Raw genomic sequence first — 135,667 nt, forward strand, 5'->3', positions numbered from 1 at the left:
GGTCCAGTACAAGTCAATATTTTCATTAATGACTTGGATGATGGAGTGGAGAGTATGCTTATAAAATTTACAGATGGTACCAACCTGGGAGCAGTTGCAAGCACTTTAGAGGATACGATTAGAATTCAAAATAACCTTGACAAATTGGAGAACTGGTTTGAAATCAACAAGATGAAATTCAAACAAGACAAGTGCAAAGTATTACACTTAGGAAGGAAAAATCAAATGCACAATTACAAAATGGGGAATAACTGGCTAGGCAGTAGTACTGCTGAAAAGGATCTGGGCATAATAGTGGATCACAAACTGAGTCTGAATCAAGAGTGTGATGCAGTTGCAAAAAAGGCTATTATCATTCTGGCGTGTGTTAACAATAGTTTTGTATGTAAGCCATGGGAGGTAGTTGTCCTGCTCGACTCGGCACTGGTGAGGCCTCAGCTGGAGCACTGTGTTCAGCTCTGGGTACCACAGTTTAGGAGAGATGTGGACAAATTGGAGAGAGTCCAGAGGACAGCAACAAGAATGACAAAAGGGTTAGAAAACCCGACCTAAAGGTTAAAAAAAACTGGGCATGTTTAGCCTTGAGAAAATAAGACTGAAGGGGGGTAACAGTCTTCAAATATGTTAAGGGCTGTTACAAAAAGGACTAATCAAATGTCCTCCATGTTTGCTGGAAGTAGGACAAGATGTAATGGGCTTAATCTACAGGAAGGGAGATTTAGGTAAGATATTAGAAAAATCTTTCTAGCCGTAAGGATAGCTAAACTGTGGAATAGGTTTTCAAGAGAGATTGTGGAATGCCCGTCCTTACAGGAGGGAGCAGATTGGACAAACAGTTGTCAGGGATGGTCTAGGTTTACTTGATCCTGCCCTCAGCACAGGAGGCTGGACTTGATGAACCCTTGTAGTCCCTTCCAGCCCTACATTTCTTTGATTCTATTATTAAGTACTGGGGTAAAAATTTCAGAAATGTCTAATTGACTTAAGAACCTGTCGCATTTTTAGAACTTATTTAGGCATTTAGGAGCCTAATATCGCATTGAAATTCAGTGGATTTTAGGCTCTTAAATAGAGCATAGCAAAAAAAAATGGTGAATAGTAAATTCGCTGAAAAATGCATTTTTGAGGGCACCAAAATGATGAATTCGGGTTGAATTTGGTGAATAGTTTTGGTGGGAAAAGGAGGGGTTGAAAAAATTGAAATGGTTTGTTAACATATCTATGTGTTTTGTTTAAATAATTTTGAAACATTTTGTTTTGCCTTTTCATTTTGAAATGGCATTTCATTTTAAAATTTAGCTAATTTAAACAAAAGGGGTGAAAAACACCCCAGAATGATCCTAAACCAAATCAACCAAACAAAATTTGTTTCATGTCAAATGAAACATTTTGTTCAGTCAAAAACTATTTTTTTCAGGTTTTTTTGTTTTGGTGACTGTGACTGACACAGGTTACAATCCAGACTAATAAGTAGCTGTGTCACCCCTGCCCTCCAACCTGGGGTGGTCTTTACAATGCCTTGCTGTTGTAGCCTCCAACCTGGACTGCTCACAAACAGCCTCCAGCATGCAAATCACTCCCAGCTAGGTCTGTGTGTTCTGCAGCCAGCCAGCCACTCCTTGGCTCTCACCAGCCTTGGTTATACTGCAGGGTGACCCTAGCACATTCCTAGTCTTAGATTCTCCCCCAGGAAAGGTGTATCTTGTATTGCCTAGCCCTCTCCCTGCAATACAAATGTCTATAAAGTCTGTATTTCTTTAATAGAAATAATAGGCACCCATCTTGTTACCCCAATGGAGTTTCCGAGGCACTTCAATTTAAAAACACTGGATTAGATAAAACAATAAAACAAAATTTTTAACTACAAAAAGAGAGATTTTAAGTGAGTACAAGTAATGAGGCATAAAAAATCAGAAATGGTTACAAGAAAAATAAAGATAAAAATGCTACTAGTACCTAACATAAACTATGTTAAATTAAAAGCAAAGTTTTCTCATCGCATCTTTTCAACAGTCTTACTGACCAAACTTCTTAGGTCAGAACCTTTTTCCTAGTTCAGTGGCTGCTTCCTCTGTCCCTTCTGCTGCACTGAATCTATGCGTGCGGGGGTCTGTGTCTTGGTGTGCCTGTCCCCCCTTTTTATAATGTCATTTCCTCTCTTGAGAAACATTTCCAGCTGAGATTCAGGAAAAAGTCTAGGGAGAAAGATGTTCCCTGCTTCTTTTCCTTACCTGTTTGAGGTTTCTTTGTCTATCCTTCCTGCTTGATGCCTCTGTTTACTCCTGAAATGCAAATTAAGCAGAACACACATTCCTACTTTGAGACTGGCCTGTTTACCAACATCTGCTGTGACTTGAAACATGTTAATAACATTATACGGTGAAATCTTGTAACTTCACATACAGTGTTGCCACACATATTTTATCAGGACAATACTGACCAGCAAATTGAGTTTTCAGATGATACCTCACAAGACATCCTTTGTACAAAGATTATTACAACAGTGTTTAGATTGTGGACACGGGTACATTCTGTCACAGTGAGAAAAACAAACCAAAAAATTCAATTTTGGTTTGAACTGAACTTTATTTGGATTTGGATTTTTCAGTTTGCTGCCCCTCCCTCCTCTCTTAACCAAAAAAACCCCAAAACAATTATTTGTTCAGCCCTAGTCCTAAGTGCTTAAGATCTCTTTTGAAAATGGCATTTGGGCGTTTGATCCCTTGAAAATGATACCCTTGCTCTCCACACAATTTTTGTTCTGTATAATTATTTCGGTCATGGGTGTGATTTTTTTTTTTTAACCAAAATAGTTAACTCAATGTAGCCCCTAGCATGGACACAGTTATACTGGTGCCCTACACCAGTATAGCTTATTCCTTTTCCAATATAGGAATAAATATTCTGATATAAGCACAATTACATCGATATAACTGTATCCTCACTAGGCGAGTGGTAGGTTTAATGTGGTATGATCCTTGTTTTTAAATGATAAATGCTGAAAAGAGAGAACTCTGTCAGTCAGTGACACTGAGGTGAAGGAAAAGAGGAGTGTAATAGTTATATATAATGTTACCTCAGTATTCCTCTAGCCCCTTACACAAAATGCCCATCTATCATTTGTGCTTTTCAGAACCTCAGTTTGCCTCCTCCTCCTTTGCCATCTTTGCCAATGGAAGTGATTCTAGTTCTTTCTCTCAGGCAGGCTGTGAGGGGAGCGAACACTAAGTGATTGGGGTACTGTTGGTATCTCAGCAAGTGATGCTATAGGGTTCCGGTTTGTTGCTTTATTCCTTCTTCTGGAACTAATACATTCATTTATTTAATAGAAAGATTCCTGTCACAACAGAGAGTGGCTGCAAATGGTCCATGATTGTCACGGGTCTGTGGAACGCTCCTCAGTGGCTCAGGCCAGGGCCATCAATGCCAAAGGGATTTTTATCATCTCCACACCTCAGAAATTCAAGGTAAAAGTTCAGCAGCATTTAATACAAGGGCCCACATTTTCAAAGTGACTTTGGCTGCCCAACATGAGCCAAGAGAGAGGCCTAGTTTTCAAGGGTGGGGACTGTGGGGCATAGGGTGACCAGATGTCCCAATTTTATAGGGACAGTCTCGATATTTGAGGCTTTTTCTTATATAAGCACCTATTATCTGCCTCCACCCCCGTCCTGATTCTTCACACTTGCTATCTGGTCACCCTAGTGGTATACCGAGAGCTTTGTTAAAATAGGAGGCTGTCACCTCAAATTTCAAAAGTATTTCCTGATCCTGCTTGCAGGCTCTAGGGAAGCATGTGATCAGAGTCAATCTGGAGAGAGCCAGCCTGAAGCAATGTGGATTGAGTTGTGCCTCTCTGCCTTAGGGAGCAGACTGTTCTCTCTCTCTCTCTCAGGATCCTTGCGTGTTATTGTTATGAATTCTAAGAAATAAAGTAGTGTCATGATGCAAACTTCCAGCAAGAGTATTTTATATATTTTTTATAACTTCTGTGTGTGCCATGAACATACAGGAGCTCAGCACTGTCTGAAAATCTCCTCTTTTAAAAAGGGCCAGATCGGGCCCCCACAAATCACTAGTCACTGAGTCTATGGACTTAGAATCATCCCTTTTTCCCATTTCAGCTTGGCTTATACTAGAAGCTCGAGACCCAAGAATTGGAATCTGGCCATGATTTTCAGAAGCGACTAATGATTTTAAATATCCAGTTTGAAACACTTTAACAATGGGTGCTCAGATATGTCTGAAAGGCTCCTTTATGATGATTTATTTGGTCCCAACAAATCATAGCACCATTACTTCTGCATATCTTTGTCCTCTGTATATAATAACTTTAAAGATCTAGAATGATTCTTCCCCCTTCACTGGTAAGATGAAATGAGTAAATTTCTAAGATTCAAACCCTTGCAGAATGACTGATTCTGAGATACTTTATATTGGCCTTGATAGGTGCACATGTTTGTCCCACAGAATAAAGACACAGCAGCATTTATCTTTCTTAACTCTGTTTTCCAGCCTTCTCTCAATAACTGTATTTCACTGCAACTGCCAGGGGATATCGCTGAAAAGGATGCTCAAGGAGACCAGAAATACAAGATGGACTGTAAAATGTACAGCCTGGCTCAGCTCACTGAGCTGCAGAACAAGCTCATGCTGATAGCCACAAAGGCTGAGCAGGGCAGAGAAGAGGTGAACAGGTTTCTGGAGGTAAATCCCGATCTTTGCATTAACCAGGAAACATGAGACTTTTTGCACTCCTTAATATTTGGGCTTCCCTTTGATGGGAAACTCCATTTCTCCAGCAACATGCCTTTCTGATGCAGAACTCATATTTTGGAGGAGACTGTCTCCTGCCTTTAGGAGGCTGGGGGCCTGCAGGGGGGGAGGGTGGGGGGTGGCTCTGGGGGGGTATCTGGGCAATGGGGGGGGGGGGGGGGGTCTGGGGCCCTGTGGGCCCCTGCTGGGCTCTGGCTGGGGGGCAGGGGCAGGGAAATGGGAAGGTTTCTTTAACTTTTCTTTAACTTTCTGTCAGAGGGGTATCTGTGTTGTTACTGTATTGTATTGTTACATATGACACAGACAACAAATAAAATGAATTAAAAAAATAATTTAAATTGGCATGATTAATTAGTGTGTGTAAATTTTGACAATTTGACAGATATTTTTTAAAGAATTTTATTTTATTTTTTTTTTTTTTTTTTTTTTTTGAAATTCATTGCCCATATACCCACCCCATTATTTTTCTTTTCTGATTTCTTCATGTATGGTCATGATGTTTCTCTGACATTTCTCTAGTTCCGGAGTGGGCAAACTTTTTTCATCTGGGTCTGGAAATTGGGTGGCAGGGGGGGCATGGCTGGGGATAGGGGGGGCAGGGGGGGGGGGGGTGGAGGCAGTGCAGGAGAGGGCAGAGAGGTGCAGAGGGGGGCTCAGGGGGGGGGGGGGGGGGAGCAGGGCAGCGGGCGCTGCTTACCCCCTGGCGTACCGGGTGGCAGCATTGTGCAGCAGGGCTACGGCAGGCTCCCTGCCTGCCCTGGCCCTGTGCCCTCCTGGAAGCAGCTGCCACCACGTCCCTGCAGCCCCTGGGGGAGATGGGGCAGAGGGCTCCGTGCGCTGCCCTCTCCTGCGGGTACCTCCCCCGAAGCTCCCATTAGCCGTGGTTCTCCGTTCCTGGCCAGTGGGAGCCGCGGAGGACAGCACCTGCAAGTGAGGGTAGCACATGGAGCCCTCTGCCTCCCCCAGGGGCCACAGGGACGTGGTGCCGGCTGCTTCTGGGAACAGCACGGGGCTGGCAGTCCCACAGGCTGGATTCGGCCCACGGGCCATAGTTTTTCCACCCCTGCTCTAGTTGCTCCTCTACATTTTGGAGGGCTCTTGGCCTATATAAGCTTAAACTGTTCCATGTTCCTAGTATCCAGTCCTTCTATCATTGAGGTCATTTATCCATATCACCGTTCGTGTTTTTTCCAGGTTTATTGGAAAGTTTCTTAACAGGTGTACTTTTTATGGGATAAGGTTGTTAGCTTTATGTACAATTTGCAATCTGGAGAACCAATGGATTGCTCCTTGGTCTGGAACCTATCCTATCCAGTGCGGGAGACCCTGTCAGTAACAAAGCTACCACTAGCTCAGCTCTCAGGGTCATAAGCATTCAAGCCCCTCTACTACGTCCATCCATAAGCATTTAAGCCCCCTGTTCTTAAATACAGTGCCAGCCTGAGAAATTCTTCCCTCAGCCATGTATTCGTATTCCCAAGCTCCATCCTTCAGCCATGCAGGGCTCACCTGTTCAGACTGGGATATACACTTGTTCACTGAGGATGGACCAGGATGGCAGTCTCCCTGATAGTTCCCCAAACCCCCCCCTAAGCAAGGCAGATGTCTTGGCATTGCCTCATCCACTGGTTATACATTGAGACAAAGTTCTGTCCTTGACTCCGTGGGTCCTGCGTTTCCTGGCGGATTTTGCTAGCCTCAGAGGCTCACTGTGACCCTCCACGTAGCCCTTCTCTTTCTAGAGCAGGGGTCCCCAACATGGTACCCATGGGCACCATGGCGCCCGCGGGGGCATCTAAATGCACCTGCGTCCTGGCCGGCGGTGGAGCATCCGCCGAAATGCTGCCGAATTTCTGTGGCATTTCGGCGGCGCTGCCTCTCAATGATGCCGCTTGCCGCTCACAAGAGGCGTCATCGAGAAGCGTCGCCACCGAATTTCTGAGGCATTTTGGCGGCGACGCCTCTCGATGATGCCGCTTGCTGCTGACAAGTGACGTCATTGAGAGGCATCACCGCTGAAATGCTGCAGAAATTCGGCCGGATTTCGGCGGATGCTCCACCACTGCCACGGTCCTTCATCTGGCGCCCGCCGGATGAAAAGGTTGGGGACCACTGCTCTAGAGGCAAGGGTCACAGCTTACTGAGCCATTTTCATCATAAGCCAGCAAGGGAGGTGAGGAGAAGCAACCCTCCCTTGCACAGTCTCTGTTGTCTCCCAGTCTCAGTGATTAATCAGGGAGGTGAGGGGGGGGAGCCCAGGCCCACCCTCTACTCTGGGCTCCAGCCCAGGGACCCTAAAATTAGCAGCTATGGTAGCTGACTTTTTGGAAATAGGACATGTACAATTCCCTGGGCCACTTCCCCACAGCAGCCCCCACTCAATATCTCCTTCACCATTACCTCAGGGCCTCCTTCCTTGCATCTGATATGGATTTGTACTGCTTCATTCCTCCAACAGAGCGGCTCCCTCCTATAGCTCCTGACACCCACGCTTTCACTGACTCACTGGGAGGCTTTTAACTAGTTTCAGCCAGCCCCTGATTGGCTTCAGGTGTCCCAATCAACCTAGCTATCTCCACTGCCGTCTAGAAGGATCTTAATTGGCCCCAGGTATCTTGATTAACCTGAAGCAACTGCCATTTGGTTACCATGGTACCAGGGATTTGTTTAGCCTGGGGCTAACATACCTGTTCCTCACTACTTTACTGTAGCCATTTGGCCTTGCCCCATCACAACATGTACAAGATTAAACTGACTTTCAACAGAGGGCACAAAATGGATGGCATAGTTTGATACAGGCAAGCAAAAAAGCATGGCATAACATGGTATGGGCCTGCCTCCTTCTGTCACACCAGCCATCCCAATTTTTCTTCTTTTAATCCAGTGCACTCTTATACTCAGTTATACATCGTGGCAATGAATGAAAAATGGTGGCATTTAAGCACCTTAAGAAAGGGAGAGAAGTTTTGATTCAGTTCCGTTGACATCAATGGGCGCTATGTTGGGTTTGATCAACAAAGCACTAAGGCTCTGCTTGTCAGAAGGGCTCAAGCGCTACGTGAATGACTGATTTTTGTTGTCCACTGGCTGTTTTGAAAAATAAAATTAAGAAGAAAACTCTTTCAAGTCAACCCAAAATGATTTTTTTTTAAAATTTTCAGCCAACCAAAAAGTTGAAGAAGAATTCATTTTGGGTCGAACAAAACATTTTGATTGACCCAAAATAAAACATTTTATTTTAGAGCTTTTAAATATGTTTTCTAAGGTTTTTTTAAATAAAATTGAAGTACATTTCAAAACAAAAAGTTGTTTGAATTGAAAAATAGAAAAGTTTTCTTTAGAAAATGTCTAAATAAAATGTTTCAATTTTTCTGGAATTCTCTTTTAGGGTTTTTCAGTGGGAGGACTGACCAAAACAATTTGATGTATTTGACATGAATTCCTGAAGGTTTTAGTTGACCTGAAGCTACTTTGGGGGGGGGGGGGGAAGGGGAGGGAAGCTTCAGCCAACATGTTTCTTCTCCCACCTCTAGTTGTCACTAACCCAGTTGTGTAGTCTGTCCTCAGCACCTACCAAAATCAGGCCCTAAAAGGTTGGGTCTTATAGAAGCATAGTAGCGCTGTGTTGAGATCAGCAAAGATTCTTGAGTGGAGCTGGTGGGAAAATATTTTTTCCCTATGGAAAATGTCAACAAAATGGGAGGGGGGATTGTTGTTATTGAAAATTGCAGAGAAGTTTGACTTTTTGGTGAAAAATAAAAAACCAAAAATTTTTAGCTGAAAAACCCCAATATTTTGATTCTCAAATAAAAGCAGGGCCACCCAGGGGGGGGGCAAGAGGGGCAATTTGCCCTAGGCCCTGGGCCCCACAGGGGCCCCCACGAGAGTTTTTCGGGGCCCCTGGAGCGGGGTCCTTCACTCGCTCCGGGGGGCCCGGAAAACTCTTGCGGGGCCGGGCCCAGGAGCTTCTTCCGCTCCCGGTCTTCGCTGGCGGGGGGGTCCTTCCGCTCCGGGGCGGAAGGACCCCCCACTGGCGAATTACCGCCGAAGCAGGACCCGCCGCCGAAGTTCAGCTCGGTCTTCGGCTGTAATTCAGTGGCGGGGGGCCTTCTGTTCCAGGACCTGCCACCGAAGTGCCCCGAAGACCCGCGGTGGGGGCCCCCCGCTGCCGAATTACCGCCGAAGACTGAACTGAACTTCGGCGGCGGGTCCTGCTTCGGTGGTAATTTGGCGGCAGGGGGGCACTTCGGCGGCGGGTCCCGGAACGGAAGGACCCCCCCTGCTGTCGAAGGCCCCAGGCCCCCGGAACCCTCTGGGCGGCCCTGAATAAAAGTGCTATATATTAATCAGTAGCCTTAAAGAATTCACAGTTTTTAATGTATTTATCCTCACAACTCTCATGTGAGGCAGGGCAGTTATCCCCATTGTAAAGAGGGCAAACTGAGAGGCTGAATGACTTGTCCAAGGTCACACAGGAAATCTGAGGTAGACCAGGGAATTGAACCTGGGTCTTCTAAGTTCTAGGCTAGTGCCCAAACTACTGGACCATCCTTCCTCTCAAAATGCCACTGTACTGCCTCATGGGAGTTGTCGTTTGGGTGCCTCATGTTTCCATTCTACTCTATAGGCGGGGCTCCCTAATTGTACTACATCTCCCATGATGCACCATTGTCTCCACCCACGGCAAGGGAAAATGGTTGCATCATGGAAGATGGAGACCAGCTGAGTTGCCCAGCCCATAGAGGAGAATGGGGACATGAGACAACAACTGAACAACAACTCCCATGAGGCACTATAGAAGGATATCAAAATAGAAATATCAAAATATTCCACAAAAAGTGGATCCTTTTCATGTCAGCATTCTGGTTACCTGATGTAAAAAGAGAGAGTCTGGATGTCCCAACATGAATCCCCACGTAATCAAATTATTCAAATTACCCAGGTTAAGATCCTTAAAGGAAAGTATAATATTCATATGGACCTAATGATCTTGAAAACAAGCTGTATTGTATAAATTCTATGTTCCCATTGTGTATTTGACACAATACAGATCCTGGAAAAAATTGAAATGATTGGGAAGATCTACTTGCAACTTCTCAGCACTGGCAACATCCTTTTCATAGACTGGAAAGCTGAAATTTATTGTGACCCCAAACGCAAAGTAACAATATATGCTGAATTTGGAATAGCCGGAATCCTTGTTCAGAGCAACAAACCCGTCCTGGAAGAATTAGACGGCATTTGCAAAGTCATGGAGCATTGTCTTGTAGAGTGGAAGAAATATCTGGAGACTCAAAGGAACAATTATTGTCATCTAAACATGTTCACTGCACGCCAACTCTTCTACTTGTGTAGCAAGTTAGCCCAACTGCATGAAGGACAAACAGAAGCACAGGTTCTCAATATGCTTTCTGTTTTCAAGCATGATGTTAAAGAAGAGGATATCAGAGAAGCATTAAAGAGAGCACTTGAAACTCCTGCAGAATCTGTTGATATATCTGAGAAAGATGATCAGTTGGTGTCCTGGAATGACTACATCATTAAATTTCCTCAGCTCATCCAAGATCTCGTTGAGTCTGGGTATGACGAATCAGTGGGTAAGGCAGCTCTGCAGAGTTACCTGCCAAACTCAGCCATTACAGTGCATATGCTTATGGAATTTGCCTTAGACTACGCTGATGAAGAGGAAAAGATTGAAGAGCTGAGCAAATTATACGATGAGCAGAGAGAAGCCTTTCTGCAGAAGTCCATGAACTTTAAAAACAGGATCAGAGATGTGGATCCATCTGCCTTCCAAAGCCTTGCGAAAGATGAACTGGCCACTTCCTTTGAGAATTTGCCATCTATCTACACCAAGGTGCATTTGCTCTGGAACGCTTACTGCAGCAAGCTCACTGGCCTGGTGTCAGACAAGTACATCAGCCTGGATGTTTTTGGTGAAATGTTGAAATACCTGACATCTCCTGAAACCGCTGTCATTGAGAGAAATTTACCAGTGGGTTTGGAAGCGGGGAAGCCTTGCCTTGTCACATGTAAAGAAGAGCAGATGTTACCCTCCTTGCTGTCAGTCTATAGGCACTCCGAGGTGGCATCTCTTCCAACATACGATGAGGTGCTGGTCTGTACCCCTGAGACAGAGGAAGAAGACATTGAGCTGATTGTGAGGAGAGCTCTTTCTCCAGACCCCAGACACAAAAAGATCTATTGCTTGCTTGGTGCAGAAAAATTAGTTTACAAAGTCTCCAAACAACTGGAGTCCTCCTTCTTCCACTTCACACAGTCTTCCAGCATTGCCGATTACAGGTTTCTTATCTTCTGTGACTCCAAAGCTCACAATTCTTATGTTATGACGGCCTTCGACACATACAAAGTCGCCTTTTCCTGTAATTCTGAAGTAGAAATTCAGAAATACCTGAAGGCACATCTGAGAGTGCCCAGTGGGGTGGCATCTGTTGCTCAGGTCTTTGAAGAACCATTTCAACAGAACATGAAGTTTGTATTTTCAGAGCGAGCTGGCATGGGTAGGTTTTAGTAGAGATTTAATCTGGATTATACTTGTTCTGATGAGTATGAATTGAATACAAATTAAGGGCTAGATTCTGATTTGCCCTTATGCACTGGGAGATGGAGCAAAATCAATCTTCTCTGTCCAAGCTCTTCTCACGGTGCCCCAGAGTACATAAGGAACAGGTAGACCCGTGACCTACACATGGGGATCAAGGTCTAGCTAGAGCTGTAGCTGTGGGCACACTTTCCCTGTGAGGCTCCCAAGTATCTTCAGACGCTTTTAGTCAAATAGGCTGTTGGTCCAGACTTGGCTCTGGGGCTGCAGGAGGTGGCATAGGCGCCGGCTGAAGAGACTTTACATCAGAATGGAGCAGAAAATCTGCCCTCGGTTTCAGCTCTGCTTTATGCTCTTTATTGAGGGGGTGGGGATTCAGAACCTGAACGGGGCCTTTACCATTAAGGAAGCTCATGTTACAGCAAGTGACTATAACAGGGTTCAAAAGTTCATGGAGGATAGGTCCACCAATGGCTATTAGCCAGGATGGGCAGGGATGGTATCCCTAGCCCACTGTTTCTCAAATGCCGCCACCAGGGGGTTTCCCTGCAGCCACAGCAGTTTCCTGGGCAGTGGGGGGAAGCATGAGCTCCTCCCCTTCATCCTTGTTGCTCCTGCATGCGCTGCTTCTCTGGAGACACAGGTGGGGCACACAGGTGGGGCGCACAATGTTTAAGGAAGAAGGTGAGCAGCAAGGTGAGCAGTGGGTGGGGGGGGTGAGTGGTGAGGCAGGCGGGGGGGCCTGGCACAGGCGGACCCAGGTGAGTGACGAGCCAGCTGCAGGGTGAGGAGGCAGATGTGGGGGGAGCTGTGAGCGGGGGAGTGAGGAGGTTAGCAGGGGAGAGGAAGAAAGTGGCAGGGGGGTAGTGAGAAGGCAAGCAGTGAGGTAAGTGGCGAGGGGGCCCATGTGGAGGAGTAAGGAGGTGAGCGGTGAGCCGGTAGCAGGGTGAGGAGGCGGTGGGGGGGGGGGGGAACTGGCTGTGAGTGGGGGAGTGCAGAGGTGGCGATGAGCCAAGTTCTCGTGGCGGGCAGGAGGTTGTCTGTGGCAGGGGAGTGAAGAGGCAGATGGCAGGTTGTGCGGTGAAAGGAGATGAGCAGTGGGTGGGGGACTGAGGAAGGATGCAGGAGGCGAGTGGTGGGTCCCCCCCCCCCCGGCTGCCCAAGACCCCCTGTGCCTGTAGCCACAAGCCCCCAGCCCAGAGAAGCCCTGAGTGCCTCCACCCCCACCCAGCCAGAGGAGCCCCAGGCTCGCTGAGGCCCCAAGACTCCGCACACATACACACCTGCCCGGAGGAGCCCCGGGCTGACTGACGCCTGGAGCACACCACCCCTCATCCAGAGGATCTCCAGGCTGAGCCCCTGCTCCTGCCCAGAGGATCCCCGGGCCAGCCGCAGCTGTGCCTACCCTGCCCTCCCCAGACCCAAGCCACCCAGAGATGTTTTTCATTATAATTTGGACTTCTATTATGTCAAAGCATTTTTAAATTTACTTCAGAATTGTTATAGAGACAACCACTTTTACTAAAAAAAAGCAAAAGAAACAATAATAAAAAAGGCAAGAATGTGCAAAGCACCTTATTTGTGTTTCTATTCTGTTAGGTCCAGTAAAGAATAGAGATAACTGTGCATGATTTATATTATTGAGTCTGCAAAACACCCTAAAACCTTATATAAATAAATTACAATGATTTGGATGTGTATATATATGTGCATATTACTTTATTAACTTTAGGAAAAATAAATAATTTTAGGAAATAGTGTCAGTGCCGCCAGCAGCAAGAGCTAGTGGCCACACTCTGAGGCCACCAAAAAAATTGTTGCAAGAACCGCTGCCCTAGCCTCTGTTTGCCAGAAGCTGGGAATGGGCGACAGGGGATGGCTCACTTGATCATTACCTGTTCAGGTGCCCCAGAGGGAATGAACAGGAATTGGCCATTGTCGGAAGACAGGGTACTGAGTGAGATGGACCTTTGGTCAGACCCAGTATGGCCGTTCTTATATTCTAATTTATGGCATGCCTGACCTGTGGCGCGAAGGAAAGATTTCTCCAATGTAGAATCTTCTTTTAGCTCCCAACTTGAAGAAAAAATATTTTAAAAGGCCAGATATTCAGCCTGTGTACATGAGCGTAGCTCCACTTACTCCAATGGCTCACTCCAATGGATAGTCCACAGATGTGAATGGAGCTATGGCTGATTTTCAGCAGCTGGGGATCTGTCCTTCTCTGTTTCAGGTGAAGAAATTGAAACATAAAGGCAGAATATGAGGAGGCAGAGCTCTGTAGAAATGGAATTTCAACCTTCTCTCTCGTTTTAGGGAAGTCTTTGTTTGTAGCAAATACCACCAGAAAAGCCAAAACCCGACCAGAGAATGCTGGGCTGAGCCACAAAACCATTAGGCTGTCGGATTCGGAAATAGATTTTGGATTTCTCCTGGAGGAGCTTCGCTCACTGGAACAGAAACCAAATGAGGCTGGGCCCAGGATCTTCCATATTGACATATCCCCTGTGGTAAGTGTCTTTACTGAGCACAATCTCCATAAATAGTATATTAGTTCTTCTATAAGTTTTAGTTATGGGGGGGTTCCCCCTGTTTCGCCTCCTTTGGTTACTGGAACATCCCGCGAACCCCAATCTTTAAGACTTGCCAGATCTGTATGAAGCGCATGCCCAAAAGTGACCCCGACTGTGGTGTTCCCCTCTAGTGTTGTCTGGACCAGTGATCTGCTAGGCCTCTCCAATCCTTGACTCTGGGAGCCAGCCTTACCCTGCTGTGCTGTGAGAACCCCCACTCCTGGGCTGTTCACGCACAGCCTCTGGCATGTAAGCTGCTCCCAGCTATTTGCAAGCGAATGACACTAGCCAATATCTCTGGGCCCAGAAACAACCCTAGGAACCTCCGTCTTGCAGTGTCCAGTTATACCCACTGGAGGCACCCATCTCTTTCACCTGGCCAGAAGCGGCACCGCAGGGCAGAGATGGCAGAGCCACCTCAGCAGTTGTCAACACCCACAAGACACCCATTAGACCACCCTCGGAGTCGTGTCCAGGCACGGAGCAACCAAGGGGGAAGCACCGATGCCGACACGGTCGACTCCAGCAGCAAGGGAGGAGCTGTTGTGTCTGGTGCGCACAGGCTCCCTGGCATGTACCGTGGTTGAGCCTGGCTTCTGTCAACACTGGAGACCTTTGCAGTGGCGTGAGACATCATCACCCTGATGGACTCTGCATCACCACAGACCGTGGTACCACCTCCGTGGTACAGTCTAGGGGCAAGACAGCCCTGATTCGCCCGGCAACTCCTCCGGTGGAAACATGGCACTGGTCCCGGTCCCGGATCCAAACCCGCTCCAGACAATGCTCGCAGTCCCGACGATGCTCGCAGTCCCGGCACCGCTTTCTCTCACTGCACCAGTCGTACTCGCATTGTCGGTCGTACTCACGGCACTGCTCTGGCTCATGGCAAGAAACGGTACTGGCTGGATTCCTGACGTCACTCTCGGCACTGCTCAGCGCGCCAATCTCCCTCCTGGAGCCAGTCATGGCACCGATCCTGCAAACGGTCATCATCGTGGTCAAGGTCTGGATCTCGGTACCAGACCAGGCCCCGGCACCTCAGCAGCACCGCTCAATGGCGACCCGGTACCGATTTCCATCACGTCCTGGAGAATCGACACAGTCACATTCAGCACCGCCCTGACCCTCATGCTCTGCCTCTCGCTCGTCGCAGTCCGAGGGGGGCTTGTGTCCAGGATACCATGCCCCTGGCCAGGGCGAGGGGGATGCCGGGCACTGGCATGAGGAAGGCCACGATCCCAGTCAAGGACCGCCTCAATGGTCCTTTTGGACCCCGTGGGCATACCACCAAGCACAGGGGGTACCGTCTGGGGCCTCCCGCTCGGCTCACTCAGAGCGTTGGGTGCCAGAGGGGTATGGAAGCTGCAGCCCCCACCTCTGGGCATGCTCCAGACCCTCTAGCCCCTGTAGCATCCTCCTCATCTTCCCCAGATGAGGCAGTGGCAGGGACAACAATCTCAGGTCCTCCTCCAATAGACCTTTGTGCCCACCAGGACCTCCTATGTAGGGTGGCACGTAATATGAACCTCCAGGCAGAGGAGGTGGTGGAGCTGGGGACCCAGTGGTTGACATCCTGTCAGCAGAGGCCCCGTCCCGAGTGGTTTTGCCCCTCATCCGTACCATCCACACCACTGCCAAAATGATCTGGCAGATGCCTGCTTCTATCCCTACAACGGCTAGAGGAGTGGCGAGGAAATACTTTGTTCCCTCCAAAGAGCATGAGTACTTATACACTCACCCACAGCTGTGTTCACTAGTGGTGGCCTCGGTAAACGAGAAGGAGAGGCATGGGCAACAGGCTCTGATACCCAAGTCGAAGGATGCCAGGCGCCTCGATTTGTTTGGGCGCAAGATCTATTCCTCCTGGGGGCTACAGCTTAGGGTCGTGAACCAACAGGCATTCCTAAGCCACTATGACTATAATTCATGGAACTCCATATTGAAATTCAAAGAACTAGGGCCCCCAGAATCCAGGGACGAGTTTGGGGCTCTAATGGAGGAGGGTAAAACGGTAGCCAGGACCTCCTTACAGGCCTCTTTAGAGGTGGCCGGGACCCTTGCTTCGGGCATAGCCATGCGCCGCATATTGTGGCTTCAGGTGTCGGGTTTGCCTCCAGAGCTACAGCAAACCCTACAGGACCTTCCATTTGAAGGGCATGGCCTGTTTTCTGAAAGGATGGACTCTAGACTAGAGAGCCTCAAAGATTCTAGGGCTATAATGCATTCCCTAGGAATGCACACACCGGTCACCCACCATAGACCTTTTAAGCCGCAGCCTCAACAGTCCTACCCCCCCTCCTCGGCTGAGGCAGGATTTTTATTCCCACCCCCAGCCTGACTCTCTGGTGGTGGATGCTGATAATCAGCAGGAGAGAGAAGGCTTCCAAGCCCCTTCCCCCAAGAATAGGGACGCAAAAAAGTCAGACCTGTTCGGACAATGAGGGGATTACAATTCCGAATATCCAACCAGCAGGCCATCATCAGCAGGTATTCGTACAACACCTGCTTGGCGATGGCTAAATTCATGGAGTTGCTTCCCTTGGACTCCCATGCCAAGTTTTCAGCGTTGGTTGAGGGAGGGCAACTGATCTCAAGGGCGTCCCTTCAGGCGGCCCTGGACGGGGCAGATGTGGCCACCAGGGTGACAGCCACAGGAGTGGCTATGAGAAGGGGCTCATGGCTACAGGATTCTGGCCTCCCCTACAAGGTCCAGCAAACCATTCAGGACCTGCCTTTCCAGGGTGAGACACTCTTCTCAGAGAAAAATGACAGAAGACTAAATAGCCTTAAAGACTCCAGAGCCACCCTCAGGTCCTTGGGCCTCTATGTGCCTTCAATGCAGTGGAGACACTCCCCCCGCAGCCTCCTCAACAGTTCAATCATCAGAACTGCCAAGATGGCTCCAGAAGGAGGAATCAAAGCAGCAAGAGAAGACTGTGTCAACCCTCTGTCCAGGGCTTGGGACAACCGGCCTTCTGAAGGTGCGGTCGAGGACAGCGCACCAGAGCAAGGTCTTCCCGTGTCGTCACAATGCATTTCGTCATGGATCATATCCTGCATTCATGAGTGCTACAACCTGGCGGGGGTTCCCGCACCCCCAATCACTGCGCATTCTACCAGGGCGCAGGCTTCATCAACAGCGTTTCTGGCACAGGTCCCCACTCAGGAAATCTGCAGAGCGGTGACTTGGTCTTCCATCCATACTTTCACCACACACTATGCGATTACCCAGCAGGCCAGAGACGATGCAGCCTTCAGAAGAGCAGTGCTCCAATCAGTGGACAACTCCAACCCCACCTCCTGAACGTGGGCTTGTGAGTCACCTGATTGGAATTGACATGAAGAAGCACTTGAAGAAAAAAACGGCTACTCACCTTCTTGTAACTGTTGTTCTTCGAGATGTGTTGTTCATGTCCATTCCAATGCCCATCCACCTACCCCTCTGTTGGAGTTGCCAGCAAGAAGGAACTGAGGGAGTGGTGGGTCGGCAGGGCTCTATATTGAGCGCCATGAAGGTGCAACTCCTGGGGGCACCCAGGCCGACCCACAGATGCTGATAAAGGAAAAATTCTTTGGCTACTGTGCACGTGCACGTGAACATACCTGATTGGAATGGACATGAACAACACATCTCAAAGAACAACGGTTATGAGAAGGTGAGTAACCATTTTTTCTCTTTTGTTGATTTATTGGGTCTTCACTAACTCAAAGTTTAGTAACAATGGGAAGCAATGAACAGCTGACATTTTGATGGAGCAAAACTGACCAGTCCTGCATCTTTCTTGACAGGTCTCGAAGGGTCTTTACAAATTACTGATTGAGTTGTGCATTCTGAGACACATCCAAAGCCCTGATGGCATGGTCTGGAAGTGCAGAGAGTCGCATCTTTATTTGATTGAATACCTGGTGAGAGGAAAAGGCATAAGCAGCACAAGAAAAAAAGAGGTACTCTCCAAATGTTATGCACAGTGAATAGCAGGTATTCTCAGGAACCTAGCAACATGCATGTGATAGTAGCATGTTAAAATTCAATGTAAGAGGACCTTGATGGACTACAAATCTTTGGCCCGTATTGTACAGTCCAAAAATAGAGAAAAATGAGTAAGCTGTATAAAATCATTTCTGTTGGAGGAAATACATATTGTCAGTACTAGAGCTGTTTGGAAAATGGAACTTCCATTCTCTAGGGAAATCTGCTATTTCAATTTTTCGTCCAAAGTTTGGAAAGTTCTGAAAAGTTTTGATTCAGAAATATCAAAACGAAAAATGCAACATTTTTGACTGAAAGAAAATGTTTAGTCATGTCAAAAGGATTTTTTTTTTCATTTTAACATTACCAAATCAAAACAATTTTTGACATGATTCAAAACAAAAAAAAATTGTTTCCAATTTTTATGGAAAACTGAAAAATGTAATCAAGATGTAATCAAAATCGACCCTTTCCTGCTGAAAATTTCAATGAAACCACATTTTCTGACAGGAAATGTTTTCAGTCAAAAAATTTCGGCCAACTCTAGTCAGTATCCAGAGGAGCATTAGGTTGGCCACATTGTATATGTATATGTTAAAGTTAAGGGGCCTGCCTTGAACCTTGTGATTCAAGTGGCTGTTACCACTCAAGAAAGAGATCTTGGGAGTCATTGTGGATAGTTCTCTGAAAACATCTACTCAATGTGCAATGGCAGGCAAAAAAGCTAATAGAAAGTTGGGAATCATTAAGAAAGGGATAGATAATAAGACAGAAAATATCATATTGCCTCTATATAAATCCATGGTACGCCCACATTTTGAATACTGTGTACAGATGTGGTTGCCCCATCTCAAAATAGATATACTGCAATTGGAAAAGGTTCAGAAAAGAACAAAAATGATTAGGGGTATGGAACGGCTGCCATATCAGGAGAGATTAATAAGACTGGGACTTTTCAGCTTGGAAAAGAGACAGCTAAGGAGGGATATGATAGAGGTCTATAAAATCATGACTGGTGTGGAGAAAGTAAATAAGGAAGCGTTATTTACTCCTTCTCATAACACAAGAACTAGGGGTCACCAAATGAAATTAATAGGCAGAAGGTTTAAAACAAAAAAAAAGGAAGTATTTCTTCACACAATGCATGGTGAACCTGTGGAACTCCTTGCCAGAGGATGTTGTGAAGGCCAAGACTATAACAGGGTTCAAAAAAGAACTAGATAAGTTAATGGAGGACAGGTCCTTCAATGGCTATTAGCCAGTGTCCCTAGCCTCTGTTTGCCAGAAGCTGGGAATGGGCAACAGGGGATGGATCACTTGGTGATTACCTGTTCTGTTCATTCCTTCTGGGGCACCTGGCACTGGCCACTGTCGAGAGACAGGATAGTGGGCTAGACGGACTTTTGGTCTGACCCAGTATGGCCGTTCTTATGAAGCTATTTATACCTATGTGATGCTACCATTCTGATCTGATAATGTTGTATAAATAACAGCACAAGGTGCCAAACAGTGGAAATTAGGACCCAAGGTTGGTACGATCATCAGCTATACACAGAAGTGTGCAAGAGGCAAGACCATGGGACTATATTAGAGTAAAGCTTTTTTTCATAGCAGGGCTTATAGCCTACCTAAAACTGGCTACTGCTCATCTTTAAAAGTTTTGTGAATTAAACACTATCATCTAGGAAGATGAGATGGTTCTATTTGAGGATTTGCACTGTCTAACATGGTCCTACCTTACTCAAATTCTTTGTGCTATAATAATTAAGTCATCCTCGTGGATAATATGAATGTTAATTTGTAGATGATTGCTTCAGTTTGTTTGGGTAACTTCAGTGTTTATAAAGCTTTAACTCCTTATCATATGTCTTTTAGATGACGAGTGAAATGGAGAAAAGATTTCTAAATCTCCTTCCAGCTGTGAAATGCATATCACCAATAGAAGTACTAGAGATGCTTAAAAATAACCGTTCTGGAGCGCCTGCTGAAGTGGAACAACAGCTACTGGATAGTGACATGTTCAGGGGTGATGCCTTCCAAAGGTCATACCAGTACATCAGCAGATACCAGCAAAAGGCCAATCTAGACAGCTTCTGTTTCACCCCTGGGAAGATTGAAGGGACCCAGGAAGAGTGTCTGAGTCTTTTGTTGAAGTCTTGTGGGAGAAAGAACCCTTCCTGGACTGAGCTCAGCAACTTCACGCGCTTCCTAAACCTCCAGCTGATGAAGTGTGAAAACTCAGTGTTCTGCAGTAGCAAATTAGCCAGAGAGGGATTTAAGGGCTTCAAGGCGTTTGTGATAAAATTTATGATCACCATGTCCAAGGACTTTGCTTTGCCATCCCTAGCCATGGCAGATGAAAGCTCACCCAGTGAAGAGGAGAAAATGGACGAGGACAGTGTATTGGGAGGGTACCAGTTAAGACGCAAGTGGGAGCAAGAGTCTCATCCCTACATAATTTTCCATGCTGACAACCACTCCATGGAGTTCTTGGGTTTCCATATCAATCGGAGTTTTGATGCTATTGATGCACATTCACAGGCTGTTTTAGAGGAGAAGGTTATTGATCCACGTTTATATCGCACCCTTGAGGCTCAGAAAGTCCCTTTTAATAAAAAGTTTGAAGATCTGTCCAGGCAAGAACAGCTAGAAACTCTCTGCAGCGTATTCGGTGTGAGAAGCTCCCAAGACCCAGATGAATCCTACCAACTGACCCTGGACAATACCATGAAAATGCTGGCCATTCACCTGAGGTTCCAGTGTGGGATCCCCGTGATCATCATGGGCGAAACAGGCTGTGGGAAGACCAAGTTGGTGCAGTTTATGTGCAGCTTGCAAAGAGCAGGAAGGGATGTTCAGAATATGATGCTAGTGCGCGTTCATGGAGGCACCAGCTCCAAAATCATCCACCAGAAAGTCAAGGAAGCCATCGAGCTGGCGCACTACAATGAAGAGAGACACAACATGGACACGGTGCTGTTCTTTGATGAAGCCAACACCACCGAAGCCGTGTTTGCAATTAAAGAGGTCCTATGTGACCAGAGTGTGAATGGAGAGCCAATCTCCACCACGCGCTTAAAAGTGGTGGCTGCTTGCAACCCTTACAAAAGGCACACCAAGGAAACCATTGAGAAGCTAGAGAAAGCCGGCTTGGGGTACAGAGTTCGGAGTGAAGACACCCTAGAAAAGCTGGGCTTCATCCCTTTGAGGCAGCTGGTGTATCGGGTGCAGCCTCTTCCACCGAGCATGTTGCCTCTCGTCTGGGACTTTGGGGAACTAAATGAAAAGACTCAGAGTCTGTACATCAGACAGATTGTTAAATCCATCGTGAAAGACAAGCTTCCCAAAGAGAACATGGATGTTTTTACCTCCGTCATTTCCACCTCCCAGAAGTTTTTAAGAGAGAAGAAAGAGGAATGCAGAATCGTCAGTCTCCGGGACATAGAGCGCTGCATGGGGGTGCTGCTGTGGTTTTATAACTTAAGAGATCTGCTTTTTCCTCTTATCGACGAAAAAAAGAGTGAGGCTCAACAGTCAAAGGGCTATGACCCATCCATTCATGCCCTTGCAAAGGGGTGTGAGAAAGATCAAATATTTGCATTAAATGAAGCACAAAGATCTCTGCTTCTTGCAGTTGGAGTTTGCTATTATGTATCTCTCGAGAGTCGCCAAGATTATCTGAAAGAGATAGCGAAATGCTTCTCTGTGCCTGAATCCCTGCTTCAGCTAGAGATTGTACTTTGCCAAGAGGTGTTCCTGGATAACCTCTCTGTTCCCAAGACAACAGCACGGAACGATGCCCTAAGGGAAAACATCTTCATGATGGTCATATGCATGGACCTGAGAGTGCCGCTGTTCCTTGTCGGGAAGCCAGGTAGCTCCAAATCCCTGTCTAAGACCATAGCTGCTGACGCAATGCAGGGCAGATTATCTAAAACAAGATTGTTCAAACGGTGCAAGCAGATCCAGCTGGTGTCATTCCAGTGCAGCCCTCATTCCAAGCCCGAAGGAATCATCTCCACTTTCAAACAATGTGCACAGTTCCAAAGGGGCCAGAAACTGGAGGAGTTTGCCTCTGTGGTTATCCTGGATGAGATAGGCCTTGCAGAAGACTCACCTGAGATGCCCCTGAAGACACTGCATCCTCTTCTTGAAGACGGTTGCGTTGATGATGAGGCCCCAGAACCGTACAAAAAAGTTGGCTTTGTTGGCATTTCGAACTGGGCTCTGGATCCTGCTAAAATGAACCGGGGCCTCCTTGTGTTCCGGACCGATCTCAACAAAGACGAGCTGGTGAAGACAGCCAAGGGAATCTGTGCTGATGATCTGCATGTTACCAAGATTGAGCATTTGTTCCCCTCTCTGGCTGACTTCTATTGTGAGGTGTTAAAAGAACAGTCCATGGAATTTTTTGGGCTCCGTGACTTCTACAGCCTCATCAAAATGATACTGTCCTATGCCAAGGACATAAAAAGCATCTCCGAAGAAGAAAAGCTCATTGCAAAAGCAATTCTGAGAAACTTTGGAGGTTCAAAAGATCTGAATCCTTTAGCTCTGTTCAGAAACTACTCACCCATATCTCTGCCTTCCAACTTAGAAACCAGCCATACAGTTCATTTGTTACAGGAAAATTTAGACAAGAAACAGACTGGGTTTGTGTCTAGATACTTGTTGCTGTTAACAACAAACCACGCGGCTTTCCAGATCATACAGATGACCAACCTCATGGACATAGAGAACTGTGATATTATATTTGGCTCGGGTTTCCCGCGGGACCAAGAATATTCACAGGTGTGTCGGTCTGTTAACAGAGTGAAAATCTGCATGGAGACAGGCAGGCCCGTCATTCTCTTAAACATTCACAACCTGTACGAAAGCCTTTACGATGCACTGAACCAGTGCTTTGTCAGGTTAGGAGGGAACTATTATGTCGATCTTGGCCTTGGCACTCACAGGGTTAAATGCCGCGTGAAGGAGGAATTTAGGTTGATTGTGATTGAGGAGAAGAACGTGGTTTACACGCAGTTCCCCACCCCGCTGTTGAACAGGCTGGAGAAATACTGCTTGGAGATGAACACCATTCTGCACTGGCAGCAGAAGAGGCTGACGACACAGCTGAATGAATGGGCCAAGTTGTTCGTCACTATCGAGAACATGGATTTCTGCTGCACGAGGCCGGCAGACCTGGCTCCAAAGGAATGTGATGTTTTCATTGGTTTCAGCGATGACACTGCAGCCACTGTTGTTCTGCAGTGCTGTCCGAGTGGCCTTCAGGGGATCTCTCTGTCCAGTGAAGAGTCAGTCCTCGCAGCTTCGAAAAGCAAACTCATAGAGTGTGCAACCCCTGATTCCATCCTGCGCCTCAAATATTCTCCTCTGGAGGACACAGAGCAGATTCAGGACCTGTACTTTGGAAAGCAGAAGCACAATGGCCTGATTGACATTCTGAAGGTGGCAGTGAATCAACAGTCAAATACAGATGGCACCAATGGACTGTGCCTGGAGGTGAGATGTTTTATTTCAGTGTTATTATAATGGGCCTGATTCTCAGAGGTGTGAGGCAACCAGAACTCCAGCTGATTTGTATGATAGCTGCAGGTGCACAGCACCCCAGAAAATACAGCTTTAGTCAACTACTACTAATAATTATTATTTATCCTTTGTATTGAGGTAGCATCGATAGACCCCAGTTATGATCGGAGCCCAGTTATGCTAGCCACTGTACAAACATATGGAAAGATGTTGATAAATTGGGTATGGTCCAGAGAAGAGTCACAAGAATGATTAAACAATTAGAAAACCTGCCTTAATAGCGAGAGACTCAGGGAATTCAATCTATTTAGCTTAACAAAGAGAAGGTTATGGGGTGATTTGATTACAGTCTATAAGTTTCTATGTGGGGAACAAATATTTGATAATGGGCTCTTCAATCTGCTAGGTATAACATGATCACATGAATGGAAGTTGAAAATAGACAAATTCAGGCTGGACATGAAGCATAATTTTTTTTTTAACAATGAGGGTATTTAATCATTGTAGCAACTTACCAAGTGTTACAATGGGACTGGCAGTTTTTAAATCAAGACTGGATTTTTTTTTAAAGTTCTACTCTGGTTCAAACAGGAATTGTTTTGGGAAAGTCCTATGGCCTGTGTTATATAGGAGATCAGACTGGATGATCACATTCGTCAATTCTGGCCTTGGAATCTATTAATTGAAGTTCTTGGCTTCAACAAATTCTTGCGGCAGTGAGTTCTACGGGCTAATTGCATATGTGAAAAATTATTTCTTTTTATCAGTTTTGAATTCCCCACCTTTTATTTTCATTCACTGTCCCCTTGTTCCTGTGTTATGAGACAGGGAGAACAGATGCTCTTGATCTCCGTTCTCTAGACCAATCAGTAGACTTGGATCCAGCCCCCTCATATTCATCTTCTGTCTATGGTAACAATCCCATTCTTTAAATCTTTCTACGGAGCTGCATTTTTCTAGATCCTTTGACTGTCATGACAGGTGAAATATTTGTGGTTCTGAGAGACTAAGAGGTTAGTTTTAAAATACAGAAAAAAAATCTATATATAAGAGCATAGGATTGGAAGGAATCTTCTGGAACATCTAGTCCAGCCCTTGCTTTCATAGGCAACCCTGTCAGATAATTCCCTTCATAAATTTATCAAATTGCCTCTTAAAACCAGTTTGGATTCCTGTCCCGATTGCTCCTATTAGGAGACTGTTCCACAACTTCCCTCGCCTGACGGTTAGAAACCTTCTTCTAAACTTATTCATGGCCAGTTTATCGCTATTTGTTCTTGTGCCAACATTGTCCTTTAGCTTCAATAACCCTTCTCCCTCCCTCATGTTTGCTCCCCTCCTGTATTTAGAGACAGCAATCAACTCCCCTCACAGCAGGCATTTTATTAGGCTAAACAAGCCAAGCTCTTCTAGTCTCCTTTTGTAAGATCAGCTCTCCGTTCCCCTGAGCATCCTAGTAGCTCTTCTCTGCTTCATCAAATTCATATGTAGGTGGGTTTCTGCTAAGTGCCTATTTGCCAGGGCCGGCTCCAGACCCCAGCGCGCCAAGCGCGTGCTTGGGGCGGCATTTTGCCGGGAGGGCGGCAGGCAGCTCCGGCGGACCTTCCACAGTCATGCCTGCGGGAGGTCCACCGGAGCCGCGGGACCAGCGGACCTCCCGCAGGCATGACTGCGGAGGGTTCGCTGGTCCCGCGGCTCGGGTGGACCTCCCGCAGGCATGCCAGCGGATGCTCCACCGGAGGCACGGGACCAGCGCACCCTCCGCAGGCACGTCTGCAAGAGGACCCCCGGAGCCGCGGGACCGGCGACCGGCAGCGCGCCCCCTGCGGCATGCCGCCCTGCTTGGGGCGGCCAAATTCCTAGAGCCACCCCTGCTATTTGCCCAACTCTGTCTGCATCATACCCAGCAGTCCTAACCTGGTCAAAGATCCTCCAGCCTTCTTCACTGACCCAAAGCCCATTAAGTCAAAGAGAGGCATTATTATTGTGTCCATTGCAGGAAACTCTTATGATCCACTAATGTTTGGTTTTGCCACCTCAGGCTGTGGTCTTGTCAAAACCCATACGGCAAGCAAGGCTGGGCTGGATCAGTCCCTGAAGGGGACATGTTTCAAAACAGGGCTCTCTCCCCTCCCAGTCAGTGCTGACTCCAGTGCCCCAGTGCGGTGCTAGGGAGTGCTGTGCTGCAGGAAATAGGATGGTTTGTCTCTTTGGTTTTTCAACAAAAAGTCAAAATTTTCCATGTGAGGGGAAAAAAGCATTTTCATATCAGCTCTATTGGGCAGTCGTTCAAAAGTCCTTTAAAGAAATTATTTTATTGCAGTTTTCCTACATATTTGCAACAGTAAAATCGGGCGCAAAAATCTTGCCTAAATTGACTTCTTTTTTCATAGGTTTCTACACATGCAAGACTTCTAAACCAGAGAGATTTGGAAATTATAAGAAAGAGACTGAACCTCAAAAATAAAATCCACTGTCTTTTTCTAAGTCAGTTTGATACAGAACATGCATTCCGCCAGGAACTTAGGTAACAGGTGTTTTTGGCCCTACCTTTTTGTTGTTTTTTAACCTTGTGTGTGATTTTTTTTATGTCTTCAATCTTGTTTTTTTTAAAAGAAGCTAAAGAGATTTTTTTCATCATATGCAGTAAGTTTTTCAGAGAATCGACAGAAGAGAAACTGCTCTTTGTCCAGTTCAGCTTTGACGAGCCACAGAGCAGCAAACGACTCCTTGCCTGTGCAAAGTAAGCAGCTTTTCTTACCATTTTAGGTCTCAATACTGTGGAGGAGTTAAACATGTGCTTAAGCGATTTGCTGAATCGGGACCTTATAAAATAGCCATGGTAGTTCTGTGCTAGTTTATCCTCCTGCTGACAGCATTTCCAGCCCTCCACTCTATTGTAGTGTCTTTTAGGGAGAGGTGAGTGGGGAAAAATAAGGCTGCCAAATGAATCTTGGAGAGCAGTTCTGCACAAAAGTAGATTTTCCCATAATCCGGTCATTTTGGGAGCTGGGACGAGAAGAAAAATCACCAGAGTTGGCAACAGAGTTGGCAAGTTTTCTTTTAACGTCTTAGTGTTATGATGGATATTAATGGCACAAATGTCATTAACCACTGTAAACAGAGGGGGTGTCTGATTATGCTGATATCACCTTATCTAATGGTAAAAAGGCAAAAGCAGACTGAGGGCTGGTCTAAAACTTAGGTCAACCTACCTATGTTGCTCAGAGATGTGAAAAATTCACACCCCTGAGAGATGTACAGTACTAGGTTGATGGAGTAATGCTTCCATCAACCTAGCTACCACCTCTCGGTGAGGTGGATTACCTATAGCGATTGGAGAACCCCTCCCATTGCTGGAGTGAGTGTCTACACTGAAGTGCTATAGCAGTGTGGGTGCAGTGCTGCAGCTGTGCTGCTGCAGCAGTTTATGTGTAGACATAGCCTTAGTCTCAGATGTTACAGTGGAGAATGGAAACAGGGTAAAATCCTGGCTTCACTGAAGTCAATAGGAGCTTTGCCATTGACTTCAAGATATCAGGATTTCACTCAGAGGGAAGAGATGGATGGAAAGACAGATAACACATCTTCTGTCTTGATCGTGGCCTAAAGAACCTACATGGGAAGGAGATTTCTGAGAACAAAGAAGGCAGAATGAGATCCAGTTGCTGGGAGCTTTGAAATGAAACAAATTCAGACTAGAACTAAGGTGCAAATTGTTGACAGGAGGGGAATTCACCATTGGAAAACAGCCCCCCTAGGGATGGAATGAAGTCTCCATCACTGGGAGTCTGTAAATCATTGCTGGGCATCTCTTTATAAAAGCTCTACTCTAGCTCACACAGAAGTTATTGGGCCAGATACAGGAATCACTACGTGAGATTATTTTGCCTGCGCCATGCAGGAGGTCAGACTGGATGGTCAGAATGGTCTTCTGGCCTGAAGATCTATGAAGCTATGAATCTTACTTCTGTTGTATCTTCAGGTACTGTATAGTGGATGAGAGATTAAAACCAGAAACAACCGGTACATCACACATTGTTATCATAACCAAAGTCCCAAGGATACTCAGGGGGTGCAGCTACCTGGCATTCAGTGGTGGTAAGAATGTGTTTTTTGTTGGGAAAGGCTTGAATGAAGAAGAAAGCAAGAGGGATCGCTAAAATTATTGCAACATTTGAGTCATCTTAACTGTCTTGATCACTGGTTACGGTGGAATTTTAAGTAGCACACAAGGCCCAGAATTTTAGGTGGTCAACACTGCACCACCTAATGTCCATTTTCTAAAGGGATTTAGGTACCTAGGAGCCAAAATCCCATTCACAGTCAATGGGATTTAGACTCCTAAGTGCCTAAATCCCTTTTGAAATTGAGATTTAGGCTCCTAAATAAATTAGGTGTTGCAAAGCAGAGCCCAGCTACACCTACATAATTTTAAAGATCTGGGCCTCAGTGATTTAGAAACACAAATCCCATTTCAATTGAACTTGTGCTCCTAAGTCACATGGGGGAGAGCTAGTCAAAATTCAACCAAAAACTGGAGTCTCAACAAAAAAAACAATTATTTTTTTCCCAGGAAACGGTTTTGGGTTTTTTGGGTTGGGAACCCCACCCCGTTTTTGATCGCAATTTGAAATGTTGATGAAAAATGTCACAAATGTCAAAAAAATCAAAAAAATGCTGTTAGTGCTAGTTGGGAACTCTTAGAGAGAAAGGCTGGTGGTGCTGGCTGTTCAAGAAAGCGAGCCTTTCCCCCAAATGATAAAAATCACATGCCTACAGAATGGGGGACTGAATAATACTTGAAAGCAGTGACCCTGCAAGGATCTAGGGGTCACTAGCTCAGGGGTCTAAATGCACCCACGTCCTGACCGGTGCTCGAGCATATGTGCACCACTCCAGGGGGTGCCAGAGCCGGTCCCCTATGGTTATTGCTGAAGGGAAAACTTCTGGCACTGGTGCACGTGGCGAGCACACACACCTAAGTTTAATGGACATGAGCAACACATCTTGAAGAACGCCAGTTACGGAAAAAGGTAACTGTCTTTTCTTGTGCTCAATACAGGGGTAATTAGGTGCAATTTCATGGCCTGTGCTATACAGGAGATCAAACTAATCATCTAATAGTCCCCCTGACCTTAAACTCAGTGACTCAATGACGTTTTGTGGTGTATTCTGTTTCCGCCTCCCCAGGTGAATGGTGCACTGTTCACTTGGATGATCTGCTGCCTCCCGAGACCTTTGCAGCCAATCTGGGACAACTCTCCAAAATGACAGTCGCTGAGATTTTCACGAACAGCACCCGGCAGGGAACCGACACAGGTAACCGACTTCTTGCTTTAAACCCATCTCTGACGTGGTGTTTTACCTTCTGCCATTTCCCTGCCCCATAAGGGGATGGTAACATCCGTGGATTGAAGTTTAATCGAATAAGGAGACATTACTCTATTCTAAGAAGCGACTGTGCAAATGGAGCTGTGGGGTTCCATACATGTTCCCTCTTAGGACTCAATTGTGATTTGGCTACACACCCACACAGAGGAGTAAGAATGGGAAGGGAGTCCCATAACACTCCTGCCTGGGCCATCTACCCCAGGGGGTCCAGTTGCGCAGGAGTCAGAGGAGCTACTTGGTCACTTACTCTCAGTCTGGAGTGGGTGGACAGGGAGTGGCAGGGAGGGATGGAGTGCTGCACTCGACAATACACCTAGGGTGTCATATTGTCTTCACATGCTGTGCTTAGTGACACTTGTGTAGCCCCTGTTAAATTATATGCCACAAATTGGACAATTCCATGGACAATGCACGGTCCAGAGTAGAATCTGACTCCTTCTCACGGGGCAATATTAGCTCTGGTGGGCTAGAAAAGGAAAACGCAGTGAAAGGGAAGCAAAAGTAAAGCTTTAGACACTGGATCTGACTCCAATACACAAGAGAGGGGGGTTTTTTTTGTTTTTTTTTGTTTTGTTTTTTACAGATTCCTTTTCAGCTTAAAATCAAAAAGCTGGGTCACACTTTCCATGAATGTTCCATTTATAAATAATCTTGAAAGGTTTAATAAATGATATTTTAGTAAATAGTTAATCTATCATTATTGATTATTATAGTCTAATATACACTTAAGCTTATAACCATAGCCTGTACCCACCTCTATGCACCTTCTGATGTGTTCAAAATTTGAAGTGGAACTCTCCTCCCATTTTCCAACCAGCTCTACTGGTTTGTCATGTGAGCTATTTGTTTCGCTGCAACAGATAAGTAACATGCAGTTACTCATCATTCAAGGTTGTCCAGAGGATTTTGCTGCCCCTGAAGACGGTAAAAAAGCCAATGACTCCCCAGAGGAAAATGTAAGTTTCTTATTTAACTTACCTGCCATAAGTGAGAACTATCAAATCCAGTGCCAGCTTTTCATATATAACAAGACCAAACTGGGGAGGTCTCTGCTTGTGCGATTCCACTGCCCAAGGGAGGAAAGGTGGCAGGGCATCACGCCTGCTGTTTTAGAGGAGATCATCAGCCATTCTCCCTTGTTAAGTAGTGTGGGAAAGTTGGCCCTGTGGTAAGGCTCTAGGCGTAAGCTTCAGGAGTTCTGGGTTCCAGTCCTGGCTCTGTCACTGACTTCCTGGGTGACCTTGGGAAAGTCACTGAATGTCTCTGGGTGTCAGTTCCCCCCTGTGACTGAGAGGGGGAATAGCACTGCCAACGACATGGGGATAAACTCATCGGTGTTTGTGAGGTGCTGCAGAGATGGGGCAACATGAGATAGGTACAGGAATTGCAGCCTTGAGATGCGGCATGTGCCTCCCGAAACTGCTACAGAGATTGCCAGGGAGCAGCGCAGGTGCTATACTGCTGATGTCCATAAAAGTGAAGAGGAGGGATGGTCTAGTATTCTGGGCAGTAGCCTGGGACTCAGGAGACCTGCATTCAGTTCCTTGTTTTGCTGCTAACTGCGACCCTAAGTCAGTCACTTAGTCTCTTTGTGTCTCAGTTCCCATCTGCCCAATGGGAACCAATAGCATTGCCCTGCCAAATATTTTTCCAGCTGCAACTGATCGGCACTGAATTCATGATCAAACAAAGTGTCCAGAAAGCTGTGATCCAGCTGGAGGATAAGCAAGACAACAGCCAGCGAGCTACAGAAAGGATACAGATTCTCTATGATGCACTTTTTCAGTCTCAGAGCAAAAATATATGTGAGTATAAACAAAGGCCTTGTATTTGTGTGTGACTGGATATTACAAGAAGTTTCAAGAACAAACTGGATGGATTAGTGGTACAATGAGCTAGGGCAGTGGTCCCCAACCTTTTTGTGTGGCAGGTGCCAGACGAAGGACCGTGGCGGCGGTTGAGCATCCGCCAAAATGCCGCCAAATTTCGGCGGCGACGCTTCTCGATGACGTCGCTTGTCGGCAGCAAGCAGCGTCATCCAGAGGTGTTTCCACCGAAATGCTGCCGAAATTCGGCGGCATTTCAGCGGATTCTTGAACGCTGGCCAGGATGCGAGCGCATTTAGATGCCCCCACGGGCGCCAGCACTGTGTTGGGGACCCCTGAGCTAGGGCACTAGCTTTACAGGTGTGGATTCCTGGGTAAATCCCATTTGGACATCAAATGCAAATAAAAAATGAGTGTGGAGATCTTTCATGCTGTTGTGCTGTGAACATTTGTTAAATTCTACACAGTAATTCAAGGCAACTGTGCAATCATCCTTAGTGATTAAATGTGATCCAGCTTTAAACAAACTAATGTGTAAATATTTCAAACTAAGTAGATGGAAGGTGCTTTCTTTATGGAGGGAAATTATAGCCTAATGGCATGTCTAGTCTTGATTTCATAGCCAAAACTGATGGAAGGAGCCACATAACTCGTCAAAAATTTACTGTGAAAACTTTCAATGGAAAATTGTGTTTTTGACAAAACAAATTTTTTCTGTGAAATGTGTCAGTTTTCTTTGAAAATGTTGCCTTTTCATCTAAAAGCTGAGCAACCAAAGAGCCAAAACCTTTGAATTTGGAAATGCCACCAAAATGTCTCTTGGGAGCTGTAGTTTGGTTACATCATGCCCCCATTCTCTTCTGTGGGCTGGACTCCCAGCTGGACTACATTTCCCATGATGTACTGTGACTGTGTGAGTCCCATGATATATCATGGTGCCTCAGGAAGTGGTGACATCATGGTGCATCATGAGAGATGTCATCTGGCTGGGTTGCTTGGCCCATAGGGACCAGGGCTATGGGGCACTTGTCACACGGCGCTTCTTTAGCTACCCAGTGTGCCTCATTGCATAGTCTGTTTCCATATTCCCTAAAACACAAACAGGCCCAGCCTGTTTCCTTTTCACCACGTGTTCCTTTATTTCTCAGTTATCCAGCAAACAGAACATGACACGGGTACTGCAGGAGGAGACGTCTACACGGCTTCTCTCCTCCGCACAGTTCCCCCTGAGGTCTTCCTCCCTGCTTCCTCTTCATTATATCTTTCCAATGACTGCTAATCATCATCATCCATCATCTTAAGCAGTCATGAGATAAGATGGAAGGTCCTCTCATGGATTGGTAACTGGTTAGAGATAGGAAACAAAGGATAGGAATAAATGGTCAGTTTTCAGAATGGAGAGAGGTAAATAGTGGTGTCCCCCAAGAGTGTGTACTGGGACCAGTCCTATTCAATATATTCATAAATGATCTGGAAAAGGGGGTAAACAGTGAGGTGCCAAAATTTGCAGATGATTCAAAATTACTAAAGATAGTTAAGACCCAGGCAGACTGCGAAGAGCTACAAAAGGCTCTCTCAAAACTGGATGACTGGGCAACAAAATGGCAGATGAAATTCAGTGTTGATAAGTGCAAGGTAATGCACATTGGAAAACATAATCCCAGCTGTACTTATAAAAAGATGGGATGTAAATTAGCAGTTACTACCCAAGAAAGTGATCTTGGAGTCATTGTGGATAGTTCTCTGAAAACATCCACTCAATGTGCAGCGACAGTCAAAAAAGCAAACAGAATGTTCGGAATCATTAAGAAAGAGCTAGATAATAAGACAGAAAATATATTGCCTCTATATAAATCCATGGTACGTGCACACCTTGAATACTGTGTGCAGATGTGGTCGCCCCATCTCAAAAAAGATATATTGGAATTGGAAAAGGTTCAGAAAAGGGCAAAAAAAAATGATTAGGGGTATGGAATGGCTTCCGTATGAGGAGAGATTAATAAGACTGGGACTTTTCAGCTTGGAAAAGAGACGACCAGAGGGAAATATGATAGGGGTCTATAAAATCATGACTGGTGTGGAGAAAGTCAATAAGGAAGTGTTATTTACTCCTTTTCATAACACATGAACTAAGGGTCACCAAATGAAATTAATAGGCAACAGATTTAAAACAAACAAAAGGAAATATTTCTTCATACAATGCACAGTCAGCCTCTGGAACTCTTTGCCAGAGGATGTTGTGAAGGCCAAGACTATAAAAGTTCAAAAAAGAACTAGATACATTCATGGAGGATAGGTCCATCAATGGCTATTAGCCAGGATAGACAGGGATGGTATCCCTAGCCTCTGTTTGCCAGAAGCTGGGAATGAGCGACAGGGAATGGATCACTTGATTACCTGTTCTGATAATTCCCTCTAGGGTACCAGGGCTAGATGGACCTTTGGTTTTACCCAGTATGGCCATTCTTATGTTCTTATCAGCCCAGCAATTACCACCCAGGTGTTCATAATCACCCAATAGAAAGTCTTTAATTGCTCCCAGCTGAGCTTGCAGCCTTTTTTGTGCTGCAGTAATGTCAGTGATCAGGGTGCTACAGCCAGCTCTCTGTCACATGCACCCTTTCAGACTTTCCATGGGCCACCAGTGAGGGTCTCCTGCCTTTCACCCAGAACAGGTACACTCAGAAGGTGAAGGTTTCCCCCACAGTTCCATTTCGATCCATAGGTTGTCACACCAATCACACCCCAGTGACCTTAGCTCTGGGTTCAGGCTCATATACACTAAAGTAAGTTGTTCCTCCAGATCCTCAATAACAGGATCTCTCTCTCTTCCCCAGACTTATCTTGCCCCTTGCTTGGGACTATCAGGGTAAGTTCACCCATCATGGCCTCCTTCTCATGACCCTTCTCCCCTTCTTCAGCCTTCCCCTTCTCTCAGGCCTTGCATGTGGCTTGTTCCTCCTGGGAGTCAGCCATGCCTCTGTCTTCCTTCTCCCCTAGGAGTCCCTGATCTTGTACTTGCTGATCCCCTGCCCTCTTCTCAAATTCTTCTCACCCCCCCCACCCCCACCCAAGTTCTCCAGCATTTTTATTCTTTCTGAGCTCACTCCTTTAGCCTAGGGTCATCTCACACCACCCCTGGAGGGTTACTTGGAGAGTGTACACTTGTGATCGCTTCACACAGACCCACCTACTGGGGTCTCTCCCTCTATCATCTGCCTTTTTTGTATAAGGGAAATGAGATCCAGTTAGTTCATATCATCAGTCCACAGGGCAATGATTGTCTGCAATCACTCTCTGCCACCTAAACTACTGTCCTCTAATCCCCTTTTTGGTGCCGGTTTAGTACCTGTATAATGTGCAGACAGGAGAGAGATAGTCACAGTCATTGAACAGTTCCAAAGTTTCTGTTGCCTGGGCACATTGCACAGTGTTCCTGGCATGTGGTCAGACTCCTCCTCTAGGTATGTTAAAGAATAAAGTTACTTGGTGGTGCTTCCAGTGAGACAAGGGGTTAACCACATTAGGGCCGTGGCTATCACACTTGAACTCACAACTAATTTAACTCTCACAAGCACACAAATTAAAAACAATAACTGCATACTTTGTGTAAGGATTTTATTAAGGACAAATATACAATCAGTAAAAATTTTAAATGATTAATATGATTAGAGATATTATTAATGCTTTTTACCTACTAAAGGCTGTGCCAGCAAGCATACTAGATCATGTGGAAACCCCCCCCCCCACCATGTTCCTATTAAAAGTGTCTCCTCCTCAGTTCCATCTGACCCCCAATCTCAGGTACCCAGAGGGTGCACGTGGAGACATGCTGCAGGCCTGTGGGGGATACTGTTAGAAACAGAAACATTATATGGGGAATTGGCAGTGCAGCTCTTGATGATCGAGTCCTGTCGTAGATGTAATGTGCCTTAATGATGCAAGATTAGACCCTCACTATCTACCTATGTAACTATAATACAGTATACTCACTCAGGTCCCTTTTCTGGCTGAGCAGTCAGGAGATTGGTGCAGGAAACCAGTCCGTCCTGGGGATCACTAGAGAGGGACTTACCACCTGCTCCCTTCTGGAACAGTACTGCTGTCTTTAAAGCTTGGAGCTTGGGTTGAGTTGCAAGCAGGTTGGGTCTCTTGATACAACATCTGAGATCCGGTGTGGGCTGCCTGCAGGAGACCCTGGCTATCTCCTCGTGTTGCTGGCAGGCTGGTGGCAGGAGGAGCGGGTTGTCCCCTGCTGAGGCTTTTCTGCAGGCTAAGCTTACAGACAAGCCCACTTGTGGGACCTGGAAGGGCTGCGCTGGTCGGCTGAAGGGCCCCTCGCTGGCTGGTCTCTGCCATATGGAGCGAAAGCAGCCAGGGCTAGTCACAGCCTCCCAGCTTTCCTGGGCATCCCAGGCTCTGCACAGGTCAGAGGCTGCTTGCAGCGCTGCCTGGCTGTCCTCTGCCCTCCAATTGGGCTGCTGCTGACTGCTGTTGTCTCCCCTCCTCCCACTGGTTGAGTGAGGACCGTTGCCAGGGTAACTGGGGGACAGGGCCGGCGCTTCCATAAGGCGACCCTAAGCGGTCGTGTAGGGCGCCAGGATTCGGGGGGTGGCATTTTGTGCACTCCCGGTTCTGCTCCTGTCGCGCCGCTGAAGAAGGACCTTCTGCCGATGTGCCGCGGAAAACAGCGGCAGGCAATTGAGCAGCTCAATGACTGCCACTGTCACCTGCGGCATTTCGGCGGAGGGTCCTTCTTCAGCGGCGTGATGGGAGTGGAACCGGAAGCGCCCGCGTGCCCCGGGGGGAGCGCACAAAATGCCGCCCCCGAATTCTGCCTAGGGCGCCAGAAACCCCGGCACCGCTCCTGCTGAGGGATCATATTCCCCTCCCCTTCCCCCTGTTGCCAGGAAAGTCAACAGTACAGGACTCAGTTGCGGACCCTGTGGGGGCCCAAAAGGGGTGTCCCTTCTCTTGGGGCATAGCCCTGTGCTTTGGGGGATGGGGGGCTGCACTCCCATTGCCAGTGGGAAAATGGCCACGGGGTAAATATCTCACAGTGGATTGTTATCGTCACCCCTTTCTATCGCCACTGCACCCTAGCCAAGGTGGCCCCATACAAGGGAGCATGCAGCTGCCAAATCTACCAAGCCCCCTGTGGTTCTCCAGCTTATTCTTACAGCATCCATCTTTATCCCAGGGCCACCTTTTACACCTGCCATGCACAGATCTCCAGAAACCTGCAGTTCATGTATGGGCAGTTCTGTGTGTGTCCTTTGCCCCCACATGGGTAATAAATTTCTTTCCCTCTTCCCTTTTGTAGGGGGTTGGTGTTCGCTACGTGGGCAGCCCGCTTCCACATAATCCTCCGTTATTTTTAACGTGACCTCTAAGGATTCTGATGCCTCCAGACCCAGACTCTAGTGACTTCAGAGAGGCTCTGTGTAAACAGGTCATGGATAATTGAGTCCATCAGGGTCTCTATATCCTGCCTATCTGGCCTCCAGCACTGTGTGGCCCAGTGTGACAGTTTCCATGCAAATGCCGTGGGACGTATCCCGCCGTGCCCTCTGGCTGGTCCAAATTTTTGCCAGTATCACAGACTATGGCTTGATGCTCGCTCAGGGCCATACAAGCCACCTGAGCCGCGCCGGTCAGATAAGGGGCTAGCCATAGCGCCCAGGCTCCCTTGTCCCATTCAGTGCTGGTAGCCAACAGCTCAAACATCAACAAAACCATATCAGGGTCATCTCTCGGGCTCTCTTATATAGGCCCACTGCACGATTTCCAGTTCTCTCACTGGAACTTATCAGTCTTCAGAGGAGCTGTTGCTGTACCCGAGACCACTTTTTAATAAACTGCTGTAACATCTGCTACTGCTCCGTCTGCCAACCATGAAGTGCATGCCAGCTGGGTCTTCTGCATCCTTGTTGCTTGACTAGCCAGCACAGTATTTCCTCCATTGCATCCGGATCCTCCTGCCCAAGCACTGGTCACTCCTCGAGACTCCTTTTCTCAAGCCAAGAGGAATACAATCCTGGACAAGCCCCCACGTATCACAGTGCGCTTCTTCAGCTACCTGGTGTACTCCCTGCCTTGCCTGTTTCCATGGTCCCTCAGTCATTAGCACACTCAGGCTGTTTCCCTTTCACCACGTGTACCTTTATTCCTCTGTTCTCCAGCAAACAGAACATGACACAGGGACACTGCAGGAGGAGACTGCTACACAGCTTCTCTCCTACCCACAGCTCACCCTCTGAGCTCTTCCCGCCATTTCCTGTTCCTCCCTATTACTGCTACTCATATTAGCCCCTCAGTTACCACTCAGGTGTTCGGAATTCCCCAACACAAAGTGTTTAATTACTCCCAGCTGAGCCTGCAGCCTTTTCTGTGCTGCAGTGATCAGAGTGCTACAGCCAGCTCTCTGTCACAGGCACACAAACAATAACTCTAATGAGGCACTGTGGTGGTGTTTCAGAATCAACATTTTTCATCTTATTTTTTTATTTTTTTATTTTTTTTGCTGAAAAGTCAAAATCTTCCCTGGGGGGCAAAGAAATTCTAACCAGCTGTACTTTTAAATACTAGTGGACTGCTTCAGTTTCTAGTATAGGCAGGGGTAGATTCTGCTGTCAGTTACACTAGTACAACATGGAAGTAATTGCACTGAATTTAATGATGTAACTACAGATCTACACCAGAGTAGCTGAAAAAAGTGAAGGTAGGTCTACACTTAAAACACTACAATTGTGCAGCTGCACCACTGTAGTGCTTTAATGTAGACACTACCTGCGCCAGTGGGTTTCTACCATCAGTATAGTTAATCCATCTCACCAAGTGGCAGTAGCTAGGTCAGGGATCAGCAACCTTTCAGAAGTGGTGTGCCGAATCTTCATTTATTCACTCTAATTTAAGGTTTCGCGTGCCAGTAATACAATTTAATGTTTTTAGAAGGTCTCTTTCTAGAAGTCTATAATATATAACTAAACTATTGTTGTATGTAAAGTAAATAAGGCTTTTAAAATGTTCAAGAAGCTTCATTTAAAATTAAATTAAAATGCAGAGCCCCCCCGGACTGGTGGCCAGGACCCAGGCAGTGTAAGTGCCACTGAAAATCAGCTTGCGTGCCGCCTTCGGCACCCGTGCCATAGGTTGCCTTTCCCTGAGCTAGGTCAACGCAAGATTTTTTCTGTTGACCTAATGCTCTCTAAGCCGGGGGTTAGGTCGGTATATCTACATCTCTCATGGGTGTGGATTTTTCACGTGTTTGAGAGATGTAGCTATGCCAGTGTAAATCCCTAATGTAGACCAGGCCTGACAGCCAAATGGAACCCTCAGCTGTTACATCTCACTTTTTTCTTTGAACCTTTACGTAAGAGTGTCTTGATTCCAATTGCAAGGTCAGATTGCTTAGGCCAAAGGAACTGTTTCAAAAAAGACAAATAGGAAATGTGTTTTCTCCCCTCCCCCATGAAAAATTTGAACTTTTTGTCCAGAAACAAAACATCTGAAAACGGGGGGGAAAAAATTGGCCCAAAACTGCTGAAATCTAAAACATTTTTGATTTTCAGCTGAAAATTCTCAGGTTTGGGGGTTTCTGACAAAAAAAATGTGAGGAAAGCAGAGACTTTCTGCCCTACTTTTCATTTAATTGAAAACACAATTTTCCATTTAAAAAAATGTGGACCAGCCCTATTGTGGGATAAAATGATTTCTTTTTCTTTTATGGCTAGTTGCCTGTCATTTTATGGAAGTGTTGAAAAGGAGAATTTGTAACCTTTTACAAGAACGAGAGGAGATGAGTCATAAGCCTAGAGAATGGCTTTTCCGCAGAGCTTTGTCTAGTGAGTTCATCCTTGAAGGCACTTCATTCAGGTAACGTATGTTCTTGTATAGTGGCATCATGTTGGCCATTTGAATTTCAAATAGCTCAACTTTTTGGAATACCAAAGAGATGTGGTATGCTTCTATCACGTCACTTAGAGCATTACTGGAAGGGGCTAAGATACAACAGTGATGAGGTTAGTTTAAGAACATATATAGAAGAACAGAATATGTTTTAAATAGCACAGTTAATCAGGGTGTTGGCAATGAAATCCTAGGTCATTGTAGCGAATCTAGACAGTTAAAGGGTCTTATTGTAACAGAAGAAAATTGATCAGCTGTATGAAATGTGTTGAACCTTACAGATAAATACTTGAAAGTTTTGGAAATTCATATTTATGGTATTCAGCCACTGCAGACAGCTGACTCCCAACCTGCTTGAGAGACATCATCCAGCCAATGCTAAATTTGCTCCCTGTTTTGTCCTGTGTGGATGACTGTGCTTATTATGATTGTTGGATATTTACATAATTGTATCTTAAGGCCCAGCCCTGCAAAGCAATCCTCATGTTACCGACACACAGAATGGGCTGGTTGAAGGGGGGGAGTTGAATTAATTATTTTATAAGACATGATTTTCCTTGTTTTTAAGGCATCTGATCTGGATTCATTTGGAAGACATTGTGGCAAACATGTTTGCCCAAATTCTAGCAGTAATTGATGCAAACAACAACTTGGATCATATCACTCAAGAAATTCCTATCTCTGACCTCTGGCTCCAGATGTTCAAAGATGAATCATTTCTGAAGATTAAGTATACCAGCAAGTAAGAGACCACTGGGAAAGTTCAGACTCTCAGGAATAGATCTAAGTGGAAAACAGTGTTTCCATTGTGCAAGACCTTTTGAGATTTCAACATTTTTTTTCCCCATCCTGAGTTGGAATGAAAAGTTGAAATCTTGAAAATTTTCACAAACTGATAATCTAAAAGCATTTAATCTCAGCTCCATTGTAAAGTTTAATTTAGATTTTGACCTTTTTAAAAAAAGTTTTTACCTTTTTTTAGTATATATTAACTAAAATAGCTAAATGAAAAGTCATTTCAAACTATAAACCAATTTTTTTTCAAAAATGTCAAAACAGGATGTTTCAATGGTTTTGAAACTTTTTTCCAAAAATTGTTCAGATCAGGAGGCTTGTTGAAACTGACCCTTTCCCTACAAACTGTTTTGGTTTAATTTAGGGCTGTCTGTCAAGCGATTAAAATAATTAATCGCAATTAATCACACTGTTAATAATAGAATACCATTTATTTAAATATTTTTGGATGTTTTCTACATTTTCAAATATATTGATTTCAGTTATAACATAGACTAAAAAGTGTACAGTGCTCATTGTATGCTTATTTTTATTACAAATATTTGCACTGTAAAAAAACAAAAGAAATAGTATTTTTCAATTCACCTAATATAAGTACTGTAGAGCAATCTCTTTATTATGAAAGTTGAACTTACAAATGTAGAATTATGTACAAAAAAAAAACTGCATTCAAAAATAAAATATAAAATGTTGGCCTACAAGTCCACTCAGTCCTATTTCTTGTCAGCCTATGACTTAGACAAACAAGTTTGTTTACATTTGCAAGAGGTAATGCTGCCCACTTCTTGTTCATAATGTCACCAGAAAGTGAGAACAGGAGTTTGCATGGCACTGTTGTAGTTGGGTGGCAAGATATTTACATGCCAGATGCACTAAAGATTCATATGTCCACCATTCCAGAGGACATGCGTCTATGCTGATCACGGGTTCTGCTCAATAACAATTCAAAAGCAGAGCAGACCGTTAAAAGTTGATTTTCTTTTTTGGAGGTTCAGGTTCTGTAGTTTTCGCATCCGTGTGTTGCTTTTTAAAGACTTCTGACAGCATGCTCCACACCTCATCCCTCTCAGATTTTGGAAGGCACTTCAGATTCTTAAATCTTGGGTTGAGTGTTGTAGCTATCTTTAGAAATCTCACATTGGTACCTTCTTTGCGTTTTGTCAAATCTGCAGTGAAAGTGTTCTTAAAATGAACATGTGCTGAGTCATCATCTGAGACTACTATAACATGAAATATACGGCAGAATGCAGGTAAAATAGAGCTGGAGACATACCATTCTCCCCCAAGGGGTTCAGTCACAAATTTAATTAATACATTATTTTTTAAAGAGCGTCATCAGCATGGAAGCATGTCCTCTGGAATGGTGGCTGAAGCATGAAGGGGCGTATGAATGTTTACATAATTGTAAACATTGTTAGCATATCTGGCACATAAATACCTTGCAATGCCGGCTACAAAAGTCCCATGCAAACTCCTGTTTTCACTTTCTGGTGACTTTGTAAATAAGAAGAGGGAAGCATTATCTCCTGTAAATGTAAACAAAGTTGTTTGTCTTAGTGACTGGCTGAACGAGAAGTAGGACTGAGTAGACTTATAGGTTCTAAAGTTTTGCATTGTTTTGTTTTTGACTGAAGTTATGTAACCAAAAAAAAAATCTACATTTGTAAGTTGCACGTTCACAATAAGCACTATGGTACTTGTATGAGGTGAATTGAAAAATACTGTATCTATTGTTTATCATTTTTACTGTGCAAATATTTGTAATAAAAAATAATAATATAGAGTGAGCAGTGTATACTTTGTATTCTGTGTTGTAATTGAAATCAATATATTTGAAAATGTAGAAAAAACATCCAAAGATATTTAATACATTTCAATTGGTATTCTATTGTTTAACAGTGTGATTAAAACTGTGATTAATCACAATTTTTTTAATTGTGATTAATTTTTTTGAGTTAATCGCATGAGTTAACTGCGATTAATCAAGAGCCCTAGTTTCAATGAATTGTGATTTTTACAATGAAAAAATGTTTAATCAAAAATTCCTGACTGTCTTTTCTCAGGATTGAGAAAAACCAACCTCTCCAGATCTGCAAATGTACAGTGCTATAGCAATGAGAGAAGTTAGAGAGTCTGAGCATGGTGGAGAGTGTGTTCATTAGACAAGTAAAGGCACAATGAAATTGGAAGGCAACAAATGTATATAAGAATTAAGCCATGGAACTCACTGTATCGGAAGCCAAAAATTAAGTAGTTCTGTTTACACACAAGTAATCCCAGACAATTATGGGCACAGAATTACAGGCAGTCATTTGTGCCAGCTTTTAGATGCATTGTTATTATAATTGTTGTTGTTTTGTTGTTGTTATAATCTTAGAAGATTAGGGTTGGAAGAGATCTCAGGATATCATCTAGTCCAGCCCCCTGCTCAAAGCAGGATCTACTTATAGATCCATACATTATAAAACCAGAATGGAGTGTTGGAATCATAGAACCCTAGAGTTAGAAGGGACCACAAGGGTAATCTACTCTAACCCCCTGCCAAGATGGGGGGGAGGGATAGCTCAGTGGTTTGAGCTTTGGCCTGCTAAACCCAGCATTGTGAGTTCAGCCCTTGAGGGGGGGCCATTTGGGGCAAAAATCTGTCTGGAAATTGGTCCTGCTTTGATCTTGGAGTTGGACTAGATACCTCCTGAGGTCCCTTCCAACCCTGATATTCTACAATTTGTTGTGTCTAAACCATCCAAGACAGATGGGTCAAGCTTTGGCAGCTTGTTCCATTGTCCTGCTGTTCTTACTGTTAGGAAGTTTCTTCCTGAGTTTTAATCCCAAACTGCCATGCTGTAGTTTGAACCCACTGCCTCTCATCCTGCCCTCTGTGGCAAGAGAGAACAATTTTTCCTCCATCTTTTTATAGCAGCCTTTCAAGTATTTGAAGACCGCTATCATGTCCCCTCTTAATCACCTCTTTTCCAAACTAAACATACCCAGTTCCTTCAGCCTTTGCTCATGACTTGCATTCCACCCCCTTGGATCATCTTTGTTGCTTGCCTCTGGATCCTTTCCAGTTTCTCTACATCCTGTCTATACTGCAGTGATAAAACTGGACACACAACTCCAGCTGAGGCCTAACCACTGCAAAGTCGAGCGGTACTATCACTACCTGTGACTTGCATACTATGCCTCTGTTAATGAAACCGAAAATTTCATTTGCTTTTTTTATAACAGCATCACATTGTTGAGTCTCATGTTGAGTTGTGATCCACCACAACTCCCAGATCCTTCTCAGCAGTGCTGCTGCCAGGACAGTTTCCCCCATTCTGTATTTGTGTATTTGATTAATTCTTTCCCAAATGTAGCACCTCACATTTGTCTTTGTTGAATTTCATTTTGTTGTCTATAGCCCAGTTCATCTTCGAGTGCTTGTTCACGTCCATTCCAATTAGGTGTGAGCGCGCCACGTGCATGGACGTCGGAAACTTTTTCCCTTAGCAGCTCCCGTCGGGACGGCAGAGGAATCCCCTAGAGTGGCGCCCTTATGGCACTGTATATAGTACCCTGCCGACCCGACCCCGCCCTTCAGTTCCTTCTTACCATCAGTGGCAGCATTGGAACGTGCTCTCTTGCTTGCAAGTGAACCCTTAGCATTCTAGTTACCAGTTGGACAGTTTGTTGTTAAATAGTTAGTAAGTTAGTTAAGTATAGTTTAGTTAGAGGTGACTGGAATTAAGTTACAGCCACCAGCCTTGGGCTGCGGGACATGCCGCAAGCCCAGGGGTTTAAAGTTTGCACTACCTGCCTCAAATCAATGCCCAACAGTGATCCACACGACTCCTGCTTTAGGTGTCTGGGGGAGGCACACCAGGCTGAGCACTGCAAAATCTGTAAGGCATTTAAGCCCCATACTAAGAAAGAGAGGGACTTTCACCTTAAGCAACTGCTCATGGAGGCTGCTTTACAGCCAGTGGCGCCAGACCACCCTGTACAGGGCCCAGGCTCCTCAGTAAGAAGTGTCCCGGCATCAGTTCGCAATTTGGCACCGGGCTCAAAAGATCCCCAGTACCATAAATCTCCAGCACCGAGACGAGCTGACCAGCCCTGGCACCGCTCAAGCTCCCTGGCACCGCCAAGTGGCATAAGAAAGGGGAAAGAGGATGATCCTCTCAAAGAGCGACCAAGGCACCCAGAGAGGCTCCTACAACTCAGAGGCAGGACTCTGTTTTGCATCAGGAGACGGCACTGTTGACTCCGGCACTGCAGGCACTGCTGAGTCCGTCACTCAGCGACTTTGGTGCTGACCAGTGCTTAGAGGAGGTCTTGGAGCCCCCCTCCAGGCCTGATATATTTGAGACTGCAAAGGACCTCATTGAACTGTCAGTGCCCAAACCTCTCCCATACAGAGAGAATCCTCCAGCACCGCCCAGAGGGCTGCCATCCAGAGGGAAACTGGCAATGGTGCGCTGCTCGAGGTTACAGATCTGGCACCGCTCACGGCACCGTTCTCATTCGAGCTCACCACAGCGTCACTCCCCAGCACCGACGACCCCACAAGAGGTGATGGCACTGGGTGAAGAGGCTCCCTCAGAGCCCCCACCATGGACCCGGCACCACTCCACGTCATCCTCAGATACTCGTCACCAAAGCACGGTACCGGCCAGTTCCCCGGCACCGTATTCACTAGGACAATCCAGATCTAGGGATAGCCGGTACAGCTCACCATCACAATCCTCTTGACATCAGTCCATAAAGCTGGAAGCATCCTACCTCCCTGGGGTGAAGAACGAGTTGGCAGATTACCTCAGCAGGTCCTACCAAGCTCACGAGTGGTCAGTCCAATCAGATATCCTGCAGTCAATTTTCTAAAAGGGGGGTTACCGCAAGTCGATCTATTTGCCACCAAGGACAACAAGCAGTGCCCTCGGTTCTGTTCATTTCAAAATCACAGCCCGGGCTCCATCTCCGACGTGTTCTTAATACAGTGAGGAGATGGCCTGAAGTATGCCTTCCCTCCAGTCCCGCTGATCCACTGGGTCTTGCTCAAGATACGCATGGACAGAGCAGCAGTGATCCTGCTTGCCCCATCCTGGCCACATCAGGGTTGGTATACAACACTGCTCAAACTATCAGTAGATGCTCCAATAGCCCTACCCCTGCATCCAGACTTGATCACTCAGGACCACGGGCGCCTTCTCCATCCAAACCTACAGTCCCTGCACTTCATGGCTTGGAAGCTCCGTGGCTAAACTCGATGGCAAGCCAGGGCTTTCAACCAGTGAGACAGATACTTCTTGGCAGCAGGAAGCCTTCCGCAAGGTCAACTTACTTGGCCAAGTGGAAAAGGTTCTCTTCCTAGTGTGAACCCAGGCATTTGTTATCGGTCCAGGTATCTATCCCAGTTATACTGGACTACCTGCTCGACCTCAAGCAAAAAGGCCTATCATTTTCATCCATCATAGTACACCTGGCGGCTATCTCAGCCTTCCATCCAGGGGATACTGGACATTCAGTGTTCACAAATCCTATGGTGGTGCGTTTCCTCAAGGGAGTGGAGAGGATATACCTTTACTCTCGACCACCAGTACCAACCTGGAATCTGAAACTGGTCCTCTCCAAGCTCATGGGCCCACCATTCGAGCCTCTGGCCACTTGTTCCTTCCTTTAACTTTCATAGAAGGTAGCATTCTTGGTGGCCATTACATCAACAAGAAAAGTGTCTGAATTAAAGGCTCTCACCTCTGAACCCCCTTACACAGTGTTTCATAAGGACAATGTGCAGCTTAGACTGCACCCTAGATTCCTCCCCAAGGTGGTCTCCCCATTCCACATGGGACAGGACATTTGCCTGTCTGTGTTTTTTCCAAAACCTCACACGAACCTGCAGCAGCAGAGCTTGCACATGCTAGATGTTCGAAGAGCCCTAGTGTTCTACATAGGGTGCACAAGGCCATTTCAGAAATCAACCAGCTGTTCGTGGCCACAGCCGAGAGGATGAAGGGCCTTCCAGTATCTTCTCAGCACATCTCATCCTGGATCATGGACTGCATTTGCACATGCTACGAGTTGGCTAAGGTCCCAGCTCCGGCAATCACAGCCCATTCAACGAGAGCTCAAGCGTCTTGGACCGCCTTTGTGGCACACGTACCGATCCACGAAATCTGCAAAGCAGCTACCTGGTCCTCAGTGCATACGTTTACAGCCCACTATGCCATCAACCAACAGGCCAGAGATGATACAGCAGTTGGCAGAGCGGTCCTCCAATCAGTCATTCTTTGACTCCTACCCACTGCCAATGGACAGCTAGGAAGTCACCTAATTGGAATGGACGTGACCAAGCACTCGAGGAAGAAAAGACGGTTACTTACCTCTCGTGACTGTTGTTCTTCGAGATGTGTTGTTCACATCCATTACAATACCCGCCCCCCTTCCCCTCTGTCGGAGTCAATGGCAAAAAGAAACTGAAGAGGGGACAGGCTGGCAGAGTACTATATACAGCGCCATAAGGCGCCACTCTAGGGGGATCCTCTGCCATCCTGACAGGAGCTGCTAATGGGAAAAGTTTCCAACGTCCTGCATGCAGCGCGCGCACACCTAATTGTAATGGACGTGAACAACACGTCTCGAAGAACAAGAGTTACGAGTGGTAAGTAACTGTCTTTTCTCCAATTTATCAAGATCCCTTTGCATTTTAGTTCTGTCCTCCGAAGTGTTTGCAACCCCCACCACCCAGGTTTGAGTCATCTGCAAATTTGATCAGTATGCTCTCTATTCCTACATCCAGGTAAATAATAAAGATATTTAATAACACCAGACCTCAAACAGATCCCTGTGGAACCCCACCTAAGACCTTCTTCCAATCTGACATCATTCCATTAATAGTTACTGTTTGTTTGCTGTTGTTTAACCAGTTATATATTCACTTAATTCTTGGTCTACTGAGCCTGCATTTCTGCAGCTTACTTATGAGAATGTCATGTGGGACTGTGTCAAAGCCTTGCTGAAGTTCAGGTATATTATGTTCACCGCATTTCCCATATCCGCCAAACCAGTTACCTTGTCAAAGAAGGAAATCAGGCTGGTCTGGCATGATTTGTTCTTAGTAAATCCATGCTGGCTGCTAATGATCCTCCAGGTATTTGCAAATTGAATATTTTATACATTGCTCTAGTAGCTTCCCAGGTATCAAAGTCAGGCTGACTGGTTTATGGTTCCCCAGCTCCTCCTTTTTAAAGATGGGCATCATGTTAGTCCTTCACCAGTCTTCTGGGATCTCTCCTGCCATCAATGAATTTGCATTTATTTTTGCCAGTGGCTGTGATATTTCTTCAGCTAATTCCTTCAGCACCCTGTGATGAACAGCATCAGGGCCTGATGCTGCTCTGGCATGTTCTTTACTTACCCTAATCTGCAACCCTTCCCCTTTATTGTTTGATAACTTTGCTAGTCATCCGGTTACATGTTGTTTTTTGTGTGAAGACTGAAGCAAAGTAGGTGTGAGCATCTCTGCCTTCTTATCATCCATTATCAGCTCATCTTTTCCTTTGAGCAGCAGACCCACACCATCCCTAATCTTTCTTTTTACGTCTGACGTATTTGCAGAACCCCTTCTTGTTGTCGCTAACATTTCTTGACAGTTGTAGTTCATCCTTTGCCTTGGCTTTCCTGATTGTGTCCCTACACGCTCATGCTATTCCCACATAAAAACTTCCTTGGTGACATGCCCCTCCTTCCATTTCCGGTGTGTGTCCCTTTTGATTTTTAGTTAGCTAGAAAATTATGTGCTAGGATTATTTAGTCTGACCTCCTGTCAGGCCAGAGAACCTCATAACTTCTCTCTAAGCTATAGCAGATCTATTAGAAAGATTTGTTTTGACTTAAAGGCTTCAAGTGATGGAGAATCCCCTTGGTAAATTGTTCCAGTCCTTCACTGTTAAACATTTGTGCCTTATTTCTGAATTTGCCTGGCTTAAGCCGATCTCTAACGATCAGAGACCAGGATGACACTTGAAGTCGGGGCAGTTTATCCTTATCTGCTACTGCAGGTTTCTGACACTTTCCTCTGCATCATCTGGTGCTGGGTGCTGTCACAGACAGCAGACTGGGCTAGACAGACCTCGGTGCTGATCCAGTCTGACAATGCCTGGGTTCCAATGTTCCTAGCTACAGCCTCCAATCACTGGGTCTTGCTCTGCTCGAGGGGCCCCAATCTGCTAGTCACTCAAGATACCTAATTACCTGATTTTTTTTCAGGTGCATTCAGACTGCATGATGTTGAAGTGGGTGCAACTGGTGATGCAAATTATTGTCCCTGTAATGTTTTTACACGTTTAATGACACCTGTTTATATGAAAGGCTATTTTTTTTTAAATTTAGGCTTAAATGTAAATGATCAGTCCCAGTGTACATGGGCAGGGACTCCTGTGTTAGACTGTTATGAAGAACTAGGGCTGTCTCCTGGGTCTGACACTTGGGCCAAGTAATCCGCCATCTGTGCAGTCTCCCTCATACAACCAATGAAATTGTTGCATACAAATTAACTGCAAAATAAGGGTGGTGATTCGTTGAGTTACCTCTGATATCACAGTGGTCTAGGACTCTTGGCAATGGCATGGCATAAACACATGCTTTACTGCAGCTGTAACCTGCATGGGTGTCATTTGTAAAGTCAGAATGGCTGAGAACTTAAAAATTGGATGGTAACAGATGGTACATCTCCTTAATGATTGAATCTGGTAATATTCTGAACAAAAAAAGAGCCCTCAGCCATGCTTGTAGCTGTTTCACAGTGACGCAACAGGCATTCTGTACCCCAGGGTGTGACACACAGAGTGACAGTCCTGGAATCTTATTGAAAAGATAATGCTACTTTATCTGTCATAGTACTTATATGCATAGTATGTACATTAATGAGTGTATTGTAAGATTTTCAAAAGTACCTGAGTAGTGACTGTTCTGGTCCTGGCATACACAGAGAGGAGTTAGATAAACAACGTAAAATGTTCTTGCTGGAAGGTTGCTTGTGACACTACTTTATTTCTTAGAAATCAGAATGATAACACACATTACCCCAAAGACAGAGAGACAAAGCAGGCTGCTCCCTAAAACAGACACACACAATTCAACCCACCTTCCTCTAGGCTGCCTGTCTGTAGACAGACTGCTGGTAAGCCCAGATCACACACTTCCCTACAGAGCTCCCTAACCTGCAAGAAGGATCAGGAAAAAAAAATTAGTGACAGCCCCATTTGATCAGAGTTTTCAGTACACCACAATGAATGCAAATCCTATTGACTTCCATCAGATTTCCTCTCAGCCCCCTGAGAGGAAAGAAGGGCTTATCATCCCACTTTACAGATGGAGAAACTGAGGCATGATAGGTAACTTGTCTAAGGTCACATGCTGGTAGAGCTGGGAACAAAAGCTCAGATCTTCTCAGTCCCACTCCAAGCCCTCAACCACTAGACCCACCTTCCTCCTATAAATTATCACTGTAAGGAATTGTTTTGTGGGGCTGTTCAGGGAAGGGCAGAGGAAGTAATCCAGGGCCTGGAGAAACATACATATGAAAAACTTAGACTGGGGTTGTCACCTGAGAGAGGAGACATGACAAAAGTGTACAATAGTGACTGATGTAGAGAAGGGAGCATCTTGTTCTCTCTGTCTCATAATGCAGGAACAAGGGTGTAGGCTGCTAGTTTGTTCCCTCCCCCAGGAAGGTCTTACTCTATGCCTTTACCTCTGGGCATGGTTTATGAATTCAAACAAAAACTCACAAACTAACACAAAACAAAGTTATTCCCCTGCCCATCACAGGCTGTAGGGGCCCGGGACCTTTCACTCTGCACCTGTCTGCTGCAGAACCAGTCACAGGAGCCAACTTTCCCCCTGTAGCTCTTCCCCAACTGAGCACTCTCAGCCTTTTAAAGAGAACACCTGACCCCTTCCTAGCCAGGTCTGATAGATGAAAATAGGCTGGCTGGCCCCAGGCCTATGGCCCCTAAAGGGGCAGACCACCCTTTTACAAAAGGGACAATCAATGAAATTGAAAGGCAGAAAATTCAAACCAGTCAAAGAAAATATTTTTTTCCCCACATAACGTGTAATTATCCTCTGGAACTTATTGCCACAGGAAGTCACTGAGGCTGAGAATTTAGCAAGAGTCAAGAAGGGACTAGTCATTTCTACGGATCACAAGAATATGCAGAGTTAATATAATGAATGAGGACAAAAAGTTTGGAAAGGATATTAAACCTTGGTTTCTGTGCTTAAACCAATTTCTAACTGTTAAACACCTAATGTGACAGGCAGATTACCCCCCGCCCCTGCCCATCTCCTCCTGTGGGTTTTTACACCTTCCTCTGCAGCATCTGGTGCTGTTGGAGAGAGGAGATCAGGTTAGACTGACCTTGGCTCTGATCCCATCTGGCAGTTTCTCTATTTTTTTATTAAATTCCTCTCTAGGAGTGTTTATCTGTAAGATGAAGCACACGTCTAAAGATGACTGATGGGAGTAAGACATGTCTCTAAATTGCTTAACAGTGTGTGTGTATATGTTTGTTTTTTAAACACTCAAGGGCCCCTGATGCTAAGATTTCTGTGTTATCAATGACCGAAGACCCCAGCATGTCTGTGTTGTGCCGCTTTCCATTCAGCTGGGTTCTGAAAGCTCGCCTGGATGAGATATGGGAGACAGTCCATCGGGTGAAAGGTAACGTCACACTTCCTGCGTCTGTTAAAATTAACTGCAGTGGAAACAAATATGGGACCCAATTCTCTGCTTGCTTTTGCCAGGGTTAATCCAGATCAGGTTTATAGAAGAGCTACATGGGGAGGAGATGTCTCGTAATAGAGAGTGCTTGATCTAGCAGAGAGAAGCAGAATGAGATCCACTGGGTGGGAGCTGAAAGGAGACAAATTCAGCCTGGAAATAAGTAGTACATTTTTAACAGGGAGGGAAATTAACCATTGGCACAACTCACCTAGGGACGGAATGGATTCTCCATCACTTGTAGTCTTGGTTGTGCTTACCTAAAGTTGGTTGAAAAATTTTAGTCAAACAGTTTGGTGTCAGAAAATGCCATTCTGAGAACTGAATTTTTTCATGAAATTTTGTTGATTTAGATTAAATTTTGTTAGAAAAATTGAAAAAAAACTGTTTAGAAAATGTCAAAATATCTTGTTTCAACATTTTCAGGAGAAAAGTTTAATTTTTTTGTTCTAAATGTCATTGTTTTGAAGTTTATTTTATATATATACACAAAATTTAAATTAAAAAATGGTCAAATCAAAATAAACCATTTCAAATTTATCAAAATTAATAATTTTGATCCAAACAAAAAATCTTAACTTAATTTCGTAAAAACTTTCAGGATTTGGCTTTTTGTCATGATTTGTGGCAAAAAAATGCAAAAAGTCAAAATTCTTCATGGGACAGAAATCTGTTTTCCAACCAGCTCTACTTTTAACTCAGCCAAATGCCAGGATCAAAGAATGTAGGTCACTCTTACCAGATGGCGGACTGTATCCTGGAAATCAGTGACTTGGGAAAGGAATCTGTAGATAGATCTTGGGATCTAGGTACTCTCAGACTGGGTCTCAGACTTGCAGATAAATAGGGTCTGTGCTTAATCTACTGCTTCTTAGAGGAGTCTTGCTGGTGGGGGGAAGAGTTCCTCATTGAAAATTGCCCTGTCAGACTGTCTGAGCCTTCTTGTCCTTTGCAAACTCCAGTCCTTCATTCCTTTAAGGAGGAGTCACAATTGCTGCACTCTCCACCCAGCTACAATGACATAGAACCACCCCACCCAACTAGAATGACCTAGAACACTGCATCATAATTCTAATAAGTAGCCATTTGTAATGGAGAAAAACAGGATCCTTTTTTCTCACCATGCTTATACTCTTGCCCCCCCCCATTCACTTCCATATTAATAATAACTAAACAATATTTATAGTGCTTTGCTATAACTGAATAAGTCCCTCTCCTTTGTTCATTCTGTGTCATTCTAGATTATCCAAAGGACCCTACTATGGACTCTGCTGAGATGTTTCAAAGCTCTATCCTGAATATGCCGGTGCCAGATGGCAATAGTCCAGAAATGGTTCAGTGTTATGCCAGTGATTTTGTGAGGATGGCTTTTCCAGGGCAAGATGTTCAGGTTTATGAGGTAAATGAGTTTTTGCAAAAAAGCTCTTTTAAACATCACCAGACTGAATGATTGGGGTAGAATTACCAGAGGTATAGTAGACAGATTAGACTTAATGCAGAAAAAATTAAAAATTTAGGGCCAGATCCCCAATTAGTATAAATTGGCTCACTCCATTGGAGCCAATGGGCCAGATCCCCAGCTAATGCAGGAAGTATCTGATTGCCTCAAAAAAATTCAATTTTTTTTAGACTTTTTTTAAAATCAAAAAGCCTGAGTTTTTTGGAAAAAGTTTTGGTTTTGATTTTTGACTGGCAGAAAATTTTCTGCCAAAAATAAAACCCACTTCTCCAGCTGTACTGTTTTTGATAATCACACTTTACTGAAACACTGTATTTGCTCTTAAATTACTGCTAAGTGCTCTCAACTTTAACTGCATTTTAACAACATTTTTTGACTGGGATTAGAATTAGTGATGATGAAAATGTCATACATCTTTCATTAAACATGGCAGCAACGGAGAACTTAATTCTATGGGTCAATCGCTGTTCCTGTGGTTGAGGATGAGTAGAAATAATACCTTGTACTTTATCACCAGATTTTGTCAAATGTTCTCATAACTGGTGCGAAGCGGCTCTGCGCCTCTTTGGCACCTGACAACGTGGGGTTTTCCCTGGTTTGGCTGCACATTGAATATTTCTACCTACAAGAGAATTATCAGCTGTTCATCAATTTAGTAAAGAATGAAGAGACTCTAGCCAATGAGCTGCAGAAAGTTTATAAAGAAGACACAACTAAAATGGTGAGCGAGGTTACCTGAACAGTGTTTCATTGCTGCTCTTTTCAACCTGTAATTGTAAATGGGAATCATCATCGAGAGGGTGTGTTTCTACTGGATCCCACAGGGATTCGTTCTTGGCACTACACTATTTAACATTTTTATTGATGGAAGAATAATCACAGGTTTGGGTTGAGTCTGCCCCATTTCTCAGCAGTTTGTCCTGAATTTGGTATTCTCAGTTGTGACCCACCGAGGCATGGCGACATCAACTTGAATAGCCCATTCACAATGTGCTGGCTAGACTGGATGTAAACTACCTGGTGGGTGTCACCCCAGGAGCAAACACATTTGAAATACTGGTATATAGTCAATATTCATAATGTCAGATACAACAATGACACATGCATACAAATAGGATAATCGTATTCAGCAAATCGTAACTTTTCCATTCACACCTTACATGATATATAATTGCTACAAATATTACCCAAAGTGTAACAGTGGTAGCAACATGATATACATGGTTATATTTTAATCCTATAACATCACATCCACCACAACTCCCAGATCCTTCTCAGCAGTGCTGCTGCCAAGCCACATGTGCTTTGTATAATACAATGTTCTTTGCATCAGGGCCTCATCTTACTACAGTCACTACAATTTTAAGCCAGCTGGTTTTGTTTGATGCAAGTGCCATCTAAACTGAACCAGGAGCTGTTATCCAAACCAGTTTTAACCACTCTTTAGAAATGGCTTATACCTGCCATGGCCCTGTCCACATTAACAAGCCAGACCAGGTTAAATCCAAGGCAGCCTGAACCAATTTAATACCATGGTTGAGGGCTGGCTCCCACTCCCGTGGATGTCAGTGGGAAGATAGATTGATTTCATGGGGAGTTAGGTCAGGCTTAAAACGTGGTTAGGTAACAAGGTCCTTGACTCAGCACACTTAAATCCTGAAGAGGGGGGGGAATGATGTTCTGTAGCACTCCATTACCATCTGCACTTCTCTCCCTTCCACTAAGGTACTGCTTGTTCCTTTGCCTCAGCAGCTGGATGTGTAACACACTGGCGTAGTAGTTGTAATTGTATCTCGGCTCCTGCCTGCCTTGACATTAGTGGGGTTATCTCTTTAGCTCAGATGATGAGGATCTTTGCTGCTGATGCTGAATCACCAGAGCTCAGTCCCTGCTGATGAGCAGATCTTGCCTGAGAGTGCATGTGTGTGCGCGTATGTATGTGTGTGCAGTCACAAGTCATTGCTTCATAACCTACTCCCGTCCCATTGCTTCATCTTTTCAGCAAGTGATACTCCTGCCCTTTTATTTTCTCTCCTCTTTGCCCCTCACCCCAAAACACAATGGCTAGCTCAGAAATTCACGGGATTTGTTTTTAAATGTCATTATAGTTTATAGCTCTTGATGCTGTGAACATCGTCCTGAAGCAGCTGCAGCCCACAGAGAAGGAACTTCTGCCATTCAGCGCCTGCCTCACCTGGCTGAAAAGGATCAAGTCCATTAAGCACACTGTGGAGCTGATCACATCGGACGACTACCAGATGAGACTGTATGATAACAAAGAAGAATTATTGAACAGCGTATTGTAAGTGTTACTACCCCTGCCAAATCATGTCTATATATTTTAAAGAATATAAAACTTTTTGAAAATGTGTAACAGTCAAAACTTTTCTGTGCAAACTTTTTTTCCACCAGACAGAAAGATAGGTTTTCCTTTAAACAAAATTTTTGCAGACAATTTCAGATTTCTTCAGAATTTTCCAAATGTATATAGAAAAAACTTGAAAACTAAAAATTTTCCAGCAGTTTTCAGCCAAAAATCAATACATGTTTTGATTTTTTGCATTTTTTTACCAAAAACTTTAGTTACTAAAAAAAATGGGTTTTGTTTTCTCAATGAAAAGTCATAATTTTCCATGGGAGAAAAAAAAAACTCTCCATGTTCTAACTCTGTGCTGCATGGTGGCTCAGTGTTTGCTGTGACCCCATTAGTGGCTGGTTGTAACGGTGTTGGGACTCATCACCACAGCGCCTCCCGCTGGTGACTCCAGGAACTTGCTCAGTCCAATGGAGTGCCCCCTTCTGGTGGTGTCCCATCCGTCATCTCGCCATCGTTTGGCGTGTGGACCCGCGTTGTTCCCAACCTGCGGCATCCTCTTCGAGTCACTGCCATCCGGCCGTGCCCCTTAGTCCATCCTCACCCCCTTCTGGGGGGGGAGGGTGTCAATCAGCTGTCTCTCTGTGCCTCAGCCAATGTCGGCAACTGCACCCCCAAAGTCACACCCCTCTTGGCAGCCCTAGACAGCCACTCCTGTCAGCTGGGTGTAAGGCAAGGGGGAAGGAAGGGACCCAGGCCTGCCCACTACTCTGAGTCCTAACTCAGGGACCCTCTAGTGGCAGCCGTCCTGCCCTCCTTCTCTCCCTCTGTCTGTCCACATCCCTGGGCTGCTTCCCCTTCGGCTCCTCGCACCAGCTAGGCCCTTCCCCTCATGGCCTGCAGCCTGGCAGACACTGGGCTGGAGTTCCCTTCTGCTTCCCCGGCCTGCCCAGCACTGCGCTGTCCCTGGTGCTAGTTTCCCAGCTCTGGAGACAGACCTTCCCTCTCAAAGGCCCAGGACAGACTGCCTCTCTGCTCCCTGAGCAGCCTTTTTATAGGACGGAGCCTGGCCCTGATTGGCTACCTCCAATCTGGGCTCTGATTGGCTTCCAATAAGTCCTTCTCCGATTGGCTGCCCACCTGTGCAGGCACACTGGCCTGCTGCAGCCCATACTCTCAGGGAGTGGGGCAGCTGCCCCACTACACTGGTCTACATAGCAGATAAAAGCCCATTACTTTGCCACTGTGTTACTCTGTGTGACAGACAAGAAAGGCGGAGTCAGCTCTCTCTTCACAGCAGCTCCAATCAAGCAAGGCAGAATGGAGCTGATTAAGCAGGGCTGTGCCTAATTTGTGAGTGGGGCAGGGCAGAAAGGCTAATTAAGCCATTAGTCAGAGCCCACAAACAGGCACAGGAAGGAAGCGGAAAATGGGGAAGCAGGCAGTAAGGTGAGAGAGAGAGAGAGATTGCTCTCCCCTGCTTGTTACAGGAGCTGTATATACTATGAAGATGTTGAGAATTCATTTGTAAATAAACTGCACAACCTGTTGGACCAGCACATGGGTCTCTGAGTAGTTTGTAGACCAGACCAGGACAGAAGGAGGAGCCAGGAGGCCCTGTTACACTCTGTTAGTTCAAATTATAAAGTAAACATCCTTGATCCCTTCACTAGTCCCTGACATCCCTCTTCCTCACCCTTTGTGATGCTATTTACACCTGTGCAGATTGGATGTAAATCTCTGCTAGGTCAGACTTCTCTCACACTGGTGGGAATGCTTTACACATGTGTAAATGATGATGCAGAGCACCAGTCTATAGAGGATCAGAGCAATCTTATGACTAAAGGTTCAGTACATTGGCTCACAGCTGGCTGCTTGTGTTACTCACACAAATCCTGCCTTTGGAAAGGTGCATTTTAATAATGTAGAATTGGGTGCATGCGCTGGAGAGTGGCTTCCCCAGCTGGGGAAGGAGAATGAAACTGGAACAGGAACAGAGAAGGAGATGCTCAGGGGAATGGAGAGCCTGAGGACAGGAGACTAAAGGAGTTTGGCTTGTTGAGCCTAACACAACGAAGGCTGGAAGGGGATCGGGATTGATCACTATAGATACATTGGGAGGGGGAGGAGTGGCTGTAAACACCAGGGAGGGTGAAGAGCTATTCAAGCTAAAGAACAGTGTTGGCACAAGAACAAATGGGGACAAACTGGCCATGGCTGACTTTAGGCTGGAAATGAGAAGGTTTCCAGTCATCAGAAGGAGGGAGGTTCCGGAACAGCCTCCAGTAGGATTGGCGGGGGTGTGGGCAAACACTCTAACTGGTTTGAAGATGAAGCTTGATAAGTTTATGAACAGGATTATCTGACAGGGTTGCCAGTGATAGCAGGGACTGGACTCCACAGCCCAAGTTGTCCCTTCCAGTCGTACATTCCTTTTAAAACCTCAGCTATTACTTGTGTCATGGCCCTTTCTTCAGAGCTTGTTCTATCAACAAAGCAAGAGCAAATCCACTTAGAAACCTTTGGCCATATTCCCACTGAAGCTTTCCTAGCTTTATGCAGATAACAGAGGAAAGGACAAAGGTTTTTTTCCCTTTGATTCCCCCTTGTATCCACTTCCCCTTCCTTTTGTAAAGTGCCCTGAGCAGTGGGTAAGGAGCATCCCTGACTGCAAGCCATCACACCCAGCCTGGAGGGATTGTGAGCCAAAGGCCCTGTTTACATGTTCAGTTCCTATATCCAGGTTGCTGGTTTTGTCCAAAGATGTGGGGAAGAATTATTTTTCCCACCAGACAAGGCTCAGCTACTCGCAGTGAGGCAGTTCTGTCTCTTTTTCAGACACCAGTGGAATTGCACCAACATCGTCTACCTGCTCATCGATCACCTGCTACACGATGAAACCAACGTGGACGAGAAGCTGCTAAAGGTCGTTGTGAAGCAGTTTGTCTTCCTCTGGAACGTAGGTGTATAAAATAGTGCCCCACTGCCCCTTTGAAACCTCATTGAACGAGAGACTACAGCCCCTAGGCCCCAGCAGAGTTGGGAAGGAGGACTGCTGAAAAACATTTTTCATCCAAAACTTTTTCTGGAGAAAAATACAGATTTGGAAATACCAAAATACTTCCTGAATTCATGTTGGTTTTTCCAAATTGTTTCAGTCAGAAAAAAACTACAAAGAAAAAAAATCGGGGAAAAGAATCAAAACATTTCCATTTTTTGGTTCAAAATAACTGTTACATTGCCAAATTTCCTTTAATTTTATTTTTAATACAATTTTTTAAATTAAAAATGATTGAAATGAAACAATGTTTCAGCTTTCTCCAAAATGTTTTGTTCCATACTAAACAAATTTGACACGAAGCTCATTTTCTCCCCGATTTTTTCACAATTGCCAGTGAACCAAAAAATCCATTATTCACCCAGCTCTAGAGATGATTCCTGTCCTCAGGATTCACCCAACCCTATCCTTCACCCACATGGGACGTGGTGTCCCCACCAGGGATCAGGAGGTAGCCTGTAGGTGGCCCAAGCTGCACTGACCCAGCACAGTTTCCCCACTTACCGTCCCCAGCCCCTGTGCAGTGATATTACATCCAGGCACCAGGGCCGGATTAACATTATGAGGGGCCTAAGGCTAACGGGAGAGAAGGGCCTAACTATGAGTTACACATTGCAAAAAAATTGATGAAGTCATCAAACATGTATCCACATACATATTTACATATTTATTTATGTAAAATTTTATTCTACTCTCACTTCAAACAAACCATTTTTTTCCCTAGCTTTTGCTGTGGCAGAGTCATGAATGATGTAATCGTAATTCAAAGACCTGATGATTTCATTCTCAGTGCTCAAGAGGGACAAAGTACTAAGATGCTCTTGAGTCATGGTGGTTCCGGGGACATTTTTGACCCATGTTAGAAGAGAGCAGGAACATTCTCCACTAAAGTTTGTGATCATTAGTGACAAATACAGCCATAGTGCAGTTTCAACATTTGGGAAACCTTCTGTCACATTGGATTCAGTGATAATAGATTTGCTTTTGTCATCTTTTCTCTCTATATCTGAGAGTGATGTGAATTCAACAGATTGAAGAAATTCTTTAGTAAAATATACTGGGAGATCATCTGGGTACTTCTTGATACCTTCACGGATTTCAGAACTTGAAATGTTAGGTGAAAAATTTGTCAGTACACAAAAGATTTTGTCAATATTTTCATAAGCCTTGATCTGATGTTCTAATGCAGGGGTTCTCAACCAAACATGCTATAAAAACTCCATGGCCCACCTGTGCCACAATAACTGGTTTTCTGCATATAAAAGCCAGGTCTGGCGTTAGCGGGTAGCAAGCAGGGTAATTGCCTGGGGCCTCACGCCACAGGAGGCACCGTGACGCTAAGGGCAGGTCTTCACTACCCGCCGGATCGGGGGGTAGTGTTCGATCTATCAGGGATCGATTTATCGTGTCTCGTGTAGTTGCGGATAAATCTATCCCCGAACACGCTCCTCGTCGACTCCAAAACTCCAGTTCGTGAGAGGCAGAAGCGCAGTTGATGGGGGAGCAGTAGCGGTCGACTCGCCACCATCCTTGTGGCCAGGTAAGTCGACCTAAGATACGCTGACTTCAGCTACGCTATTCAGTGTAGACCAGTGTACGCTATTCAGTGTAGAGCAGGGCTAAGTTTTTCAGGCTTCTGCTTCAGCCCCGGGTGGCGGGGCTCAGGTCCCAACACTTCAGTCCCATGCATTGGGACTTTGGCTTTCTGCCCCGGGCCCCAGCAAGTCTAACACTGGTCCTGCTTGGCAAACCCCCTGAAACCTGTTCGGGGCCCCCCAGAGGGCCCCAGACCTCTGGTTGAGAACCACTGTTCTAATGAACTCTTCAGTTTGTCGATGACTGTGATGAAGGTATTAACTCTGAAGGCCTCCTTGTCACTGGATGAGTGGCCAGTTGCATTGTCGCATGTCTTGTGACTTTTGCGGCGTTTGGCTGACATAATCATGGTTAGCAGTCCTTGCAGCCCCCTGAATTTCATACTCATCAAAAATATCCTGTATTTGTTAAAGAACAGTTCCAAGACTTCTCATTAGGTTTACAGCAGCGGAAAGGTCAATCTGAGCACTTTGTAAGCTTAGACTGCACCTGCTGAATGGCTGAAGTATATCATTTCAGACCTCACACAAAATATCAGTTTCCAAAGTGTGCATTGCATCACTCAGGATCTTGGCATCTTTTCGTGTTGCTGATTTTTAAGATTCATCATCCTTGATGCTCTCTAGCGCATCAAGGATAGTGGAGTATCCCAGAAGAACTGCATCCACAGCTTCAGCGTTGGCACTCCACTGTCTGCCTCAGACTGATTTGGCAATTGGGCATCCCTTTCGTAGTGAATCTCTAAGAATCATCCAATGATTTTTCTTCCTCTACTTCCTCACCACCAGATTTAGTAGGAGGAAAAAACATTAGGAGAGGAGTTCCTTTCACCGCTGCATCTTGTCTTTGCCATCTTTCTTTGGCCTCCTTCAATTTCTGCCATCCTCCTTTCTTCGACATGGTTTCTATTGTCCAGTGTAGGCCAAAGTTCAATATTACTTGGGCCCACAAACAGTTACATAGCCCACAAAGACAAAACCACAGCCATCATAAATTGAATTCACAATCTCGATGGATGAATTTGTACAAAGCAATATCTAATGAGACAAAAGAATTCTGATGTCCCCGCTACCATCGCTCATCTGTTACTTCAATATGGAATGGAGGGCCTACAGTAGGGCCTAAAAATAGGAGGGCCTAAGGCTATAGCCTTATCAGCCTATGGGCTAATCTGGCCCTGCCCAGCCCTCTGCAGTCCTCCCCCCAGAATTAGAGCCTTGTACAGGACAGAAAATCTGTTCGGCAAAAGATTTTTAGATTTGGAAATTTGGCTTCATTCCAAATTGGAACAAAAGATGAAAAATTCAAAATTTCCACAGAGAAAAATTGGGGGGGAAATAATTAGTTTGGTGTTGATTCAAATGTTTTAATTTTTCATATTTTTAGTATTAGATTATATAAAATATATGGGTATTGTTGTGTAGAATATAATTTCTGTGTTTCAGGGTTTTGATTTTGCAGGAATGCAGACAACGTCCATTAAAGTTTTTTGTTTAGCCAGTAATCCAGTTTTCAATCAACAACATGGTTTGGCCAGCCATCCTCAGCTGGTATGCCCGGCAATGGAGTTGACTGCATAACATTAGGCACCCAAGTTTGCAATGTTTGGCCACAGGTCTCTCTGAAAACCTTTGTAATCTTAATTCGGCCCCCCAATGCTTCTGCTTTATGGTACAGTCTTTAATTACATGATCATGTACCCATAGGCACCGACTCCATGGGTGTTCCGGGGCTGGAGCACCCATGGAAAAAAATTGGTGGGTGCTCAGCACCCATCGACAGCTCCCCGTGGCCCCACCCCACCACCCTGCTCCAGCTCACCTCTGCCTCCTCCATGATTGTGCCCCCACGTCCTGCTTCTCCCTGCTCCCTCCCAGCGCTTGCGCCGCGACACAGCTGATTCACAGGATGGGGAGGAGGGGGAAACATGGCATGCTGGAGGAAGAGGCGGGGCCAGGGCAGGGATTTGGGGAAGGGATCCAATAGGGGCAGGGAGGGGCGGAGTTAGGGCGGGGACTTTGGGGTTGGGGTTGGGATGGGGGCGGGGCTAGGGGTAGGGATTGGGTGGAGTTGGGGCGGGGCCAGGGGCAGGGGGCGCGGGCACCCACTGGCGCCGGAGAAAGTTGGTGCCTATGCATGTGCCATGTGTTCTGTCAGGCTCCTGCCTGGAATGAGGGAGAATATTTAAGGCTCTGGCTGGGACTCAGGAGATTTGGGATCTAATCTGGGCTCACACACCGACTTCCTATGTGACTATCAGAATGCATGCACTAAAGGAGCAGAGTTGAGGTTGAATGGGCAACCTTGATTCTGGCATTTCCTAACTTTTGAGTGCTTGCTTTTGCAAATGTAACTTTTTTAACACTTCTTTTGTCACATAGAATGTAATGACATTCACTATGCTTTATTGTAGCTATTGTACAAAATTGAAGACCATAAACCAGCAAAGATTTTTGAAGTTGTAACAAAATTGCTGAAGAGATGCAGCAACAATGCTGCTACCGTCTATCTTGTGTAAGTTGAGCAAACAAGCAAAAAAGACCATTGTGGGTAAATTTCCAGCAAAGGCATTTTTAGCAGGCAACGTGTCTATTAATTACGCTTGCAAGTTAGTTTAGCTCCTGACAATATTTTTGTTATTTCCATGTACCATGGCATGCCTAACTCAGCATTCATTGTTGTGCCCAAACATATGCAAAACGTTTTGCATTATGGGCCATGGCCATGAACGATTCCCCCTCCTCTGAGCACCCCCTTGTGGTTGGGCACCTTCACACCAGGACTAATGCCCCACTTCTCCTCTCAGGCCCTTTAGGCCTCCCCAACAGACTCTCTTGCCTCAAAAATACTCCTCCTTGGGGCCAACTTATTACAAAAATCTAGTGCAAAGAATCTAGAACAAGTGTCCCAAAACATTGTCCATTTATAACCCACAGCACATATAGTCCTTAAACTCCCATGACAGCAGCAGCGTAGCACATACCAGTCTCTGGCATCTTCCACCACACCGGGGCTCTTTGTCGGTCCTCTCCTGTCCTCCCAGGAAAGCCACCCCAGCCCTTCCAGCTGGAAAGTAACCCCACTCTTCCCAGTGGTAACTCCCCTGGAGATCACCCTCACCAGGGGAGCATCCATCACTTCTCCTGTTACACTAACTTTTTCCAGTTCTTCTGGGTGGTAATGTCAGTGGGTAAGCTCCTCTAGTGCTCCCCTTCCCTTCAGCCTTCTCCAGCCCTCTGTTCCTGGCTCTTTGGCTTGGGGAGGTCAGCCAGCAAACCCTTCTGCTGCTCCCCTGCCTTCAGCCTTTCCCCAGGAACCTCCTGCAGCCTCCTTCAGGGACTTCCTCCCTCTCTGATTCTCCCTGATCCTATATAGCCCCAGGTGCTGCTCTGCCTTTTCATTGGCCAAACTGAAAGCACCTGTTCTGGCAGAGGGGAGCAGGCCGTTTCATTTAAAGGAGCCAGACATCCTGTGACCATTGCACTTATGTATATTGCCATGGAGCTTGGGCCCAGCTATGCAAGGCTTTATTATTTATTTATTTATGGACTCTGTAAGGCACAAGGCAGTGGACAATCAGACCCCGTGAATTGCATCTTGCTTTCATGGTGTCTTTCAGGAAGGGCGTGAACGAGTGCAAAAGCTGCCAGAAGGAGATCACTGACCCGGCTGAGCTGCCCTGCGGTCACATTTTCTGCACCCAGTGCATCTGGGAGTGGAACATCAGGCAGTGCAAGATCTGCAAGGAGAGCGTCCCTGAGGATTACATGCCCACCGCCTCCCAGATCACCAGGTATTGCACAGTCACCTGACTCTGTGATTTGGGAGACTTGTTTAGCAATAATATTCCTGCTAATCTCCAATACTGACAGCGTGGCCAGAATGATTGCTTTTCTTCCACACCCCTCCACTACATTGCTGTGAGCTCTTAGAAAAATGGGCCACTCCCTCTCCCAGATTGTTAATGCACATAGCGCCTTGTTCTGCTGAAGGATTTGCCAAGATTGGTCTGTCCATGAACAATGACTTTAATGGGACTCTGCACATATAGGGTCTGCGCACACTGATCCCTTTGCAGGACTGGGGGCCCGGGATTGTAAATATCTGAAGTTTTCAGATTATAAAGGTGGGCATTCAGTGCTGCTTCCTACTCTGGCCCCTTTGTAAAGTACCAGTGGCACAAAGGGACTGAAAGCGGATGCATCTCCCCACATAGAGCTGATGTAGAGTAGCATTTTCCAATGTGGCTGTAGGATTTAGGAACCTAAGTCCCATTAAAAATCATGCTTTTGAAAATGGCATCTGTGCATAGGCACTGACTCCATGCAGGGGCGGCTCTAGACATTTCGCCGCCCCAAGCGCCGGTCCCGCGGCTCCGGTGGACCTCCCGCAGGCATGCCTGCGGAGGGTCCACTGGTCCCGCGGCTCCGGTGGACCTCCCGCAGGCGTGCCTGCGGAGGGTCCGCTGGTCCCGCGGCTTCGGATCAGCTGTTCGGCAGCAACCCACGGGGCTGGCCGCAGATCAGCTGTTCGGCAGCAACCCACGGGGCTGGCCGCAGATCAGCTGTTCGGCAGCAACCCACGGGGCTGGCCGCAGATCAGCTGTTCGGCAGCAACCCACGGGGCTGGCCACAGATCAGCTGTTCGGCAGCAACCCACGGGGCTGGCTGCAGATCAGCTGTTTGGCAGCACACATGGGGCTGGCCATGGATTAGCTGTTCGGCAGCAACCCACGGGGCTGGCCGCAGATCAGCTGTTCGGCAGCAACCCACGGGGCTGGCCGCAGATCAGCTGTTCGGCAGCAAGCCACGGTGCTGGCCGCAGATCAGCTGTTCGGCAGCAAGCCACGGTGCTGGCTGTGGCTTCAGCGGTCCCCACCACTCGCTCCTCTCCACCTCCACTCCTCGTCACTCGCCCTTAAGGCAGGAGGTGAAAGAAAGGAGCGAGCAGCAGGCGGGAGGTGCTCAGAGGTGGGGGTAGAGAGGAGTGAGTGGTGGGTAGGTGGGGGGTGTCTTTGGGGAGAGGGCAGAGAGGAGCAAGCGATGGCGGGGTGGGGGGAGCCTTGGGGGCGGAGAGGAGCAGGTGGGAGGCACTCAGGGGAGATGGCCTTGGAGAAGGGGCAGAGTGGGGGCAGGAAGAGGCAGAGTGGGGGTGGGACCTTGGGGAGGGGGCAGAGTGGTGGTGGGGCACCCTCTAGCAGAAACAAAAGTCAGCACTTTGCCAAGCCTGGCCTTGCAACTGATGCAGAGCCTATGTATGGGGCACAGGCGACTGGCTGCAGAACATCCATCTCTTAGCGCAGGGGCAGGGCTGGCCCCGTCAGGGCCTTGGATCCAGCCTGCAGGATTGCCAGCCCTGCACCGCTCCCGGAAGCAGCCGGCACTGCGGCTCCTGGAGGGGAGGCAGGTGGCTCCACGCGCTGCCCTTCCCTGCAGGCACCGCCCGCTGCAGCTCCCATTGGCCTGGAACAGGGAACTGCGGCCAATGGGCACTTCGGGGGAGGTACCAGTAGGCAAGGGCAGCACGCGGAGCCCTCTGCCCCTCCTCCAGGTGCCACAGGGACATGGTGCCAGCTACTTCCGGGAGCGGCGCAGGGCCAGGGCAGGCAGGGAGCCTGCCTTAGTCCCACTGCACGCCATTGCCACTTCAGAGCTGCTCCAGGTAAGTGGTTCTGGGCCAGAGCCCACACCCCTCCTGCATCCCGCACCCCAACCCCCTGCCCTGAGTCCCCTGCTGCACCCCAACCCCCTGCCAAACGCCTCCTGTACCCCAACCGCATGCCCTGAGCCCCCTCCCGCACTCCCTCCCGCACCCCAACCCCTTGCCCTGAACCCCTTCCTGCACACTGCACACCCTCCCGCACTCCACACTCCCTCCCGCACCCCAACCCCCTGCCCGAACCCTACATTCATGGTCCTGAATGCAATTTCCACACGCAGATGTGGCCCTCAGGCCAAAATGTTTGCCCACCCCGTCTTAGCATCATAGCCAGCTGGTCCATTCACAGGCAGCCCTAAGCTATGCTGGAGGCCCAAAGGCCACTAGCTGGTCCCAGGTTCAGAAAGCTGCAAGTGACTCCTCTGTGCTCCCCATCTTACCTTCACCCGGTGATTACAGCACCCGTTGGAGGACTGAGCCCAGGGCTCCAGTGTTAGCAGCCAGCTTTTTCTGATTTTATGTAATTATTTTTAGATAAATTTTTAGGAGCCATAAATGGTTTTTTAAACATTTTCTTGGAATTATGGAAGCTGTCACCAGGTAGTGCTGTTACACACACTGCTTTTTCACAGCATGCGAGCAAGTTTCAATTCTAGGGAAGACAATGTGTGGTGTTGTTTTGCGGTAATGCAGAGTTTTGGGTAGGGGGAGCTGTGTGAGCAGCAGAAGAATTTGCTGTCTGCCTTGGGCTTATGTTTAGAGCGGACTGTCTCCCTAAGAACCTGGTGATTGGCTTTGGGCTGACATTCCTGGGAGAAGGGCTGAAATGAGGGATAGAATCTGGCAACGTTAACTCCAAGTGAATAAAGTTGTTTTGCCCAGATTGTGGAATAATTCATATCGGGCAGAAATTATTGACTTTCCAGGATCAAGTCTACCCACAATCATGTCCTCTTATCTTTAGCAAGAGTAATGGAGCTATGTGCATGTTTCAGCACAGAGAGATTTGTAGATTGATAGATTTTTAAGGCCAGAAGGGACTGTTGGGCCATGAGGCCAGAGAATCTCACCTGTGATGTCTACATCATGCACATAACTTTAGCTTGAACTATAGCAGATCTTTTAGAAACGTATTCAGTCTTGATTTAAAGATTTCAAATGATGGCAAAACCACCACTTCCCTTGGTAACTTGTTCCAATGACTAATCTCTCTCACTGTTTAAATTTTTTGCCTTTTTTCCGGTTTCAATTTATTTAGCTTCAGCTTCCAGCCATTCTGATTTTGTCTGGTACCTTATATACTAAAATAGTGACATTTAAAAAAAAATCTTTTTCTCACCCTAGGGAGGCAGTTGCAAGTCACAACAAATTCAGGAGGAAGTGCAACTCCTTCTTTGTGGAGTTTGTCGGTAGTTACTGTTTTGGGGACAAAATCCCTCCATCTGCAGAGATCATCAAACAACTTATTAAATTTGTGGCCTGCAAACCTTCTAACCCAGAACATCAAGAGATTAGAAAGGGTGAGTGATGTGTGTAATACAGGAACGGCTCGATCCCGCCAATCCCAGTTGTTCAGATATCCTGAGTCAGGCCCCAAAACTCATGAGAGTGACTTTAAAATCATGAGATAAAAACCCAAACAATAAATATGAGGTTCTTTTTATTTGCCTTCTGGTGTTGGAGCTTTTAGGGCAATTCACACCAGCTGGGGATCTGACCCATTGACTCCAGTGAGGCTATGGCTGGTTCACACCAGCTGGGGATCTGACCCATTGACTCCAGTGTGGCTATGGCTGGTTCACACCAGTTGGGGATCGGGGATCTGGTCTCGTGCTCAGAAAAAAAAGAAGTAATCCTTTCTACTCTTTGGTTTAAGTGTACAAACCAACGAGTGACTTGTCGCCCTTTGAAGAGTGCATGGACCCGAGTCCTACTGTCAAGTCTTCCCTTTTGAAAATGCTGCTCCGATGCAGGTTAGTTCCAGTGCTTCCTCGCAGCCATATTAACTCTATTTCACTCTCAGATCCATGTTGGGTATATTCAGTTTTTATAACTTATGTCCATTTCCTCCTAGACTAGACGATGTGAAGGAACACCTGGAAGGCTATCTCTCCAGGATGGAGGAAGTATTATCATTAAATCAAAGCAGTCGTGATGATTTCTATTTCATGGTAGTGTGCTGCTTTGAGGTGAGTCCCGTGAAGAGTCTGTAATAAGAGGATGTAATAAAATGTGGACATTTTATTACATCCATAATAACTGTGTTAAAAGAACAGTTAAGGTTGCAAAGTCAAGTTACTCCAGTGTTAGGAAATGCTAAAATTAAGGTTACCTGTGCAGTCTTCACTTCTTCTCTGGTATATGCATAACGATACAGTCTGCAATTACATAATCACATACTATTTTCTCCACAGAATCTCTGCCTCGTTCAGTGTATGAATATTTTTCTTATTATTATTAATGTATTTGTATTATTGTAGTGCCTAGGAGTACTAGTCATGGACCATGATCCCACTCTATTAGGTGCTGTGCAAACTTATGTGGCCCCAGCTTATTCTCTGCACACCATCCAGACCCTGCTCTGAATACAGAATTACTACCACTGTGATGCTCTCGCTATAGTATCAGAGCTTCACAAACGTTAATGAATTGATCTTCACAAGATTGGTGTTCACTACACCCCTGTGAGATTAGGTGATATTATGCCCATTTTACAGCTGTCAAACTGAGACACAGAAAGATTAAGGCCAAATTGCCAGAAGTCTCCACTAATTTTGGGTGCCCAATTTGAGATCCCCAGGGCCTGACAAGCAGAGTACTTAGCATTTTTATAGCATTTTATGTGTTCATAGCACAGCTCCTGTTGACCTCAGTTGCAGCTGTGAGTGCTCAGTACTTCTACAAGTCAGACCCAGGTATCTCACATTGGGCACCCAGAAAAGGAGAAACAAACAAGTAATGGCCAGTTTTCCCTTTTTCAGAAATAACTTTGGTACTTAGGGGCCTAAATCTCACTGACTTTCAATGAGACTTAGGGGGAAATTTTCAGCAGTGCCCAAGTCACTTAGGAGTCTAAGTCCCATAGATGTTCAGTGACATTCAGCACCTGAATCACTTTGGCACTTTTGAAAAATGTATCTGTAGGCTCATAGATGCTGGGAAGCAGGAAGAAAGGAAGGAGCAGAGAGGGCAGAAGGTGTGTGTGTGTGTGTGTGTGTGAGTGGGGGGGGGAGGGTTTAGAAACCAAGGTGGGGAGAAGTGGATGAGGGAGAGAGACAGGAGCTCTTACCCCCAGGCTGTTATTTTTTATTTTTAATCAGTGGCTCTGTTTCAAAATGACCAGAACAATTTTTCGTATTTGTAGCCTTTTAAGTTAACGTCTGCTGTGTGGTGTGGGGAGAAGGGAAAAGTTGAGTCACTAAATAAAAACCTGCCCAACCAACTGCATCCCCTTCACACAGAGGTACTGTCTGTTCACCACTGTACATTTTTTAAAATTCTCTCTTGAACAGGATTTTATGTATTCCTCCTTTCAAGAAGACGCCAGCCAGAATTCGGAGCACTTGCTCTCCACTGCAGATCTGTCTGCTCCCAGCTCTGCCACCGTCACCAGCATTGAAAACCTGCAGTTCATTGCTAAGCTCCGACTCGCCATCAGTAACGTTGCAGCTGTGCTTGGCAGAGAGCTGCCAAGTGGTGAGTGGAGTTTCTAACTGTTTTCCAGTCGTGCTGGACATCAGGAGAGATTGGTTAGAGAACAATACAGCTCCATGGATGTTGTTTGCTTTAAGGATTATGTTTGTATGGCAAATGAAATTTAATATGGATAAATGTAAAGTAATGCACATTGGAAAATATAACCCCAACTATACATACAATATGATGGGAGCTAATTTAGCTACAACGAGTCAGGAAAAAGATCTTGGAGTCATTGTGGATAGTTCTCTGAAGATGTCCACGCAGTGTGCAGCAGCAGTCAAAAAAGCAAACAGGATGTTAGGAATCATTAAAAAGGGGATAGAGAATAAGACTGAGAATATATTATTGCCCTTATATAAATCCATGTGTACAGATGTGGTCTCCTCACCTCAAAAAAGATATACTGGCACTAGAAAAGGTTCAGAAAAGGGCAACTAAAATGATTAGGGGTTTGGAACGGGTCCCATATGAGGAGAGATTAAGGCAGCTAGGACTCTTCAGCTTGGAAAAGAGATTAAGGGGGGATATGATAGAGGTATATAAAATCATGAGTAATGTGGAGAAAGTGGATAAGGAAAAGTTATTTACTTATTCCCATAATACAAGAACTAGGGGTCACCAAATGAAATTAATAGGCAGCAGGTTTAAAACAAATAAAAGGAAGTTCTTCACGCAGCGCACAGTCAACTTGTGGAACTCCTTACCTGAAGAGGTTGTGGAGGCTAGGACTATAACAGGGTTTAAAAGAGAACTGGATAAATTCACAGAGGCAGCTCCAGGCCCCAGCACACCAAGCGCGTGCTTGGGGCGGCATGCCACGGGGGGCGCTCTGCCGGTTGCCGGGAGGGCCGCTGGTCCCACGGCTTTGGTGGACCTCCTGCGGCATGACGCCGTGCTTGGGGCAGCGAAATGTCTAGAGCCGGCCCTGTAAATTCATGGTGGTTAAGTCCATAAATGGCTATTAGCCAGGATGGGTAAGGATTAAAAAACAGATGGCCTTGAACAAAACACCCACACCAGAGTACACGGGGGAGTGTCCTTTTCCTCAGTCTCTCACCTTGTGGTGTGAAAGTCTGACAAACAAATGTCCCTTTAACACACCAGTCCCCTGTCCCTCCACCGCACCCCACTCACAGTTGTTATCCTTGGTCAGTGAAGACCCAGAGTTCAGAGGTGCATCGGTGTGAGTTCACCTCCCATCCAGAGGGTGCAGACATCCAGCAATGCCTCAGCTGTCGCTCCACCATTGGCCACTGACTCCACCACTGCTCGCTGTGCCGTCAGCCACTTTATTGGCCACTTGCTCCACCAGCTCACTCCGCTGTCGGTCGCTCTGGCAGCCGCTCACTCCTGTGTCAGCTGCTCTGACATCACTCACCCCACCACTGACCTCCACTGCAGCCTCTGGAATGTATTGAGGTCCCACCACTTAACGCAGCTCTCAGTGATTTCAGCTGTTACTGGGGGAGCCTCGTTGCTAGTGCAGGCTGGGCAGCCACTTTTACCAGAGACGCTGTCCCATAGCAGCTCTGATGCTTGGACCTGGTTATCGGTGATTCCAGCTCTAATGATCCAAAACAAAACTCTCAGCTGAATCTTAATCAGTTCTGTCATTAAACAGTGGAGGGGGGAAGGACAAACGGTGTCTAGAACTCTTCGGCAGAGCCCACACCACCATGCACAGACACCTGTCCTCACCCTCTCACCTCTCCACTGGGCTTCAGCGCTCCCACCCCCTGCTTCACAAGTGGAGTTCAGTTGAGGTTGAGCCTCTCAGGCAGGGTATGCCAAGCTCAGATCTGCTGCCCTCTGTTCACACAACAAGGATAATAAAACGTTATCACTCCTGCACCCAATACCAAAGGGATTTGCAGTCCAACACCAGCTAAAAGTGATCATTTGGGCAAAGCGGCTCCGTCATGCTGCACATCTAGGCAGAGTGGGCGTGTCTATGCAAACTAGGTCGGCTCGTGACGTCTTCTCCCCCAGCTCACCACTAGATATCAGTGGAGAGCTCATTCAGACTCTGCTTACAGATCTTTCTGAATCGGAATATTTTATTACATGAAATATTTCAAGATTTTGACTTTTCCTCATGATTTGGGACAAAACAAATTTAGAAATGTCACAATTTTCCACAGAACAGAAATTCTATTTCCAACCAGTTCTTATCGTTACTGAAAAATGCAACTTTAAAGGGCAAGAAGAAAAAAGTGTGGTCCCTACAGAAACAAATGTCCCAGCACATTTAGCCAGCTGATTTTAGTGAAATGATCTTTCCCCTCAATTTCACTTGGTATGAGGTCACCAAATTAAAAGAGACAGGGTAAAAGCTTCTTTAAATGAGTTTTTAGAGTATTTAAGTCAGAGTAGATGTCTCTTTCTCAAAGCTCCGCTCTAGCTCAGCCAGCAGTTATTGGGCCAGATGCAGGAATCACCAGGGCAGATTCTCTGGCCTGGGTTATTCAGAGATTACCAGATCAGAAGGGGATTATTGTGATCATCTAGCCTGACCTCTGTATAGCACAGGCCAGAGAACTTCCCCCAAATAATTCCTGGAGCAGAACTTTTAGAAAAACATTCAATCTTGATTTACAAGATTATGTAGGAGACTGGACTGGGTGGACACAATGGGGCCTTTTGACCTTAAAATCGGTGACTCTATAAAAGTGGCTGACCTCTTTGAATGCTGTAGGCTCTACCAGACCAAACTCACTGTTGCCACAAAATTAATGGTGGCATCATTTACTCCTACAGGATGAATTTTATCCATGAAGCAATTTTCCACTGGCAGTAGTATTGCATTTTATAGCTGTAAATCTTCACTTCAGACGAGTTAATGGAAGGACTGTTCCTTCTGGTTCAGATGCAGTGTATCTATTTACATGGGATCTTTCTTGACTTTCTCCTTTTTTCACCTTTTATCTAAAATACTATGGTAACATTACCACAGGGATTTCATTGCGTATGAGGTTTGAACAGTTGTGAAGCTAGGCAGCAATATTGCATTGGTTTGGGGCTAATACTGAACTCTGCTTGACAGCTGCAGACCAGAAAACATGGACCAGTGCTGAAACTGCAGAGAAACAGTCCCAACTTGTGAATTCCATGAAAAATCTGGTTGAAAAGGCCCAAACACCTTGGCCTCAAATATTCCTTATTAGAAATCTTCGTAATTTCTATGGGATGAACATAATGCAGAAGATTCTTCGGCGAGAGCCATGGATTTTACTCAGAGGGATTGAGACTTCACAGGTAAGCGGCTTCCAAAGTCAACAGAATTTTATGTTTACAGAAACTGTATGAATAATTTGCATCTCCTTTCTGTGGGATAGTTAATTCAGGAGACCCATATTGACCTAAAAGCAATTTTGTTCTTTTTGATAAGCAAAAAACTGCTCTAAACCACAGAATTGGTAAAACACGACCTTTGTGCTTTTGTGTTTTACTTTCAAAATGATTTTGGTATTTAGACTGAGAGCTCTTTGTGGCAGGGACTGTCTCTCAGTACATGTCTGTGCAGCGCCTTGCACAATGGGGCTCTGATCTTAGTTACTGTGGGCAGGTTTACACTTAAAACACTGCACTGGCGCAGCTGCCCTGCTGTAGTGCTTTAATGAAGATGCTCTACGCCAGGGGTCTCAAACACTTGGCCACATGCGACCCACGGAGTTACTTCCTATGGCCCACCATGGGCACCGACTCCACCGGCAGCCAAGCTCCCCTCATCCCTCTCCTCCCCCTCCCCAAGCGCGCTGTGTCCCTGCTCCTCCAACTACCTCCCAGCGCTTCCCACAGCCAAACAGCTGTTTGGCGGCGCTTAGGACTTTCCAGGAGGGAGGGGAGAGGAGCGGGGATGCGGTGCACTCAGGGGAGGAGGTGGAGAAGAGGTGGGGCCGGGGCGGCGATTTGGGGAAGGGGTTGGAATAGAGGCGGGGAAGAGGTGGGAAGAGGCAGGGCAGGGGCGGGGCCTCATAGAAGGGGTGGAGTGGGGAGGGGCCAGGGGCAGAGGGGGGGCTTTAACCAAAGTAATTCTAAAAGTAAATGCGTGTTTTGTCATTTGAGTGAGGTGCATTACTGAGTATTTATATTTTATTAAAACCCTTCTTCGCATTATAGTTTTTAAAAAGTTAATACATTGACTTTAATAGCATATTATATTACTCTTCATTTTTTCATTTTTGACTATACTTTTGTATCGTTGTATGAAAAGGTGTCAGTGATGGGGCCCTCAGCCCAATGTAGTAGTCCTCTTGTGGCTCTCATGGTGTTTTGAGTTTGAGATCCCTGCTCTACGCTGACAGGAGAGAGCTCTCCCATCCGTGTAGTTAATCCACCTCCCCTACAGGCGGAAGCTACATCTGCAGGAAAGGCTCTCCTGCTCGTTGATATAGCAGTATCTAAATGGTGGATTTGGTTGGTACAACTACATTGCTATGGGGCACTGATGTCAGTCACTGTGTGTCTGTGCAGTGCCTGGCACTGTGGGCCCCAATCAAAATCATGGCTTCTAGACACTGCCATAATACAAATAATAAAACCAATAAATAAAATAAAAATAATAATAAAATACATGACAAACATTTTGATTAACCTTCAAATGTAACTGGTCTGGTAGGGTTCTTTAGCAGCCTCTTGCTATAAAATGATGTGCCTTAAATAATATTTAAACAGCTTCTTCATAACAAACGTATTTATTTCCATAGGACATAAAAATCAGCTCCAATACACCATTGATGCTTGTGACTCTAGACAGAGCAAGAGTCCACATTAAAAACACAGACTCTGAAGAAGCCAAGCAAATAACAGTGAGTGTCTGTTTTCTGTTTTAATGGAACACGGTTTGGTTTGTGATTCTGAACGAGTGAAATTCACCCCTGTGCAGAGAGCCGGCACAATTTACACCAGCTGAGGATCTGCCACATAGGACCTGAATCATAGGACTGGAAGGGACCTTGACAGGTCATCTAGTCCAGTCCCCTGCACTCCTGGCAGGACTAAGTATTATCTAGACCATCCCTAACAGGTGTTTGTCTAACCTGCTCTTAAAAATCTCCAATGACGGAGATTCCACAACCTCCCTAGGCAAATTATTCCAGTGCTGAACCACCCTGACAGTTAGGAAGTTTTCCCTAATGTCCAACCTAAACCTCCCTTGCTGCAGTTGAAGCCCCATTGCTTCTTGTCCTGTCCTCAGAGATTAAGAAAAAAAAAATTTCTTCCTCCTCCTTGTAACAGCCCTTTACATACAGTAACTCCTCACTTAAAGTCGTCCCAGTTCACGTTGTTACATTGCTGATCGGTTAGGGAACATGCTCGTTTAAAGTTGCGCAGTGCTCCTTTATAACATTGTTTGGCAGCCACCTGCTTTGTCCACTGCTTGCAGAAAGAGCAGCCCGTTGGAGCGAGCTGGTGGGGGCTTGGAACCAGGATGGACCGGTAGCCCCACTATCAGCTCCCTATGCGGCAGCCGCCCACTAGGCTATTAATTGCTGGCAGTTCAGCTGTCCCTCCCCCCACTGCCATGTGCTGCTCCTGACCTCTGCCTTGGAGCTGCTTCCTGGAGCCTCCTGTTTGCTGTGCAGTGGGGGGGGGGGCTGTCAGGGTGTCTCCCTGCTCCTGCACCCCGCTTACCCCATTTCCATAGAGCGAGGGGTGGGGGAGCGGGGAATGACACGACAGGGCTCAGGACAGAGGGAGCTTCCTGGCAGTAGCTTCTGTCTCAACTTGCTGATCTACTTAAAAAGGCAGTGTACTTAGAGTGGAGTCAGCACATTTAAAGGGGCAATGCGCATTTCTCTCTCACACAGGGTGTGTGTCTCTGGCCTGGTCTACACTACGCGGTTAAACCGATTTTAGCAGCGTTAAACCGATTTAACGCTGCACCCGTCCACACAACGAGGCCCTTTATATCGATATAAAGGGCTCTTTAAACCGGTTTCAGTACTCCTCCCCGACGAGAGGAGTAGCGCTGAAATTGGTATTACCATATCGGATTAGGGTTAGTGTGGCTGCAAATCAACGGTATTGGCCTCCGGGCGGTATCCCACAGTGCACCATTGTGACGGCTCTGGACAGCAATCTGAACTCGGATGCACTGGCCAGGTAGACAGGAAAAGCCCCGCGAACTTTTGAATTTCATTTCCTGTTTGCCCAGCGTGGAGCTGTGATCAGCACGGGTGGCGATGCAGTCCCAAATCCAAAAAGAGCTCCAGCGTGGACCGTACGGGAGATACTGGATCTGATCGCTGTATGGGGAGGCAAATCTGTTGTATCACAGCTCCGTTACAGAAGACGAAATGCCAAAGCATTTGAAAAAATCTCCAGACAGAGGCCACAGCAGGGACTCAGCACAGTGCTGTGTGAGAAGCATAACGGAAAGCCAAAGAATCAAATGGACGCTCATGGAGGGAGGGACGGGGTACTGAGGACTCCAGCTATCCCACAGTCCCCGCAGTCTCCGAAAAGCATTTGCATTCTTGGCTGGGCTCCAAGTGCCTGAAGGGTCAAAAACATTTTCCCGGGTGTTTCAGGGTGTATGTCGTCAATTTACACCCTTCCCCCCACCCCCGAAAGAAAAGGGAAAAAAATTGTTTCTCTCCTTTTTTCAATGTCACCCTATGTCTACTGCATGCTGCTGGTAGACGGGGTGCTGGAGCGTTAAACAGCAGCGTCCTCTCCTCTCCTCTCCCTGGTGGCAGATGGTACAGTGCAGTAGGACTGGTATCCGTCCTCGTCATCAGCCCGTGAGTGCTCCTGGCTGGCCTCGGTGAGGTCGACCAGGGGCACCTGGGTAAAAATAGGAATGACTCCTGGTCATTCCCAGCGGATGGTGCAGAACGGCTTGTAACCGTCCTCATCATAGCAACTGAGGGCTGAGCTCTATCAGCCCCGCCCCCCCCTATCCCCCCGTCATGTCTAAAGAAAAGATTCTGTACTGGCTGGACTATCATAGCAGCTGGAGGCTTCCTCCCCCTCATTTTATCTCACTAAAAAGTCAGTGTTTCTTATTCCTGCATTCTTTATTACTTCATCAGACAAATGGGGGGACATTGCCACGGTAGCCCAGGAGGGTTGGGGGAGGAGGGAAGCAACAGGTGGGGTTGTTGCAGGGGCACCCCCTAGAATGGCATGCAGCTCATCATTTCTGTGGGATCTCTGGGGCTCTGACACGGAGCGGCTGTGCTCTCTGGTTCTCTAGTACACTTGCCCCATATTCTAGGCAGGACTGACTCTATTTTTAGACAAAACATAGGAAGGGAATGACCCAGGGGGTCATTCCCATTTTTGCCTATGCGCCCCCGGCTGACCTCAGCGAGGCCAGCCAGGAGCACCTATGATAGCAGCAGACGGTACAGAACGACTGATAACCGTCATCTCATCGCCAATTTACAATGGCATGGTAGACGGTACAATATGACTGGTAACCATCTCTGCTATCTTGCAAAGGCAAATGAATGCTGCTGCGTAGCAGTGCAGTACCGCGTCTGTCAGCAGCATCCAGTATACATACGGTGACAGTGACAAAAGGCTAAACGGGCTCCATGGTTGCCATGCTATGGCGTCTGCCACGGCAATCCAGGGGAAAAGGGCGCGAAATGATTGTCTGCCATTGCTTTCCCGGAAGAAGGATTGAGTGATGACATCTACCCAGAATCACCTGCGACACTGTTTTTGCATTGGGATCTCAACCCAGAATTCCAATGGGCAGAGGAGACTGCGGGAACTATGGGATAGCTACAGGATAGCTACCCACAGTGCAACACTCCGGAAATCGACATTAGCCTCGGTACATGGATGCACACCGCCGAATTAATGTGCTTAGTGTGGCCGCGTGCACTTGATTTTATACAATTTGTTTTACAAAACCGGTTTATGTAAAATCGGAATAATCTCGTATTGTAGACATACCCTTTGTCTGCCATGCTGTCTCCCCTCCCTCCATTCATGCTGCCTTATAGAGTGTGAGGCTACATTAACAACAATGGGTTAAACCTTGAGGGCTCAGCTGATTGCTAGTTCATCCTTTAGTAGTAAGGCATTCCCTGGGAAATATCCCACCCACTTCCACCCTCTGACTTCACCATCTCAACCAAGCTTCACAATCATCATTGCCGTGTACCAGTATTAAATTGTTTGTTTAAAACTATATATATAGTTTTTTGTCTGGTGAAAAAAAATTCCCTGGAACCTAACCCCCCATTTACATTAATTCTCAGGGGAAAATTGGATTCACTTAACATCGTTTCACTTAGTCACATTTTTCAGGAACATAACTACAATGTTAAGCAAGGAATTACTGTACTTGAAAATTGTTATCATGTCCCCTCTCGGTCTTCTCTTCTCCAGACTAAACAAACCCAATTTTTTCAATCTTCTCTCATAGGTCATGTTTTCCAGACCTTTAATCATTTTTGTTGCTCTCCTCTGGACTCTCTCTAATTTGTCCACATCCTTCCTGAAATGTGCTGCCCGGAACTGGACACAATACTCCAGTTGAGACCTAATCAGCGTGGAGTAGAGTGGAAGAATTACTTCTCGTGTTGCTTACAACACTCCTGCTAATACATCCCAAAATGATGTCTGCTCTTTTGTGTGACACTGTTGACTCATATTTAGCTTGTGATCCACTATGACCCCCAGATCCCTTCCTGCAGTACTCCTTCCTGGCTAGACATGTCCCATTCTGTATATGTGCAACTGATTGTTCCTTCCTAAGTGGAGTACTCTGCATTTGTCCTTATTGAATTTCATCCTATTTACTTCAGACCATTTCTCCAGTTTGTCCAGATCATTTTGAATTTTAATCCTGTCCTCCAAAGCACTTGCAAACCCTCCCAGTTTGGTATCATCCACAAACTTTATAAGTGTACTGTTAGGGGTCTTATTTCCAGACAGAGATTATACAGACAAACAACAGGGAAATAGGGACTACAGTGATAGAACAACAAAGAAATGAGGATTTCACACCCCAGCTATTGATAAGTGAGTTCTTGCCAGACAGGATGCTATCAGATTAAGTTTTCTTTTACATCTTCTAGGCTCTTCCCTTTCTCTGGAGGTGATAGGCATTATCAGGACAGGACTGTATTCCCAATAGCATCTTATTTCAGTGTGACTCGTTTGGAATGTAAGGATGTGACTATACACTTCCCAGCTTATGGCTCCCTCTGCTGCTTAGCCAAAGGCCTTAGCCTAAGAACAGGGCCTCAGACTGTCACAGTAAGAGAAGGCCCTTACACTGGCAGCCAGTAATTTTAATTCTTTCTTTTATACCTCTAGCTAAGTAATAAGAATACACCTAAATTCATAAAGTATAGGCCTTTGCAGGCAGGCCTGAATATCTGTATCCTAACATGTATTCTCTATACCATTATCTAAATAATTGATGAAGATATTGAACAGAACTGGACCCAGAACTGATCCCTGCAGGACCCCACTCGTTATGCCCTTCCAGCATGACAGTGAACCACTGATGATTACTGTCTGGGAACGGTTTTCCAACTCGTTTTGTACCCATCCACCTAGGTTGCATTTCCCTAGTTTGTTTATGAGAAGGTCATGCAAGACAGTATCAAAAGCTTTACGAAAGTCAAGATATACCACATCTACCGCTTCCCCCCATCCACAAGGCTTGTTACCCTGTCAAAGAAAGCTATCAGGTTGGTTTGACACAATTTGTTTTTGACAAATCCATGCTGACTGTTACTAATCACCTTATTATTTTCTAGATGTTTGCAAATTGATTGCTTAATTGTTTGCTCCATTATCTTTCCGGGTACAGAAGTTAAGCTGACTGGTCTGTAATTCCCCGGGTTGTCCTTATTTCCCTTTTTATAGATGGGCACTATAATTGCCCTTTTCCAGTCTTCTGGAATCTCTCCCATCTCCCATGACTTTTCGAAGATAGTCGCTAATGGCTCAGATATATCTCCTCAGTCAGCTCCTGGAGTATTCTAGGACACATTTCATCAGGCCCTGGTGACTTGAAGACATCTAATTTGTCCAAGTAATTTTTAACTTGTTCTTTCCCTATTTTAGCCTCTTCTGATCCTACCTCATTTTCACTGGCATTCACTACGTTAGACGTCCAATCACCACCAACCTTCTTGGTGAAAACAGAAACAAAGAAGTCATTAAACACCTCTGCCATTTCCACATTTTCTGTTATTTCCTCCCTCCCCCACTCCCCACTCCACTGAGTAACGGGCCTACCCCGACCTTGGTCTTCCTCTTGCTTCTAACATATTTGTAGAATGTTTTCTTGTTACCCTTTATGTCTCTAGCTAGTTTGATCTCGTTTTGTGCCTTGGCCTTTCTAATTTTGTCCCTACAGACTTGTGTTGTTTGTTTATTTTCATCCTTTGTAATTTGACCTAGTTTCCACTTTTTGTAGGACTCTTTTTTGATTTTTAGATCATTGAAGATCTCCTGGTTAAGCCAGGGTGGTCTCTTGCCACACTTCCTGTCTTTCCTATGCAGTGGGATAGTTTGCTCTTGTGAGCAAAGGGACTTAGTGGGACTGAACTGGTGCCGACTGTAATTATAGGGAATGTGCCTTTATGGTCTGAGCTTCCCAGACAGTCAGTCAGGTGAGGTGCTGTGAATCTCTTGTTATTGCAGCCAGTTGGAACCAGACACAGAACAAAGCAGATCTCTTTGCAAGCTTCTATGCACTGAGCGATCACCTTGGTCTTCTGCTGGCTCCTCTGCACAGGGTGAATTTCACCCTGATTATGAAACACAACAGAGATTGGTGTGACCCTCTGGAGTGACACGTGCAAAGTGGAGCCCATTAAAACCCTCTCTGTTTTATTTGATTGTCATTTAGGCCATCACAAAGCACATGGAGAGGCTCCTACAGGCATCGCTGCCCTCAGAAGAATCCGTGGAAAACAAATTGGAAAAGATCATGAGTGACGTGAGCAGCCAGGAGAACGCAGCCCTGCTGGAAGTGGTGCTGCATACTGCTCTCACGCTGACCCTGTCCCAGCACCCACTCACCGAGCTATTCAAATCCATCTGCTTCCAGCCCAGCACTGTCAAGGTGAGTCTAAAGCAAAGAGCCATTGTATTCCTCCTCACCCCCAGCAGCTCTGTAGAGCCACTGACCTAATCCCCTTTATGCCATGAGCCCTTAACCTAGCACCGGCCGGGGACCATTTCTGCCTGCAGTGACAGGGACAGCAGCTTTTGGGTGTGGGAGGAACTTAAGATCTGTGCCTGTAAATACAGATATATTTAAAATCATCCAAAATCATGGCCATCGTACCACATCCCACCTGCACTTTGCTTCTGGGTCTCGCCCCGTTCTGTTAACTCAGCCGCTAACCAGAGACTTTGGATTTTCTGTTCCAAACCCCCCCAAAGTCACTATTTGCATTTCCCCCTTTCTACAGTGACGAATGCTGGGGATATGTGCATGACAGCACCTGCCTGAGGTTCTGGGGGCTCCAGGGAAATAGCACCGAAAGAATTTAAGGCCAGGAAGAACCATTATAACCCCCTGCATAACCCAGGCCAGAGAATCTCACTCAATTACCATTGTTTGGAGCCCTGAATGATCCGCCTGGCTGTCTGTCCATCTGTGCGTGTCGGTTTGCAGTGGCTCGTTATCTTAATGTCAGCTGATAAAGTTAGATTTTCCTGTTGAAATCAAAAGGGAAATCAAAGTTTCCACAAGTTATTCGGCTGGGTGCAGGAATCGCTGGGTGAGATTCTCTGGACTGTGCTATGCAGGAGGCCGGGCTGGGTGCAGGAATCACTGGGTGAGATTCTCTGGACTGTGCTATGCAGGAGGCCGGGCTGGATGGTCAGAAAGATGGGTCGGTGTAGCATAAATAGCCCATAATTGCACAGAGTTGCACAGAGGGGTATGGCACGTCAAAGATAAATAAGACACAACTCTTGTGAGAATTGATCTGGCCTAGCTGGCAGCCTGCTTTGGAGGCTGAGCATATTGACAGGCCCATTTTGCTTTATGGTTCCATACCAGTGTTTTATAACTCATTCAGAGGGGCTGTGTCATTGAGGGGATCAGGCGCTGGACTGAGATTCAGGTTTCTCTGCCACACACTCCCTGGATGACTTGGGCAAGTCACTGAACCTTTCTCCTTTTTAGTTTCTCCTCCCACCTCTTGTCTATTTATACTGTACCTCGTTGGGGCAGGGATTGTCTTGTGATACATCTGTGCAGTGCTGGGCACAACAGGGCCTTGATCTCAGTCGCTGTGTGTCTGTGCAGTGCCTGGTGCGATGGGGCCCTGATCTCGGTCACTGTGTGTCTGTGCAGTGCTTGGTGCTGGTTCTGCGCTTAGTCACTGTGTGTCTGGAAGGTGCCAGGAACCAAACCTGTATCTCCCAAATCCCCATCCAACGCTCTATCCACAAGCCCTTCCTTCCGCTCTGCCCCAGTGCTGTAGTAAAGGTGTCCAACTGTGGTTTGTTTACCAGGCGAGCTACCTTCCAACCATGCCGAGTGACCTTCTCTTTGATGTGACAAATTGGAAAAACACTGCCATGGCAGCTACATTGTGGAGTAAGTGTCAGAAAAACTTTGTATCAATATTTTCTGGATGCTTTTAAGCACCCCGCTATCGTAATACCACATAATAATCGTGCTTGTCCTAACAGTGTACACATACAGAGACAATCCTGTGTCCCTCCTTTCCAAGCCTCCGGGTGGAGATGTGGCTGGGAAAAACGGGGCATGACTGGGACACAGCTGACTCCAGCTGCACCTTGCTTGACAGAAAAGTACCCCAAGGCTGTAGGATCTGGTATTAATTTAGAGCAGGGTTGGGGCAGGGTCTGGCAGCCTTGGCACAGGGGATGGGTAAAGGCTACTTAAAGCCAACTATGTCCCTCCAATCTGGTCCTGCAGTGACCACATTTCAGACTGACCAAAATCTGGCTTAGAATCTTGTTTCACAAGGTCATTTTTTATAGAAGCAGGAAATTTGGGACCAGGTCCCCAGCTGATGTAAATGAGGCGCAGCTCCAAATCGATGAGGCCAGATCCCCAGCTGGGGAGAATCGGTTGTTGCTCCATTGGAGTCACTGGAGCCGTGCTGAATCCACCCCAGCTGAGGTTCCGGTGCATTATCATTACTGTTGTTTGTGTGACTGTACCGATAGCTGATTGGTCTGATTCCCTCTCACACACAGGATGCCGATGCGGGAAGTACTGGAGCATTGAAAATGTAAGTGTCTTTTCATAGCTGTTGTTTGTTGCGGGTGTATCTTCAGCCTCGTGCTGCGTCTCTGTCTCTGGAATGTACGTGTCGGATTTCTCAGGACAGGACTACTTGGCACTGACACAAGGATCCAGAGACCCAAGCTGACTCCTAACCTGATCTCCTTACCTAGAAATATGCACTTAAATTGCATCTAAACTCTTACATTATGGCTGACATAGTGTCTGGGCTTGAGATTTTCATTGCTGTGCATCCGTGCTTGTCTCCTGTAATACGAGAGTTTCATATCCGAAGCTGTATCCGCATGTAGCCCCTTTCTGGGGCACCCCCACCTCCACCAGGGTGGGGACTGAGCCTGCCTCCTCCAGAGCTAAGAGCACAAGTCTTTCCTGCCTGAGCCGAAACACCCACCTCTCTTAGTTTAGGCTGCAGCAGGCTCATCAACCTCTATCTACGGCCCAGCCATTGCTAGAGCTGGGCTGGGCACCACACTGGTAAGTGCGGGTTCCATGTGTACATGTGTCTGTGGAGACAGTTACAGAATATAAAGAGTTCCATGGCATGGCCTGTAAGACTAAAGCAAGTGGTATTTGTAGAGGTAGTTGTGTTCCACTGCAAATGCCTTAGGCCCAGATTCACAAAGGGGTTAGGTGTAACTCTTCTGCATGTTGAAATTGGCAGCAACAAGGGCCAGGTTCAATATCTAGGGGTTCCTCTTCAACAACAGAACACAAAACTGGCTCGAGCCCCACCCAGTAGCCTGGGACAATTACACACCACCCCGTGCCACCTCTAGGGGCAATACTTCCCCTCTCACAAGCACAGAGTCTGAGTGTAGAAAATAAACTTTTAATAACAGAAGGGAAGTAACCCAGCATTAATTTGGGAAAACACCACAAACAGGGTTCATAAACAAACCATGAGCTAAAGACCAACTCCCAAGTAAATTGGGCAGTGTCCTCTTCCATCAGGTTCTTAAGTCCAGCAACCAAAAATGCCTTTAATGTGCCCATCTCTTCTCTGCACCGCATTCACAGTTGTCCTTGGTCAGTGCAGACCCAGAAGCCAGAGGTGCAGCTGCAGAGTTCACCTCCCACCCTGGGTGGAGAGGTTAGAAGGCACTTTAATTGCCCTGCTGTCCAGGCACTTGCTCACCACACCTCTCTGCTGGTCATCCTGTCCTGTGTAATAAGACTCTCAATTGAGAGCAAATTAGCTCTGTTATTACACAGCAGAGAGAGACGGGATCAAATGTTGTCTGGGGCCATTAGGCAGGCCCTACACCACCAGGTACAAGTACCTGACCCCACCCTCTCCCAACTCCCTGGGCTTTGGAACCCATGTTCCCTTGCTTAGTGAGTGCGGTTGAGTTGAGGGTGAGTCCCTCAGTCGGGGTATGCCAAGTACGGTTCTGCTGCCCTGGATTCACACAAAGATAACAAGTCTTTATAACTCCATCCCCAATAACAAGGAGACTGGGGATCCCACACCAGCCAAAAGTGATCATTTGGGCAAGCAATCCCATCATGCTGAGCACCTAGGCACGGGGGTGTGCCCATGAAAATGAGATCAGCTCCTGAAGTCCTTTTCCACAGCTCACCACTAGATGTCAGGGGAGAGCTCATTCAGACTCTGCTTAGATAGGTGTTGTGATGCTGCACATGGCAACACCTAACTTCTAGTCACTTAAAAAAGCACTGTAGCAGAAGTGGGATTCACAGAGCCCGAGTTAGGCACCTAGCTCCCTATACAATGCCTGGGCAGAGACAGGCACTTGACAACGTGACACACCAAACCAGCACACTAGGCAGGGAGCTGCCTAAGCTAGCCATGGGAGATACCAATCAGTGGGGCATATGCTAAGCCCTGCTTCCTTCACAGAGGTAGGCAACTGAGTCCAGGCTCCAAGAAGGTGCCTGGCTCTGCCTAGTGATCCACGAATGGGAGCCCCTCCCCTAGAGTTGCAGGGGGTTAGGCACCTAAGTCGTTTCTTTCAAGATGAAGTTAGGCATCTGTGTCACTCCACACACAACAACTGAAAGAGGAGGAGGTAGTGGTGAGAAGGAGTCTGCATTCCAGTGATGAGGGAGGTGGGAGACCCAGGGGTCCAGTCCCCTTGTTCCAATGACTCGTTTTTTATCCACAGTGGAACAGCATCACCAGGAGAGATTGAGGGAGCCCCATCAGGCTATCCCATAGATCAGTGGCTAGGGCACCCTTCTGGGAGGTGGGAGCCCGCAGTTCAAATTCTTAGCCACCCTTGGATCAAGGGGGCAATTAAATCTGAACTTCCCACACCCGGGGTGAGTGCTCTAACCACTGGGCTGAAAGGTGTGAAGGAACCTCCTCCTCTGGCTAGGTTTTCAACAGTCTCCTTTTCCTGTCTTCCCCTGGTTCGTGAGTTGCTCTGGGGCTGAGGCAAGAGATTGGCATTTGGACACCTAGAGGGGAGTGCACATGCCCAGAGGCAGAAACTTCAGCACTGAGGGAACTTGTCCCCTGAAAACAGAGGCGCTGAGTGAGTGTAGATGCTACAGGGTTAGTTGGTAGCTGAGAAGAAATTTTGTGGCTCGCAGTGATACCTGAAATCGGGCCTTCCCGACTGCAGGTCTGAGTACCCTGCACCTAAACCTCCTCCTCCGTTCTAGCAATGCGGTTTTAAACCGTGATCAATTTGATTTTGCCTTGCCACTAGCAGTCATGCTCATTCTGCGTACATTTGGTGAGACCACAGCTGTATACAACACTCAAAGGGAGCTGGGCACCCAACCCACCCTGAATTTTCAGTGTGTTTGGGGAGCGCTGGGGCTTGTCTACATGGCCACTTTGTGTGCAGCAAGCCAGGATGTGAACTACAGCACGCTGTCTTGCGCACTAAATTACCGTGTGGACACAGCTGCCTCTTGTGCACTAAAAGTTCCATATTGCACGTGGACGTGCTGCTGATTCAACAGCACTTTTAGCGTGCGGGAGCAGGTGCCACACAGACAGTTGGTGCATGAACATTCACACCTTGACTTGCCATGCACTGAGGGGCTGTGTAGACAAGCTCTAGCTCCACTAGGCTACTTTGAGAAACATGATCCTGGGCACAAGGCCAGTATATTGCACACTCACTGTCTTTTCTGTTTACTGTTCTGAACATGTCTGCCTCCAGCGGTTTGTGCAGAGTCTGTTTCTTGCTCAGCTGCAGAGTGGTTCTGTCTGGCTAGCAGCTGGGCAAACATTCGTACAACTGTTGCATTGTTGGTTCTTTAACAAGTGACTAATGCTGACATTATTCCTGTGACAACAGTGTGGACGGCCCTGGGTTATTATCAAGTGTCTGTGTGGCTCCGAGGTTGGTGGGACTCTTCACAGCCGCATGGAGGGATTTGAGGAAGTAGATACGTAAGTTTAAAATCATTGCATGTAATGTAAAAGGAGTGAATGAGACTGTGTCAACTTAACCCCACACAGCTGTCTGGGAATTGTTAACGGAGAGTGAACTATAGGTGCCAATTTTAGGGGAAATTTCACTGAAAGTTCAAAATTCCAATCCTTTTCCCCACCCCAATGAGACCTCACGGTCACTATAGTTGTGAACTGCTTAGGGTGAAACACCAAACAAATACAAGGTTTGGGAGAAAAGTCCGACCTCTATGACTGTCAAATAAATTGTGATTTCTTAATATAGCACGAAGGATAAAACAGAGAGAGGCTACGTGCTGGGGAATCCATCCGCACGGAACAATGAGACAGAGAGGGATCTGCCTGCAGCCGCAGTCTGCATTGCCAGAGCACTGCTCCATTCTTCAATGCTACTGGGGACTTTTACTGATAGACAGGTGGGAAAACCAATACCCCCAGTAACATTCTGTCTGTCTGTCATAACTCATCAGCATTGTACACCACTAACAGGCTATAAATTGTAATGGTAACTTTGTCTGAGTTATCATTGCCTTTAGAGAAGTGTCTGTACAATTATGAGGGGAAATGCTTCCTCAGAGCTAAGCTATGGAAATACTTTGCCTTCTAGTCCATTTTGGAGCTAATGAAAGTGAAGCCGAAAGATGCAGAAAAGTTCTTTTGTGACCACCTTGAAAAAGACATCCAGTTCCTAGCAGAGTCACTTAGTGGAAACATAGACGATGCAACGATGACAGTCCACCTGTTCCTCAGATACATCCTCGACAGCACAGCAGGTAAAGAAACACCTCGTTTTAGGGGCTGTTATTTTTTTGCTGCTGTATTTATGACAAAGTGAGACAAATTCAGACTAAAATTAGGTTCAAAATGTTTATCAGAGAGGGCAATGACCCATCAGGACAGCTCATGTAGGGATGAGGTGGATTCTCCAGCACTTGGAGTCTTGACATGAAGATGTGATCTCTCTTTCTAAAAGATCTGCTATAGCTCAGACAGAGGTGATGGGCGTGGTGTAGAAATCACTGGCTAAGGTTCTATGGCCAGTGTTATGCAGGAGATCAGACTAGATGATCATAACTCTCTCTTCTGGCATTTCAACCTGCGAACCTATTAATAAACTGATTTTTAACTGGCTAATATTTGAATGTGCTCCTCTATCTTATGGCTCAGGAATCTAGTTGTCTAATAACATTGTAATTCATTTCACTATGATGAACAACACTGTACTGCAACTGCGCTACTTTAGATCTGCTCCTTTTTTTATGTTAAATGATGAAAGCTGACGTGTAATTGTATATTTCTTACAGACACAAACATGACCATTAAAGTCATGCATGAAAAAGAAGACAGAGTACGATGGGAAAGCTGCTTAAAAGCCATAACTCAGTCGTTCTTCCAGGTATGTGAGGACCGGTTTTCTATACATGGTAAATATCACAAATAAACCGGCTGTTTACTCAGGGTAAGAGAGAGAGAGCCAGAAGAAGCCCACCTGAGACTTCCATGCCACTGTCTCAAACCAGAAGTCACACAAAACATTTCTAAAAATGCTAATTTTTTGCCAGACAGAAACCTTTGGTGCTCAGATGCCACAGTGATGGGCATGTTATAAGAACCTGAATAGAACTTGTCCATTGTGTTCAGCATATTAGAGAGGAAACCCCTGTGTATTTGATTGTCTACGAACCTAGTATTAAACTGCCTGCCACTCTGCGTTTCTAAGAGTTCTGTTGGCATCTCATTATTATTATTATTAAATATTACAGTAGGACCTATTGGCTTAAACCAAGATCCAAGTAGGGCCCCATTTTGCCAGGCACTGCACAGACACACACACAGAGACCCTTTGTGCTGGGTGCAGGGGGTCAGGGGGGCCATGGCCCTCCCACTTTTTACCAGCCATAAGGGCAAGCGACAGTGGGGAGGAGGCAGAGAGGCACAAGCAGGGGGTGGGGCCTCAGGGGAAGGGGCAGTGCAGAGGCGGGTCCTTGGGGGGAAGGGGTTGGGATGGGGTCATGCTTCAGGTGCTGGTGGCTCCACCACTTTTAAGGAGCTTCTGTAGTCCCTAGCTGGGTGCTGCACAGACAGACGGTGAAAGACAGTCCCTGCCCCAGAGAGCTCACAGTCTAAATAGACAAAGGCAGGATTATTGTCCCTCTTTCCAGATGAGAAATGGAGACACAGAATCATGAAATAGCTTCTCTGAGATCACACAGGGAGTCGGTGACAGAGCCAAGAATTGAACCCGGGTCTCTAGTCTGGTGCCTTAACTCTGAGCCAGCCCGGGCTGCCTCTCAGGCCGATTAGAAGAGCCAGGCCCCTTTATAACAAGACTCGATTCCTAACTGACATCTCACTTCCACAGGTGCTGGAGCAGAAACTTGCTTCTGCAAAGCAGCAGATTGTAGAGGAGGGAGCTCACTGTTCAAATGTTCTCCTGAAAGTAGCCTACGGCCAGTCCCCGCCTTTCAGCCACCTGCCGACCTGCGGGCCCATCAACATGCCCTGCATGTGGAGATTTGAACAGAGGATGACAGTCCAGCGCCTGACCCATCTGGTGCAGCAAGAAAATGGAGCAAACCAGTTCCCTCTGCTCCTGGAACTCCTGTCCAAGGTGCTCTGGGGTGATTTGAACTAATGTTAACACACAAACAGCACATGCCTTAGAACAGCGCACATGCACACACACACACACAGAGACAGATGTGAATACATTGTAACCCCTTTTCAGCCCAACAGGCCAGTCAAAATCTGGGGCCTTGTGGATGTTCCAGTTGGAAGTAGAAATTGATGGAGTCTGATATTTTATTTACTGCAGTTTTGTTTATTTATAAAGAATGTACAAAGTCCTGTTGCTCTGAATACAGCGGGGATCAACTAGCAGGAAACAGCTTTTGTTGCTCACAGCACCAAGAGCAATCTTTGATCCTGCACCCCTGACCTCTTCCCAGGTTTTTGCTAGAGTCACCCGTAGGCTTGCAGCTGCTCCCTCCTTCTGGCAGTCCTTCCCTCTTAGCCTGTTCTTGTCTGACCTCTGTTTCTGTAGGCTTGTCTACACTTACAATGCTGTGCCATTGTAGCGCTTCAGTATAGCTGCTACCTTTGTCAACGGGAGGGATTCTCCCAATGGCATAGGTAATCCAATTCCCCGACAGGTGGTAGCTAGGTCGACCGAAAAATTCTTCGGTTGACCTAGCAATGTCTACACAGTGCCTTAGGTCAGTTTAACTACACCGCTCAGGGTGTGGCTTTTTCATACACCTGGCTGACATAATTAAACTGATCTAATTTTCTGGTCTAGACCAATCCTGTGTGATCTCTCTTCCCACAAACAAACACAGTTACCCAAAACAATACTCAGTCAAAAGCTCCTTGGCAGGTTCACACACATCTTTTGTCTTAGGTGGGGCTTTTACTTACAGTTATGTTACTTATGTTAATTGAGTTCACAACTATCAGTCACAGTGGGGTTTTAACTCAACCCATAACAAGCTTTCACCTAGCTCATAACAATACTCATTTATAGTTAGAGTAATAGGAACATTAGGACTAGAAGGGGGCTCATAGATTGATAGATTCCATGGCCAGAAGGGACCATCTAGTCTGACCTCCTGTCTAACACAGGCCCAGGAACTGCCTCAAAATAATTCCTAGGGCTGAGCTTTTAGAGGAACATCCAATCTTGATTTTAAAATGGTCAGTGATGGAGAATCCACCATGACCCTTGGTAAATTGTTCCAATAGTTAATTAGTCTCACCATTAAAAATATACTCCTGGGACATCGTGTCCAGTCCCCTGCTACTGCTCATCATACAAACTCCTTCATAGCTTATCAGGCTCCATCTTAAAACCAGTTAGAGTGTTGGGCCCCACTCCTACCGGGAGGCTGTTCCAGACCCTCCCTCCTCTGATGGTTTCTAGCCTACGTTTATTCCTGGCCAGTTTATACATATTTATTCTTGTGCCAACATTGTCCTTTAGCTTCAGTAGCTCTTCTCCCTCCCTGTTTTTCACCCCCCTGAACTCACTGTTCCAACATAATGAAGTGATATTCAAGGTTAAAGAAAAATCTAATATTTGTCAATTTTGAGGCCAGAAGGGGCTGTTACAATTGTCTATAGTCTGGCTTCCTGTGTAACCCAGGCCAGAGAACCTCACTCAGTGATTTCTGGGTGACCTAGAATGGATATTTTAGAAAGAGACTGAGGTCTTGATTTAAAGACAGGAGATAATTATGCTAGGTCTTCCATCATGTCTATATTTAAACATGAACGTACAGCTTTAAGTTATGCCTATAAAGCCAGATTCTGAGATGATGTGTAAGATTTACTCCCTTACTCTCATCTGGACTCTCTCAGGCCAACTCACACTCACTGACCAGTTGCAAGGGAGTCATGTGACGATGGCTGATTTCTCCAAACACTAAACAAGGAACTTTATTAGAACAAAGAAAACCATAGCTTGCCTAAAGCCTGCTGTCTCTAACCCTAAAGTTCTTTATCCAGACTAGGAAAAAACCTAGTGTAGGCAGGGTTTCACATGTCTTAGAAACAGCGCTTAATTAATACGTGTAAGCTGACCAAAAAAAACCATTTTTTCCTACTTTAAACTCTTCCCCTTCTACCAGGCTCCCTGCTGCACATGTAAAGAAATAGGACAGCTATCCTCACAAGGGGGTTAATTTACACCATTGTTTATACAACACCTCTTAATCTGGCCCAAAGAAACAAGGCAAGTGTGATATGCTGCCTCCATTCCAGTCAGGCAACTTCATCTGACTGCTGCACATGCCTATGGACAATTTGAGTTTGCATTACAACAGGTGTGCTAGCAATTGCCAGTATGAAATGCTAGGGGGTTGGCAGGTAGCAGGATCTTTGCATAGCTTTCCTAGGGTCTAATAGAGAACTGTAGGCTAAAGTAAGTTACTATTAAAAAATCCACAGGGGTTCAGGGCCAGATGGACCGATCTCCGCTGGCTGCTTTGCATTGCCCCAGTGATGCAAAGCAGCCAGACACCCACATAACCATGATGTTTTCAGGAACATCAAAACCACTCAACACCCTTCCCCATAACATTTTTCCTCTCCCAGTGAACATAGGCATCATGTTAAAAAGGTGGTTACTTTTCTCTTACAGCACCAGCACATCCGACATGTACAGTACCTGCCTGAAATTCTCACTCTGCAGCGCTCTCTGATCCACTGTTTCCAAAACGGCGATATACACGAAGGTGAAAGGCTTTCTGTGAGAAACTTCTTGGAACGGGACGACCTCTCAGGTACACTTCATACTTCTAGGGTTATGGTACCAAATCTACTCTTGGTGCAGCTGTATTGGAGTCAGTGGGGCCAGATCTCCAGCTGACATGAATCGTCACTGTGCGCTGGCCCTACAAACCTGTGGATCCCTCAGTGCTGCAGGGATCTTCTTGCAGCCAGATCCAACAGCTTTATGGCAGCTTTGCATTGTGGGGACAACCCCCAGCAGCTTCACTGCACCCAAGAATCAGTATGACTCTATTTCCTGAGCAGCAATAAAGAACCCAAGGAACGTACATGTCTGAGCTAGGCGTGGTCTCTATACAGGGGATAATAGTGACATGCCTGGGGCTTGAGCCAGATACTGTGGAGATCAAGGGACAAGCTCCCATTTCCTGCAGTGGGCTTTGGATCTGGCCTGTGGACCAAGGAGAACACCCGCAGTTCTGCAATTATGTGCAAATTGTAAACATCAGTCAAAAAAGCCAATGAGAGCAATCAATCAACATGCCTCAGTGACTGAGGAGCCTAAGAGCCTTTGGCTTTCCATAGGACTGTGGCCAGGTCCACACTACAGACTTGTGACAGCATGGCCAGGCTGGTCAGGTGTGATGAGGTGCAAAATTGTGACTAACAGAGCTTGATGGCAAAAGCACCTAGTGCAGAGACAGTTATACCAGCTGCACTGTGCTTTTGCTGGGACCACTTATTTTGCTCATGGAGGCAGGAATAAGCCAAACTGGCAAAAGTGCAGTTTTGCTGCTGCTGTGTCCGCACTAGGAGCGCTTTGCTGGAACAGGATACTGGTATTGCCACACTGGCAAAGTGCGCCAAGTGTAGACCTGGCCGTGATCTTCTCAGGGCTAGATCCACACAGGCATAGGCAGCGAGTTATCCACCAATATTCCGGGACGTGGGCCCAACTTCACTAATGTTTGAGCTTATATTTTCAGAGCCATCCCGTCCATAGGACGGACCTGGGCAACAGTCCCGGGGTCCAGGGATGCCTGGGGGATTAGCGCCAGCAGCAGCAAGCAACCCAGCCCCAGCCCGCCCCACCTCTTCCTGCCTCTGCTCCACCCCTCCCCCACTACACCCCTTCCCCCAAACCCCTGCCTCCGCCCCACTTCTTCCCACCCCTGCCCCGCCTCTGCTTCGCCCTCCCTGCCCCCATTCCCCCCATTCCCCCAAGCGTCCGCCCCCTTTCCACCTCTTTCTGGCTTCTGCCCCCTCCACCGAGGGTCACCGAGAACTGGCAGAGCAGAGCAGAACGGAGTGGGCTGGGGCCAGGTTGCTCGATCCTGCTAGCACCAGGCCTCCTGCTAACTTCCCAGGCCGCCCTGGACCCCATGTCCCCCTGAAATGCGGGACCCAGGGTGGTTGTCCTGATCCGTCCAATGGATGGGACGGCTCTGCTTGGACTCGTTCTGTGCACCACCAAAAATTATACAAACCTGGTGCCCATGTACACAGGAGACTTAAACTCAGCATTGCAACTCCTGACGGTTACATGCCCTGCTGCCTGAGCGAATCCACAGATTAATACTTACGCTGATTGGGCCAGAGAGAGAGAGAGAGAGAGAATGGCTTTGTAGCCTGGTGATCAGGTTACCCACCTGGGAGAGCCTGGCTCCAGTGCCCCTGCTCCAGCTAATATTTGAGTAATTTACACAAAGTGGAGCAGGTTCAACAGGAGAGATTGAGAGGGTATTAGCCCAGAATACCCAATAGCCCAGTGGTTAGGTCACTTACCTGCAATCCCAGGGATTCTGGGTTCTAGTCCCGGCTCTAAGTAAAACAGATGGGGTTTGCATGCAGCTCTCCCACATCCAAGGTGCATGCTCTAACCACTGATACAAAGGTACCATTGCTAGCTCTTCTGCCTTGACCCTGCTTTGGGCGGGGCCTAACTTGGAAGCGTGCCTCTGAAAATGCCTCCTGGGTTGGGCTTCTGCAGATGAGATAGGTGGGGAGATGTTTAGTTCATAGACTCATAGAAATGTAGGGTTGGAAGGGACCTTGAGAAATCATCAAGTCCAGGATCAAGTAAACCTAGATTATCCCTGACAGGTGTTTGTCCATCATGTTCTTTAAAAAAAAAAGAAAGAAAGAAATAATAATAATAATGGAGATTCTACAACCTCCCTTGGAAGCCTATTCCAGAACTTAATGACCCTTCTTAATATGTTACCTAACTCTCCTTTGCTGCAGATTGAACCCATTACTTCTTGTCCTGGCTTCATGGAGAACAACTGATCACTGTCCTCTTTAAAACAGCCCCTAACATATCTGAAGACTGTTATCAAGTCCCCCCCTCACCTTCTTTTCTCAAGTCTAAACATGCTCAGTTTTTTTAACCTTTTCTCACAGGTCAGGTTTTCTAACCCTTCTTTTATTTTTGTTGCTGTCCTCTGGACTCTCTCCAGTTTGTCCACATCTTTATGAAAGTGTGTTGCCCAGAACTGGACACAGTATCCAGCTGAAGCCTCCACAGTGCCAAGTACAGTGGGACAATTACCTCCATGAATCCTGCTGGGGCTTAGGAGGTGTCAGGATGTAGAGGGCTGTGTACATGCCACCTAGCAGAAATTTAGGCATCTAGGGCACTTTACCAGTGGGAATTTAAGCAACTGCAGAGTTAAGTAGCAATTGGCCTCAGGTGCACAAATGACAATTAGGTGCTTAAATCCCTTTATGGGTCTAGCCCTCAGTGCCTAAATCTCTCAAAAATCAATCTCAGGATCCCAAGAAACGTAAGCACTTTTCAAATTTTTACCTCAGATCTGTAGGTAAAACTTGTTTAATGTTGCAAGGCCAGTTAAAATTTCAATTAGTCTTTTTACTATAAGAAGTACTTTTGCAGGAAGGAAACAATTTTTCCCCCCTGGAAAATATATGCTGATAAATGCCATCTTCTCTTCCAACTTTTAGATGATCAGCGTTTGACTTTCAAAAGAGCCATACAAACTGTTCAGAAAGTGTGGAACAATATAAGATCAAGTCCCAAAAACTCAGGTATTTTGACTTTTTCATGTGTTTTACTTTCCTTTCGAGATATTTTTCTATTACGTAACAAACGATTCAGTTCTGAAGCTGAGTATAAGTCTACTCCAGAGTAATTACCAAGTATTCCTTGATATACAGCTGTACCCAAATTAACTTCATCCTGCAAAGACATGAACATTCTTAACATACTCTGAGTGGTTCCACTGACTTCACCAAGGCTATTCACCTCTAAAGCTCAGCATGGCTATAAATCTTTGAAGGGTTGGCGAGGAAAGGAGCTGTGTACTTATAGGGTAATGATAATCAGATTAACCAGATCACCAAGCATTTTCCCAGATGGAAATCGCTAGCTAGAACTGGGTGTGACAATTTTTATTTCTTTTTTTTTTTTTTTTTTGCAAGTTTTTCCACACCTTTTATTTTTTTCACAAAACACTTGCTGTGGTTTTTTTTTGGGGGGGTGGTTTTTTTTGTTTGTTTTGTTTTTTTTTCCAGCCAGCTGGTTTAATTTTATTTATTTAGATTCAATTTGAAATTTTGACAAAAAGATGGCGTGGAAAATATGGAGAATTATTTTGTGAAAAATGTTTCTTTCCTCACCTAGTTCTACTGCTGCCATTTGATACCCTGGTTCCTGTGATTCCATGCACACTGTGTGAAAGATTTTCTGCTTTGTTACAGAAATCAGTATCCCTGACGAACTGTGGTGCAAGGAGATCAAAGATGACACTGCTATCCTGGACCTCCTGCCAACCACTCCATCCATAACTTACATTGTTACAAAGTTCTTAATACAGCTCCAGAACAGCTGTATTGACACAGTTGTTCAACTCACTAAGGAAAAGGAAAGGTATCTTTCAATCCTCACCCCTAGGGGTGAACCACTCTGACTAGTTACCTATAAATGCACAATTCATCTTAAAACATAGATCCTGAGTCTCATCTCACTTCAGATGGTATAAAACAGGCATAGCTCCATTGATGTCAATGATGTTACTCCTGATGTAGAGCCATCTATCTGAGGCGGGCCAGGCCAGACTTCTCCAAGAAGAAAACATAACTGTTATGACCTTGTGCAATGAGGCAATTAGGGTGAAGCTATTTCAAGGCCTGGTCTGCTCAGGTGGGGTGTAAAGTTGATTTGGTCTGTTGAGGGAGATAAGCTTGAATTGTATCTAATGACTGAAGGACTGATCAACTTCACTGCAATTTAGGTAGTTCAATTATCCTCATTTATTTTAGTCTCCCAGATGGGTGCTAGAACTAGGGATGCTGGGGGTGTGGCAGCACCCCTGTCTTGAAGTGGTTTCCATCATATACAGGGTTTACAGGTTTGTCCAATAGCTTTCAGCACCCAGCACCCTGGTCCCAGACTTACCTTAGGGTAGCTGAAATCAGAATCTGACTCTGACCCCCTGCAGTCAGGAGATAACTCTGGATTGATCCCAGGGGAGCTGAGATCAAAATCCAGCTCTGACCCCACAGCAATCAAGGGATGACTCCATACTGACTCCAGGGTAACTTGCCATGTTACCGTAAGGACGGACTGAGAAGCATAGCAGGATACTTATGGTCCCAACAGGGGCCTTTTTAAAGCTAACTTGGGAGTGCCACAGACATTCAGCGGCATATAACCCAGAGTGTGATCGCAGCTGTACCAGTATGAAGATGTTGACAGCAGTGTAGTTTTTCCCATATATTTAGGGTAATAAGTTATAGTGGTGTAAGCATCTTTATACTGGTACAACTGCACCTGGTTAGGGGTTGAACCAATTAAACTATATAGCTAAAAAAATCATACACACCAAAAAATAGTTAAATTGGTACAAAATCTGGGGGTAGAGCAGGCTAGCTCAACCAATACAAGCCAGCTGTAAACTGATATAAGTGCATCCACACCGGGGTTTGCACCAGTGCAACTACACTGATTTTTTGTAAACTTCTTTCAGCTCAACTGGTGCACTTGATCTTAGCCAAAAGGCCAAGACATGCTTGATTTCAGTTCAGCTGGTACAACCACAGGAGCAAAACTCCCATTGGCTTTAATGGGGCAGGTTGAAACTCTTAGGGCCAGATTTACGAAGGTGTTTAGGCATCTGAAGATGCAAAGAGGCACCTTGTGGGATTTATCCAAAGTGCCAAGGCAAGTTAGGCACCAAACTCTCATTGTTTTCAACGACTGCAATGGGAGGTACTATAGGCTAATGGATGCAGAAGACCTAGGTTCTAATCCTGGCTCTACTTGTTGGGCAAGTCAATGTCTTTCACTGTGTCTCAGTCTTCCTAACTGTAAAATGGGGATAATGGTACTTAGCTCTGTGAGGCACTAGAGATTATTACTTCTTATCTGCCTCTGTAGGTGCCAAAAGACCTTTGTAGAGCTGACCTTTCACCTTTGGTCCTTTAGCTCACACGGCGAAGGTCCTCAGTGCTGGAGAGTGCAGAGTCTTTCTTTGCTTTCCCCTTGTTGTCTCCTCTCTCTGGATGGCTGTGCTGCCAACTCTCCCTGTTTTACTGCCAGTCTCAGCTTCCCTGTCAGTCTCTGGCCTTCGTGGATGTGAGGAAAAGCCTGGAAATGTGCTCCCCGAGCTCCCCAACTCCAGAAGGAGAATAGAAAGGCCTCAGAACATGATATTCTTTAAATCTTATGCCAGCTGCATCATTTTTGGAGCCCAGCTCCTGATATTTGCATGTTTGGGGTTGGCCAAGCTGATGGGGTGTTGTGCTTTCAGGGTAAACATCACAAAGACCCATATTCCGAGTTTAAAGACAGAAGGGACTCTTAGATTATCTAGTCTGAGCTCCTGTATAGCACAGGCCATTAGCATCACCCAGTTACCCACGTACTAAGCCCAATAACTTGTGTTTGGCTAAAGTATCTTCCAGAAAGGCATCCCGTACGGATTGGAAACCATCAAGGGATGGAGAATCCACCACTTCCCTTGACAGTTTGCTCCAAGGGTTAATCACCTTCACTGTCAACAATTGGTGCCTTATTTCCAATTTGAATTTATCAGGCTTCAGCTTCCAGCCATTGGTTTTTGTTCACCGCTAAATTAAAGAGTTAGATTTCGTACCATGATTTTTTTCTGTATACTGGTATTTATAAAGGGCCAAGGGCTTTTTTTCACTCAGCAAGCGACACAGCCAGCCAGCGCTGCTTCCACATGTGGCAAGAACTTCAGCTTAGCAGCGCATCATTCAGAGCAGCTTTGGGCTCTTTCTTCACTATTACTGGAGCTATTGTGCTGATGTGACGGAGAGTAGCGTTTGGCTCACTGTGAGCAGCTCTGCCACGCATGAAAAAGAACATGAATCCGCCTCCCAGAAATCACAAGATTCCTCAAAAGTCACAAGATTTTTTAAAAATACTGTTATGCTGGAAGGTGCCATCAAGTGGGTCTTTGATCTACAGATAATCACAGGGTAACTTCCTTAAAGCTAATGAGTGTATGAAGTGCCTTTATTTCAGGCTAAATGGATGGAGCGATTAACTAGCCCTATATATGATGATGGCTGGAAACAGTAGAAACCACTGCCCAAGGCACTGGGCCACACTTCAAGGCCAATCAGAAAGTAAGCCATGTGGGCTGAGAGATTTCCCTGAGACTGATTGCAAATTGTAAAGGGCTAGTGGATTGTTTGGCAAACTGTGTATATGTGTGAGAAGCAAAAAGAAAGGAGAAAAAAGCCAGCAGAAAACAAGAGAAGCAGTGGTGAGCATGGCCCAGGGACATGACAGAGAGCCTCCAGACTTGGAAATGGTGATCCAGGGACCCACCTCCTGCTTGTGTGTTCCTGCTGTGTTCAGGGAACCAGGACTTCATGTGCATTCTCTAAATAAATAGGGTTTCACCAAAGAAATACCTGACCTATATCCATCCATTTCTCCTCTTAATGGAAACAATACCACAGGGCCCTAAATGCTGGCTAATTTCTTGGGTCAAAGGACCAACAATAATAAAGGTGGAGGTGCTTTTATTTGCCTTCATGGGGCCAAGATTTCAAGCTTTTCCCTGCAGCTACCAGGGTGGGAAACGTGCCTTTTTTTTAAATGGGAGCTGCTTTTCTCCCATGACTCCAGGAGCTGGAACCACTAATATCATGAGACTCTGAAGAGTTGGCAGCTGAGCGTAAGGCTGGAGAGATGGGCTAAATGGCCCACCAGGGCTTGTCCCATCTTAGATTTCTTTGTCAGTACAGAGGAACACCCCTCATACTGTTCTGCCCTATTCTTCAGGTCTATTTCAGTGGAAGAGGTGAAGCATGTCTCTGTGTTAAGTGTTACCGAGAGCGACTTAATCACCATGGCGCTGTTGAACTTCCAGTATGTGCTAGGGGAAGATGGAACCAAAACCACCCACTATAACTTTCTGACTCTGCAGAGGCAAGTGATTCACCGCTTCATCAGCGGGAAGCCTGTCGTGAAAGCCCAGGTGAGTTCAGGATGGAGTTCAGGAGGAGCTGACTGAGGAGATATCTGAGCCATTAGCAATTATCTTTAAAAAGTCATGGAAGACGGGAGATATTCCAGAAGACTGGAAAAGGGCAAATATAATGCCCATCTATAAAAAGGGAAATAAGGACAACCCAGGGAATTACAGACCAGTCAGCTTAACTTCTGTACCTGGAAAGATAATAGAGAAACTAATTAAGCAATCAGTTTGCAAACACCTAGAAGAGAATAAGGTGATAAATAACAGCATGGATTTGTCAAGAACAAATAGTGTCAAACCAACCTGATAGCTTTCTTTGACAGGGTAACATGGCGTGTGGATGGGGGGAAGCAGTAGATGTGGTATATCTTGACTTTAGTAAGGCTTTTGATACTGTCTCGCATGACCTTCTCATAAACAAACTAGGAAAATGCAACCCGATGGAGCTACTATAAGGAGGATGCATAACTGGTTGGAAAATCATTCCCAGAGAGTAGTTATCAGTGGTTCACAGTCATGCTGGAAGGGCATAATGAGTGGAGTCCCGCAGGGATCGGTTCTGGATCCAGTTCTGTTCAATATTTTCATCAATGATTTAGATAACGGTATAGAGAGTACACTTATAAAGTTTGTGGATGATACCAAGCTGGGAGAGGTTGCAAGTGCTTTGGAGGACAGGATTAAAATTCAAAATGATCTGGACAAACTGGAGAAATGGTCTGAAGTAAACAGGATGAAATTCAGTAAGGACAAATGCAAAGTACACTCAGGAAGAAACAATCAGTTGCCCACATACAAAATGGGAAATTACTGCCTAGGAAGGAGTACTGCAGAAAGGGATCTGGGTGTCATAGTGGATCACAAGCTAAATATGAGTCAACAGTGTAATGCTGTTGAAAAAAATGCAAACATCCTTCTGGGCTGTATTAGCAGGAGTGTTGTAAGCAAGACACAAGAAGTAATTCTTCCGCTTTACTCCATGCTGATTAGGCCTCAACTGGAGTACTGTGTCCAGTTCTGGGTGCCACATTTCAGGAAGGATGTGGACAAATTGGAGAGAGTCCAGAGAAGAGCAACAAAAATAATTAAAGGTCTAGAAAACATGACCTATGTGGGAAGATAGAAAAAATTGGGTTTGTTTAGTCTGGAGAAGAGAAGACAGAGGGGACATGATAACAGATTTCAAGTACATAAAAGGTTGTTACAAGGAGGAGGGAGAAAAATTGTTCTTCTTAACCTCTGAGAATAGGACAAGAAGCAATGGGCTTAAATTGCAGCAAGGGTGGTTTAGGTTGGACATTAGGAAAAACTTCCTAACTGTCAGAGTGGTTAAGCACTGGAATAAATTGCCTAGGGAGGTTATGGAATCTCCATCATTGGGGATTTTTAAGAGCAGGTTGGACAAACACCTGTCAGGGATGGTCTAGATAATACTTAGTCCTTCCTTGAGTGCAGGGGACTGGACTAGATGACCTCTCGAGGTCCCTTCCAGTTCTACAATTCTATGTTTCTATGAAATCATGGAGGTGGCACTTTGCCATAGACTTCAGTACAACCAGGATTTTACTCTCAGTGCTTGCTGCCCTGTAGCCTGGCACCTGTGTGGAGTCATTCACACCTGAGCAAAATGGGTGTAAACCACAACCAAATCAGGATGCACAGGTGAAAATAGCAATGCAAAGTGAAAGATCTGATCCACTCTGGCCTTTTCCAGATGTACACCTGTTTAGCTCCACTGACTGCAGTGGGGTTACATTGGTGTAAATTGGGGGTAATGCATTGGCAAATCAGCCCCACTGTGTTTAGACTTAGATTAAAATGTTTAAATGTGCCTAAGTGACTTAGGAGCCTAGTACCCATTTTCAGAAAGGTCTTAGGCACTTAGGAGCAGAGTTGGTTGGGAATTTGTTGACACAGTTTTGTTGTTGGAAAATGCCAATTCATGAAAACCAAAACTTCCTGGTGGAACATGCTGATTTTGACAAATTGTTTATTTAAATAAAAAAGAAAATTGGAGAAATGTTTTGAAAATATCAAAACATCTCGATTCCTCATTTTTGGAACAAAATGGTTTGATTTCTGGTTTGAAGCCATTGTATGTTTTGAAATTATAGTTATTTCTTTCGTTTATTTTTAAAATTGAAACTGAGAGGTCAAAATCAAAATTAAACATTTTTGAAATTATCAAAACAAAACATTTCAATTGACCCAAATAAAAAAAAAAATTCTGTATGTGAAAATTTTCAAGATTTTGAGTTTCCATCTCAATTTGGAAGAGAGAAGTTTTTGAACTCTCAAATTCTTGCAGGATAGCAAAACTATCTCCCTCCCAGGTCTGCTTAGGAGTCTAAATCCCACTGACTTGCAGTGAGACTTGAGCTCCTAGGTGCCAGATTTTGAAATTATTTAGGCATCTAGGGGCCTAGTGGAATTTTCAAAAGTTCCTGAGCAGGTTAGGTGCCTAAGTGCCACTGCAAAACAATGGGATTTAGGCACCCAAGTGACTAAATCATCTTTGAAAATGGTACTTACATTCCCAAGTCACTTAGGCGGTTCTAAACACTTTAGCCTGAACTCCCATTGATTTCAATAGATGATTTTTTTAAAATCACACTAGGTACCTACAAAAATCTGGCCTTAAGAGCCTAAGACACTATTTGAAATGGGTCCTAGGCTCCTAAAACCCTTAGATGCTTTTGAAAATTATGCTCTAACTCTTGGCATGTGCTTCAGGTTTTTTTTCTGTATTGAACATGTTGTGCTTTATAAACCAGTTATTAATCACTAACGTTTTCCTTTTCAGACAATTCCGTCCATTGCTCTGAACAATGTGAAGACTCTGCACTCCACGAAAGTTAAGGTTAAAGAACAATTGCGCCAGGTAAGATCAAAAACAACCCTGGGTTTTCCGCCAGCTTCAGACTAAGATAATCCTCTCTCTTTCCCCCCTGTAAACAGCTTTCATAGCCACAATACAGTCAGAAGGTTGGGTAAATATCCAAAACCTACAGTATGTCCACTCACTCATTAAGGGCAACACTTTCTAAACTAGCCACTCATTTCTGGGCACCTCCAGGATTTGGATACTCAGCTGGAGACATTGGAGCAGTGCAAAGCGGCCTTAGAATAGGCCAGGATCAGGCCCACGATGAGCCAAGTGGAGCTTCCAGCTCTAACTTTAGCCACTAAAAAGCACATTTTTTGTACAATTCCTTGGCCACTTAGAGTCAGGGGGCCTCGTTCTCTTCCCTTGTACACCAGCTTCACAACAGTTTTACTCCGTCAACTGCCCTGATTTTACTCCTGAATGACACTGATGTAATGCTCTCATTATTGGTTCAAACACATTTTGAAAGAATTCTCATAATAAAATAATTATTGGTCTAGAGAAGGGCGACTTGGGGACGTTTGTTCTCCATCCCATGACACAGGAACAAGAGGATTTTCAATGAAATTAAAAGGTGGCAAATTCAAAAGTGACCAAAGGATGTACTTTTTCCCGCAATACGTGGCTATCCTGTGGAACTCACTGTCACAAGTAGTCACTAAGGCCAAGAAGTTAGCAAGATTCCAGAAAGGATTGGACATTTCTGTAGATCACAAAAATATCCACAGGAGTAGTGATGACAAACATTTTATAAGCCTCCTGCTTTAGGGTTTGAGCCAATCTCTTACTATCAGAGACAAGGGTTTGAGCATTGGCCTGCTAACCCCAGGGTTGCGATTTCAGTCCTTGAGGTGGCCATTTAGGGATCTGGGGCAAAAATCTGTCTGGGGATTAGTCCTGCTTTGGGCAGGGGGTTGGACTAGATACCTCCTGAGGTCCCTTCCAACCCTGATATTCTATGATACAAGATGGGGCTTAGTGTGGGGGCAGATTATCCCCCATCTGGTACGGGGGGAAGGGGAATGTTCCTACACCTAATTCTGCGGCATCTGGTGCTGGGTGTTGTCAGAGACAGGCGACTTTGCTAGACGGACCTGGCGTTGATCCCGTCTGGCAATACCCATTTTCCCTTCTGAATTTAGTACTGATGAAACCAAAGGTGTCTACAGAATCACATTATAGAAACTGATCTCTAAACCTTTCCAGTTTCATAAAGAATAATAGCCTTTCTATAGTTTTTGTCACCTTCCCCTAGAATTCCAAGCAGGAATAGAATTCTCACTTGAATTGTATAGCAAAATCAAATGTATAGCATGTATATTTTCTAGGAGTTTTGCTTAGAGGGTCACAATCTTAACTACCAGAATGAGATAAAATATTTGCTAATATTTGTACATAATTAACATGGCATTATAGCCCAGCTTAACAATGAGGTGACTTGATCATAATCTTTAAGTACCTACATGGGGAACAAATATTTGACAAAGATGTAACAAGGTCTCAATTGGTCCACCAAGCCACTGGGGAGCTACTGCCTCGCTGAAAGGCCTTGGTCACACCTCTCTGTCGACGGGAAATTAGCAGAGGGAGGTGTGCTGGAGTAATTGGCGTGACGCAGGAGTACCAGCCAGAGTCCATGATGTCCCTCAGGCAGGGAAGCACCAGCAAGAGTCAGAGTTCTTTATCAGATTCTGCCACCTGAGGTGGGGTGGCAGGGGTAGGGGAACACAGGCCCACCTGACTCCACTGCGTTCCAGCCCGGGGCCCTGACAGTGGCAGGAGGAGAGGGTCCAGCCACTGGGTCAGCGGGGATCCGTCCGCAACACGCTGACCAAATATTGACTCACCGCAATGTCCAGTTCTGCCCCTGGGCTACTTCCTACCCAGTCTCTCGAGTGGGTTCCTCTGGTTCCTCCAACTCGTCGGGATATTCAGCCACCGGTAGCCCCCATAGCTCCGGCTCACCCTGAGCATCAGGCTCACTCTGGCTCAGGTCGCTGCCTGGCTCCTCTGGTTCCTCAGGGTACTCTGCGGCCGGCAGTCCTGGTAGCTCAAGTCCTTCCTCAAGGTCAGCTTTCCCCTGGTCCAGGGCCTGCCCTGGCTCGGCAGCAGAGTCTGCCAGGAACAGCCAGCAGTCTGGGTCTGTCTCCCTCCCTGGTGCAGCCCTGACTAAGCTAAGGGCCCTGCCTTTTGTACTTCTTGTTCCACCCCTCCCCTTCTGGGGATGGAGTAAGCTTGGCCTGGCCCCACCCACTCAGGCTGAGAGAGTGGCTCTTTACCCTCTGGTTCGGAGGGAGGTCACCCTGGCTCCCTACAAAAGGGCTTTTCAATCTAATAGAGAAGCTGAAGTTAGACAAATTCAGACTGGAAATAAAATAACATTTTTAACAATGAGGGTAATTAGCCATTGGAACAGTTTACCAAGGATCACGGTGGATTCTCCATCACTAGCAACTTTTAAATCAAGATTGGACGTTTTCTTAAAAGATCTGCTGTAATTCAAACTGGAATTATTTTGGGGAAGTTCTGTTATACAGGAGGTCAGACTAGACAATTGCAGTGGTCACTTCTGGCCTTAGAATCTTTTCATTTGTCTTTTATATGGCACCTCAGAAAATTCCTCATATATTCTTCACACATTGTATACAATCCCTGGATCATATAAGGCCAGAGTGGAAACACTTAAGGCTGGGTTTTTTTAGAGTTGTCTGGGGGATTTGGATGCCATTGATTGTAATAGGAATTGGACATGGAAATCCCACAGACAGCCTGGCCTCCTTTTGTCTCCTGTTGCTATCCATAGGAACCACTGAGCGTGAGTCTGATGAAACGCATCATGGAAGAGGCCAGCCCAGTGAGTGACATTTCCAGAGCACTCTCCACCCTGAAAGTGGCTGCGGAGTTCCTGGCCGTGACTGGAGGGGATCCGGAGCGGCTCCTGACTGAGTATGTCAGAAATGAGCTGAAGATGGAAGCTAATGCAAAACAGTTCAGAGACTTACCGGTAAGAGATTAACTTTGTTTTGAATTCACAGCAATGACAATGAAGCTCTTTACAATAAATATTTATTTTGTTTTCATGCTTTCTACTACAGTCTGAATATATGAATATAGAATAGTGTTTCTTTCAAAAACTGTTGAGCGAAAAAATGTGGTTTTGACTAAATGTTTCTTTTTGTTTTTGTTTTTTACTTTCCATGGAAAATTTCAGCTTTCCATCAAAAAAATGAAAACTTTTGGGTCTCATCCGAAAATGGAAAACTTTGCTCTGAAAGAAACAAAAACTAAAAAAATCAGTTTTCAGGTTTTTGAGGAAAGATTGAAATTCTCCACAAAATATTTCATCAAAATATTCTATGGAAGAAAACCTGTTCTCTGACCAACCCTACTGTACAGCTGTATAGTGTATAGTACAGTATGGTCGCTTTTGCTGTCAGAAAATGCCAACTTGATTAAATTGAAACATTCTGCAGCAATTCAGCTCACTCACCTTCTACCTCCCCAGGTTCTTCAACTCCTCCACAGCCCCCAGGTCACTTTTGAAAAGGGGAGGCTCCTAACTCACTTAGATGCTTCTGAAAAGGTTACCCTGCATTCACTTGGAGACATGCATTGTCTCTGTTATATCCCAGCACATTGTGACTGGCGCCTCTAGACACTACTGCAATACAAATAAGTAATACTAATGAATAATCCACATGAGCAGTGTCTCTGAAAATGCCTGCAGGTACCAGCAGGATCCCAACTTTTCAAACCAGAGCTTCGTTGTTCCACTCAGTGAACTATTAATTGAACTGAACCAGTTGAATAAACGGAAACAAAGAAAATATTCTCTCTGTGCCTGCAAAAGGCTGTCAAAAGCAGGTTTCACATTTCAGCAAACTCTGGTTCCAGATGTTTACCCAGTGACTTCCATCAGCTCAGTGGTTCGACGTTCTTTAAAACTTTGGCAGTAGCAAGGCAACTGTGAAATAAATACAGAATGCGCTCACTTCCATGATGAGGATTTAAATATCTGTGTCAATCAAGGCTTTCTCGATGTCAAGGTCTGGATAAATCCCTGTCTGTGTTGTTTCATTCCAGGTTGTCCCACAAACCCAGCTGAAGCACATCCTGTCTCTGTGGCAGATCCTCTCAGCAAAGAGATCAGCGCTACTTGTACAAATGAATCAGGTAATGAAGGAAACTCACCCCAGTGAGTGCCTGGGATGGGACTGTAACAAGGCTGAAAATGTTCTGTGCAAATTGTTTTTAACTGGAAAATTGGGTTTTTGAGAAATTGAAGTTTTTCATGGAAAATTTTTACTTTGCTGAAAAAAGTAAAGTACAAAATCTTTCCAGCTGAAAACCAATTCCTCTTTTGGACATGTTGCTGAAAGCCAGCTGCACTGCACAGAGCTCAGGTGGGAAAAGGTCATTTCAACAGCTTGTAACGCTGCCAGATTGAACAGAGTTCCATGAGCACAGCAAAAGGCACCTCCCTGATCCTAGAGCCGTCTCACTGCCAAATGTCATGCTGCAAGTCACGGACACAATTATTTTGTTTTGTTTTGTTTTGTTTTTTGATTAAAAGTCAAAATTTTCTGCAGGAAAAAATCCCAACATTTCCCCACCAGCTCTAGTTATGACCAACGCTCTCTGCTCACTTGCTGTGTAGTCCCTCCTCTGCTGCTGTCAGGCTCCATCACTTGGAGTCTATAAATCTAGATGCGTCATCCCGTTCTCAACCCTCCACTGTAGCTCTGCCAGGAGTTATTGTGCCAGAGGCAGGAATCTCTGGGGGAGATTCTCTGGCCTGGATTAGACAGGAGGCTGGGCTGGATGGGCACAAAGGGACTCGATGGCCTTAAAATTGTTGATAAATTGTACAATTGCTTGCCCACATCTTGGTTCATTATGAAATATATTCAAGAGATCAAAGATCCAGTATCAGTCATGTTTATTGCTAAAAGTCAGTAGGAGTATACAGAGACGTCTGTTGGTCTTTCCCAGCTCTGAAGAAGAGCTCTGTGTAGCTCAAAAGCTTCTCTCTTTCACCAACGGACGTTGGACCAATGAAAGATATTGCCTCACCCACCTTGTCTCTCTAATATCCTGGGACCAACGTGTCTACAACACTGACAATAATAATAGCATAGTACTGGAAGAAAGACTTAGTACCATGCCAGTTTCCAAGAAGCCGTCTTGTGCGGCTGTTTAAATTCACTTTACACAGAAGGTGTGCTCCCAGCTAGTAGTATTTATAGGATGGTTTACAAGTTACAAAATGCTTTACACATCTCTAAAATCCAGCCCACCAGCCTGTGCCAGTTCCTTACCTTGTTGTTCTTTATCTTCCCTTATTTTGTTTTGGATACTAGCATTCCAGGTACTGGTCCAGCTTGTATTTTGCCTTTGACAAAGTTTCTTCTTTTCTAATGCCAAAGCTGACTTCAGTTTTGCAAAGTGTTATGGGATACTTAGCACAAAGGAACAGGATTATAAAAAGACACAGACCAATTCAGGCCAGGTGACTGCTAGAAATGTATCTACAATATGATGTTATATTGTTGTTATGTGTTTAATGCATTGTGGTATCAATATTGATAATGTGAGATAGATGGATAGATAGACATTAGCCCAGTATATACTGGTCAATAAAAGCTATGAAAGTTTTGCTGGCCACAGGTACTGCAGCACTGACCTGAGGTCACATGCAGAGTCACTTGCACCATCCCACATCAGGAGTGCCCCCTAGACGTAGGGCAGAAGCAAGTGTCGCTGGGCTACACCCGCTCTGAGGCAAATGGGGACACTCTTCCATCAGGCACATCCTCAACTGCCCTGTGGACGGGCAGGGCCAGTGCTTCCATTTAGGCGACTGGACACCAGGATTTGTGGGGGGGCGGCATTTTGCCATCCTCAGCGGCAATTCGGCGGTGGGGGTCCTTCCACGCACCGGGTCTTTGGTGGCAATTCTGCGGCGGGTCCTTCACTCACTCCGGGACCCGCCGCAGAAGTGCCCCGAAGACTGGGAGCGTGAAAGGACCCCCGCCACAGAATTGCCGCCAATGACCGGGAGCGCGGAAGGACTCCTGCCCAGGGCGCCAAAAACCCTGGTGCCGCTCTTGTGGACGGGGCATCCAGCCACTTTTGCAACACCTCTGCAGTTGCCTCCACTGACACGGTGCTTCTCATTTCAGAATCCCTTCTTCCTGGTAGACAAGGGCTACCATGAGGAGCTGGCTGACCAGGAGAGGGAGGAGCTAACAACGGCATTATCCACTGTCAATATTGAGTTCTTTATCATCGAGCTGCACGAAATGATCACAGTGACATTACAAAGCTACGAAAACAGTTGGGGGTAACGACATATTTCTCTTGTCTGTGAATATGCCACGGGCTCTGTACAGACATTTAAGATGAAAAAACTATTTTTTTAACTTTGAGTTTGGAGCTGGCACACACCACTTTAGAAATTATTCCCTGTTGATTTAAGAGCCTTTGTTGTGGGTGGGGGGGGGTTGTTAGTCTGTTTTGTGAAATACAGGTAAAAAGATCAAAGTAAATGTGTGTGTGGTGGCGGGGGGGAGACCAATATCTTAAATGGCCTGTATATTACTTGTATGCTGCATTAAAAGGGAAAGGTCAACTCATATAACATATAAAAGGTCATTTTCCAAAGATTTCCAAGTCTTCTGGAATTAGATAACCTGCAGCTGCTAATAATCTAGGCTAGAGATTCTCAGACTTTCCATACTGCAGAACTAGCGGGGCTCAGAGACAGGCAATGAGAATGATCAGGTGTGTGGAGAAGCTAGTATGATGAGAGACTGAACAGACTGAGATTTGGAAAAAGGAAAAGAGATTTGATAATGGTCTATAAAATACTGACTGGTCTAGAGAAGGAAGATCAGGAGGCATCTGTTCTTCCAGTCCCATAACACAAGAACAAAGGGATGTTCAATGAAATTGAAAGGTGGGAAATTCAAAACTGGTCAGAGGGAATAGTTTTTCACATGATTTGGGATTAGCCTGTGGAACTCACTGCCACGTGAAGTCACTGAGTCTGATAATTTAATGAGATTTAAGAAGGGATTAGACATTTCTACCAAGAACAAGAACATCCATTGTTAATGATAAAAATTCCAGAAGGGATATTAAATCTCATTCTTTAGTGAAGGGCTGGAGAATCTTCTATTCCATATGACCCTTTAATGCCTTGTTTTCTTCCCCAGAATTATGTCCAGTACTGGATAATTTCACTCACTGCTGTTTAAGTACAGGCCGTTTTGCTTAAAAATTGGTGGGAGGAAATGTTACCACTTGTCTGACAACTCTTGAATATTTACTAATTGAGGCTTTAGAAACTACACACATGGGAATTTTTTGAATGAAAAATTTAGCATTGGACTAAATGTAAATTTTCTTGGGAAGCATCTTCCTTCCTCAAAAAATGTGGTTCAGAAAACCAAAAATTTGGGGACATTTTTGTTTATCTGGCCATTAATGTTTCACTTTTCAGCAGTTTTTGTTGGACTGAAAATCTTTACTTTTGGGTTGCTGAAAACAAAACCATTTTCAGGTTTGGGGGAGTTCATTTTTCAACAAAAAGTCAAAGCTTTCTGCAGAAAAATATACCACTTTATACCAGATGAAGTGATGAACAGTGTGAAAAGAGAATTCAAGAAATTGGGTGTGCCTGTCAGAGTTGGCACTTAGTCTTCGGTGTCCTGTACATTTACAATCTTGTTGTGTTTTATAAACAGGATAGTGGAGACCTTTAAAGAATATTTAGAAAAAGAGGGAAAAGAGGAAATTTACATTAAGAATCTGACCAGCGCTGTGAGCCTGAACCTTCAGCTGAAGAACGTCATTTCAGTGTGGAAAACTGCTGTGCTAATCAACAAAACATACGCCTGCTCCTACATCCATGAGTGAATGGGTCCTTGAATTGTTTCCTGTGGATACCAGAACCAATTACTGCACCTAGCCTGTAGTCCACAGCGATTTAGGAAGAGGAGTTTCCTTGAGGAGTAAGTCTCGTTGAATCACCAGGCCGATGCATCACTTAGATCTGATTGAAGGCTTATTTTGATTCAAGTGGTGCCTGGGCCTGGGCATTTGAGCTGAGATGTTATGGGCATGACCAGCTATGCGAGTGTTGCTATGCGCGTTGCTTTCTGCAAGTGGCTGAATTTCATCCACTGAGACCTACAAATGGTGGGCAGGATTCTCCTGCCACTATGGCCTTGTCAACATGTGGTGCTTCAGCGCTGCCAGTCTAGAGATGGGGAGTAAGCGATACCTCTGTAAGTGCACTGATCTGTAAGGGGAAGCACTGGAGCCCAGTGGCTAGAGCGGGGGAGTGGGACCCAGGAGACCTATGTTCTGTTCAGTAAAATGGGGGAAATGACACTGATCTGTTACATAAAGTGCTGTGGCATCTGCAGATAAAAAGCGCCAGGTTCTATCATACGGGTGTAACTGACCCCAACCTAGGGCTGGCCTGGGTATGGCTATTTTGTAAAATGATCACACTCCTCACTGACACAGTTACACCAGCACAACTTCCGAGTGTCGGCCGGGCCTTGCAGTGAGCAGTAACCACTGGAGGCAGCGGGGCTGGTTCTCAGCCTGGCCACTCCTGCAGTCATTTGCACCTAAGCAAAGTGCGTGTAAAATGCCACCAAATCGGAAGGGTCCTTGCAGCCACGTTGCCCTCTCTTGGCTTGAAGACAACACAAGGTGCGAAGCAGAGGAGGAGAAGACAAAGACCCCATGGATAACAGAGCATTAGGCCCCTAATTTTTAAAGTCTTTGATGAATCATCTCAGCCAGGGATTCTCAGACTTGGTCCGAATCACCCTCCGTTGTATTCTAGCTCTTGTGCTTTAGCAGATGGAATCATCCCCCGTTCTTTCGGGCAATGTCATGGCATGCACCGTACTACAGACTCTGTGATCACAGTGGTCCCTTCTGGCCTTACAATCTGTGGGTCTCTGCTCAGTGCTTTGCAGCTACATGAAAATTATATGTTAGAAAAAATATTTGCAACTATAGTTTTCTGCCTTGCTTCAGTGCAGAAATTTCCCTGTCTCTCCCAATAAACAATGGAACAAGAAAATGTCAAATTCTTCTAGTTATTACCAGGTTTGAAGACTGTAAAAGTGAGGGGTGTGTGCGAGGGGGTGTGGGGGGGGTATGCACATGTGCATGCTTATGTGTGTGCATTGGGAGAAAATTTCTTTTCATTCTAGTGAAATCAGTTGCCATAGGAATTTTTTAAATGTTTTCCCATTCTATGAATATTTAAAAAAAAAAAATCCCCACCTTAAATCAGGACAAGATGACAAAATCCCCAAAATATTCACAAACTTAAAAAAAAATGCATTGTTTTTCCATTTGGGGTCAATTGAAACATTTCTTTTGATAGCTTTGAACAAAGAAATGACAGAGAAGTTATTATGCCACAAAATGATATCAACACACACTGTACTCATGACAACATAGACAGTAGAAACAACAGGGACAATCTGCTGCTGCTTCTTTCGGTCAGGAGTTGTTGCTTTCACTCCCCGTCCTCTACTTTGTCCCCCAAAGCAGTAGCGTAGCTAGTGGGGTGCAGGGGAAGCAGTTGCTTCCCCTCAGCACATTTTCAAAAAAGCTGCGCCTTAGGTGGGGTTACCATGGCACCAGGGGGCGGCCTCCTCCAGCTTGCTGCATACCCCGCCGATCAGCTGTGTCTCCCAGCAGGAGGGAGACAGCTGATCACCCGGCAGCGAGGAGAGGGGGAAAGAACTGAGCTCCAGCAAGCTGGGCTCCTGGGGAGGAGGAGAGGCTGGGGCCTTGGGGAAGAAGGGGGTTGGTCGGGGCATGCCCCTATAGGGGGCAGGGGCACCCACCCACCAGTCAATTGTTTATGGGGCCCATGGGGGCCCACGAGCCATCAGCTGTTCGGCGGGGGCAGTAGGGTAGCTAGCTAGGGGAGTGTGAGTGCTTGCTGTGGTTTTTGGCCACCAGCCAATCAGCGAGGGGAACTGCTCCTGGAGCAAGGGGCTGAGCAGCTGAGAGACCCCCACCTCCTTCTCCTACCTGCTTCTCGTGGCACTGTGGCAGGTGTGCTTTCTCCGGCTCTGCAGCAGCAGCTCCTAACCTCTCACCCAACTAAAGGCAGCCAGTAGCAGCAGCTGGTAAGTGTATTTCAAAGGGGGGGGGTCTTTCTTGTGGTGAGGGTGGCTTGGGGGGACTGGAAACCCCCCAGGTGGCTGTGAGAGCCAGCACCTGGCTGCTGCTGGGATGGCCGTCTGCATGGTGGGGGGCAGGGGGCTCAGCCAGAGGCATCTCCAAAAACATCCCCTGCACCCGGGCAGCTGGACCAGGACAGGCATTGGTTGGGGGGGAGGCGCGTCTCCTGTGTGGTGTGGTGCCCCTGCTTGCCCTCCCTGCCCAGGCAGAGACGCCTGCCTCTCAGAGACAGTGGCCATGTAGTGTGCTTGGTTTCCCCCTCCCTGGCATCTGGGTGACTGCCTCTTAGGGGGTGAGGGGTGGAAGGGAAGAGGCAGTGCGGAAGGGATGGGGTGGGGGGGAAGGAGAGGAAAACTGAGGCTATCGGGAAATCTTCATAGCCGCACAATCTCTGCCTTGGGGGTGTGGATGGAATTGTCTCCCAAGGGAAGGCTGGAATGGACTATCTGCTGTTGTAGTATGTTTAGTTTAGTCCACGTGCTCTGGCAAACACAAGTCCAGGCACCATGTTGGGGGGCAGGGAGAGGTAGGAGAGGGAAAATCAGGCTATCAGGGGAAACCTGAATTGTCTCCTAAGGGAAGGGCTTGTGATCATGTTGGGAGGAGGGGGAGGCATTGCTGAGCCCCAGGGTTGAGTAATTCTCTGGTGCTGGTGGTCATTAAGTTACTAATTGTCATTCCCTTGCTGCACACAATAGATGGTGATGGTTGTTTAACATCCACCAGCCATTTGGTCAATGCCTTGTTTCTTGGGAGTTGCCTTCTGTAACTTCTCTAATTTCATCCCACTCTCCTGTGAGTACAAATTCTGGTTCAAAGGACCTGGTGCCTGGATCCCATATTGCCTTGCACTGGGCTTGGGAATTAGTGCCCTGACATGCAACTCCTCCTATTGTGCCAGTGTTAGTGATCCTGCTGTTAGTTCAGCTATTTGCAGGTGCCCTTGTGTTTAGCTGAAACTTTGGACTCAGTTTAGTGAGGATGGACTCAGAGCCTGAAAGCTAAACTGACACGACTATCCTGCTGTGTGGACCCCAGGGTGCTTGTACTGTGAATTTTTGGCATGCACATGTGGCTGTATTTATCTCATTGTGCTGGTAGTGCTAATTCCTTGGTGTGGTGATCAGGGGCGGCTCTAGGTATTTTGCCGCCCCAAGCACAGCAGGCAGGCTGCCTTTGGCAGCTTGTCTGTGGGAGGTCCCCAGTCCCATGGATTCGGTGGATCTCCCACAGGCGTGCCTGCGGAGGGTCCGCTGGTCCCGCGGCTCCACCAAAGCCGTGGGACCAGCGGACCCTCTGCAGGCATGCCGCCGAAGGCAGCCTGCCTGCCGCCCTCCTGGCGACCGGCAGAGCGCCCCCCGCAGCATGCCGCCCCAAGCACGCGCTTGGCGTGCTGGGGCCTGGAGCCGCCCCTGCCTGGTGGTGATGACGTTATGCTAAGATGAATCGTGAAAATAGTGTCCTGGTGTGATGATGGTCACTCTGTGCTGTTCATGTGAATCTTGCATTTCTGTAGGCTGGGTTGGTGTAGCCCTGTTGTTCCCAGGAAATTAGAGCCACAAGGTGGGTGAGGTAATATCTTTTATTGGACCAACTTCTGTTGGTGAGAGAGAGAGAGAGAGACGCTTTGGAGCTTTCATGGAGTTTTCTTCTTCCTGAAGAAGAGTTCTGTGAAAGCTCCAAAGCTTCTCTCTCTCATCAACAGAAGTTGGTCCAATAAAAAATATATTACCTCACCCACCTTGATATATATTCCTCCCCCCCACCACCACCATATTACCTCACCCAGCTTTCCAGGAGTGAGTTTTCATGATGACATGGGAAGTGCTCTGACTGGTCCTGACTTCTCTGTATCAGCCCCTCTAGCTTGCACTGCAGCCCAGTACCTGGGGGCTGGGTGCCTGCAGCGACGAGACTCTGTGAGATCAGGGACTCACAGCCCCAGCTGGGAGGGGAAGGGCACCTCCTCCTCGGCCTCTCGCTCTTGCTGCCTCCTTTTCCCAAGTGCCTCATGATGCACAGAGCCAGCGTGGCTAGGTGCTGCATTGGAGAGTCTCCCAGTGCAGCCCCCCTCTCCCCCATGCGAACCCCCAACAGACCCTGCCTACCTCTGTCCGATTGTCTCTCTTATGTGGGGGACTGTGCCCCCCCCACTCCTGTGTGCTGCCTGCTTCCAGGGGCCACAGATTGCAGAGCAGCCCCCTCAGGAGAGATGAGAGGGGCTGTCCCACCGGGTGCATGCGCAGCCCCCCGGAGCACTGCTTTGCCTCGTTATATCCGAATTCGTGTTATATCGGGTTGCGTTATATCGAGCTAGAGGTGTAATTTGATATGTCGGGTGGCGCCTTTTTTTATGTGTTCGCTCCCCCTGATGTTAGAACCTGGCTACGCCACTGCCCCAAAGTTTTTTTTTTCTTTTTAAAAACCCCTAAGAGGAAATAAAGTGCAAAATAGCCCATCTCCTGGTAATTTTTTTCACCAATTAGGCCTAATTTCTGACACACCCATTTGTTTGCCCTGTAGTTGTAGCCATGCTGGTCCTAGGATATGCGAGAGACGGGGTGGGTGAGGTAGTATCTGTTATGGGACAAGCTTTCATGCTTCACAGAGCTCTTCTTTCATGTCTGCACTCTGGAGAAGGAAACCTGGATGTCCAGTTGTCATAAACAGATAGTTAAGGGTTAAAGTCTCTTTTACCTGTAAAGGGTTAACAAGCTCAGTAAACTGATGAACACCTGACCAGAGGACCAATCAAGGGACAGGATAATTTCAAATCCCTGTGGAGGGAAGACTTTGTCTGTGTTCTTTGTTTGAGTTGTGTGCTCTCTTTGGATCTAAGAGAGGCCAGACATGTCTCCAAGTTCTCCTGGAGTATTTCCTACTATCCAGTATAGTGAGTATTAGTTAAAAAGGCGGATTAGTCTTTTGAGTTGCTTTCTACATTTGCAATTGTGTGTTTGCTGAAGAAAATTCTTTATTTCTGTTTGCTGTTACTTTGATTATGCTGAGGAGGAGGGAGGGGAAGTTTCTCCAGTTTTTATAAGTTAGACCCTGTATTTTTGCATCCTGGTAATACAGAGAGAGTGTACTTTTTTTTCTTTCTTTAATAAAATCTTTTCTTTTTGAGAATTTAATTGATTTCTTCCCTTGTTTGGATTTTCAGGGAAAGGGGAGGGGGAAAAAGTGAATCCCTCTTTGTTTGATTCAAGGAGTTTGAATCAAGGTATCTCTCCTAAGCACTAGGAAAGGGGAGGAGGGAAATGGTTTGTTTCCCTTTGTGTTGAGATTCAAGGTGTTTGGATCTGTGTTCCCCAGGGGAAGTTTTTGGGGGAACAGGGAGTGTGTCAGACACTTAAAACTTGACTGGTGGCAGAGAGAACCAGATCTAAACTAGGATTTTAGTTTAGAGGAGTCCATGCAGGTCCCCATCTTGTGAACGCTAAAGTTCAAAGTGGGGAGTAAATCTATGACACCAGTGATACAATTTAGGTGAGACAGATTAAGCATAAGGGAGTCACACATGTTGCAGGGGACCACTTAAATTGAAATGGGCGATTGACACCTCGTTCAGTCTTTTAGTTTGCATTTTACACCTTTTCCCATCAACATTTATTGTATGAGGTTGTTGTAACACTTGAGACACTTTCTCCCAGTTTTTACAGCTCAGCTGACAATTCCAGTAACTTGGTACAATAGCGAATTACTTTACCTAGAGTTCCTTTCCCACCTTTTGTCCCTACCTTGAAGAGCTTGTATTCTAAAGAGACAATCTCTCTCTGTTTTTTGTGCAGCACCTGGTGCAATGGGGGCCACTATCTCGGTTGTGCCACCATAATACAAAGTAACAATCAAGCCTCAAGTAGCCGTCCCTCTTATGCATTGTGGTACCCACTGTCCAACAGTGACGAACAATCGTGTTGGGGAAATTGCTTTGCTTTGACGTTCGTCCAGTCCACGTGTTAACCATAAGACCCTTTGTCTTGGTGCAGATTCCCCAGATGCTGAGGAGATCTGGGACTCGTCAGCTGAGGTGTCTTGATTACAGAGATGTCTACACTAAAAACTTAAGCCGACCTATGTTAGGTCAATGTACAGCAGTAATTCCTGCGGCAGTTCATGTCCACTCTGCCCTTTTTCTGTCAGTGATGCACGGCCTCACGGGAGCACTTCCACTACCCACCCACCCCTCCGCCTTAACGGGGGCGGAGGGGTGGGTGGATGGGTGTGGGGGAGGGAGAGAAAGGTGGGGGACTGAGAGCTGCCTGGGCTCCCTGTTGGGCTGTTGCCTGGGTTCCCGGCTCCATGTTCCCAGCTGGGCTGACTCCCAGGTTCCCAACTCCCCATTCTCTGCCAGGAGCCCAGCTGCCCCAAGGCTCCCTGCTCCCCACCAGCAGCCCAGGTGCTGCCCCAAGGCTCCCAGGTCCCGTTCAGGAGTCCAGGGGCTGCTCCCTGGGCTCTTGGCTCCCGGCTCCCTGCTGGGTGGCTCCATTTTGGGGAAGCTAGACCCCAGCTCTGCCCCTTCCACCAGCCCCTCCCCTACGGTCCGAGCTTCTCCCCCTTTCCCCGCTATAGTCAGAGCCCCCCATCCATCCCACAGCCACAGCCCTCTGCTCCCCAGTTTGCAGCCATAGACCCCTGCCCCACCCCACGGCCAGAGCCCTGAGACCCTCAGGCCTCACTCTGCAGCTGGAGCCCCCAGACTCCCTGTCCCCCACCCATGGCCAGAGCTCTGAGAACTCCTGCCCCCTCGCAGCACGAGCCCCCCTCCAACCTCCATGGCTGGAACCCCACATCCCCCTTCCCCACCATGGCCCGAGCCCTTCTCCCACTCCCACTGCCGGAGCTCTGAGATCTCCTCCCCCACAAGGCCCGAGCCCCCCTGCCTCCCCTCCGCAGCCAGAGCCCTAAGATGCTTTGGCCCCAGTCCACGGCCGGAGCCCCGAGACACCCCCCGGAAAATCCAAGCCCCTTTGCCCTCCCTGCCAGCCAGAGCCCTAAGCCCCCCCACCCAGCCTGCCTGGAGGAGCCCCAGGCTGGCCAGAGCCCCCACAGTCACACCTCCCCTCGACAGACCCCCAAGCCGCCCTGTGAAAAATCAAAACCTTTTCTCCTCTTGTCCCTCCCAGAAAGAACCTGCACTTTTGCTCTGCCCCGGCCTAAAATAAAAAGCAAAAATTTTCCTGCCAAGCCCATGACCAGGGTCCTGTGGCACCGGCCGCGCTCGGCCTATTATACCCGCCGCTCATGGGCGGTTCCCAATGCTTGGGGAGCCTCGGTGCAGCCAGGCTCCCAGTGGGGAACGGGGAGCCCGGAGCCCGGGAAATTGGCCAGTCTGACACCAACAGCCAATGTAACCCGCAGTGTCCACACAGGCACTGCATCACCCTAACGCCAGTGACATAAGCCCTACGCCTTTGGTGTGACCCAGAATGGCCATTTTTGTGTGACGGTTTCACAGAAATTACATGGACAGTTACAAATGATGCAGTTTATAGGAACCCTGCTGGGTTTTCAAACAAAACAGGCACATGTATCAAACCTTGTTTAATTGTGTTACAAATACAAAAAACGTCTTTTGCTCATTACACAACAAAAATGATATGAAGAAACTACCCTGGCCCAGCTGGTCCCCAAACAACCATGTTTATCATCTACCTACAAACATACCAGGCCCTGGGCTAATGCGCACTGAGCTCTGACTGGGCCCTGGCAGCTTCCAACACACAGATCACAGTGAGCACCACTAGAGGGCTCACAAACCACTGAAAGGGCTGCTACCCTATTCCTGCACACAGCAAGGAGCCGAAGCAGCCGAGTGCTGCTGTCAGAGCTGTGCAGTAGCCGTGGGGCTCGGGACACTGAACTTGTCAAGTAACATGGAGAACTCTTCAGCGGTGGCCGGAATAGCTCCACTCCTTTTCCTTTTTCATTCCCAGGTTCCATCGCAGAAACGCCAGCTCTCAGCTGATCAAGTTTGCGGAAACATACAAAATTCTCAGTCTTGTACGTCATCCTCACCGCTTTGTACCTGTCACGACAGCACCTTTGCTTTAACCAGTGCTAATGTTCATGCAAGTAACCCCGACCCCCATCGCTCACTCAAGGGGCTTCCTGGGAACCTCTGGCCTTCCGGGCAGCCTGCAGCAAAGGAGCCAAGGTGGATTTTACTCTGAGATGGAAGAGCAAAAACTGACCCGTGACTGCAACTCCCGCCCCCACTCAGCACAGACAGGCCTCTGACACCCCCCAATCTGTAACCCCAGCTCCCCCAAGATGAGATCATTAGGGAGTCAATTCCCCTCTCCTCCAGCCACTGCAGAGGGCTCTGTACCCAAGGCTGGAGGGCTCCCACTCTCCTGATCCAGCATTGTATCCCCTGTCCCCTGTGTTCGGGTTTCCCTGCCCTGGGGGCCTGGGAGCTGTTCGGGCTGCAAAAGGTAGGTGAGTGGGGTCCCTAGGTGGGGAGTGGCACTGGCAGCTGGGAAGTTTCCTCCCCACACACACATTCTCCCCTCTTAGACACACCCAGCCCCAGCCCATGAAAGCCTTTCCCACCCCAGGACAGTACCCAATTCAGGTGTTGAGTATGGTCCTTCCCACCATAAACTACCATGTTTACAGAAGGACCATAGGTGGGGGATTTTATGTAAGGGATAGTCAGGGGAGGGGTTGCAGGACGGGGGGCTCCGTTTCCTGATTTTCAAACTTCTCCCAGGAACCCCCACCCATGTGTGCATTTGTGGCAGGATCATAATTCAACCAGACATACACAAGAGTGTGTCTCCCATCTTGTCCCCCCCCGCCCCACCGCTACAAATGGGAAAAAACCCTCCCACCCTCCTGACATAGAGAGCTGCCCTGCTGGGATCCCCTCTCCCCAGCACAATCAGCTAAGCAGGGATGTGGTGAGCCTGGCTCTCCCTGCAGCAACACCACCCTGGGAGTTTCTACACTCCCCTAAAAAGTTGATATTTTTTCAATGCAGGCTGAGAGTCTCCCAGAATCACGTGACTCCGGCGGCTGGGAAACAAACAGAGAAGGAGCTGTGTTTGTAAAGTGAACAATCACAGAATAACACGTGCACCTGAAAGCTGGAGGACACCTACTGTGCAGCTGTCTGAGACCTGGTCTGGCAATCTTGCCTCAAAGCCGTACAGTAGCTGATAGGGTGAGAATTTGGTTGTCATGTTTGGTTTTGTTCGCAAAGAAAATACAATGTCCCCAAGAAATTCATCCCAATTAGTCGCGCTGTCATCAACCGACTTCCGCAAGGCTCTGTAAAAAATGGAGATGGATTATTTGGGGGCGGGGGAAGGACTGTCTTTACTGAGAGAAATTGTATGCGATCAAAAAGGCATAAAGAGGCCATCCTAGTGCAGTGGGGTAATTCCTTTGACTTGAAATAAAAGAGAAGTTGAGTTTCAATGGACTAAACATCTGAAGCAATTTGTAGCTTCTGTCAAAGTGCATTCTCCTTTCTGCCCTGCTGGGGGAGCCCCCCTCCCCAGCACAGTCAGCTCAGGTGTGGTGCATTCTCCTTTCTATTAATACTATAATTTTCCCTGCCCTAAAATTACCTTTTGATGGATTTGTTTGTGTTTTCAGCTAGTCCATGGGTTGGTGGATGGTATGGGCTGATGAAGCTACATTGTATTCCAATTTTTTTGCACAGCTCTAGGTTAAGCTGAAAGGGAAAAAAAATGTATGCCATCAACTTTCCTTTGGACAGGTTTGATGGGTAGAAAGAATAAAAGGTTATAGCAACTCTGATGGGGTGACCAGCAGTAATCCTTGCCAAAAGTTGAGTGGGAGTTCATAGAGACGCGTCAGCAAAAATGGTCATAAAGAAGAACTCACAAGGACAATGCAGCTCATGTTCACTGTTAACTATCTGTGACTTGAAAGTGCGTTGAAGACATAGTCAAAAACAACCTCAGAAATAAGTATTTACCTCGTTAGTGAATTCTGACCCAGGACCTGTCAGTATACGCTGTGGACATCCATACTGATGTATGAATTCATACATTTTCTTTGCCACTTCAGGTGCCGACTTATTTTTAAGTGGAAATGCATGAACCCATCTCGTAAGATAGTCTGTGGCCGTCAGTATATACTGGTATCCCTCCTTCGTTGCTGGTAATGGGCCTATTAAATCCATTCCCACCAATTCAAAGAGCTGACTGACCTGTGTGCAAGGGAACCGACTGGAGTCATACTTTGGATTTCTAGTATTTCATATTCTCAATAAGCCCATAAGTAGTTAGCATGCTGAACACTGACGTGGTTCCAGAACCACACTATCAGAACAATAACACTATCAGAACAAAAAGAAATAAAGCAAATGAAGTAAAAAAAAAAAGTACAGGAAAACGTGTGAGGAAAATATTATAATAAATCTGCAGAAATATGGCAGTGCAAGGAGCAATACAGCTCCTTGTTGCGCTCTGTGGTGCCACTCACATGCATTGCATTCGGTGGCAATTAAAGGCCTCATTGTGTAGCAATGGTAAAAATGCAGAATGCTAAGCAATTATCTTGAACTCTCTATGGATAAGATTTCTTAACGTTTTTCGGGGCAGAGAATGAGACTCGCTATCACGTATAGTATCAGAGGGGTAACCGTCTTAGTCTGGATCTGCAAAAGCAGCAGAGTGTCCTGTGGCACCTTATAGACTAACAGACGTATTGGAGCACGAGCTTTCGTGGGTGAATACATGCATCCGACGAAGTGGGTATTCACCCACGAAAGCTCATGCTCCAATACGTCTGTTAGTCTATAAGGTGCCACAGGACTCTTTGCTGCTATCATGTATAAGCAGCCCACACTGAGAACATTCCTAATGCTTTGGCACTGGACGGAAGGTAAAAGGAAAATCTGAAGAAAGTTTGTAGATGTGTCAGAGTCCAAAACGCACCTTTACACTTTTCAAGGTGGTGTTCAGATTTCTTTCTTGTTGCACTTTCTGGCAATGCAGACATCGCGAAACCTACGTGGTGTAGACAGAGTAATAGGATGACATTACATTTTGTGTATGAAAGTATTATTGCAAGGGAAGGGCTGGTACATTTCGCGGCAGATGTATAATTACTGTTCTTTACAATGTAAACATAAAACTTGTATTTAACATATAAAGCAAATATTCCAGGATTTAGTTTCATTCCAGTACAGACCCAATCGGCGATGTCTTTTGTTATCCCAGGCCAATAGTATCTTGTGGTCAGGGCCTCTCTTGTTTTGAATATTCCTTGATGTCCACCCTGGGGACTGTCATGATACTGTTCAAAGAGTTGTCGGGCTTGTTTCATGGTGTGCAGAACAAGCACCTTTCTTCCTCTGACAGAACGGAAAAGTGTCCCCTCTGCAAACCAGAGAAGATGGGGATGGGATGATATCACCTGCTGCACTTAAGCAACGATCAGATATTTTATAAGTCATAGATTCATTATAAGGCATATGGATATACAAGAGATCTGAATACAGTATGGGTCATCCTGCCTTTGATATTGGGTGGTGGGTGTGATTTCAATATATGACTACAACAGATGTGAAATAAAAATTGTAAACTGCAAGTCATTGCTCAGGGAACATTCATGGGCTGTGGTTTGTAGGATACACTGGATAACGTACTTGAGAAATAAAGATAAAAATTAGGCTTTTTTGCTAATATTTCTATTTCACACTCTTATGTCGTGTACCTGAGAAAGACACTGTTATAGTGCCGACATATGTAGGTGCGACAGAGTGCTGGGTAAGACACACTGTTCACAGCCCCTCCAATCAGGCAGAGCAGACTGGAGATGAGAAGGCCTAGTTTGGGGGTGGGGCGAGGCAGGGCAGGGCAGAAAGTCTAAGCCCTTCACCAGGGCTCACAGATAGGCCCAGGAAGGAGGTGAAAAGGGGGGGAGGCGGCAGTGAGAGGGAGGGAGGGATTGCTCTCCCCTTGCTTGTAAAGGCGCTAGGTATGCTGGACAACCAAACACATTTGCCCCCTCTGCTCCTGCTCTGAGGCTGCCGCCTCACCCCTGCTGGGCCCCTTTGCCAAGGCCCCTCCCCCTTCTCACTACATCCCCCCACCCTCACTCACTCTTTTCACTGGGTTGGCTCGGGGGGGGGGGTCGGTGTGCAGGAGGGGGTGTGGGCTCTAGGCTAGGAGGTGGGTGCCAGAAATGAGGGGTTCAGGGTGCAGGAGGGGTCTCTGAGGCATAGGGTGAGCTGTCTGGGGGTCGGGCTCAGGGGGGCTGGAGATGAGGGGCTTGCTGTGCAGGAGGGTGCTCTGGGCTGGAGGCAAGGGGTTTGGAGGACGGGAGGAGGATCAGGGCTGGGGCTGGGGGTTGGTCATGGGAGGGGGTGAGGGGTGCAGGCTCTGGGTGGTGCTTATCTCAGGTGCCTCCTGGAAGCAGCGGCATCCCCCCCTCCAGCTCCTAGTCAGAGGTGCATCCAGAGAGCTCTGCGCGCTGCCCCATCCACAGGCGCCTCCACTGCAGCTCCCACTGGTCACGGTTCATGGCCAATGGGAACTTCGGAGTCGGTGACTGTTGAAGGGAAAGCATAGCACACAGAGCTAACTGACTGCCTGAGAGCCAGGGAGCCAGACGAGGGGACACGGCACTGCTTCCGAGAGGTGCGCAGAGCCACCGAAAGCTTGGAGTCTGCCTTAGCCCCGCTAAGGTCCTGACAACTGGACTTTTACCAGACAACACTGCTGATTGGAGCTGCCGGGGTCTGTTTTCAACCAGGTGTTCCAATCAAAAACCAGACAGCTGGAAACCATAGGTGGGACTCAATGATAAATAAATTGCACAGGGTGTTGAACCAGAACACGGATCGCTGCGGGGTTTGTATACCGACACACAAGTGGGACTGCGGAGAGCCTCTTGCAGTAGGCAAAGGAGATTTTCTTGGAAATGTGAAGAAAACTAGTGATCCTAATCCTGGTCCAGTGAAGGTAAATTTAACACGTCAGGTAAACCCTGTGTTGGGAGATCAGGAACATCATGTATATGTTGAAGATTTCCATTGAAGAAAAACAACTGCTTACCTTCCAAGGAAAATCTGGCTGCAAATCGACGCAGGTTGAGTTTGCCTGCTTTATTCATTCGTTTTGGATACGTGTTAGTCCTTTTATAGGCCAAGACCTGTGCGATTTTTTCCTCGAAAGATTTCACTGAGTATTGATCACAGAACAGACCAGAACATTACATGCTGTTAACATTGAGAAAATTGCAACCATCAAATATCAATGCATATAATAATCCGTGTTTATGGTGCAGGCATGACATGAAAATAGCAGACATATAAGCACGGAAAGCCAAACTCAGCAAAATCCACAATGCTGCATCAATCATGGGCCAATCACAAGGGCTCCATAAATACATTTGAGCTGTGTGCATAAATTCAAAGTATTTCCAGCTTACGGAGTCTGGCAGCATTAGATGCAGGGCAATCACATTTCATGTGAAATAATGAGATCACCTGTAATATTTTAACACAGTAAAATCATAGTCACTCTGGACAGGAAAAAGAACAGCACAAGAATGAGAATTTTGCAGGGGTGTTCGTAGACACCGTGGAAAACAACAGTGTATATATATATAAACGCTCTTCTTACCTGCCTTATCTGCCATACTGATGTTTAGAACAGGGAGTTCCTTTCCTAGTCAAGATGTCTGTGAAAAAAATCAGTTTTCTGAAACTCTGGAGAATCTGAAATACTTAAACCCATATAACACACACATTTATGTATCTCAATGATAACAGGTATGAAACCCTTGTAAAATCCAACGCATGCACTGGAACAAAACATCTCATAATCATGACAATTCTTAATGGGGGGGAGAAGGGGGTAGGGCAGGGTGGATAAACAGTCCCGCATGCTGCCCCCTGCTCTGTGTCCAGGGCTGGACCTCGCTGCTCCCGCGCAGGGCTGGGGACAGAGGAAAAGAAAGCCCGTCCTACCCCAGGGCACTACCCAATACAGGTGTTGAGTATGGCCCTTGTTTACAGAAGGATCATAGGTGGGTTTTTAATGTAAGTGGTAGTCAGGGAGGGGTTGCAGGGCGAGGAGCTCTGTTTCCTGATTTTCAGACTTCTCCCGGGGAACCCACACCCATGTGTGCATTTGTGTCAGGATCATAATTCAACCAGACATGCACGAGTGTCCTGCCCCCCCCCCATACAAATGGGCCCCCCAACCCTCCTGACATAGAGAGCTGCCCTGCTGGGATCCCCTCAGCCCCCTTCCTAACACAATCGCTCAGGGGGGGTGTGGTAAGCCTGGCGCTCCCTGCAGCAGCTGCAGCACCCTGGGAGTTTCTAGTTTCCTCTAAAAAGTTGATATTTTTTCAGTTCAGGCTGTGAGTCTCCCAAACTCACGTGACTCCAGCGGCTGGGGATTTACAGGGACCCCCAAATCTCACAGCGGCAGCAGCCCTGGGAGTCCAGCCCAGGGGTAACTCGGGCAGCAGCTGCCTCCCGCCCCCGACTCACCTGCCGTCCCAATGCCGGGCAGCTCCCGGCCCCACTCAACGCCCCCTGGCGCCTCCTAGCCGGGGTAGGACCCCGCCCCCTCCCCCGGGCACGTGTGGCGCAGACCCAGGCGGAGCCGGGCGCTGAGATCCCCCAGGACCCCGCACGTGGCGCGCCCAGGACCAGCTGTTCCGTGTTGTATCGGGAAACAGAGACGAGACAAGGCTGCAGTGAGGCATCCTGGATAATCCCGGACTGCTTCTTTTATTCTTCTGGTATACACACAGGTTATTCATTACTACATGATTGATACACCTGTTTACTTCATTCTGATTGGTTAAGGCTGGCTTTCCTCACCGGGCCATTGTCCTGAGTGATTAATGCTAGCATAACAGAATGTGCATGCTGTACTTGTACTATTGAATGGTTCAATGCAGAGCCAGCGTAGCTTGCCAGCACTTGTACCTACATCTCACCCTTTTTTGTTTTGTTAACATGACTAATACTAACGAGGGGGCCCTGGGTTGGTCCGCGGACAGCCCTTAATGAAGAGAGAAACAAATGAGGGGACACACTGAATGCCGCAGCAAAATAGCACAAATAAGAATACAGTGAGTCCTCCAAAGGTGACAAGCTGATGCAACCACCCAGTGTTAGGAAGCCATGAGGAGAGCCAATCCCACCATCCCGAGAAGGGGTCTGGATTGTATCTGATTTGATCTGTTAATTTTTTAATAATATTAAGCTGATTTTCAACTGAATGATGATGATCAGAAATATTAAAGCAACACATATCATTAACCTTTTCACATCCATAATGATGCAGCATAAGTAAATAATCTATAGCCGCTCGATTTTGCAATACCCCATGGCGGATGTCTCCTGCTCATCATTAAAAAGGGCTATAGCGGTAGATGTTGCATTCAAAGCCTTAGTGGCTGCACAAGCTAAACCATTGATTCGCATACTATTTCCTGAGGCCAAACCGGGGACCCCGACAAGAGAAACAGCCAAAGCAACAGTCTCGGTTTTAGAAAGTAAATGTACATGGCTATCACAGGAAGCATCCAAAGGAAGGCTGCGACTAACTCGCAAAGTATTTAACAGATGCCTTTTGGTTGGTAATATGAGCGCAAGTCGGCTTAGGCAACAACAAGTGCCATCACTAAGATTGGCGGGCATATAATTGAAAGTATATCCTGAGCATGTCCAAAACCACCCATCCGGCAGCAGTACATGCTTATATATATAAGAAATATTTGTTACAGCAGAACAATTCATTGCTGGAGCAGGAAAATGCTTACAATTACTCATAGTACAGTTAGTCATGCGGGCACAGGTTATGTTATGTGTGGCAGCATAGGGGGTTCGAAGGGCAAGCGCATTCCTAGGTCTATGAGGTGTTTGAGGTCCCCAATTATGATAGCCAGCATAACCCAAACCATGAATGGTGGAATTGGGTTCCAGACTGGAATAAAACCAAGTAGCATTTTCAACATCATTAGGATTATGACATACAGGAATCAGACAAGTACCTAAAATCTCTCCCACCGTAACTTGCTGGGAGAGGCAAAAGGATGTCTGATTCAAGGTGTGAATAAATGTCTCCCACACATTGGTGGAAGGGAAAGGGGTTGCAACACCTTGCGGCAAACACAGAACGGTCACCCAAATGTACATAACCCAGCAAAGAGAATTAGCATTTAAGCTGGCTATTAGCGCAAGAAAGTAATTTTCTGTAGTCTTATCCGCCTTAGTTTGCTCTAATACATGTTCAGCCTGCCGTGATAAAGCTTTGACCTGCCCCCAAGTTATGGCAGCGTTGGGTGTGCCACGCTTTCGGGCCTTGTCGATCTTGTCTGCCCTATCCGTCAGGGTTAGACTGAAATCCGGAATGGGATTCTTTAGCCCCTGATGCCAGGCCATCTCTCCACGGCTTCACAAAGCGAGCAGGAACCCACACAGGGCCGGTTTCAGTTGACACTGCTGCATAGCCCCGGCCCCAGGTGATGAGTGGCACAGGCAGGCTCCACTCTGGTCCTGGCAGCTTGCGATATATCACCTTCGGCGCCGGAAGGGGCTCGGTCTGTCTATAATGGCGCTGGGCTCTAGATAAAAACTGATTATTAAACAAAGTTAAATTCAAATGATTCAAAGTAAACAAGACACGAGCCAGCCATTCTTCCTTATCTGGCAAGGATAGGGGCACTCCTCCTTTTTGTTTTTGTTTAGTAAGGGCCTCCTTCAGGGTACGGTTAGCCCGCTCAACAATGGCCTGACCCCGGGAATTATAAGGAATGCCAAATTTGTGGAGAATGCCCCACCGGGCACAAAATGCGGCCATGGCGGAGGAACAGTAAGCAGGGCCATTGTCGGTTTTCAACTCAGCGGGGCTGCCCATTACCGCAAAACTGCGAATCAAGTGATTACAAACATGTTTGGTAGCCTCCCCTTTTTGGGCAGTTACCCAAGTGTAGCCAGAAAACGTGTCGATGACAACGTGCAGGTATTTCCAAGGGGAGAAAGGGGGAAAAAGGGTGACATCCATCTGCCAAAGTTGATTGGCTCCGAGACCACGGGGATTTACCCCTATGGGAGGACCCTGTGGGTTAAGGGTACATTGAGGGCATTGTTGAACAATACCTCGAGCATCAGAGAGAGGGATCTGAAATTGTTTAGCCAATGCCTTGGCATTTTGATGGTGTAGGGCATGACTTTCTATAGGGGTACAAGGGAACGCCCTGAGTTGGGCATCCGCCTGGGCATTGCCTTCTGTCAACATGCCAGGGAAAGGTTGGTGGCTTCGAATATGAGCAATAAAAAACTGATAGGTACAAGTGCTGGCAAGCTACGCTGTCTCCGCATTGAACCATTCAATAGTACAAGTACAGCATGCACATTCTGTTATGCTAGCATTAGTCACTCAGGACAATGGCCCGGTGAGGAAAGCCAGCCTTAACCAATCAGAATGAAGTAAACAGGTGTATCAATCATGTAGTAATGAATAACCTGTGTGTATACCAGAAGAATAAAAGAAGCGGTCCGGGCTTATCCAGGACGCCTCACTGCAGCCTTGTCTCGTCTCTGTTTCCCGATACAACATCTGGTGACCCCGACGTGATCCAGACGCAAGACCCCCGACTCATCGGCTGGCTTAGCCTTGGTGCACCACAGCGCAACGCGCTCCCTCGTGAGTATGGGGGGGGACTTATCCATTGAGCAAAAAGATCATGCAAAAGAGTTATTGAAACTTATCAAACAGGACGGGTGTACTGCAGTATCGTTACGGCACTTGGAGGAATTGCTCCGAGTGATTGAGTATAAGTGCCCATGGTACTCGAACCGAGGCTCCCTAGATCACTCCGATTGGATAAAGATCGGAGAGGCGTTGTTTAGGGAACCTCGAGCCGAGATCCAACATATTCTGTTGTGGCAGCACTGTTCAGCTGCGGTGGGGAGATTACGAAAAGAGGCGTCCCCCTCCGCACCTCCCTTGCTCTCGGTGGAGGCACCTCCCGCCTATCCCCGAGTGCTCCCACCAGCGTGTGCGGGTTATACAGGAACCTTTACCTTTCATACCTTAAAGGTCCCCCGCTTTGGCATGACGCAGCGATTACCCCTTAACTTTTGCTATTTGCTCTCACCAACCCCGCTGCCAGATGTGCTTACAGTATTTACGGACGGAAGTCCACACCGTGGGGTTCTCTCTTGGCGTGACCCATCTACTACCCACTGGTGTTCTCTGTTTACCCTACCCCAAAGCTCCGCCCAGCGTGCTGAGCTGGCTGCAGGAATTTTAGCCTTTAATCGTTTTTCTATGCAACCGTTTAATATTATCACCGACAGTTTATATGTAGCCAATGTTGTTTCAAATATTAGTGGTAGCTATGTATCACCAGCGCTAGATAAAAATTTGCTAGCTTTGTTTTTAGCATTGCAACATCTCATTCATTCCCGATACAACAGTTCTGTCCGCCGAGCCTCTAGGTAACGGGCCGGGGGAAGGGGGGCAGCTGTGTCCGGGGCTGGGGGCAGAGCAGCCCGAGCCCAGGGCCCCGGCACAGCGCAGGAGGGAGCAGAGCTGCAGCAGCCCGGGGCAGGGAGCTGGGGGGCAGAGAGGGGTTTTGCGGGGGCAGGGAGCGGTGGGGCGGGGCCGGGAGCTGGGGACAGGGAGGGGTCTCGGGGGGCAGGGAGCCGGGGACATGGAGGGGTCTGTGCGGGAGCGGGCAGGGAGCTGGGGTCTCTGCTGGGGGAGCTGGGGACATGGAGGGGTCTGCGCGAAGGGGGGAAGGGAGTGGGGGGCATGGAGGGGTCTGTGCTGGGTGGGGGCAGGGAGCTGAGGACATGCAGGGGTCTGTGCTGGGGGCAGGGAGCTGGGGGTACGAAGGGGTCTCTGCTGGCGGGGCAAGGAGCGGTGGAGCGGGACAGGAGCTGGGGACATGGAGGGGTCTCGGGGGCAGGGAGTTGGGGGTCTCTGCTGGGGAGCTGGGGGCATGGAGGGGAGGGGTCTGTGCTGGGGGCAGGGCGCTGAGGACATGCAGGGGTCTGTGCTGGGGACAGGGAGCTAGGGGCTACGAAGGGGTCTCTGCTGGCGGGGGCAAGGAGCGGTGGAGCGGGGCAGGGTGCTGGGGACATGGAGGGGTCTCGGGGCAGGGAGCTGGGGTCTCTGCTGGGAGTGGGGGGCATGGAGGGGTCTGTGCTGGGGGGCAGGGTGCTGAGGACATGCACGGGTCTGCTGGGGAGGCTGGGAGCTACAAAGGGGTCGAGGGAGCTGGGGGTATCGAGGGGTCTCTGCTGTGGGGGGCAGGGAGCTGGGAACATGGAGGGGTCTGTGCGGTAGCAGGCAGGGAGCTGGGGTCATGGAGAGGTCTGTGCTGGCGGGGAGCTGGGGACATGAAGGGGTCTGTGGGGGGGGGGGGGGGGGCCGGGAGCTGGGGATCTGTTCTGTGTGGAGCAGGCCCAGTTCCACAAATGCAGGAGCCTAAACCCCTGAATGAATCTTGGCCTAGCCTCATACTTCCCCTGTGAACTCTCCCAAACATTTCATACACCTAGGACCAGGTCCACACCACAAACGTATGTTAACTCAAGTTATGTCAGCATAGCATCACCACACTATGTCACTTGTGTGCATGCTGACTGGACTCCCGCGTATCCCATATGTAAAATTACATATAATTTTTGCACCTAAATCCCACAAACCTGCGTGGCCCCCCCTCGCTGTCTGCTGTCTCTGACAAGCATGGAGTCTGCACAGCTCTGCACTGTTGGTGTGAGATTTGCAAGCTCAGGGTGCAAAATCCTGCCGTATTTGCAAAGCTGCAAGGGTAGACGTGGGGGAGGAGATGCTGCTGCTGTGCAGAACAGATCGCTGTGGGACAGAGTGACAACCAATTCACACTTGTAGGTGGCACTCGCAGAGTGGCTGCAGGTGGTGGAATAGCAGTTCTGGACCCGAGAAACAAGCTCCAGTTGGTGCAATTTGGTGGGGTGGCAGCATAATGCAGGTTTGGGATGAGGAGCAGCGGCTGCAGAACTTTTGGATGCACAGATTCCTGGATCTGTGCCAAACTTGCCAAAATGAGCCCTGGGCTGACAGTGGAGAAGAGATTCTAGATTGCACTGTGGAAACTTGCAACACTAGATTGCTACCAGTCAGTCAGAGCAGAGGTCTCTCAGCTACATACAAGTGGAGCAGATTCCTTTATTCTGAGTAGTCAACACGTATTGTTAGGGACCATTCCACCTTAAATGGCCTGTTAGCACCTCTCCAGTCCTAGGACAACAAGGCAGCATGAGTGGGCTGCAGACGGTTTGTCTCTCACAACTTTCTTACATTACCCCAGCAATGTTTCTGAGTCGATGAGGCCATAGCCCCAAAGGGGATGTTTTCAGCTCATAACTCTGTGATGTTGTGTGTCTGCACATGGAATGCAGGGCAATCAATACCCCAGAAACATCCAGAACTGGAGGGGGGGAGGGGTAGTTACTAGCCAGGCCCCTCTCTCTTATTTGCAGAGATGGTTTCTGTTGTGGGCAGGTCATTCCTTGTTTATTCACCTGAATAAACCAATCAGGTCTCAAGGGGGGAAATGTTCTAAATAAGTCGCCTTAACAGAGCCATGTCCCATTAATGGTTCTTCCCTGCAGGAGCAAGTAGGTGTCTGCTGTGAGAGCTGCACTTGGTGGCCACAGGGAGGTATTTTGAAGAGGAGGAGGAGCTGGTGCTGTTAACAGCTGAAGAAGCCAGGTGTGTACAGTAGATATTATACCCACATTACCTAGATATCGGCCTTTTCCTCACTGTTTAAAAATAGTTTGATTTTTTTGCCACCTTGCAGTAACAAGGGGGTTTGATCCATTCTGAAGTAACAACGCAATGAGGACAAGGCACTTGCCTTTTAGCAGTGAGGGAAAAGGCTCCAGAGAACGTCTTTACCATAAGATCGCAGAGCAATGCACTGACATGCATGTGCCATGGGACAGGAGGGTCATTTTTGTGCTGAAACCTTGTTGCTCAGTCTGTGTAACAGTGACAAAAGGTGGGGTCTCTGTAAAGCACCGGGGTAGGTTTTCTGCCAAGTAGCTTGTTTTCAAAAGGAGATTTGTAAGTATTTCAAATGCTATTTCCAGTGGCTTACGCTATTTTCAGTGTTTTGTGGGCATTCAGTGTTTCTTTACTAATACACTATGTGACCTACTCTGCACTGGAAAGGGGCTAATACAGAACTACTCAGACTTTCATTCAGGGTTTTACAGTCCTCCTGAAGTTCTGTAGAAGGCTTTCTAAGAAGTCCTGAAAACACAGACATGTGGGCTGGGTCCTCTCTGCTCCCCAAAGTTGTGTTTTATCAGCTGTTTCTAGCAGCTGTTGTGATCAGCTTCACGACTATCAAGTATCACTTATCATTTTTGAGCTATACGCATCATGGGCATAAGGTTAGTTTTACTAGGAGATAACCCAGGGCTGGCGAACCCATGCAAGAGTGCACCTACTGACCTTGCTTACTTGTGGGAAACACCTCAAGTGTCTCCACTTCTCATTCTCCACTGAGATAACTATCCTGCCATGACCACTTATCCTTCAGCACTTTGCACCCTTCAATAGAAGTCTTACCACCCAACAATTTCGGGTCTCCTGGCAGAGTGCTGATAGTCAAGGACCTTCACAAAAACTCTCAAGTCACTTTGTGCTTTTAAAATGTTTGTTCATGCCTGTGGTCATCCTGATACTGAAATGTGGATGTTATTTGGTTTCTTTATTTCAGATTCTTCAGAATTACAGAAAACTCTTTTTTTCCCCAAAAAAAGCTGTACTGGGCAAAACATTCACTTTAAGAAACATCAGTATGGCAGGTGAGGAGAGATTCCTTTCCATACATAGTTGGTTGTTTTCTGAATATATTATACAGTATCGTCAAACGCCCCTGCTTGTGCTTTCTTTGAAATTCACATTTTGGTGCTGTTACATTTCCTGTCCTGAGTGACTGTGTCACGGAGTCACCGGGGCGATGCTCTGGAACTACTCCATACAAAGCCAGTCTCTGGGGGAGCCTCCTCTCTCTGGGGGAGCCTCCTCTCTCTGACCATAGTGTCTCCAGGGCAAGAGGCTTACACAGCTTTGACTTTCCTGGGTCTGACCTCCGAGCATTCAGCATCCCCTTCCACACCATGCACTTCCCACAGCGAGTCTGCCTGGACGGGGCTCCTGGGGAAGCCGGAGGGCCCTGCATCCCAACGCCAGAGTCACACATGACTCTCAGCCAGCCGGTAAAACAGAAGGTTTATTAGTTGGTGGGAACACAGCGTAGGAGAGAACTTGTTAGCACGGAAATCAGTGACTTTCAGCCAAGCCTATCTTAGGGGAAGGGGAGCCCAGAGCCAGGGCTCTGGCCCTCCCCCTGCACCCCAAGAAAGACTGACTCACTTCCATCCGCCTGGCCCCTGCCCTGCCCGTTGCTCCTCCTCCGGCCTTTGTCTCACATCCCAGACCAAGAGTCACCTGGTCGCATCCCCCTCCTGGGTCTCAGGTTACGAAGGGGCGGCAGTAGCATCTGTGCAGGCAGCTGGAGCAGCCCCCACAAAAGTCACACCCCCTTATTCCCACCTCGTCACACTATGATCTTACGTGGCTAAAATCTTATAGATGTGATCTAATTATTTCAAATGAAATGTGATCTCATGACAAAATCTGGCTGCATTTGAGCAAGCCACAAATACTTCAAACTTATGCACATAACTCAGATTTACGTCTGTCACTCTTGGTCTATGAATGCTGCATTGTTGAGTTTGCCTTACCTTGCTTATATGTCTGCAATTTACATGTCACACCTCACCTGCAAAATAAAGTCTGATTGATTGTTATACAGGTAGATACGTCATGTTTGCAATGATGTAAATGTTAACAGTGTGGAATGTTTTCTTCCGTGAACAATACCCAGGGACATCTTTTGAGGAAAAAGTTGCACAGGTTTTGGCCTATAAGAGGAGTAACACGTGTCCAGAAGGAATGAAGAAGACAGACAGACGTAACCTGCGTCGATTTTCTGCCAACTTCTCTTTGGAAGGCAAGCAGTGCTTGGTTTTTTTTCATGTAATAAAGTCACAGAATACAGTGGAATCTTCAGCATATAAGAGTGTTAACCTTACCTTCAGTAGGACCATGTTTAGGATCACTAGTGTTCTTGAGATTTTCTGGAAAATCTGTTTGCTACATATATAGGCAGTGTAACAAACACATGTCAGTTACATGACACATGAGTATAAAGTATAAATATTTCCCTATGTTCTAACTTTCTCAAGTATGTTATCCAGTGTATCCTACAAACAGCAACAACAATCCCTATATGTTCACTGAGCAATGATTTCTAGTTTTTTTTAAAAATCAACATTTAATTATAACCATATCTTGAAATTCCCCCCCTTGTGCTCACGTTAAGGTGACCCCTATGCATCCAGATCGCTTTTCTATGCATATGCCTTATAATGAATCTGTGACTTTGAAAATATCTGATAATTGCTTAAGTTCAACACTTGATATCAGCATAACGTCTCCATCTGCTCCGATTTGCAGAGGGGACACTTTTCTATTCTGCCAAAGAGAGAAAGGTTGTCGTTGTTCACACCATGGACCAAGCCCTACAACTCTTTAAACAGTATCATGACAGTCCTCAGGGTGGACATGAAGGAAGAGTCAAAACGAGAATGGCGCTGACCTCAAGATACTATTGGCCAGGGATGACCAAGGACATCACAGGCTGGGTATGTAAAGTCATGAAACAAAATCCTGAAATGGGTGATTCAGGATTTAAAGACAGATTTGAAATGTTCAGTGCAAAGAACGATATTAATACAGTCAGTGTGAAAGTGTAAAGTCCATTCCCTTGCAATAACGTTTTCATACAAGAACGTTCGTGTCGTCTTGTTCCGTCCAAACTAGGTTGAGCAATGTCTGCATTGCCAGAAGGCAGGAAAGGAACTAAATGGAGATACCACCGTGAAAAACATAAAGGTAAATTTTGGACTCTGAGACATCTGCTACGTATCTTCTTTTCCAGCCTTTCCATTGTCAATGCATGAGGAATGTTCTTAGCGCAGACTGCGTATACGTGATACAGAGTCTTAGTCAGTGAGGAATCTTTGAAAGAGAGTCAAAGATAATTGTTTATCATGATTCATTTTTATTATTGCTACACAATGGGGCCTTGAATTTGCCACAATGAGTGCAGTGCGTGTGAGTGGCACAATGGAGTGCAACAATAACTTCTCTTGCACATTCTCCTTGCACTGGCATGGTCTGTTTCTGCAGGTTTATCCTACCCCTACCCCTATTCTTGTATTTCTTTTTCGTTTGTTTGTTTCTTTTTGTTCCGTTTTTAAAAACAGAAATTAGATTCTGATTGTGCAGTTGTGGAAACCACATTATAGTGTTTCCTCTGCTTACTACATGTGGGCTTATTGAGAGCATTTCATAAGAAAAATCCAAAGTATGACTGTAACCTGTCCCCCTGCATATAGGTCAGTAAGCCTTGGGAACTGGTGGGAATGCATTTCATAGGGCCACTCCCAGCGACAAAGGAGGGATACCAGTACATACTGACAGCCACGGATTATGTTACAAGATGGGTGGAAGCATTTCCACTTCGCACTAAGTCAGCCTATGAGGTAGTAAAGAAAATATACAAGATAATTATGGAGTTTGGATGTGTACGGCGGATATTGACAGATCGCAGTCCTGAATTCAATAATGAGGTAAAGATTTATTTTTTGAGGTTATTTTTACTATTACTTCAATCACACTATCAGGTCACGGGTAGTCGATAGTGAACATGGGCTTCGTTGCCCTTCTGAGGTTTTTGTTTGTTTGTTTGTTTTAAATGTAAATTGTTGCTGACAAGTTTTTTTCCGAACACACCCCCTAGTTTTGCCAACACTGTAGTTGGTCACCCCATCAGGGTTGCTATAGCGTGTGGGTGGGTGGTTTTCTTACTCACCAAAATAACCCCCCAACATATTAGTCCAGGTAGTAAACCACAGTAATCACACCCAAAATCAATGGCAGATAGGGGAAGGAACATAAATACAGACCTATCCAAAGGAAAACTTATGGTGTAACTTATTTTCTTTCAGTATAATCTGGAAATGTGCAAAAAGTGGGGAATAGAACGTATCTTCACCAGCCCAGGCCGCCCACTAACCAATGGATTTGCTCACAGCACTACCAAATCCATCAAAAGGTAATTGTAGGGGTGGGAAAATTACAGTACTAAAGGCAAGTGGAATGCACCATGCCAGAAGCGTCTAAATCCCGCAAGTCAGTTTATTACTTTGCAAGTCTTTTTACCCTATTGCCTGTGAAATAAAGAATAAGCATAGCAATGCCCTGCGATGACCTCCTCCTGGGGCCTTTTTGATTCCATATAATCTGTCTCAGTCGTTTACTTTTTTTTCACAAGCTAATCCATCACCATTTGTTACAGAGCATTGCGGAAGTTTGTCGATGATACTGGGAGTAACTGGGATGAATTTCTTGATGGGGTTTTATTTTCTTTGCGATCTCACATGCACATGACCACCAAAATGTCACCCTTTCGACTGCTGTATGGCTTTGAAGCAAGGTTTCCATCTGAAGTCTTAGAGGATTATACGGTAAGTGTATTTCAGTACCGTCAGCTTTCACGTCAGTCTCTTATTCTGTGAATCTTCATTTCACAAATACAACCCTGTCGTCTCCGTTTGTTTCAAAGCTACCAAATTTCGAGGAATACGATGAACAGTTCTACAAAGAGTACTACATAAATTTGAAAATGAGAAAGGATGCTGACATTGCACTGGCTCTTAGTAATATTGCTAAAGCAGCAGAAAAAAACAGACAGTATGCTCAAGGAAGGTGTTCTAAACGCAGGGAAATAACATTTGAGGCCGGGGACTGTTACGGTACTGAATACGAGAAGGAAAACAAGAAAAGGAAGACTGCTGCCACCTAGCTATCCTGGCCCATACGAGGTTACTGCCGTTGTGAGTACAAGAGTTAAATTGGGAACCATCTCAGGGAAACTGTTAGGATCTATGTACTATGGCTCCCATTTAAAGAGCCACCAACATTAGGGGCTGAAAACAGATCAGGAAAACAGGGAAATGGAAACTGCTCTGGATGAGATTGAAAAAACAGTGCCCTCCGAAGAGATTGGGAAAATGGGTGGCAATATAAGTTTATGGAGGGGATGGGATAACGGGATAGCCTAATTTTGGCAATTTAAATAATCTTTGACTACTAGCGGTAAATATGCCCAATGGCCTGTGATGGGATGTTAGCTGGGGTGGGATCTGAGTTACTACAGAAAATCCTTTCCTGGGTGCTGGCTGGTAAAGTCTTGCCCACATGCTCAGGGTTTAGCTGATGGCCATATCTGGGGTTGGGAAGGAATTTTCCTCCAGGGCAGATATGTTCAAGGAATATTATTTTATAAATGTTACGAGTTAACTGAAATGATATTTAGCGATATCAATTCTGTGATTTCATTTTCTCATCTCTTATTTATCAAAGGTCCAGTGTGCCCTGCCTTCCGGAGGGAAATCACTGAGATTTCCTTCTAAATGAGAAGAAAGTCCAGCTGCACAAAATGTGCATAGTTCAGTTGTTTATAAAAGATGTACATTGTGCAATTGTTTTGTAGAGAGAAATATTTTGGTTTTCTTGGAATTACACCGCTGGAGTATAAAGGCGTAATAGAGACGTTTAATTTTAATGTACATTTCAGTTAAAAACAAAAAACATGTTAACTCTGTATAGTAAACATGTTTAGATGCTTGTTTTTGAAAAAAAATACGGAAATGAAAAGTAAGTTAGTTTTGTTGATACACCTTGTTACAATAATAAAGTTTTTACATTTTGAAAAATACCTGTCTTGGTGTCCACACTTACAGTGGAGATTTCAAACCGGTAGCAAATTCCCATCACCATTTACAACTCTCATCTTTGTCATCCTGTGCGCCAGAGGTAGCTGATTGTGGCGGATGGTTGATGCTTTGCCAGAACTTGCTACCCCAGGCCAGAGACAGAATTTGCTACCTCTTGCGTTTCCAGGTACTGCTGGCATACAGCAGCTGCGTGGAAGACCTTACAGCAGCTGCAGCGGTACAGCTGTGCCACTGTGAGGTGTGTAGTGTAGAAATAGCCTTTGACGTCAAGGGGAGGTTTACCTTTGATTTCAATGGGGAAAGAACAAGGCCAGCGACCAGTGCTTTTGAAATTCCCACACTCTGTGGATTCAGCAGCTGAGGAGTTTGCCCTACAAGTTGATCTGCCGGGTGCCGACTCAAATCGATTAGGAACCATTTGATGAACTCTGACATTCAGACCTACATTTAAGAGCCTAACCTGCAACCAGC

The 135,667-nt window shown here is 46.5% G+C and overlaps 2 protein-coding genes across 2 annotated transcripts; both read left to right on the forward strand.

The window, feature by feature from the left end:
- The first annotated feature begins 16,351 nt into the window (after positions 1–16,351).
- Positions 16,352–24,289, forward strand: LOC120404064 (E3 ubiquitin-protein ligase rnf213-beta-like). The gene is made up of 4 exons (XM_039536073.1): positions 16,352–16,555; positions 17,704–17,859; positions 19,760–23,389; positions 24,278–24,289. The coding sequence occupies exons 1-4, from the start codon at positions 16,352–16,354 to the stop codon at positions 24,287–24,289; spliced, it is 4,002 nt and encodes a 1,333-aa protein (XP_039392007.1).
- A 3,118-nt stretch (positions 24,290–27,407) lies between these two features.
- LOC120404066 (E3 ubiquitin-protein ligase RNF213-like) lies at positions 27,408–109,164 on the forward strand. Its single transcript, XM_039536074.1, has 36 exons — positions 27,408–27,517; positions 28,610–28,738; positions 29,702–29,766; positions 30,465–30,615; positions 38,370–38,511; positions 39,113–39,286; positions 49,911–50,044; positions 51,346–51,503; positions 52,081–52,284; positions 53,672–53,865; positions 56,716–56,836; positions 60,945–61,045; positions 62,151–62,324; positions 65,534–65,709; positions 66,066–66,162; positions 66,264–66,378; positions 67,702–67,885; positions 70,932–71,143; positions 72,595–72,696; positions 78,720–78,935; positions 80,342–80,426; positions 81,056–81,090; positions 84,380–84,474; positions 84,761–84,911; positions 85,103–85,268; positions 85,800–85,891; positions 86,858–87,106; positions 89,633–89,774; positions 92,686–92,769; positions 93,442–93,610; positions 97,001–97,196; positions 100,000–100,077; positions 102,887–103,087; positions 104,167–104,256; positions 106,266–106,426; positions 107,832–109,164. Exons 2-36 carry the CDS (start codon positions 28,687–28,689, stop codon positions 108,001–108,003), a joined length of 4,938 nt encoding a protein of 1,645 aa, XP_039392008.1. The 5' UTR covers positions 27,408–27,517; positions 28,610–28,686; the 3' UTR covers positions 108,004–109,164.
- Positions 109,165–135,667: the final 26,503 nt, after the last annotated feature.

Source organism: Mauremys reevesii, linkage group 4 (genome assembly GCF_016161935.1).
Source record: "Mauremys reevesii isolate NIE-2019 linkage group 4, ASM1616193v1, whole genome shotgun sequence".
In the NCBI taxonomy this organism is placed as follows: domain Eukaryota; kingdom Metazoa; phylum Chordata; order Testudines; family Geoemydidae; genus Mauremys; species Mauremys reevesii.

Bases quoted from the DNA above. Each gene is read 5' to 3' on its own strand.
- LOC120404066 (XM_039536074.1), top strand. From the start codon at position 28,687: ATGACAGTCGCTGAGATTTTCACGAACAGCACCCGGCAGGGAACCGAC. The intron at 67,886-70,931 runs GTGAGTGGAGTT...TCTGCTTGACAG, and splicing joins TGGCAGAGAGCTGCCAAGTG to CTGCAGACCAGAAAACATGG. The intron at 71,144-72,594 runs GTAAGCGGCTTC...TTATTTCCATAG, and splicing joins GAGGGATTGAGACTTCACAG to GACATAAAAATCAGCTCCAA.
- LOC120404064 (XM_039536073.1), top strand. From the start codon at position 16,352: ATGAGGGGATTACAATTCCGAATATCCAACCAGCAGGCCATCATCAGC. The intron at 16,556-17,703 runs GTGACAGCCACA...CTTTCTTGACAG, and splicing joins GGGCAGATGTGGCCACCAGG to GTCTCGAAGGGTCTTTACAA. The intron at 17,860-19,759 runs GTACTCTCCAAA...TATGTCTTTTAG, and splicing joins GCAGCACAAGAAAAAAAGAG to ATGACGAGTGAAATGGAGAA.